The sequence below is a fragment of the Pagrus major genome, chromosome 13, assembly GCF_040436345.1.
Source record: "Pagrus major chromosome 13, Pma_NU_1.0".
NCBI lineage: Eukaryota > Metazoa > Chordata > Actinopteri > Spariformes > Sparidae > Pagrus > Pagrus major.
Window position 1 is genome coordinate 29,483,179 of NC_133227.1, and position 123,885 is coordinate 29,607,063.

At 42.0% G+C, this 123,885-nt stretch overlaps 7 protein-coding genes and 1 pseudogene across 13 annotated transcripts in view; 4 read left to right on the top strand and 4 right to left on the bottom strand.

Annotated features, from left to right (window-relative positions):
- The window catches only part of cdx1b (caudal type homeobox 1 b), a 7,453-nt gene extending 3,178 nt beyond the window's left edge, over window positions 1-4,275 (bottom strand). Inside the window, exon 1 of the mRNA XM_073478780.1 lies at window positions 3,777-4,275. Coding sequence (XP_073334881.1) covers window positions 3,777-4,275 — 499 coding nt within the window. The remainder of the gene's footprint in view (window positions 1-3,776) is intronic.
- Window positions 4,276-9,781: 5,506 nt separating this feature from the next.
- taf9 (TAF9 RNA polymerase II, TATA box binding protein (TBP)-associated factor) lies at window positions 9,782-14,071 on the top strand. The gene is made up of 7 exons (XM_073479364.1): window positions 9,782-9,860; window positions 11,815-11,896; window positions 12,225-12,361; window positions 12,879-13,013; window positions 13,106-13,187; window positions 13,286-13,399; window positions 13,630-14,071. The coding sequence occupies exons 1-7, from the start codon at window positions 9,825-9,827 to the stop codon at window positions 13,785-13,787; spliced, it is 744 nt and encodes a 247-aa protein (XP_073335465.1). The 5' UTR covers window positions 9,782-9,824; the 3' UTR covers window positions 13,788-14,071.
- A 5,458-nt stretch (window positions 14,072-19,529) lies between these two features.
- On the bottom strand, window positions 19,530-47,343 carry LOC141006819 (arrestin red cell). 4 transcript variants are annotated; one of them, XM_073479074.1, is made up of 17 exons: window positions 47,196-47,343; window positions 35,251-35,281; window positions 34,454-34,514; window positions 33,291-33,335; window positions 32,876-32,973; window positions 31,535-31,633; window positions 29,894-29,953; window positions 29,072-29,139; window positions 28,489-28,624; window positions 28,086-28,170; window positions 26,743-26,815; window positions 26,379-26,516; window positions 26,156-26,239; window positions 24,700-24,723; window positions 24,283-24,359; window positions 24,017-24,071; window positions 19,530-23,779 (listed from the first exon to the last, which is right to left on the bottom strand). In XM_073479074.1, the coding sequence occupies exons 1-17, from the start codon at window positions 47,216-47,218 to the stop codon at window positions 23,692-23,694; spliced, it is 1,245 nt and encodes a 414-aa protein (XP_073335175.1). In that variant the 5' UTR covers window positions 47,219-47,343; the 3' UTR covers window positions 19,530-23,691. The 4 variants fall into 4 exon arrangements, with proteins under 4 accessions (XP_073335175.1, XP_073335174.1, XP_073335177.1 ...); XM_073479073.1 differs by having other exon boundaries at window positions 19,530-23,782; XM_073479076.1 differs by lacking the exon at window positions 24,700-24,723.
- Window positions 47,344-50,137: 2,794 nt separating this feature from the next.
- Window positions 50,138-60,486, bottom strand: ap4m1 (adaptor related protein complex 4 subunit mu 1). 2 transcript variants are annotated; one of them, XM_073478797.1, is made up of 16 exons: window positions 60,181-60,486; window positions 59,507-59,568; window positions 59,129-59,214; window positions 58,782-58,891; window positions 58,302-58,398; window positions 57,693-57,803; window positions 57,514-57,588; window positions 57,064-57,126; window positions 56,908-56,974; window positions 56,542-56,595; window positions 55,579-55,685; window positions 54,735-54,826; window positions 54,414-54,458; window positions 53,987-54,037; window positions 52,315-52,432; window positions 50,138-51,043 (listed from the first exon to the last, which is right to left on the bottom strand). In XM_073478797.1, the coding sequence occupies exons 2-16, from the start codon at window positions 59,562-59,564 to the stop codon at window positions 50,852-50,854; spliced, it is 1,326 nt and encodes a 441-aa protein (XP_073334898.1). In that variant the 5' UTR covers window positions 59,565-59,568; window positions 60,181-60,486; the 3' UTR covers window positions 50,138-50,851. The 2 variants fall into 2 exon arrangements, with proteins under 2 accessions (XP_073334898.1, XP_073334899.1); XM_073478798.1 differs by having other exon boundaries at window positions 50,769-51,043; window positions 59,507-59,565; window positions 60,181-60,260.
- Window positions 60,487-60,737: 251 nt separating this feature from the next.
- Window positions 60,738-63,969, top strand: rbmx2 (RNA binding motif protein X-linked 2). Its single transcript, XM_073479415.1, has 6 exons — window positions 60,738-60,821; window positions 61,617-61,732; window positions 62,037-62,088; window positions 62,205-62,334; window positions 62,640-62,826; window positions 62,984-63,969. The coding sequence occupies exons 1-6, from the start codon at window positions 60,817-60,819 to the stop codon at window positions 63,622-63,624; spliced, it is 1,131 nt and encodes a 376-aa protein (XP_073335516.1). The 5' UTR covers window positions 60,738-60,816; the 3' UTR covers window positions 63,625-63,969.
- A 955-nt stretch (window positions 63,970-64,924) lies between these two features.
- On the bottom strand, window positions 64,925-85,897 carry siah2l (seven in absentia homolog 2 (Drosophila)-like). Of its 3 annotated transcripts, none has more exons than XR_012180024.1 (4): window positions 85,262-85,897; window positions 69,563-69,742; window positions 68,451-69,462; window positions 64,925-65,356 (listed from the first exon to the last, which is right to left on the bottom strand). XR_012180024.1 is itself a non-coding variant. In XM_073480039.1 (3 exons), the coding sequence occupies exons 1-3, from the start codon at window positions 85,760-85,762 to the stop codon at window positions 69,091-69,093; spliced, it is 1,053 nt and encodes a 350-aa protein (XP_073336140.1). In that variant the 5' UTR covers window positions 85,763-85,897; the 3' UTR covers window positions 64,925-69,090. The 3 variants fall into 3 exon arrangements, 1 of the variants encoding a protein (XP_073336140.1); XR_012180023.1 differs by having other exon boundaries at window positions 68,437-69,462; XM_073480039.1 differs by having other exon boundaries at window positions 64,925-69,462.
- A 5,535-nt stretch (window positions 85,898-91,432) lies between these two features.
- On the top strand, window positions 91,433-106,613 carry LOC141006681 (neuronal acetylcholine receptor subunit alpha-10-like; annotated as a pseudogene).
- A 9,610-nt stretch (window positions 106,614-116,223) lies between these two features.
- Window positions 116,224-119,988, top strand: LOC141006682 (olfactory receptor 2K2-like). The gene is made up of 3 exons (XM_073478908.1): window positions 116,224-116,651; window positions 118,229-118,455; window positions 119,633-119,988. The coding sequence occupies exons 1-3, from the start codon at window positions 116,224-116,226 to the stop codon at window positions 119,986-119,988; spliced, it is 1,011 nt and encodes a 336-aa protein (XP_073335009.1).
- The last annotated feature ends 3,897 nt before the right edge of the window (window positions 119,989-123,885 follow it).

Here is a 123,885-nt window from a genome sequence, read left to right on the forward strand (position 1 = left end):
CTTTCTGCTTCATTTGTCGGAAAGTAAAAACCAACAGTTTGATTTTTTAGACGAGACGCTAATGAAGGAACGTAAATCACAAAGCTCTTCAGTCTGTCTGAGAGAGACGGAGGTTTACTCTGCACACACACTCAAGTACGGCTCCGGTTTTAAGCCTTTTTGGTTTCAGACACCTTAAAGAAATAGTTTATGTCAGAGACAGCGTTTCACAAAGTGTGTAAAGTCTCTTCTAACTCAACAACTCACTTAATTGCACAATTTTTAAAGGGAGTCTGGGAATTTTCTCCACTGGTGACAAAGAAGTAGCCTATATTGGTTACTGTTCAGTGTATTTGTAAAATGTGACATGTTTAGCGTCAATTTATGAAAGAAGAAACATTTTATTGTGTGTAAATGGTGAAATCAGTGTAAACAGTGTGTTCAAACAGCTGCTAAATGTTGGCAGGTAAGACGCACCTTAGACTGTTAGCAGTGCAGCGACAAACTGACACTTTTTACAAGGAAGGACACAACTTAATGTATTGAATTTAATGCCGAATTTACAAGAAGACTCAAATAATTAGGAATATCTCATAGACATCGTTTCATATAGTTAATAAAGTTTCTCCTAACTCAACAACTCACTAAATTGGGATTTTTTTAAAGGGAGTCTGGGGACTTTTTCCACAGGTGTCAAAGAAGTAACTTGTTTTGTCAATAAAATGTTTCTTCTTTCATAAATTGAGTGTAAATGGTGAAATCAGTGTAAACAGTGTGTTCAAACAGCTGCTGAATGTTGGCAGGTGAGACTTTAGCACTTTAGACACAGAAGAAGGAAACAAACAACTTCATGTTTTGCATTTAATGCCGAATTTACAAGAAGGAACCACTGATTCAGAGTTTATCACCGACAGCACTTCACAAAGTTTATAAAGTTTCTCCTCATGAAACAACTCTTAAAATCACACGATTTGTGAAGGGAGTCTGGTGATGCTGTGGTTACTTTACATGAAAAATAGTTGCAAGTTAACTTTCCGTCAATCAACTGATTGATTCAGCTGTTGGGTAGTTTATAAGAAAACATGTTGTTTATTTTTCACGCGTTTTGTGTGTAAAAAGTTGATACTTGAGATGAAGCAGAAAGCGTCGCAGTGCTTTCTCTTTCTGTAAAGGTCACTGCGACTAACAGTCTGATGAGTCAGTGAAGTGCGAGCGGGAAACTCTGCTCGTCCTCTCAGATATCTGACTTGGCAGCAAAGAAACATGTCGGTCAAAGTCTGATACTCAAGGTAACACGAAGAGATAAAACGCTGAAGTTTTAACTCTCAGATCACCGACTGCAGATGAAAAAACATCTTGTTGCTTCCCGTCTCTGAAATCCAACCTGAGATATATGATAGTTTGTCGTCGTTCACACTAGAGAAGAAGTTCACTCATAAAGAGCTCGATTTCTGAGTATTGATCAGAGGAGCTGAAGATGAGTCAGTCCGTCTCTCAATACTGTCTCACTTCCTGTCTGTCTGCGGCTCGTAGCTCGTTGGTTCCTCCTGACATTTATATCCAGTGAGGTTTAATGTTTGATTAACGCTCAGCTGATTTATCGGGACTATTTTCAGCAGCGGATTAATCTACTGAGTATTTATGGCAGCAGGATGAAACTACAGTGTGCAGTGATGGACTGTAACTAAGTACATTTACTCAAGTACCATACTTAAGTACAGACTCCAGGTACTTGTTCTTTACTTGAGTGACTTTCACTTTCACCAAAGTAATATTTTAACTTGATATCTTTACTTTAAATCGAGTACAGTACGACTTTTTACAACACCGTCAGTGATGGAACGTAACTAAGTACAGTTACTCAAGTAAAATGTTACAGTACTTGTACCTTACTTAAGTATTTCCATTTTCTGCTACTTATACTTCCTCTCTGCTACATTTATTTGATACCTTTAGTTACTAGTTACTTTGCAGATTACACTCTTGTAGAGGCAAAGTAGAACATGTTTGGATTAATTCATTGGATTGTGTTTGTTGAGTAATCTAATGTAATCTAATGTAATCTAATGTAATCTAATTAATGTTATTGTTGAGTGGATTACAGAAAAACTGGTTCTGATAATCGTCCGACCCACAGAACGTCTCTCCACGTACCACATACTTTTACTGGTACTTTTGATACTTCATTACATTTAATATCAGATATTTTGAGACTTTTACTCGAGTACTATTCATATGGGTGACTTATGTATACAAGTACAGTTACTCAATTGCTGTACTTCAGTAAAATCTTAAGGTACTTGTACCTTACTTAAGTATTTCCATTTTCTGCTACTTTAAACTTCCCGGTTACATTTATTGGATATTTGATATTTGATCTACTTTTAGTTACCAGTTACTTTGCAGATTACATGATTGTGTTTGTTGAGTCATCTAATATAATCTCATTTACAGCACATCTTTACATGTATAACTTACTTTTACTGGTACTTTTGATACTTAAGTACATTTAATATCAGATACTTTAAGACTTTTAACACAGTATCTTTACTTTTACTCGAGTATAATGGGGTTTTTGATAAATCCAGGTGAAGCTTGAAGTCACACACACACACACACACACACACACACACACACACACACACACACGCACACGCACACGCACGGTCGGGTCACACTTCACACTTCAAAGTGGGATCCGTCTTGTAAACTCCTCCCTGAGACACGCGGAGCACAAAGACCCGCCGCAGCCTGTTAACATGACAACAGCTTCAAACCGGCTTCACACGTCTGATCCGCGCCCGTCTCAGCTCCGGACCGCTGAGTCTGCTCACGTGTTCATCTGTTAACTCATCTTAAATATTATTAAACTCCCTGACTGAAGATGATGAGAGAGACTTTTTCTAATCGAGCCGAAAAACACAAATCCGACAAACTTCCCCCCTAAAACTACAATAAAACTCCATTATTATAAATATTCCCTCTTTTTTTTCAAATAACATTTCAAATACAGGAATTTTTAAAGGAAATTTTGAATTAAAGTGTTCATGCAATTAAATCTAATTCATCTGAAAACACAACTGTGATAATAGTCCATCAAATATTGATACTGATAATTTATTATGTGATATAACAGTCAGAAAAAGACACTAATAATAATAATAACAATAATAATAATAATAATAATAATAATAATGATAATAATAATAATAATAGGCTATTAGTTGTCGTATTATTATGCTCTTGACAGAGTTACACGGGAAACAAACATGAACAAACAGCTAATAAAGTATTTTAAATAATAATATCAGAACTATTTTCCCCTCATTTATATCAGTTTCATAAAAACCTGCCCTCATGAAGCGTTGACAGCGAAGAAAACTCACTTTCTGGCTGATTATCGACGCAGACAACAATAATCAGACTTGAAACAATTAATTGACGTCATTAAATGAAATATAAAGCTGCTGTTTGGCGTCGGGCTGCTGCTGATATCTGCTGAGTTACACATGCTGAGACATTTGAGTATCACTGCGCTATCGGACGCATATTAAAATGTTAAACAGCCCGTGAGAAGAAGAAACCTGCACATTCACCTGACTGAGACATTCACCTGAGACATTAGAGGATGATCTGAGGAGTTAATGTGAGAATATTAATCTGGATTAAAGGAGCAGGACGTGTTCAGGATCTTTACTGAGACTTTTAAAGAAGTTATTATTAATTTCTAACATGTAAATATGACAGAAATATCAGATACAGTCTGTTTTACTGGTCTGTGGTGTCCCGGGTCTTACTGGGGTTGGTGGGCGGTGCGGAGCTGCGTCGTATCCACTCGTACGGGTTCCTCCTCTGCGGGGATCCGGGGGACAGCTGCCCCGCAGACGCGTTCAGGGACGCGGGCAGCAGCGCGGGTGACTGCCCGGTGAACTCCGGGGGGCTGAACCCCAGCGGGGGCCCCACCGCGCCGCCGGACGCGGAGGCGGGTCCGCCGGCCGCTGCTGCCGCTGCTGCGGCGGCGTAGTGGTGCGACGACCAGTCGTCCCGCGGCGGCGGCGGCGGAGGAGGCGGGTACGCGGGGCTCCAGCCGCCGCCCGGACCCGCCTGCTGCCCCGGGTGCAGGTCGTTGTTGAGGCCGTGGTGGTGGTGGTGGTAGCCGGCGAAGTCTGAGTACTGCGGGGGGCCCGGCACCGCGAAGTTCTGCGGGCTGATGCTGATGCCCGGGTGTCGGGTCACCGGGTTCTGGTGCGGGTACATGGTCGGGTCCTTATCCAGCTGCAGGTAGCTCACGTACATCTTTCCAGGTGAGGGGACTCCCTCAGCATACTGCGGATCCAGCCTGCCTCTCTCCCTCTCTCTCTCTCCCTCTCTCTCTCCCTCTCTCACCTGATCTACAGGTAAAGTGAGCTTCAGTGTGTGTGTGTGTGTGTGTGTGTGTGTGTGTGTGTGCTCTCTCTCTCTCTCCTCACCTGTCCACACCTCCACCTGTCCTCTCTATCTGTCTCTCTCTGTCTCTCTGCAGTCACATGACCTGTTTTATTGCTGTTATCTCCCTCCTCCTCACCCCCCTCCCCCCCTCTCTCTCTTCCTCACCTCCTCCTCTTCATCCACACACACACACACACACACACACACACACACACACACACACACACACACACACACACACACCTGTCACCAGCATGTCTCTTTATCCACTTCATTAAAGACAGAAGAAGAAGAATTAAACTCGGAGCAGGTTGACCTCCTCCTCCTCCTCCTCCCCCTCCTCCTCCTCCTCCTCCTCCTCCTCCTCCTCCCCCTCCTCCTCCTCCTCCTCCTCCTCCTCCTCCTCCTCCTCCTCCTCCTCCTCCCCCTCCGTCCTCCCGGTCCTCCCCCTCCTCCCTCCCCGGCCTGCAGTCTCTCTCTCTCGGCCTCCATTTGCATGACAGTCCGCTGCTGCATTTCAAAGGTTTCCATCAAAGGACGAGTCAAACTTACAAATGACGGTAAAGAGACGCGTCGTCAGCGGGTCGAGCTGTCAGACACCAGCTCATCCGTTCATCAGAGAAAACATATGAGGAAGTTTACACTTAAAAACTGTTGAAATAAAACAACTAACCGTTTTAAATAAGATGAAATTATTAAATTAAAACACCTGAAACAAAACTCAACATTTTTATATCAATTAAAACTTTTACATTTGTTTTAAATCACATTTCGATCGAGTCAAAGCAAGTTTATATCAAACTTCATATAATAAGGTTTTCAATCAGCCTCCAATGATGATGAAGATAATAATAATAATGATAATAATAATAATAATAATAATAATAATAATAATAATAATAATGTAAAGCAGGTGAAATAAGTCAATTTTCCTTAAGTTTCCTTTAAACTTATTAAACTTTTCAGATGCTTTAAATTAATTACTGTAAATAACTTTAATAAATAATAATTTAAACATGAGATAATAATAATCAACCTGTTTCTAACATGACAGCAGAGAAATGTTTCTACAGGCAGGAGGATTAAAACTGACTGAGGGCTGATTATTATTATTATTATTATTATTGTTGTTGTTGTTGTTGTTGTTGTTGTTGTTGTTGTTAATAATACTATAATGTTCTAATTTCAAATATCAAGCAAACAATTTTGGACTCATTTTCCTTCAACATGAACGTTTTAAATAAATGTTTCTGCTCTTTTAAAAGTAAAACTTTATTTTGAAAACACTTTTCTGTCAACTGACAAGAAACTCAGTTACTTTTGTTCGTCTCTTCATTTTTACTGCATCTGCACGTTTGTATTTGAGCTCATTTATGTTCTGTTTTAATTGTTTTTATTCTTTTACTCAGATAAAATAAAATAAATAATAATAAAGCCTGATGAAATATAAAGTCCGGCCTTCAGAGCTGCTTTTTTAAACAGTCAGCCTGTAAAAGTTCAACACCAGGAGGAAAAAACTGTGAAATTAATAAAACATGCTGGAAAATAATCAATTATCTTTCACAGACTTGAACAGAAAACATAATAAACACAGAAAACATCATAATTTATTTTATGAGCTCTGTTTGAATTTAAACTTAATATTTATTTGACGTTTATTTGCGGCTTAAATTAAGTGATTAAATGTATTTTATTTAAGCAGTTGTACGCTGTGTTAAAATACTCCATTATAAGTTAAAGTCCTGCAGTTACAACTGTAACTGTGTAATAAAGTATTTTATTGTAATCTATTTCTTTATAAAGAAGATAAACACACAGTAATCAAACTTCTAATTTCCCTCTGACATGAGAAGTAAAAGTATTTTAGTATCACAAAATAAATATTCAAGTAAAGTAACTCAAAATCTTATTTAAGTCGCCGACAGCACAGAGTAAATGTACTTAGTTACATTCCACAGCTGATTTGATAAATTGAAAGAAAAGCGACAGAAAATCTGCAGGAAAATATAATTAAAACATTTTATTGATAAAATAAAATAAACTTTTCACAGCTTTGTTCCAGTTTTCTGATTTCAGAGGCAGAATGACGACGACGATGAAATAAAAAGTTATTTGACGCTTAATTTAGATTAAAACAAAGATGAAATACAACAGAAATGATGTTTAATGTTTGAGGACGATGTGTTGCTGCTTCACATCCACCTCATCTTTCATTAACTTTGTTACTGTTGTCATCACGTTTCTACACATTTCCCTCTGATATGAGAAGTAAAAGTATTTAGTAGCATAAAATAGAAATACTCAAGTAAAGTACCTGGAAGTTGTACTGAGTATCTGAGTAAATATACTTAGTTACATTTCACCACTGATTCTAATTCGAATTGAAAAGAGAGCGACAGAAGATCTGCAGGAAAATATGAATATAAGTAAAATAAAAAATAAACTTTTCAGAGTGTGTTTCAGTTTTCAGGCAGATTGTGTGTGTTTAGGTCTCATTAATATTAATATGCTCTTAATTAATTAGAATAAATAAAGTTAGATGATCAAAGTCATCAGATGTCAGTCTGTAACTACGACACACACACACACACACACACACACGCTCACACACACACACACACACAGACACACACACACACACACACAGACACACACAGGAAGCAGGAGGTCAGCTGGAGGTCAGCAGCAGCTTCGTCTCCGTCCTGAACTGAAAGTTAAAAGACAAACGGGAGTCGTCCGTCGTCACTGAGCTCATTTTCACTCCTTTACTTCCTGCTGGTGAGTTTAATCTGCAGCGACGTGTCATCTTCTGCAAGATCAGCAGAAGTTACAGCTGAGGAAAAGTAATCAGACTTCTTACTTAACTACAAGTATAAAACCTCACTGTGAAAGTCCTAAATTCAAAATGTACAAAATGTAAAAACAAATATTCACATGTTCAATATAAAAACATAAATATGAGATAATTATAACATTTTATCTCATAATTTTGACTTTTTCTGTCATTATTTTTGTCCTTTTTGCTCATATTTTGTGTTTTTTTCTCATTTTTTTGCCCTTTTTTTCTCATAATTACCACAGGAAGATTTTTCCATCAAGCTTAGTTTTCATCTTTTTTCTTCTTTTTTTCATTAATTGTCAGTAACGAGCTTCCACATACTCCAGGTGTGTTTCCCAGTCGAGGGGGAAATATTCAGATCCTTTACAGAAGTAAATGTACCTGCTAATACCAAGTTGTGAAAAGCAGAAGTAAAAGTAAATAACAAGTAAAAGTCGTGTGTCTTCAGTGAAGTATGTTTTGTGGGTATCATGGCTGATATCTGCTTCAGGATCAACAATAATTTAATGTTGTCGTCGTCCGTTTCTGCAAACCACAGATATGTTGAAAGTTTACGTTTCTTTAGCTTCAGCCGTCGGTTTAGGTTGAAAAAACAAACGCTTGGTTACGGCTCAGAAAACATCGTGTTTTAGCTTGAAGTACCTGGTTCTGTCGCCACAAACAGCTGGAAAATGACATTTGTTAAAAATCACTTTTACAATATTGAAACGCAGTCTCGAACGGTGGTCTCTGACTCGGCACTCGCCTCACCGGCTGTCACGCCGCCATCTTCTCCTCTTTCTGACATGAAGGTCAGCTCACACACGTGTAAACATGATGCGACACGTGTTATAGATGTTGACACGTGTTATAGATGTAGATGTTGATGTGATACGTATGAAACACGATGTAAATGTGACATTTCTGTTCATTTCATGTGTTAATGTGAGGAAGGCTCCAGCCTCCTCATCGCTCCACACACATCTGATGTTTCCAGCTCGTCATCAGTGACGTTTAGGTCACATGATTCGTGGATGTCACATTTATTCACTCAGTGTGGTTCAGTTTTTCATGTGTTTCCAGGTTTTTTCTGTACAAATTGAAGATTATGCGTAGAAACAACTGGATGCACCGACTGTCTGTGGAGGATAATGATCTGTTAAAAACACCTGAAATCTGAAGCTCTTACATGTTTTACCCCTGATGGTGGTCCAGGTTTGGATTAAACGACATTAAACACATTTGAAAACAGCTGTTTGTATGATGACGACAGACAGAAACAAAAACGTTAAATCAACTGTCTGTCTGCTCGTCTGCAGGTTCATTTACAGCCTGAACAGTCTTTACATGTGAAAGTACACACGAGCTGCTGAGTCAACACGTTTATCAGTGAACTCTTCCCGTCTTCGTCTTTAAGTCTTTTGGGAACATCAGTCAGCTGGAAACCTGCAGGACTCGACTCAGCGTCTTTTATGGCCTCTGAGAAGATTTCTTATCAGCTCTTATACACAGTTAATTAATGTATCTCACACTGACGTCTTCACCTCCTCTGTGCCTCTCAGGAGCAGTGTCACACGAAAAGTTGATTTCTCTTTGTAAAGGACTATACCACTGTTTTTCCTGCAAATTACAGCTAATGGTTTTCAAATACAAGACACAGGTTGTTTTCATCCACACGGCTGTTGATATGTTACAAACTTATGTGGCCCAAAAGATGCAGTTACTAAACTTTTCCCACTGTGCAAACATTGTTTTATTTTCCTTTAACAAGTAATTTCAAAGTTTTTGACGTTTGACCTTTTTTAAAAATGATGTGGGGAAAAATAATCCTCCACTTTTACTTGTAATCGAGTGTTTTTATATTGTGGTATTGGTACTTTTGTGTAAGTAAAAGATCATATGTATAAAACTAGAAACATTTCAGTGTAATTAGACAGGATGAGAAGGAAGCACAGAGGAAAGAGGCTGAAGACAGTCACACAGTTTATATGTTTTCCTGAAGCGCCCCCTGCAGCCTGTCTGTTGTTAAAGCTCCGGTCTTTTTCAGCTTTTACTCTTCTGCCTGTATATATTAATTATTTTTAATAAAAATTATTGAGGTTTACCTGTAGTGGAATGTAAATAAGCGTATTTACTGAAGAACTTACCTAATTGTACTTAACTGGAGTCTTTTAACGCTGCTTTGACTTCTACTCCACTACACATTTACTTCAGAGGGAAAAATTGTACTTTTTTTTTTTCTTTTTTACCTCGTTACAAGTATTTGACAGCTTTAGTTACTAGTTACTTCACAGATTGAGACTTTTTAATGGAAGGCCAAATATTAAAACGGATTACTTTTATTTCTAATACTTAAATAGAGTTTCCTGTTCTGATAAGTAACATTTCCAGTGCAGTACTTTTACTTCAGTATTTTTACTCTACTTTTATATCAGCAGTTCTTCTTCGTTGCAGGTTTTTAGTGTTTTTATTCTGAGTGTTGAAATCTCGGACCTGCCGGATAATCTCGCGGGAGTTCGCAGCCCGTCCAGCAGGCGTCGCTTGCGTGAGCTGAAACCGTAGAAGAAGAAGCGAAGGCGCTTCGGGGAGTAAAATCAAAATGTCTGCTCCGAAAACCATCCCTAAAGACGCGCAGGTAACGCTACCAAACAGCAGGTTTTGGAGTTTGTTCGTCACCAAGCTGCAGTTTAAATCCACTCTGGTCGTGGTTTTGATTAAAAATCCACCATTAACACAAACAGCCGATGCGTTTGTAGCTAGCTAGCTTGTTAGCTAACGTTAGCGCCGGATTACCGTTCATAACAATAGCCACCGGCTAGCGCCTTAGCCTAGCCATTAGCCGATGCAGAAGTGGGTGTAAACAGGAGGGACTTGTGGTTGTTTCTCGCAGTTTCCTTATTTTTGTCTCTGAAATTAACTGCCGCTGGGATTTGTTAACATTAAACATCATGTAAGCAAGTTTTGTCCGAGTTTTGGACACCGCAACACCGTAAATTGACCCCAGAGAGGGACGATGAGTAGCAGGTGTCTCGGTGAAATCGAAACATGAGTTTGACTTAAATCAGTAAATGTTTAGTTTGTTTTTTACTCAGTTTACACGAGGTTGGTGTGATAATATGCTGCTGTTCGTCCTACAAGTGTGAAGCGTGACACATAAACTAACGTTATGTGGCCACAAGTCTGCGGACACATCCTGATGCTCCAGCGGTTTAACAGCAACATCTGGAGTCCTTCAGCCTTTATTAACATCAGTTCTCACGTGTGTTTAGATAAAACATGCTGTTATTATTATGAATTTATTTGTCTGTTAGTTTATTAGATTAATAACGTAAACGTTTAGTTAACAGTTAGTGAAAAAACAACAGGCTAAAACCCAAAGATACTCAGTGTATTATGATGTAAAACACAGAAGATGATTAATAACTGGATGGAATAATGATTATAATCAAATTGAGACAAAACTGACACTTATAATGATTTGACCTTTATTCATAGAAATATAAAATATATATTTTTAACTTTATTTACATAGCACTCTGCTGCTCAGACATGAAAACAGCAGTCAGGAGGACAAAAAACCGTTAAAGTCCTAACAATAAATATACTGAAATACATGTATTTATTGAAGTAAGTCTGTGTTTGTTGGGTTTGTAAAATAGTTAAAGTGTCCGTCACAACTTCTGAGAACCTACGATGAAATCTTCAACTTGATTGTTTGTCCAAAATTTTCAATTTATGATTATATGAATTAGAAATCACATTTGAGAAACTGAGACCTGCAACGATAAATCGATTCGCTGATGTACAGAAAATTAGTTGACAACTATTTTGGTAATCAAGTAACTGTTTGATTCATTTATCGAGTAAAAACATTAAACATTTGCTGGTTTCAGCTTCTTAAATGTGACGATCTGCTGCTTTTCTTCTGTCATTTTTTGTTTTTGACTGTTGATAAGACAAGAGGCAATTTGAAGTAGGGCTGCAATATATCATCATGTACATGAGCAAGTCAAGTGGGGAAACATGTCGTACTACAACTTTTTTGCTGCTTGATACTGAAGAAAAACCTGCACGGTTCTCATTTTCCACGAGTAATCTGCAAGAGACGTCTGAGTAATATTACAGTTTTTCTACTCTGATTTAAGGATTATAAGATACGTGTGAGTTTGTTGATTGTGAGTGACGTGCAGGCTCTTCATGCACAACGACCCAAAATCAGTCTTTTTATCGAACAAAGCAGGGCCTGGTGTGGTTGTTTCATAACTCGGAGGTGATTTTGTAGGTAATGCCATCATTACAGAATGATTCGTCTTCACCGAGAGAGAGAGTCATCTTGAGATATAGATCGCAGACAACCAAAATATGGCAGTGTCATTTTTTTTCCAATATCTCGGAGGCCTAGTTTTTAAGAGTTACTTCGGGATCTGGGAAATTGTGGTGAAGATTTTTCTCACATTTTCTAGGCAAAATAATGAATTTATTCATCTTAAACAGTCAGCAGATTAATCAGTAATTTTAAAATCATGTCATGTTTCTTCACCCTGCTGTCATCATGTTGTTTGATGGTGGATCGTCACTGTGTGCTGCAGGTGATGATGCAGATCCTGAAGGACATGGGGATCACCGAGTACGAGCCCCGAGTCATCAACCAGATGTTGGAGTTCACCTACAGTGAGTCAACGACACTGGTTTTATATGTGAACAGCTGAATTTGTGATGGAGATGAAGCTGGATGGCAGTTTGTTTGTGTTGTTTAGAGTTTCACATTATTCCACAGGTGGCGGTAAAATACCAAATGCAGCAGTTTGCAACAAACACAGTTCATATGTGAATGATGGCATTCTGATTTTATTTACGTTTTACACAGCGTCACGACTCTTCTGTAATCAGGGTTGTGAAACAAAACAAAACATGACAACTTTCAAAGGAGGTGAAGATCTTAGGAAGGCAAAGTAAAACCATCCACATAAAGTCACTCAGCTGTTGTTTCTGTTCACAGGATATGTGACGACCATCATAGAGGACGCCAAAATCTACGCCACACATGCCAAGAAGTCCAGCGTGGACGCCGACGACATCAAACTGGCTATCCAGTGCCGCATGGACCAGTCGTTCACCTCGCCGCCACCACGAGACGTAAGACCCCACCATCCTCACACTCCTGTCAAAGAATGATAATGATCACGTCTTTGTCTGAACTGTGTCCATTCTGGCTGGTAGTTGATGTTCGTCGGCTTGTGTCTCTTTTTCTTTATTAACACTGTCGGTTTTTAACAGTTGGAGTCTCTGATGCAAGAGATTAATTTGTGAATGTGTATAAATGCCTGTAATTACAAGATTTTTTTTTTCTGTTTGCCCATTTTGTTTGTTTTGGACTTTGTCTTCACTGTAACTGTCAAAAATTCATAATTTCTTTCTTGAAAAAAACAAGAAAAAACGATAAATCAGTTGTCAAAATAGTTGATTAATTTTCCGTTGATTTGCTCAGCAGTTAATCACCAAATCAATGCAGTTCTTAGTGTTTGTGAAGCCTTGAAAAACTTTTGAAAACCGTAAACTTAATTATAAATGTTGTTTAAACAGTCAGCGGCAGTCTGTGTTTAAGTTGTTGTTGAATTTAGTTTGTTGAAAGCTCGACCTCTGCTGTGTTCAGTTCCTGTTGGAGGTGGCGAGGCAGAAGAATCAGACTCCTCTCCCGCTCATCAAACCCTACACTGGACCTCGACTTCCTCCAGACCGCTACTGTCTGACAGCGCCCAACTACAGACTCAAGTCCGTTCAGAAAAAGGTAAAAACTCTTTAAAAACTTTTATGTATCTCAGGTAATATTTTGACTTTATCTGCCAAATTGACTCTTTGAGCTGTGCTATTGTCCTCCAGGTGTCGTCGTCTGCAGGCAGGATATCAGTACCTCGCCTCAGTGTTGGCGCCGTCTCCAGCAGACCGAGCACACCGACAATCGGTGAGTCTGTCATCCAGGGTGAAGATTTGTTTTCCGACTTTGTTAAACCAGTGTGTGTTTACAGGACCAGTATGTTCTGACCCGTGTTTTCTGCACAGGAACTCCATCTGTCCAGTCTGTCACCAGTAAAGTCGGAACTCCGGTGTCTCTGACGGGCCAGAGGTTCACCGTACAGATCCCACCGCCCTCTCAGACGGCCACCACCAAAACCAGTAAGAACCAGTTAAATGTCTGGGTTCAACCACCCACACCAGCAGGTTGTTTACTTGTTTATTTCAGAAGTTCAGTGAAGAAAGCTGCTGTTTATCTAATCAACATTTTCAAAAGTGTTTTGGACAAAATAAAATGAGCTACTAAATACATAAAACAATGTAAATAAATCAAAATGGCTGCCAACAACATCCAGAAAACATAACTTTTGCTGCTCTTCTTCTTCTGCCAGCCACGCCGTCCACGCCCGTCTCCAACGTCCTCATCAACCCGTCTCTGATTGGCTCCAAGAACATCCTCATCACCACCAACATGGTGTCGCAGAACTCCGCCGCCGAGTCGCTGAAGAGGAAGCACGAAGACGACGACGACGACTACGACGCTTTATGACGGCGCGACTGAAGACAAAAATCACTTTTTTTTTAATAATCCTTAAAAAGACCCCGGACACTGCTCATCAGAAACTGATCCAGATCACGGCTCGTCAAGAACTTGTTGTGCTAGTTTTAGTTTTCTAGAATTTGTTTAACCAGAGAGACGACACTCACCTTCAGTGTTCACACTGGGAGTCGACCAGTAGCACCAGTCTGCTGGGTTAAAGCTGGACTGGACTCACACAGAGGAAACCTGCTGATGTTCCACTGATTTACAATAAACTGCATCCAAAATAAAAACTGAGCCACGTCTGTCTTTACTTAAGCTGTTCATTAAAAGTTGGTTTGTATGAGGTATTTCTCAGGTATTACTGGAGTAGATGGCGGCCTGCACGCCTTTAGTTTGGAGAAGTTTACGCTTTTATTAAGAATATTTCCACCACGTTGCCTCGCCACCAGACTCCATTGACAAAAATAGTAATTTTACCTCGCAGTACACGGGAGTTATTGTTCTGCTGCTACCTCATTGTGTTATTGTGACTTAAGTGACTTAAAGGGTTAGTTCGGGTTCAGTTTTCCATCAGAAAAGACTGACAACAAGGTAAAGTGGCGAAAATATGAATATAACGTACTGCTTTCTGAAATCCCGTTGTCAAAGCTAGCAGGTAGCAGCTGCTGTCAATCACCAGGTGATGAAGGTGTTGACTGAGGTCTGCCGCAGGTCGGTACACAAAATGTCCATTTTAACCACTATATTCATGTTAAACTGTAAAACATGACGAGCTGTTTAACTTACAGAAGTCTGACGACGATGAAATAACGACGAACAGCGAATTGGTGAGTCTCGGTGAAAACCGTCTGTTGTCAGCATCATGTTTCCATTGAACTGTTAGCCACATGGCAGCTAAAGCTAACGTGTCAAGTGTTTTGAAATCTTGATGAACACTTTGATAAATACTGTGTAAAGTTTGTCAGCTATCAAGCAACTAGCCGCCAAACAGAGAGCGGAAGTAACCGGAAGGGGCGGGACTTCACACAGGGACTAATCACAGGGACTGCTCTGAATCCCCTGTGATTAGTCCTGAGGGAAAATCAGCCCAAACAAAGAAAAATAGCACGTCAAAGCACCTCCAGTGCTCTCGCAAAAGGTCCCTTCAAAGGCCCTCTAAGCAGCAGCTCAGCAGGGGCAAAGCCAGTGGTTTCATTGACCGCAGAGTTCAGGGCAAAACGCAACTCTGGTAGGAAACGATCCCAACTTTTATGCTTCTTCCCAACGTAGGAAGCAGTCATGCTTTTGAGAGAGCGGTTGATGCGCTCTGTCATGTTTGTCTGTGGATGGTAGGCAGTTGTGAGTCTAAGGACAACTCCCCAACTATCACACAGTGCCTTGTAGACCTCAGACGTGAACTGAGGTCCACGGTCTGACAGGATATACTTTGGGATACCCCAACGCGTAAAGACATCCTTCCGCAGATATTTACTGATGGTAGAAGCCGTGGCATTACGCAACGGAAACACCTCTACCCATCGAGTATAATAATCCACTACCACCAGTAATTGCGTGTTTCCTAAGGAGCTACGAGGCAGAGGACCCATAAGGTCCAGACCTAGCATTTCCCAGGGCTCCGTTACTACGGTCTGTTGGAGTAAGCCGGCTGTGTTCCTGGATTCGGCCTCATATTTCTGACACACAGAACAAGACCTGACATATTTCCCAACATCAGTCCACATTTTTGGCCAGTAGGCAACTTCCCGAATCCTTCGCTGGGTCTTAAACCTACCAAAATGACCACTCAACGGATTATCACGGTAGGCCTGCAGGACAACAGAGCGAAGGGACTCCGGTACACACACCTGGTAGAGGTGACCTCGGTCAGGATGAGTGGTTTTCCGGTAAACCTTATCCTCCAGGATGACAAAACCGGAGTCTGCTTCACCAGATGATGAGTCATCCTGAAGCAGTGCCTCATACACTTTCCGGACTTCTGGATCGTTCCTCTGAGCTTCCCAGACATCCTCATCAGGGGAAAAGGAGCAAATTTCTCCTCACATGCCAGGGAAGGTGAACACAATGCTAGCTTTCGTGGTGTTAAAGACGCACAACAATGAAGAGTGGTCAGTGACGACCACAAAAGGTTTTCCTTCCAGATAATGTCTCCATTTCTCTAAACTTCAAACCACAGCAAGACACCCAGCGACTCCAATATGCAATGACCTGCTCCTGGGAGGAGGTGTCAGATCTTTGTGCCAAGACCGCTCCAAGACCTGTCAAACTGGCATCCGTGTAGACCACAAAGGTGTTACACATATCGGGGTGACCAAGGACAGGAAGCGAGGTCAGATGGTCTTTGAGACACTGAAATGCCCTCTGACACTGATCCGCCCCCAGAAACACTGCTCCTTTTCTTTTCAGTGCGTTAAGAGGCTCTGCAATCATTGAAAAGTTCGGGACATAACAATGGTACCATCCCGCAAGACCCAGAAACCTTTGGACTTCCCTTAGGTTCCTTGGCACCGGGTAGTCACGCAGCGCCTCCGTCTTTGCCGGATCTGCATGACCCAGGAATTTAAGCTCTGGGCAACAGAAGTGGCATTTCTTCAGCTTGAGGGTGAGGCCGGCCTGCTGGAGACAATCAAACACTCGCTGGATGTCACCAAAGTGTGTCTGGGTGTCTTTAGAAAAGATGATATCATCCAGGTACACCATGCAGCAGTCTCCATGACTGCTGCACGAAGGCGGGAGTGACAATCCTTCCAGAGCCAAAAGGGGGTGTGTATCCACAGGATACTGAGGCTCTAGTGGAGCATCCACCCATCCCTCTTCATCATCTTCCTCTTCCCCATTCAGGACATGCACCTCTAGTTCAGTGAGGGAAGGTACGAATGTTGACAATGTCGGGGTCTTCCAAAGACATGATGGAGGGATAAAACACTGAAAATACACAAAATAATACACTTGCATATGATTGTTTAGTGCATATATCAGATGGTTGGGACACGATACTAAATCCCTTCATCAACAAGATTTATGCTTCTGTGACGTGTCCCTTCCTGGTCGCCATTTATGTGGCGGTACTGGCTGTAAGTTGCCTACAGGCCAGCCCAACCTACATAAAATAAACAAAAACATAACTAGGGGAATGCCCACCGTCCACTACTAGGACAATAAACCCATAAATGAACAAATGCCTCTTTTGGGTGTAATAAAAAAACGCCTCTTCTACAGGCCCCAGGGAAATAAAATAGTAAACCGAAGGTGTAAAGGGGTTTTAAAGGGTTCCCAAAAAAACAAAGTTTCCTCACTGAAGATGTCGGCAGCCCAGAAACAAAATGGGGCCCGAATAGAGCAGAGTTCTGGCTGACGATCTAAGAGGAATGAGGTTCTTGGAAATTCAGGAGTGCTTCAGCATGGGCCGGGGCAGATCCAGGATGAGGGTGAGAGCCACCGTCGGCCACTTCCCACCTCTTTTAAGCCCTTCAGACAGGGTGTCGTCACAGCCTGATTGGCTGGGAGGGAAATACCCCGAGCTGCTTCCACTCCTCAAATCAGGAGTCAGTCTCCCACCTGTGCACAGGTGCCCTGAATCCCCTGTGATTAGCCCCGAGGGAAAACCAGCTCAAACAAAGAAAAATAGCACGACAAACAGTTGGACTGCTACAAAATTATCCTGAAATATGTTTTTGGACGTGTTTTCACAGATGGAGGAAAGTAATGAAGGAAGTTAGAAAGATTATTCTGGCAAAACTTTTTTTTTCCCGCCAGTTCTCGAATCATAAACGCAGGAAACACTTCAGACTGAGAGAATGAAAAAAAAGCCAGAAAAAATAAATAATAATAATAACTCTCAATTTCTAGTCAGCTTGTATCAATTTCAAGCTTAAAGGAGCAGTCTGTAGATTTGGTGAAGAAACATTAATGAGCAGAGAAAAATCTTCATTGGCTGATTTTTTTTTTTCTGCCTAAACAAACTAAATAATCAAACTCTCTTTGTCTTCATGACTGAATAAACAAACTGACCTTAAAGGACAACACAATTTATACTGTTTTACTTTGTTTATATGTGGCGGACCCTGCCACCTCTCTAGCTTCAAACTATATTTCTGAGTTTGTCATTACCTCATTAATATTGTAAATATTAATATTCTGAATCTGAATTCCTTCTCCTAAACTACACAGTGCCCTTTTTTTAATTAAACAACTTCCAGATAGTCCCGTATGCTTCAGGTGTGAGCACCGCCAACTCCACATTCGGATATGGATACAGATAATTTAATTGGATGAACAGACACATAATGACGTTCTCGCTCATATCTTATTCAAAGTAAAAGTACTTAATGCAGTAAAATGTCCCCCGTGACTGTTATCACACTGTATATTAATATTATCATCATGGATTATTATGATTGGTGCATTAATGTAAACACAGGTTGAGATGGAGCCACAGCTGCACTTTCATGTTTTCATGTTTCGTACGCAAAAATCTTAATTTGTAAAGTAACTAAAGTTCTGGGGTAATAAAAGTTATATTTCTATTTCTAAAAGCAAATAAAAAGTGCAGCATTTAGAAGGAAGAAGAAAAACTAAATGTCTGTGTTGAAACAACAGTAGTACATAACCCAGACGTCTGAAAACACGTCTACTTTTAAAGGAACAGTTCACCCAAAAATAAAGATTCAGTCATCATCTCCTCCCTCCATGCTGATGAAAGTCAGGTGAAGTCTCGTAGTCAAAACATTTCTGGAGCTTCACAGTAAAACAACTGAAGTAGCCGGAGACTTGAACAACCAAAAAATAACTAAAATTGGCTCCATACAGCTCGTCTGATGTGATCAGAGTCAAAATGACGTCTTTTCAAATCAGTTTTGGATCTCTGGGCTTCCAGAGACCTGGATTACGTCAGATGGAGACATTTTATTTTTTGTTTTTTAAATGTTTTTAGTTTTTGGGTGAACTGTTCCTTTAACTTCACAGCTTTCTATCTACAAATCAATAAACTGCTGCAAACTTGAGTCAGACAGCTGAGATAAAAACTGCGTAGCAGAAACGTGAAACATTAATCAGCGGCACATTAACGAGGCAGCAGCCGTTTCTGTTAGTTCATTTTGCCTTTAATAATAAAAAGAAAACTAAAATAAAAATCTCAAATTAAAAAATACATGGCAAAACAATAGACTCTTAAATGATTATGAGAATAATCATGGTCGCAATGATGATACAGTAGAAGTAATAATAATAATAATAATAATAATAATAGTCACCATAATAATAATAATAATAATCAGAAGCATAATAATCATAATTCTATCTTTTCTGGTGTTCGTCCCACCAGCAGAAATCACTTCCTGTTTTATAGACATTATGGTAAGCATCGCACAGGCCGGGGCGTGGCACTTGTCAAAATATTTTCACACTTAGCAAAGTTACCCCACATATGCACGACAAAATAAGGACAGAATCACAGCTCGTACGATTCACAGCACTGCTTGGAAAATAAAAATAAAATCAAAAAATTTAAAAACATGCTCCGTTTCTTCTTCTTCTTCTTCTTCCCTTCTGGGTGACGGTCGCAGCTTCAATGACTGAGCGAAGGAGGAAGGGAGGGAATTTTGGCAGTTTTTAAGATTAAAAATAAAAGTTTGTTGGTTTGTGTGAAGCCTTTTCAAAAAAACACAACAAACAATTTTCAAAAAATGGCCAAGCGTCAAAAAAAAGATCAACATTCTTCTTCTTTGTCTCCTGAAATAAGCAAAAAAAAAAATAAAATAACAAACGTCTGCAGTTCTGTGGGTTTGTTTCGTCCAATGAAAGTGCAGTGCTCTTGTGTCGTGTGAAATGTTGATCTGTGCAGCTTATTGGGGAGAAAATTAACAGAAAACTCGTTAAGAGACAGAACTGACGGCGACGAACAAACAAACGCTAGAAAGCCCTGAACTACTTTCAGCCATCTTTGTTTTTTTTTTTTAAGAATGAACATACAGAGAAAAAGATCCAGTCGAGGAGGATAAACCCGAGCTGCTGAAGTCCTTCACATCATGTCTGAGTTTGAATGAAGACAATGGAAATAAACAATGATGATGATGATGATTCGGTAGAAGATGAGGCAGGAGGTTCATGTGGTGGTTCTGAAGGGAAACACTGGTGCTGTTTGGTTCATTTCAATCACATCTCTCATTGACTGGTTTCATTGGCTGTGGAGGTTTCATGGCACTTTTATTGTGTTTAATTTGGTCATTTATTGTCACATGGCATCGACCTTAAAGACTGAGGATAAGACTGCAGAGTGAGAGTAAGATATGTGAGGGAAATCAGCTGAAATATTAGAAATGCGTTGAGTGAAGTCAGTAACAGGAGCAGATTTACAGGATAAAGATCTCATTGTATAAGAAGTTAAGTCCTTCAGAGAAAAAAAAAATGTAATCTACGAGGTTAAAGTTGTAATTTTACGGGGAAAAAACTCAATATTCCAGGAATAAAGGCAATTTATAGAAGAATAATGTCAACACAGCGATAATTTGCGACACCAAGTCAAAGTATAATGAGAGAAAATAGATGTTTTGTTTTAAAGAGAAAAGGTTGCAATGTAACTCTACAAGAAAAGTTATCTTACGGCGATTAAGTTGACGAAAACAAACTAAAACAAAAAAAAAAAAAAGTCCGACTTGTTCAAAGTTCCCGAGACTTTCAGCACATTTCACGGCCTTCTTCACTGGATCCAGGTGGTTCAGTTTTATCAAGTATTCACAAATCCAGACTCGGGTCACATGATATCCGCCTCTCTGCCTGACAGACAGAAGTCAGGGTAGAATTAGGCAGAATTTCATGTGTAAGATTATTTTCACAAAATGATCTCAGATATTTTTTAAAGTTTTATTCTGACGATAAAGTTGTAATTTTAATGGGACCAAAGTCAGAGTTTGACGAGAATTAATTCTGACGGACACAAACAGAAAGGTCCGACTTGTTCGTTGTTCCTGAGGCCTTCAAACTCGTTTCATGGCCTTTTTTTTTTTTACTAGATTGAAATGCTCAGTTGTCATGGAGATGGCTTATTTATCATCACATAACCAAAATAATCCAAATTCGATACAGAGGTCACACGACGACGGCTTCTCTGCCTGACAGACAGCATTCGGGGCAAAAACACTCGCAGCTAAAAGACCTTAAATTTAAGCATGATTTAAGGGCAAAATTAATAATTATCACTGAATGACCTCGATATTCAATTAAAGAATTTAGTTACAGTCTGACTTTTTGGAAAAATGATAAACAAAACCACTGAATTATAATTTTAATTGGCATTTCTTTTCCCTTTTTATCGACTTACAGGAGCTTCCTTCAGTTTACTGCTGATTAACAACAACAAGTCACAAACTGAATCTGACGTCACTGAAAACTCTGCAAATTCTTTTTTTAGCCACAAAAAAAAACTAAAAAACAAAACTGGTGATTAAAAGATGTCGTCTTATTGGCAACAGTAAGATTTCAAAGGCACAATGCAGTTTACTGTGGTTCTTAGATTACAAGCTGCAGCTCGATCTCTTTAAAATGAAACACTAAATGTTCAGTAAGTGCGTTTGGGTCAATGAGGATTTAAAACAGAGAGATGATGATAAAAGACAAAAAAACAGCAGTATTTCCCTTTAACGAGCGGACGATGACAGTTTGATCGTTTTAAACCGGGTCGAGTCACAGACTGTTTCAGCTGACGGCTCTCTGTGATTGGATAAAAACTCACAGTAGAAACAGTTTTAGTTTTTTAAAGCACCTCAGAACTGAGCGAACGACGAGGTGCTGCAGAAAAAGAAGAGAAATCCAGTTTTCCTGTCAGAAACAGACGAGTGAACAGAAACCAGATGAAGGTGAAATATCTCAGTCCGAACAAGTCGAGTGACTCGAGGTCCGACTCAAGTCTAAAGTTTGATCCGAGTTTGAGAAACGATTCAAGGGTGATCAAAGTTTCTGCTCGCTTTTTGTTTTTTTTTAGCCAGCTAAAGCAACAAAGACAGTTTGGTGTTTAAAAACAGAAGAGGAAGGTGAAATCTTTCAGTCATCTTTGAAAAAAATGTTTAACTGGTTCAGTTTTATTTAATTTAACTGGCAGAAAACTTTAGCTCAAGAAATGAGGCCCAAGACGTTGTTAATTAGGTGAGTAAGAGTGAGTGGACAAAAACATGAAAACCAAAGAAACGTTCATCTAATCAGTGATCAATTAACTTCCCTGACTGAAGAACAAACCTGCAGCTAAACGAACCAGAGAGGCGTCAGGGAAACGACGCAGAAGAGGTCTGGTGAGATTCGAGACGTGTTCTGTTGGACTGAAGGCGTCAGGATTCAGATTGTGAATTCAAAATCGATCAAAACTAGATTTCAATGTGGATCATGGAGATCTCAAACAAAAAACCATCAGATTGTCCAGATCCCCTCTGTCCTCGCCTACTTGTGAAAAAAAACAACAAAAACAAACTTCAGATTTTGTCCAGAAACGCCACTAGAGGGCAGCGTTTCACTCAATATACCTGCAAACAGGACGAGTTTAAGAGTGAAAGGGTGACGTGTAAAAATCTAACAACGTTTTTACTTGTAAAACCCAAGTTTAAGAATTAAATTATATATTTTTTGAGCCGTTTCCTTCAAGATCTTCACTGGAAACATTTTCTAAAAATCCGCCTTTATTCTAGAAATATTTAAAGTTTTTACTTGTAAAATTACAACATCAGTTTTATAATATTACAACTTGTAAAGTTATGATTTTAACCTGTTTTTCTCGTAACATCTCAACTTTTTATCCTCCAAATATTCAGACGTATTTAGTGAATTTAAATATCAAACTTTTCCCCAACAGCCGTTCTTATTACTCTGTAAATGTTATACAGCTGAGTTATTTGAGGAAATTGTGGTTTTTGGTCTTTTCATAAATTTGACACAAAAACAAAACTACAGAATAACACCAGACTTTCACACCTCAGGGTTTATTTTGTTTAAATCATTTAAATTTAAAATTTAAAACCTCCTGGCTTCAGATCGCTGCAGCTTTCAGGTCGACTTTTTTTAAAGATTTAAATCTTCGTGATGTTTTCTTCACTGAACCAAACCCTCCGTATTGTTTAACTTTACAAAGATGTAAAGAGTTTTAAATGAAAGGAAACGACTCGATCACCGCTGGAACGTTTCTGAAACAGAAACAACTGAGCGAACGTGACGACAAACTTTCTACAAAATGGACGACAGCGTTCAGCGTGACGAGAGCGTGAGATAGTGGATGCTGGTGAAATCGAACTTCAGTCGCCTGCGTAAGACTGCTGTGACTGTGTGTGTGTGTGTGTGTGTGTGTGTGTGTGTCCTCCCCTTGCAGCCATGATGTAAAAATCATCTACAGTATTTACTTGAAGAAAAAATGTCGATCACCACTCAACACAGACCTCAACTGCTCGTACAAGATTATTTTTTTCTATGTTTCAAATATATATTCTGTTTGTTTCGCCGCAGAAACGGTCGACATTCAAAAAGGATTTCAAAATAAAAGAGGGCGAACGCTGCAGCTGCTGCGACTCTTCGGCTTCATACGTCATTCCTTCACGTTCCCGTCCACGCCTGATCGCCCTGACGACACAGAAACAAACAGCCCAGCCACACCGCCAACATCTGTCCTGCAGCTGCTTTACATGTTACAGTTTTTCAACCTTCAGCTAAAAGAGAAACAGAGGAGACAGATGGAGAAGACGGCGGCGAAAAATGGCGGCGGCGGCGTGACGAATGGCTGAAGCAAGAGAGGAAGAACACCACCTCCGTCCAAACATGCCCTCATCCATCCCCTCCACCGGGGAATGTAACGTGAAGTGTAGGAGTGTGTGTGTAAGTGTGTGTGTGTTTGTGTGTGTGTGGTTGTTTCGAAGCGAGCGTATGAAGGGTCGGCGAGCTCCTAGCAGTCCTCGTCTTTGTCGTCGACGACGCCTTTGAGCCGCAGGCGAGCGAAGTCCTCGAACACGAAGTCGTCGTCCTGGGAGATGCTGCTGAGAGACGAAGAGAAGAGGAGAGTTAGTACATCGAAGACATGACAACTTCCTGTTTCTGTTCCAGAAGGAAGAACATCAGATAAACAAAGGTAAACAAAGTGTTGTTTATTCTTCTCTCTCTCACTACTCTACTTCTCACCTCTCTCTCTCTCTACTCTACCTCTCTCTCTCTCTCTCTCTCTCTCTCTCCACCTGTAAAGAAAACTCCTCATCAGAAGACTTGATACTCACTTTGTGTCGAACTCTATCAAATTGGTGTCGATGGGGGGGTCCAGCTCTGGCACAGCTGTAACAGACACACACACACACGCGCACTCATTAGCATGTCACACCGTTGTTACCATGGAAACTGCTTCTTGTCTCCATGGAAATTCAGAGCATGATAAAGAAAAGACACAGACGGAAAAGGCCAGAGAGTTACATAAAGACGGATGTGTGTGTGTGTGTGTGTGTGTGTGTGTGTGTGTGTGTGTGTGTGTGTGTGTGTGTGTGGTCACCTGACTGTGGGCGGGACACCGGCGGCTCCACAGGTTTAGGATGCATTAAGATGAAGGGCAGCTCCACCGACACGTCTCTGAAACACAACAACAAACAGGAAGTCAGACCAAAAACTACAAACAGCGATTTAACACCACCCTGATGATGATTTACTGATGGAGTTAAAGAGCTAATGTACTTTATATTTGAGTTATCAAGACACAATCAGGTAAAAGATTATCTTTGTATCAAGATTTCAGTTATCAATTATCAATCATATATACAGAAAATAAAGATCTCTATTTATCCAGTTACTTTGATTTAAAAGTATTAAATGTTTTCAAACCAGTTTGAAGCAGTCTGTCTCTGGTTTAAACTGGTTCAAAGCACTGAACTGACACAGAAACAGCAGATTTGTGTTTTTCTGACACATTTACCTCTCCAACATGCCTCGCAGCAGCCTGCAGGGGGAGGAGGAGGTGAGGAGGAGGAGGAGGAGGAGGAGGGGGGAGCCACACAAAAAGCCAAAAACACAGAGGGGAGATAAAATGAAAAGCACGACACGTTCACAACCTACAGTGCAAGCTACTACAGCAACAAGCAAGCAGACGGTTTCCACGGTAACTGACACTGACTACAGGAAGTTAGAGGACGAAGCAGGAAGCCGAGGCCGAGCTGCACTAACATGGAGGACCACGGTCTGCGTCTCTTTATCTTATGCAACCAACAGCTATTTGTTTTATTGATGAGTTTTCCAGATGTTTTAACTTTGTCAATAACAGATAGTGAAAACTGTTGCCATGACATCCCAAATTTCCTGTTTTAGTTTGTCCGACCAAAACCAAACTTCATTCAGTTACTAATTAAAGACAAGCTATTAAATTAATCACCAACTTTTTTGGTAAGCGATTACTTGGTTTGAGTAATTTCTTCAGATTATTTTCCTCTCTGACAGCAAACAGAGTGTTTGTGTTGTAGAAAAAACACAACGAATCGATTAATCAAGAAAATAATCAACAATGAAAATAATCATTAGTTGCAGGCCTTCTCACATTAACATTAACATCCTTCAGTTATCTCTCATGTGCCCCCTTTTTTCCTCCTGTAACGACAAATTAATGACTCCTTTTTAATTTCGAGGCCGTGAGACACATTTATCCAATCAAATGTGATGTGGGGAACCACGGTAACCACGCCCATCATTTGACAAGACACGACTGTTAGCTCGTAGCATCGCAGCAGGAGGTGTGTTGGAGGTCTAATGTATTAATTTCTCAGGTGTTGGTGAAGGCCAGCGGTCCTCTGCACCTACAAACATCCCTCCAGCTCAATATTTACTAAGCCGACCTTCATGTGACCCAATCAAACATAAAGGATTTGATGTAAATCCCTCCTGACCGTCAGCGTCACGCAGAAACACATCACTGAAGAGAAACGCACTCGACCAAATGTAGGTTCATCTTAAACTCAGGGAGTCTGCTCAGTTGTCATGGAGATACAGATGTTCAAATTTCCCTTCCATTATTATCGTCTATTGATTATTTTCTTGATTAATCGATCAGTTGTTTAGTCAATAAAATGTTGCCAGTGTTTCATCCACAACCCACAGATACTCAGTTTACTGTCAGAGAGGAAGAAACCAGGAAATATCTAAGAAGAAGCTGAAATCAGAGAATTTGAGCTGTTTTTCTTAAAAGAATTACTGAAATCGATCGATTACCAGAACAGCTGTCGTCGCAGCTCTAAATGTGAGTGCAGCTCAGCCACAAAATGTTTAAGTAGAGTAGTAGAGTCTGACAGAAGAGCCCAAAACTAATGATGACATCTACAGGAAACAGTGAGGCTGAGAGGACAGGAAGTGATGTCAGCAGTGTGTGTGTGTGTGTGTCGTACCCTCCACGTGAGACCACCAGCTTCACTTTGACTCTGTAGGACACCAGGATCCCCAGAACCTCCTTGTTGGTGACGTCCTTCACACTGAAACATACAACAGAGCGCTGTGGTCACATGACTGCAGACACACACCTGTATAACACACCTGTACACTGTGTGTGTGTGTGTGTGTGTGTGTGTGTGTGTGTGTGTGTGTGTGTGTGTGTGTGTGAGAGAGTGTTACATGGTGGAGGAGGCCAGGTTGGTGTCTTCATGTTTGAGTTTCCCGTCCAGAGCGAGTCCTCTCTTCTCTCTGTTCTTGTCGAGCGTCGGGGTCAGAGTGTACACCTTACAGAAGGTGGAGCTGGACGACACCTGGTCACTATGGAGACGACACACTGCTGTCAATCACACTGGACAAGTAAACCCCGCCCACTCAGCACAGTGACTTATAGCCAATTTTTCTTGGTTTCTTGTTCAGTAATGTTTAATTTTGTCTTTGTTTCTAAATAATAACTTTGAGGTCAGCTAGAAGCCAAACCTAAACATCAAGTCACGTCAGGTGTTTCATGACCTCATTCGTCTGTGAAGGGAGAACTGGGACTTACTCTGCCTCCAGCTGGGCCACTGGACATTTATACTGGGCAGTACTGAACAGGCAGATGTCCGCATACTGACGCACTGCAGAGACACGAAGACGGAGAGAAGACTGTTCGCATCAAACAGCAAAATCATCAAAGTAGAAAACACATTTTGACAAATGTTTGTTTCCGTCCTCTCCTGCTGAGTTTACTGGCTGACGGAGATAAACAGCAGGTGGAGCTAATTCTCCTGTCATGAAGACTTTATCACTAAAAGAGCTCCAGTCAAAGGTCACAGGATGGAAACATGAAGGAGATCAGACATTTGTGTTGGTTTCATGTGTTAATGAGGAAGGTGACAAAAGATCATTTGTTCTCCAACTCTGTTTCCGTTCTTATCTGCAGCTAATAACTATTGTAGCACTGAAACTGACATTATTTTCATGATCTATTAATCTGAAGATTTCTTCTTTTGTCCAACCAACAGTCCAAAACACAGATTCTTGATTGACAATTATTTTGATAATCGATTAATCATTTTTATAAAGCAAAGCTGTCAATCATCGTTTGATTCCAGCTTCTTAAATGTGACAATTTACTGCTTTTCTTCGTCCTTTCTGACGGTGAATGACGACTGTTTCAGACTGTTGGTTGGACAAAAGACATTTGAAGACGTCACTTTGGGCTCTGTGAAAGCTTTTTTAAGCTCTCTTTGTTTTTTGTTACATTTTATAGACTTAACGAATAATCGTAAAAATGATCGGCAGATTAAATGATGAGAAAACAGTAAATCATTAGTTAATTAGACCCTTTCACGTTGTTAAACAAAGGTTAGAAAGGCAGAAAACAACTTCTTCTAAGTTGTTAGACCCCTCCCTTTAATTTCAAAATCAAAGCTGAGACAGCTGCACTGTATGACCACCTGATGGTCGACCGAACTTCAGGTTCTTCGTCCACTCTGACCTCGACTATCCACAGTATATCTAACAGCGTTAAGAGTTCGTAATATGAGACACGTTTAATTAATCTGTGTGTATTCACGTCTGTCTCTAGTCTGCTCAGAGAACAAGTCAAACTGTTTGATCTTTAATCTTTCTGTTGTCTATTTAGTTTTTTACCTGCCGCTTTTTCTTTTCCCTTTTCTGTGAAGCACTTTGTCACCTTGTTTAGAAAAGTGCTATAAAATAAAGTTTATTATTTATTATGACTGTTCAGACAAGCAGCCCATGTTTTAGTTTCTGTCAGCAAGAGATGAGAAAATAACAGACAGACGAAGCAGCAGAAGAAGAAGAAGAAGCAGAAGAAGAAGAGGAGGAGGAGGAGGAGGAGGAAGAGGAGGAGCAGGAGGAAGAGGAGACAGAGGAACGTACCAGAGATCTTCACTCTCTTGACGGTCTTGGTGGAGTTGTTGGTGACATGAACGTTTACGCTGATGGGCTCTCCGTGGTAATACAGCTACACACAAAGCATCATGGGAAAAGAGACATTTATTAGGTTTGATAAGAAATAAAAGGCCGTTTGATGTGTGTGATATTTAATTTCCACACACCAGTGGTGGAAAAAGGACTCAGAGTACTTTACTTGGAATAAAAGTCTTGTACTGAAGTAAAAGTACGCAAATGTTCTCAGCAGCATGTAGTTACAGTCTCCTGTGACTGATCTGACATTTAACTCAGGTACTCCACTTGTGTACATCTACGTTATCCAAACAAACATGACAAACCAGCTGTCAGGCAGGTGTGTGTGTGTGTGTGTGTGTGTGTGTGTGTGTACCTCCTTGTCCAGAGACGCCTCCAGGTGAAGGGATCTGTCAGACATCAGGAAGCTGCGGGTCGTCTCCACCATTGGCTGAGGACCAGGCTTCTCCGGAGCGTACTGAACCTTCCTGATCACCAGACGCACCGAGTTCCTGCAGACATTCAACACTTGAGTTCAACCTGGCCGACTCATCTCACACACACACACACACACACACACACACACACACACACACACACACACACACACACACACACACACACACACACACACACACACACACACACACACACACACACACACACACACACACACACACACACACACACACACACACACACACACACTGGACGCCTCATCACACACACAGGATTGAAAACAGTCCGGGCCAAAGAAAACAGCTCCTGCTCCTGACTCTAACCAGCTGTCAGCTCACATAACGGCTCTACAGAATAAAAGCCCTCATCCACCGTCTGCTGACGTACTGACAGATTTAAAACCTCGTGTTGTTCTCAATTAAGACCGGCTCATCGTAACTCTGGAACTAAAATAACTTTCGTTTCCCTCTGACGTGTTTTTCGGCGCTCTGTGAACTCACCTCTTGTGAATCTTCTCTTCTATTGTCTTGGCACAGAAAGCTCTGATCTCAAAGTCGACCCCACAGGCCTGCAGAGAGACGAGAGACGACCGACAGGTTCAACATCACCACCTGGATTCACTCAGCACGCAACACTGAAGCTGCTTACATTATATTCTTATATTTAAACCTGCTGAGACACAGAATCATGTTTTCTGTTCAGCTGCAGTTTTCACAGTTCAGCACAGACACAAAGAAACTTAATAAATCTGTTGAACGATCCTGCTCTTCAATTACTGTATTTATTTATGTTATATATCTTTTATTTCAAGATCATCTGCATAAAAAAATAAGAAATTAAACTGATTTGCTGGAAGTAGACGTCAAAAGAAGCATCGATGTGTTTGTTTCTGACTCAGCTTAATTTATGTGACATTTCAGACTAAAGTCCAGTTAATTGGGTACAGTTTGTACAACTGGGGACAAAAGCCGTGTCCCCGGTTGATAATAAGGTGATTTGTGGGTCAGCGGTTAAGGTTAGGGTTTGAGTGCGTGTGTGCATTTTTGTCGTCAATTTGCGACCTTTTCCAGTAACGGCATCATTGTCAGGAACCGTCGTCCTCACGGGGACCGAAGTCCAGTCCTAATGAGGCAAAACGTCATTTCTGACGTCCTGGTGAGAGTTCGGCTGTCCACAATGAACAGAAGTCAATGTCCTAACAAGGAAAGCTGTGGAAACTGTGTGTGTGTGTGTGTGTGTGTGTGTGTGTGTGTGTGTGTGTGTGTGCGTGCGTGCGTGCGTGCGTGCGTGTGTGTGTGTGCGTGCGTGTGTGTGTGCATTACCTTCCCAGTGTCCTCTGGGCCGGGCTGTAAAGTGACTGAACATGGGAGGTTCTGAGGAATCTGAATCACAAAAGAAAATAACACAGTGAGTTCAGTAGAGTGCATACCTCCGCCAGCAGTCCCCTTTAATTCAATCAAGCCTAATCCAACATCAAATCAAACATATTTGATAAATGTCCAATATCACAATGTTAAAGAAAGTGGATCCGTGCATTTATCCAGGCTCGCAAGAAAAGTTACTGAGGTCCGTTCTGGGCTGAGACTCATCCTGCATCCAAGTTTAGTGGAAATCTGTTCAGTAGTTTTTTTTGTAATCCTGCTGACAAACCAACGAACCAACGAACACGGGCGGAAACGGAGGTAAAAACTCGGCTCCCCTCATTTGGTCTGTAAAACGTCTGAAGAGTCAAAAAAGTGTCCCAACTGCCAAGTTAACATCTTTACTCTTATTATGTCCAAACAACAGCCGAAAACCCAAAAATGACCAACCAACGCTGCTGAAAATTAAGAAGTAATTGATGCTAATGTTTAGAGAATTCAGTCGGATGATGGACAGAAAAATATTTTTCCAGCAATTTTAATAATTCATTTGTCTTCCAAGACTTTTTCAAGATTTGCTGCTTTTCTGTTTTTATGTCATCTGAATGTTTTTGGGTCTTTTCTGAAGCGTCTCTGTGAAACTTTGATGAACATCTTTCTGGTGTTTTACTAACCGAGCAACAAAAACAACTCAATCGATAATCGATAATGACAATGAACCAAAGCCAGACCTGAAACTTCCTCCCTTTAAAGAGGAGTGCAGATAATAAGACCAAGTCCAGACCGCACAACAAAACCATGAAGCCTTTAGTTGTTTTTTTTTTTGTGAAGCTGTTGTTGGTCTTCAGTTAAAATGTCTTTTTCCCATCCTGAGCCTGAAGTGTTGTGAAAACAGCCTCATCATATCATTTACAATCAAACAGCTCCGGGAACTGAGCCGAACAACTTAAGGTGACTTTGTGCAAATTTCTGTTTCCATTTGTCAACTTCTGAAGAGCTGATTTTAATACACAGGAGGAAACAACAACACCCGACAGTCACGTGTTGTGTTATATTTGACTGCTGAACGACCGGGTTTGAATAAATGCAAAGGAGACAATCCTCTGAGCTGCGACACTTTCTGACCAAAACGTTCCAGGAACTACAGACGATACAATAATGAGACTAAGAGGATAATACGTCTTTTTAAAAAACATGACGCTCAGGCAAATTCGATCGATGATGGAAAAAAATATAATAATAATCTCTGATTTTGCCGTTTGTGTGACTGATGTACAAGTTGCATTTAATGAATGAACGAATAGACGACATGCAGACACGGAAAATAAATTAAATCATTCCTTGTTGATTCCTGCCTCCCTCCAACAAAGCATGAGCGCGACGTTGCAACATTACTTTACAACTTTATTGTCCGGCTGAGGCCGAACAATCAACACTCGACGCGAGCTCTCTTCCACATCTGCATCATGATGCATCTTATAACTGAGACGTTTCCACACCTCTGTTGTTCACACAGGTCGTCTCTCTTTAAATCACTCGACATCAATCAACAAATATCTTTCTTACACCTGGCAGCCATGTTGGAAATGAGCAGTGACTCACAGTGAAGTAGAAGGGGTGTGCATGCTGGCCGAGTTTCTTCAGCAGCCTCTCCTGCAGCCGGCTGTTGGGTTTCCTCTCCTCAGGCACCGGAGGGAAGGCCTGAGACAGAGACAGAGACAGAGACATGTTGATAACATTCAGCCTTCAGATGTCTTGTTAACTTAGCAGGTTTCCCCAAATATCAGGCTTATAAAACAAGAGAAAGACAGTTCTGATATTTAAGGAGAGGTGGAGGAAGTGTTCACAGCCTTTACTCAACTAGAAGTACAAATACCACACCGTAAAAATACTTCATTACAAGGTAAAGTCCTGTATCAAAAACATTAATAAAGTCTCATCAGTAAAGTGTCCCTGCAGGCTGCGACTGTCCTCTTCTGTCTGATGTCATTAGATTATTGTGACTTGGTCATTAATGTAAAAGCAGGATTTTACTGGTGTAGTTGTTCAGGTGGAGCTCATTCTGAACTATTCTGTATTTTCAGTCTGGATTCATCTGCTAATTGTTTTCTCCATTAATCCACTCGTCGTTTGGTGAAAATAGTGAGAAATGTGTTGACGGTCCAAACCTCAACTTTACCACAAATACATTCAAATACATTCAGAAGAAAAGCCGCCGATCTGAAACCCGCTGTGAAGCTGCAACCACACAATGATTTGTGATGTAAAAACAAAAGAAACCGTTGTCAAAATAGTTGTTAAACAACTGATTAATAAACTAATCATTTCAGCTGTACTTGGATAAAATCTTGGATGGATTCATTTAAAAGAAAAGTTCATATTTTATATTCTCGTCGTGTGTTTTGTGTTTTGTTTAAAGAAACTAACTGAAGTTGATGTGGAGTAGAAGTGTGAAGCAGCATGAAAGGAAAAGACTCATTTGAAGTACAAGTACCTCAAATCTGTACTTAAAGGGTAACTCCACCAATTTTCCACATTAAAATCTGATCAACTGCCTCCTGAGATGTCACTCAGTGGCCAGTTGCATTGTGGGTAATGTAGGCTTCAGATTTAAAGGAAGAAGAACGTGTGGAATAACAAGGTGACATTTCTGGTTCTGCTGTATCGATTCTTGTTTTTAAACTGTCCATCATGAGGCCAACAGTGCTGTAGGAGTGACATGTGAGCCTACATTACCCACAATGCAACCGCGTCACTGAGTGACATCACCAGAGACAATTCATCAGATTACATGCAGCTTCCTCTGGAGCCACAAAAGGTGTTATACTACTTTTTTTCCACATAGTAATCCCCAAGACACTTTGATGTGTACATTTGGTGGAGTTGCACTTTAAGTAGAGTAGTTGAGTAAATGTACTTAGTTACAGTGTCGTCAGCTCTCACCTGGAAGGTGGAGATGTAGAGATCCTTCCTGAACGACAGACCCAACACGTCCAGGTCCTCACGACCGTATCGAAACGCACAGGTCAGCGTGACGAAGACTAGAGTGAGGAAGAGGAGGAGGAGGAAGAAGAAGAAGAAGAAGAAGAAGAAGAAGAAGAAGAAGAAGAAGAAGAAGAAGAAGAAGAAGAAGAAGAAGAAGAAGGGGGGGAGGAGGAGAAACTGGTGAATTAATCAGCGGTTCAGAGATGTTACCAGGAATAAAAACAACAGGAAGGAATCTGTGTTTATTAAATAAAAAATGATTTTGAAATATTTCAAACACTTGGAGCCGGATCCAAAGCTGAACCGACTATCGGACCTCACTCGACCCTCTTTAATAAAAAACACTTTGATGTTCAGGAGGAAGCTGTCGTACCTTTCCGGTCCTTCAGATACTCCGGGTCGACGAGGATCACTCCATCTGTCAGCAAGAAGGAAGGAAGACAAACAGCAGAGTCATCACAAAACACAGTCCACAGAGTTTTACACACACACACACACACACACACACACACACACACACACACACACACACACACACACACACCTGCACCTGCTGAGGCTCTGACACACCTGGAGATCCTTGTGTCAGTGGACAGCTCACGTTACACAAACTCAACCCTCATAATCTAAATAGTTTTCGCGGCGCCTGACGTCTCCTGTATTTATTCAGTTTTTCCTGCAGTCAGCATCAAGTGTCAGACATAATGTGATTCAGGAGAACATTTAGTTTCATCTGATTCACTTAAAGTCCCATTTTTACATTTGCTTCGTCTCAGAATGGACGAATGAAACAGCATTAAAACACTTAGTGGGTTTTTTTTACTATTCTCAGACAGAACCTCAGGAAGTTTGTTAGGACTGTGTTTGACTCCATCTGACCTTCCCTCAGCAAATCACAGCCATTTATTATTTATTATAACATTATCTCTGGTGTAATCCTATATTTCATTAACTGAAACATGTCGACGTGTCCAAAACAGTTCAGAGAGTAAATAGAAAGATTATTAAATCATAACGGAGGACGAGAAAGACAAATATATGACCCATCGAACCCGAAAAACAGAAGTAGCTCGACTACGACCGCGAGAGGAAGACACTACGTGAGTTTCCTCGACGACTCGATGCCGAACGATGATGGTGTAATCACGTTCACTACGGAGGCCCTGAATGCTCAAACAAAACACTGAAAAGCTGAGAAACTCCACTTTACACGAGTCTTTAAAGCGTATGGATATTAGTGGTTCTGAAGTTGTTAAACATTTCAGAACAATAGCTGCGTTTAGCCGGCTGTCTGGGTCTTTGGGGGTTAAATGCAACCTGTATAAATACCACGACGATTGCAAAACAATTCCTCTAAAATGTATTTTTACTACAAAACTGTAAAAAAAAAAAAATATCAAACTCTTTTGTGAAACATTTTATGAAAATTAATTGGAAATCGTGGAAAGCAAACATTGTACTTTAATAACCTTCCTCTGGACTTTTAAACCTCTCGATTAAACATTAATATACGAACGTCCAGATGTTTCCACTCACCCACTGGGTCCACGTGGTCCAGGTGATCCACAAAGTCTCTCTTTCCCAGGTAAACTGTCACCTGCAGACCAATCACAGCGTCAATTTTTATTCAATTACTTTGATCACAACAACAGATGATGACTGAATCAGCCGGTATGAAACCAGCAGTAATGTCACAGTTAACAGTATTTTTACTGCCATCATTACATGATATTTACAGCCTGGTACTACAGATTTATATATATAGACGTATAGATGCTTTGAGGTTGAGCAGACACACAGTAAACAGAGCGAGCTGAATCATCTGACCTGATCTATATTTAGCTGCCTGACCTATTTAATCAAACGATCATAAAATAAGATTGAACTTTATTAATCCTGAAGGACATTATGGTGCCAGAGATCGCTCAAACATGAGAAGCTTCAACATAAAAAACAAACAACAGAGTAACAATATAAAGTGTGAAAGGAGTAAAGGCCGACGTCAGTGCAGAATAAAATAATAAAACAAGATACATTAAAGACGATCGATCAAATCCGACTGAAATACTACGTTAGAATAAGTATTGACAATAATATGAACACTGCACATGATATTTAAAAGTAATATTATTTTAATAGCAACTGGGTCAAATGTATGTAACTAAGTACATTCACTCAAGTACTGTGCTTAGTTTACTTGAGTATTTCCATTTTCATCATGGCATTACTACTTTTATGGAAGTAAAATATCTGAACACGGCTCTTCACATTTCTAATCTGTATTTCCTCGACCACACGATGTTGATGCAGAGTAAATAAAGGGTCTGACTCACCTTACAGTTGGGGCTCGACTTCTTGAAAACTCTGAGAAGTTTGGAAAGAGGAAGAAGACAAGAGGGAAGACACAGAAGACGCTTGTGTTAGTCATCCGTTTGTTCGGGCTCGATTCGTCTCCATCAGGAGAAAAAAAACAGTGAAGATGTTTCAACAAGTGAGAACAGTTTGTCTAAATAATCTGAGGAAATGTCTCATTTGCAAACGAGCCCACTGTTTATTTCAACACGGCAGGAAACTGAGGAGGAAGTGGTTTGAGAGGAAAAACTCACTCTATACGACCCTGGGTTATTATGGGATGTCAGCACAGAGCTTTAACGGGGACAGGTGGACGACCAGCTGCTCAGGTGGTCTTATTTGGTTAAAAACTACTCAGAACAGACAGTAAGCTACAGTTTCCTGTGTGATATTGAATCATGCGAAGCTCTGACTCAGAGACACTTTTAATAACTGTGTCTCTGCAAACGATAGAAAACCACGTAAAAAAAAACATGATGGAAAAATGACATTTCTGTCTCCTCGACGCTCCACACGTCCGATCGTTTCAGCTAACCCTAACCCATTAGAACTAGTAACTGCAATATCACCAGACTCCCTTAACAAATCGCTCAATTTAAAGAGTCGTTTCATGAGGAGAAACTTAACAAACTCTGTGAAACAGCTGCAACAAATTCTGAATCATTGTCTCCTTCTTGTAAATTCAGCATTAAATCAAAACATGAAGTTGTTTGTTTCCTTGTAAAAAGTGCGAGTTTGTATCAGCCTGTCTGCTTCTGTGTCTAAAGTGCATCTTACTTGCCAACATTTAGCAGCTGTTTCAACACACTGTTTACACTGATTTCACCATTTACCCTCAGTTTGTGCAAAAATAAATCATTTTATTTATGGTAAACATGTCAAATTTAACCTTCTTTGTCGACCATGGAGAAAGTCACCAGACTCCCTATAAAAAACACTCAATTTAGTGAGTTGTTGAGTTAGGAGAAACTTATACACTTTTCTGAAACGCTGTCTCTGACATACTCTTAATTATTTGGGCCTTCTTGTGAATTCGGCAAACATTAAACATGAAGTTATTTCTGTCTTTGTGTAAAAGTCATCATGGACGTTTGTCTTAGTCATGTATGTGTTTATTTGCATGTAGAAACGAAGTGAGATCAGATCACAGGTGTTCAGGAAGATGCATAATGATGCTGCTGAAGCTGTACGCTGGTTATCGGGTCACTCAGGACGCTCATGTTGACACCAGGTATGAATTTCTTCATATATTAAAACACAAATCAGTCAGACTTCAGTAATAATCATGATCACAGTATCGATCAGAACGTCACACAGCTCGTGTGCTCAGCTTCATTAAAGAGTTATAAAGCACGTGCAAACAGACCGCAGCCATCAAGGTTTCCAGAAATGGTGTGAAATGGTCACTTCCTGCAACCACCACAACACAAACAGGAAATAACAAATACAGCAGTTTCCTCTCCTCACATCTCCGGTTTGAATCTAACAGTTAAAGTTGTTCAGGAGAAACTCAAACATCTGAGCTCTGCTGGAACGAAGTGACGGAGCTGGAGCGTCTGAAGCTGCTTTCACTGTTTCTGCAGCCAATAAACTGTTTACAACTGCGCAGCCGCTCCAGCTGATGGCTGCTTCCTGTCACAGACGCTGATCCTTTCCACACCACCGTTATATTTAGATCACTTCAAAGCACAAATTAAAAATGATTTACAAGTTTTCTGACTCCAGTTTTGGCACTAAAGGCTTGTTTATCACGGTGGTGTTTTTAACTGCAGCTACGGCTCCAAGAAAACACATAAACACAGAAACAGTCGGTAACGAGCTGCAGAGACACTACAAATAACTCTCAGCTGTACACGAGGGGGAAAGTCCGATCTGGTTCTGATTCATTTTCATTAACGATGGATTTAGGTTATTTTCTCAATCAGTTATACTGTAAAACAAATTAAAACAGTAAGACGTGTCTATGACCATCTTTAAATGTCAAAAACCAACAGGCATTCAGATTAGTGTGACATGAAGCAGAGAAAAGCAGCCAATCATCACACCGGAGGTTTGAACCAAAGACAATCATCCACTCGTCACTTCACTGTTTCAACGTCAGTGTCAATCACTTTAAATTTTCCTCCGTCGTCTGTTTTTGTTTGTGACCACTGATGTTCATTTCTGAGCAGAGACGGTTAATCTCCAACTCTATGGTAATTTACTCAATCATGAAAACTTGATTACATTTACAACAAGAAGTAAATCCTCAGAGATTTAACCTGCAACGACTCCAAAGATCTGTTCTGATCCAACACGTGAATCTTTGCTCGTTCTTTAAGGCTTTATGTGACCAAACTGATCTTTTTTTTTGTTTTCGATTGTTGTTTGGACGAAACAATACATGTGAGGCGGTCAAGTTGGGAAGTGTGACGGGTATTAATTACAGTTAATCCAGAAGTAATTGTTAGTTGCAGCCCTAAACTTGATCAACGAGCGGAGCTGACGTCTTCCTCCTGATCACAGAAGCTAGTTTCAGTCTGAGGAGACAGTCTGACAGTCAACACCTGCTGCAGATTAACTACTGAGATCAATCAATCTTTATTTGTGTAGCTCCACTTCACAACAAAAGTTATTTTGTTTTTATTATGACACCTTCTAAATTGAGCAGGTCTAGACTTTAATTAATTCATTTACAGACACCCAACGTTTCCCCCCATTGAGCAAACACTCGGAGACAGCGGAGAGAAAAATCTGCTTTTTAACAGGCAGAAACCTCGAGCAGAACCGGACTCAATGGTGGGCGACCATCTGCCTAGACCGGGGAAATGCTTTGAACGTGTTTTGCTTAAAAAATTCCTGTGTTTTCTCCAAATGATGTCAGTAATCTGGGTTCATCCTGTGGTGGCAGAAATCTGGAAACTGATGTTCAGCAGTAAATCAGCAGTGTTTGAAGACCTGACACACAAACAGCTGCTGTGATGAAGTGAAACATTTCTAAATACTTTCATCACACAGTTCTGGTAAACTTCAATGTGTTTGTGTCAGAAGAGACGCAGACTAACTCTTCACATCCAGCCTGAGAATCTAAACAACCAGCGTCAAGATCATAATCCGACTCAACGGGACTCGAAGATCCAACTGCAGCCACTTTACACATTTACTGAACATCAGACTGAAGATTCACAGACTGGATTGACCAAACTTCAAGTGACTGACTGTTTACACTGACTCTTTACAAGAATCTAAAAACAAAAGAACATTTGCTCCACCGACACGATGCAATTATTACAAGCGAAGGTTGACACAGATACTGACAAGATATCCGATTAACGTCAGTAGCCGTTGAGAAACGATGAGAAACATGAAGCAAGTTCCTAAACCTCAAGTTCCTCCTGGTGTACCGGTGAAAAACAGACACGACTGCAATCCCTACCTGCATTTAAGAGTTTAAGGTGTTTTAAGTGGGTAAAAGTCCCTCCATTGCTGGGGATTCATTGACCGATAAACAAACAAACATATTGGTACATAGTATTGGTAGTATTGGTTTATAAATGTCAGGAAAACGTCCTTTCTGAAGCCCAAAATGAGGTCTTCAAATGTCTTGTTCTGTCAAACCAACAGTCCAAAGATTTTCAGTTTACAGTGATAAAATCTGATTAAATAGTTTAGTCAACTGACTGGTAGATCAATAAACCAATCACTTCAGCTCTAGTTGCACATTAAAATGCAATGTGAGATCAAACAGCATAAACTTGAACAGAGACTGAACTTCCTCAGACCTGAGCCGAGATGACTCAGGATCTGAACCCGTGAGAGCAGCTGAAACGTGACGCTCTGTTTTCAATCTCTGACGCTCATAACTCCTGTCTTTGAGCGTCAGATGTTTATCTCTGCAGACAACGTGAGTGTGATGTGAGGTTGGACCGGCTGCCGTGGGAATAAGCTCTGGAGGAAAACAGCCGGCTGCATGTAAACACGCTTTAACGCTCGGCTGGCTGCTTCTAAAACTTTCCAGGCGGATAAACGTGTCGGCGAGCAGCGGCTGATCCACCTGCAGCAGGTCGGTCCGCGGGGACGCCGGCTCAGACAAACAGACGGCAGAGAGTCCCGTCCCCCTGACAGCAGACTGTGATGTGATGCTTCATGCCTGGACAAGAACCCAGTGTTTTTATCTGACGGGATCATTTTAACTGCTTTATATCCAGCTGTGGACTGTGTGTGTGTGACTGTGACTTGTTTTTCCCGCAAATTAATTATTTTTGTCGTCATTCGTTCCTTTATTCTTCTGATGATTACAATAGTTTAGGTTTTAGTGGTGAGATTTGTCCCATAATGCCATAAAAGCGGTTTCATAAAGCGGCTCCAGATGCAGATGCAGATCCAGGACGGGGTGGAGAGGTCACCGCTGGATCGTTTGGTTGTTATGCTGTTTATTGTGTTTTCTTTACATGTATCCAAAGCAAAAAACAATAAAGAAGAAAAAATGCAATGTTCCCGAGGTTGGAAGAAACAAATACTTGGATTTTTTTTTTGGCACAAAAATGACAGCTTTAAAGACTAATGAGCTCTAATTGGCTGTAATCTCTGCTGTCTATAAACTTGGACAGCGTTCAGTCCTCTCTGTCCGGTTATCAGACATGAACTCATTGGACTCGTCTCGTCAACCCGTGACACCAAACCCGCAATAATCTTTGGGCTCATGGGAAACAGGACTCATGAAACACAGCTAAGAAACAAATACTGAGTAAAAGACGATATTAGACGGACTGTCCCTAAAAAAAATACAACTTTTATGGCTCTGGAGCTTCGATGTTAATCAACAGTGAATATTTGAAGCTTCGGCTGGGGGAAACAATCGTCTTTGGGTTGAATTAAAGACTTTACTTTTTAAAGATTCTGCTCTGCTACAGTACTGTTGTATATTTGATCATTTATCTTAAATAAATCCTGTTCTTAAACATGTGAAGCGAGCCACACAACAAACTGCTGAGGGACCGTATGGACACCGAGCCCCCGGGAACAGCACCGGGCTTTTGACAAAGTGGCCAAACAGTTTAATTACAACATCACGTGATGTTCTGGGGTCCAAACAATACCACTCCTTTTTTTGAGCGTCACAACCACCGTGAACTCGTTTCACTATCAGAATTTGAATCATTCAGTCCGATAACATTTGGAAAGTCTAGAAGAGAAATTATTTTATCCATGTTGAAAATAGCTTGGTCGGCGCTCCATCTCGGACACCATATCCAGAATTAGCTCAGGTTAGGTTCGATTTTTAACTTCCCTTTCGTCACAACGCTGCGTTTATACTCTGGTTAGGTTTTGGCACATAAACCACTTGGTTAGGTTTAGAAAAACATCATGGTTTGGCTTAAAATACCTGTTGTTGTCGCCACGATCACAGCTAGTTATTGTCCCGAGATATTAAAACTATCCAACGCTTTCACGCTTACAACCAGACGCTCTTTTAAGTGTAAAATGAGGGGAAATGAATGTTTGTATATCTTCTGTCAGAAGCTAAAGCCCGTCAGTTGAAATCTATATGAAATGTCAATGTTGCAGGCAGCCTGTAGACAACAGGTAGATCAAAGGACAGGAAGTGTCCTCTGCTCACAGAGGAAACCGTCTTCCCTCTGGGCCAGAGTTCATCGAGGTGATCAGAACAGCTTCGTGCTGATTCAGACGTTTCGACACCAAACTAACCTCAAAAAACAGCTATTCATTAGCCAAACAACAGACAGAGTGAACTTCACACTCTGAACACGGTGACTCAGAGAAACAGACTCTGACGCTCGCTTTATTTCAGGAGGCTGCGGTCTGGTTGACGGCACTTCCTCACGTTGGACCGGTTCCTCGCTGCACTTCCTCTGCAGCAATCATCACACTCCAGTCTGATGAGCTGCTGCCCACAAACACTTGTCACTCATCTTTCTGCTCAACATCAGCCTCGAAGTGGCTTCATTAACAGTAAGGACACGCCAACAGTTAACACATCTGATGCTCGACGAGTGGAAAAATGGAAATCCCTAAACACAACCCTCAACCCAGGCCAGAAAATACCATTTCCTCATAACATGGGTCTTATTTTGGCGGTTCTGCCCATCCTTCCTGTCCCTCCTGATGACAATTTACTCACCAGCTAACGTTCACAGACACGCAAACTTAATGAGAGTTAAACATAGCTGTGAAGTCCACCGGGCATTGCAACAGAAGCCATCAGACAGGTTTCAACAACACTAACTGAACTGCTCGTGTGCAGGAGGAAGCAAAAGATGATGTTATTGGTTTTAATCACATTAAAATCCTGCTGGTGTGCACGATGAATAAAACACTGAAGGTCAGTGAAGGTGCAGGAAGCTGCAAGTTTCTGATTCTAAATCAAGGAATCTGGAAATTGTAGATTTATCTGCTGATTATTTTCTTGTTGTTTGGTCTTTAAAATGTCAAAAAATGATGAAAAGTGTCGATCAACTCAAGACGACGTCCTCAGATGTCTCGTTTTGTCCACAAAGATATTCAGTTTACTCACAGAGGAGGAAAGAAACCAGAAAATATTCACATTTAAGAAGCTGGAGTTTTTACTTTTTTCTTTTTTTTAAAAATGACTCAAACGATTCTCAAAATAGCTGAAGATTAATTACATAGATGAAAGATAATTCGTTCAGAACATCTAGAGGAGCGTGGCCCCGTTTCCTGTGGAGGGCAAAACTAAAACATAATGGCCCAACACGGCCAGAAACAAACACCTGTTGGGGTAAGATGCAAAACGCCAGCGTCGTTTTTCTGAGCGCTCCGCCTCTTTTGTGCGGCTGTTTCGAGCTGAAAATCTCCCGACTTCTCAGAAAGGCTCTGGTGACGCCCCCGCGGCTCTTTTTCTTTTCCCGGCCTCGGCGACAATATTTATCGTAGTTTTGTCTCCTACAGATCAAGCCCACCCACATCACCCACATCCTCCTCGCTCTGAGGTCAAATAAAAAACAAACATGATAAACCACAAAGGATCGGTGTTGATCGTGCGGCGGTGGTTGTCAAGATATTGTTGTCATAGAGACGAGACACACGTGCAGTGTTTTTGAACACAGCCAGAACTGTTCTGCCCGAAAGAAACTCTATGTGGACCTCAGTTAAATGAATCTAGTCGGGTTGTGGATAATCGTGGGCCGACCCAGTCGCCCCGATGCTCAGACGATTGTGCCGTTGCCATGGTAATCAACATTAAAATCGTGCGTTGTGTCGGCTTCAGTTAACGCGGCCTCAACGTTTTGAATATTCAGACGTAGTTCTCCCTGAAGCTTAAACCACGAGTACTGTATTCAGGTTTGCCTCACTGATGACCGTCAGCTGCAGTCCCGGTCCACTTCAAGCTGATCTTAAATCTGTATCGGTGTTACGTGAACAGAACCAGACTGAAGCGGGTTCTTGTTTCAGTCCCGTCAGTCGGCCAATATTTAGTACAATGTGACGTTTGTGGTATGTTTGACATTACACAATAATATTCAGATACAATCGTGTCATTTGTCACGTAGCGTTGCATTCAGTGACAACAGCTACTTTCTTTAGTCAAAACTTAGTTAATGGCTTGAACTCTGCAGCAGAAATGATCCTCCAGGGCCTACGCTGGTATTTTGTCTTAGCGTGACGTTATTTCATGGAGTATCTCCAAACGCTGTGTCTCCCTGACATCTGTACAACCTCAGCTACAAAGGTTATATAGACAATAAACCATAATAAATGATAAAAGTAATGAAAATAAGTCATAAACTTTAAACAATATAAAAGTCTGGCGTGTTTTCTTATCAAGTTTTTCTGAATACAAAAACACAAAATATATTGTTCCACAGTGATAGAAACATAAAACAATAATAAATACACTTACATCACAACTACAAAACACAGAAGAGGACGAGGACAGAAGCCTTCAGCGCTCGGCTGTAAGAAGAATAAATGTTCTAGCTGATTTAAACAGGTTCATGTCAACAACAGTCTCCTCGGCCCGGCAGGAGGCCCGGTGTCCGGGGTCCAGTCTGCTTTCACAGGCTGAAGCTACAGTTTGGTGATTAACATCACTCAGCTAATGGCTTCAGCACTATGCGAGATTACTTCTGTCGCTGCTCTATAACATAAAACTGTTCCTGCTTGTGTTACGGCCTGAAACATCCTGTTCACACATAAAGAGATGCAACAAGATGTCACTCAATTTGAGTCGAAGCAAGAAAAACCTGGAGACGTTAAGAAAGGTTTAACTTTACGCAAATGTCCACTAACGCTGCAGAACGACTGAATCACTGGTTCTGACTGAAGCACAGAGCGGTCGTCTTCAACGAACAAGCGGTTGAATCCAGCTTCCTCCGGCTGACATGTCAGAAATAAGGCCTCTTCTCTCTCCTGTTGGTCTCCAGGAGGACATGCTTTGATTTTGTTACTCGCTCACTAATGCAATTTGCTGTTTTCAGGGTTGAAGCCAAAAAACAACAAAAAAAAAACAACCCAAAACACTGTCCTGCCTTCAGCCTGTACACAACACAGCTGCTCGCCTCTTAACAAATTGATGGTATCAGCCGTGCTCTGGTCTCTCTCTGGTTACCAGAGATGATTCTCAGATTTTACTGATAACATTTAAAGATATTCACGGGCTGCTGCTCCACAACAAACCACAGCTCACATCTTGTGGCAGCGCTCTGCCGGCTGATCCGAACAGGCCGTTCACACATAAGGACTGAGAGGGCGACAGGTTTCTGTTCAGTGTGAATGAGAACTGGTTTTTACAGTCCGGTGCCGCCCGCAGAGACTCTGAACAGTTCTGCTGCAGAGAAAACTTTAACAAACGTTCTCTGAACTCAACACGACTGACGACCCGGCGAGTCAGTCACGCTTGTTTTAATGCAGAAACTGAAGCACAGAGTTGTTTCATTACTCAGCAACATCCTGCTGATCACTGTCACCGGTCCAACACCATTGTTGTACCAAACAGTACCAACAAAGCACGTTAAGCAAAATCCATTCAGTGCTCGAGAAGAAAAAAACTACACTACAGGAAATTAACTATTTCATATTGTGTTAGCAAAGTGGCTGCGTGACAAAATAACTGGCCGATACCAGCAGAGTCAAAATAACTATGTGAAGAGGAAACGAGCTTAAACACGAGCCGAGTGGACCAAAACAAAGCCGAGCGCAGAGCCGGGCCGCGAGGTCTTTGAATAATATGCTTCATAAAAGCTCCGACTGGGCGACAGAATCAAGTATCACAATATTTTTGACCACATACGTCAATATATCGACAATATTGTGTGATGACTATTGGTATTGTTTGATAGTGACTAAGTGTGTAAAGAGAACAGTCTGGTAAATTCAGAAAATGACTTCACTTTACTGTAATGAGCCTTTAAACCAGGAAACAACACTTATGTCATATCACCATAAACAATATAACACTGATTTGTTGCCCAGCGTGTCTGTTTGTTTTTCTTCCACTGCATCAGAGTTTCCATTATTCAATAACAAGGTTTTTAAAACAGGAAAATCTGTTTCAATCTGACATTTAAATCATGAAGTCTGGTGAGAATAATCCTCGTTTTCACACCGAACTCAAGCAAAATGTCTGCGCAGTGCAGAAACACACAAAGTAAATGCAAAGTGTATTCACACGAGTAGAAACTATCCAACTTAATTACGCGATTCCCCCGACGGGGATCAATAAAGTATTTATGATTAAGAGTAAATGTGATGCACTACAGGGGGAACAGCAGAGTAATGTGCAGGACGACCGGCGAACAGAGCTGCTGAGTTTATTATTAAAAGTATTTGCATGAACGTTTCCAAGAAAATCTGCGACATGAACTAAAAACAGTCCTGTTTTCTGGGCGAGTTGACGTCGAACGACCCAGATGAGCATTTTTCACAACTTTTTGACATTTTATAAACTCAACACTTCATCGGTTAATTTTCGAAAACATCTGCAGATTAATCAGTAATGAAAATAACTGTCAGGTGCCTTTTTCTACAACTTCACAGTCCTTCCCTCAGAGGTCTGGAGGTCTGCATGTGAAGATCTGCATAAAGTGGAAGAAGTCAACTGAAGTTCAACTTTCCATCTCCGGCTGTTACGAGTTCGTTGTGTCAGGGCGACAGATAATCACCCGGGACGAAACAGTCGACGCGACGCTGTCAGCGTTCAGATAATGTATACTGGATTATCCACAGCTGATCTGTCTCAGCGTGAAGCTGCACAGTTCCTGTACGACGGCGTGTTTATACGCTGAGGGGGGATATCAGCAGTTTCTTCAACAGTCGTCACTGTTTGCATAATGTTTGTCTTTCCTCCTGCTCGTTTCCTCTCCTCCCTGTTTCCCACCTGTTTCCTAACAGGAAGTGACTGGAGCGCAGGGTGGAGAGAGGAGGGAGGCAGGAAAGTTAACACAGCGCTGGAGTAAATGTCGGCCAGAGGCCTGATCACAGATTTCAATCCGTCCATCACAGAATGATTACAGACGACGAGCGCAGCTAAAGACACAGCGTCTGCACATTTCTGCACAGAAACTGTAAAATAACCGGCCCTTTGTCTCGACAACAAACACGCAGCGTGTAAACAGCCTCGGATTAAAGCTGAGAGTCAGCAGTTTATCCTCACAGTCATCGTTTTATTAAAATCCAGTGTGCAGGAGCGAACAAAACGCTGGACGGCACCGCTGGAAAAGCACATTTTCAGCTGCAATAAACATAAAGAAAGACGAATAGACGAGGTCTGGTCGAGCTGCAGATTAACAGGAAATACAGGTTGTTTTTGTTTTTCTTTCAGATTAATTTGAACTCAGAAGTCTGAACGCAGGACCGCCGACACCATCAGGACCTGCAGACACCATCAGGACCTGCAGGTAGTCTGGATTAAGATTAAAGACACAAACCAGGAGGGAGAGCACATACACACAGCAGTGATGAGATTAACATGAGGTGTGTGGAGACAAACAGGAGCATCCTGACAGTGACGTCTGGATCTGATATATTCAACTGTGTCAAAACAGCATCTTCATCTGTCAGAAACGATCCGAGCAGCAGCGTCTCTGTTTACCTGCTCGACTCCTGAACAACATCCACATCCGAGCCGGTCCATCCGAACCGGGTCTCATCACACGGCAGACTCACACCCGTCCAAACACATTTACAGCTAATTAGCATAAGCCTGCGGAACCCACATACCCGAAATTAGCCTCGATTGGTAGCAGGCTAACCCACATAGCCCCTCAGTGTGCGCGGTCGCACCAGACTCCATTCGGAAATATTTAAATTTTAAACGTTCCTCGTGTATTTAGCAAGATAAAACTCAACGCCACATATTTTATGAATAACTTAAGTCTTCCGGCAAAATCGGCATTGATACCATCCACCAAGCAGAACTTTAATTCAATAAACTCCTGCATTTTACTATGGATTTCCACTGGTCGATACCGCCCACCACGGCCGTATTTTGCTGGAGAGGCACCGTGGGAATTCCTGCCTTCAGCACTAAAATGCATTTTATATTTAAACAAATGCGGTTGCATTTAATCCGAGTGCAGTGCATTGAACAGCAGGTCTCACTGATCTCTCTGTCGTTTCGATCTTCACGAGAGAGGCACATTAGCAAGACATCTAGATTTGACAGATTTCTGATCGGAGGCTGGTCCGCTGGAGACGTACCGCGGTTAGCTAACCCCACCCTGCTGTGCTAACTTCGCCTCCCGTGAACGAGGTCATCCGACCAGAGGTTCAAACGCGACCCGGGGAGGCCGCTCGCTCATCTCCGTGTCGGGTTTTTCCTCACAAAGCGGGTAAATCTCCGCAGCCCGGGCGGAGAAAAAGCCTCCCCCCCCCCCGCCCGGGAACAGCGGCGGCTCGGCTAGCGTTAGCAAAGTGCGTGAGAGCGGATGCTAACTAGCCGTTAGCCCGTGTAGCCCCGCCGTCCTACCTGGTGCCCGCCTTGTCCCCCATCTCCTCGGCAGGCGGACGGCAGCGAGATCCCGACAAAATGAGCCCGGAATCGGCGGAGACTCGACTTTTATAGAAGACGTGTGTTTTCCTTCAGGAGGCTCCGCTCACCCGTCCGTCCACATCGGCGCACGGCTAAACTAGTTAGTATGCTAATTTAATGTAGCGCCGCCTCGGCTGCTCCGGCTTCCGCAAAGGCAGGATCTCTGCGCGCGTGCGTGTGTGCGTGCGTCCGTGCGCGCGTGTGTGTGTGTGTGTGCAGCGGCTGCGGATCACGTTGCGCAACGCAGAAACACAACAAGAAGCGTTAAATGGTAAAAAAGACACGAGATGATTCATTGTTGGAGGAGAGTGACTCAACGCGACGATGCTTCATTACAACAACACACACGCACGCACACACACGCGCACACACACAGTCTGTTTACACTTTCAAACCTTTAATTTACAGTTCAGATTCACTTTGAAACACAACGAGAGGTCGGTTTTATTAACAGCAGGAAGAAACTGAGGCTGTTTACTCTGTTTTTATTTATTTATTTATTCACTGTTTCTGCTCCAGTTTGGTCTCCACCTCCTCGTAAAGGTGCGATATGTAAGAATTGGCCTCTCAGATTCACACTAAAAGCAGCAGAGAGCTGAAGTCAGCCCTCATCTGATGAAACCTTTGTCTGGCAGTGAAAGAAGAGAGAAATCATCTTGAACCGGGTCATGAGTCACACGATGTTTGTCAGTTTGTTGTGTTAAAGTCAAACCTCGTGTAGTTTTGTGTTGAAGCGCTCAGTGAACTACATCGTCTCATCAGCACCAGAACCAGCACCAACATGGAGCCGACTGGGCTCAGAAGGGTCGTATCACAATAAATCTGCTCATACTGACGACTGCAGTTCTGGTTCTGGTTCAGTTCTGTGAGCTGCTGATATACAGGAGACGACGTCACTAACGACACTGTCGGCTGTGTCGTCTTTATAATGACGTCACAGTCTGATGACAAACTGACACTTTATTGATTTTTCCTATAAGCCAACGTGAGAGTCAGCTGTAAAACAGTGGATTCATTTATTTGAGTCACAACCCCCAAGAAACGAGTCGTCACGCTGTCAGATTTCGAGCCACACTGTCCAGTAACGTGTGTAACGTCTACAACAGCAGCACGACGTCACTGTTTTATCTCTATTCAGGTCAGCACGGCGCTGAGCAGGAGGTCAGCCGGCTCGGTCGGCTCTGTGGGCGACACACCGGTGATTTTCACACCCTGAAAGTCGACGAGCTCCGCTTTAATATAACGTCCTCGGCTGCTGCTAACTGTAGGTGTCGTTTGCTAGTTAGCTCAGTTAGCCGTGCAGCTAGCGGTCTTGACTGGAAGCTCCGGACGTGTTGCTGTTTAAACCACCAGCGCGTCTTAACGTCACAACTGATATTTCTTCACATTCTGTTTATAATGTTAGTTGTTTTTTATGTTTTCAACTAAATGTCGTACATGTTGCTCCTTTAAGTTAAACTTTTCATTTGCTTCCCTCACACAAACAATCAAACACATAAACGTGTCAGATTTGACAGATTTCCCCTGAAACACTCGGTTCCACTTTTAAAAGTAAAAATATCTGCACCAGTGTAGAAATACTGCATTCAAAACTTTACTGAGGTAAAAGTTCAGAAGTGTCGGCATCAGAATACATCAAAGTACCAGAAGTTTCTCATTAGGCCGAATTGTCTTCTTCAGAAGGAAACATATAAATTATGTTTGATCAAAGCGAGCAGCGATCTGAGGAACTTACTGAGCTTTTCTTTCTTAAATGAAACATGATGTTCGTGCAGGAACAGACGGCTCAGAGCTCAGAGACAAACAATTCAAACGAGTCTGAATTGGATTCAAATTATTGTGACTGAGCGTTTCTAAACAGAGCGCAGAGGCCCGACCCGACTCCGCTCACAGATCCACTGTTTGTTCAACCTCCTGATGCATTTCCAGGATATTTTCCGTCGGCTGTATCCTGTTACTGCTGCGGACCTGCATCAGCTTCCTCACAGCGATCAGGATAACGATCATCTGCACTCCCACATCAGAGGGTAACAAGGTTTTACTACAGTACACGGCTCATCAGTTTTTAAAAAGGTCAGAGGTGCTTTAGAAAGGTTACAAACCAACAATCAACCACAAAGAGTGAAGATTTATCAGACTGAAGTCCGAAAACAGAAGTGAAACGCATCACTGGACACAAATGATTGTTGTCAATCAAGAGAAATGAGAATCTCTCCCACATGCATGAAGTGAGTTTCTGCTTTTGAAGCTTCCTGTTGACTCAGCTGATGATGTGTGATATTTCTCCACTGAAGCTGCTGCTCAGAGTTCGAGGCAGTAAATGTTGGAGATCAGCTTTTTAAAACACAGAACTGAATCCTGAGACAAAACACAAACGCATCAAACACAAGCTCGAGTTTATTTACAGACGGTGTGAACGTGAGAAGACGAGCGTGACATCTGACTGTCGTTGAGCTGAGCTGGATGAACAATCTGTATTTACAACAACTGATATATATAAAGAGAAGTGTTTTAATTGAATTCATCAAACTCATGAAGGAAGATTCAGGTAATACGTTCAGTTTTTCTCGTCTTCAGACTCAAACTCATGTCTTCCTCCTCCTCGGTGCCTCAGAGCTCTATAAAGTCCAAAAACTATTAAAAACACAACACTGAGCCTCACTGTTGTTCTTCATCACCATGAACACACTCTGTAGTTTATCTTGACACACACACACACACACACACACACACACACACACACACACACACACACACACACACACACACACCTACAAATACTCACTAAAGCACCAAATGTCGATTAATCTGCTGAAAATAGTCCGAACAAACGCTCGACTTCCTCCTGTTTGTTAGATAAAACACAAAGTGAGCAGCTGTTTGGCGAAACGACTGAAAACTGTTTATTTGTGAGGAGCTTTTAAAGATTTATGAGTTCAGTGGGAACCAACGAGCTGAAAGCCACAAACAGGAAGTCAAAGTGTTGAGAGACCAACTTATCATCACAGTCGGGTTTTGATCTGCACATGAGATTTTCCTCACCGCAGCTAATTAAAAGTGAAAATGTTGAACGGCAGCAGAACACCGGTCGTATCCTGCTGAGTGTGATCCGTGAGGCCGCCCAACGTGGGGCCCGCGGGCCACAACTGGACCCCCATGAGCTTTGATTTGACCCGCCAGATGTTTAATGAGGAAAAAAAAGGATCACCAGAATTTGTTTTCCCTCGCGCCTCTCTGGGCGTCTGTGTAGTGCCATTTTTTATCTTGACAACACGACACAACAGCTGTTTTCTTTTGGCTCCTGGTCCAACATGAAGTTCCTGTTTCAGCCACTCCCGAGTTAAATCTTCACGAGAGACAAAACTTATTAAAAGTTATTTGGATTTTAATTCAAGTCCAGTTTTTACAACAGAAATAAATATGTAAAAAAAAAAATTACGCTGCAGATGAAAACTGCCCACATGTGCACATCTTATTTTGAAAGAACATGAGCTGTTTCCTTTGTCCTGGATGGATCAATAACAATCATCGTCTTGCTGCTTCATCATGAACCTGATGTGGATCAATCAGTCGGTGAGCAGAGACGAGTGAAGTTAAATCCGGATGGTGTAGGAGTCCGAGTGGGTGACGTATCGGACCCAGCGCTGCGACGGGCCGGGCTGGATGGGCGACAGGCGGAGGAAGCGGATCTGCAGCCCGGTGACGGTGAGCTTCGGCAGCTCGAAGCTCAGACCGACCGGACCGACCTCCAACATGGAGGCCGAGCTGAGGCCGGGGACCTCGAGCTGGAAACAGGAGGAGGGCGGAGATCATCGTTAGAGATCAGGTTTTATTATATTTGTTTACAAAGAAGCTCTCTGCGCTGTCAGAACCAGCTGAACCTGCTCCGTCATGATGACACTTTACTCTGCTCTGCTTGTGAAACTGAAACTCAAATAAAAACCACTCTGTGTTTCCTTTTTCTGTCTGTATTCAAACTCATCTTTCAATTCCCGTACAGAGATTTAATCTGGTGTCTTTAATGGTCGGAAAAATAAACTGAAAACAAGTACTGGAAACATTTTATCCTGCACGTCCTGTGATTTCTCAATAATTTCCTCGAAAGAATTATAGATTCTGGTACTTTGTTATCGATTAGTCTGCTGCTTCCCATCAGGAGATCAATGTTTGGTCTATAAAACACCAGAAATGGAAAACAATCTTCTATAATTTCATTTTTTTGTCCAAACCTCAAAGGTTCAGTTTGCTGTGATGAAAAACAAGAACAGGCTGCAGATTCTCACATTTAAAAACCTGAAACCATCAAATATTTCACATCTTTGCTTTGCAAAAGACTGAGAAATAATTCATCGGTTATCAGAGAGGTTGATCGACAAATCAATTCACTGACTATATGTGCATATTTTAATAAACATAACACCCAAACAAAACATTGTTGTGGAGTCTCTCGTCGTGCAGCAGCTTCATGAGGACGTACTGAGCTGAGTGCTAACATCATAATGCTAACATGTGAATGCTAAGCAATTTTCACCATCTTAGTGTAGCATGCTAGCACGCTAAAATGTGCTGATACAACACAAAGTACAGCTAATGCTGATGTGAATGTCATCAGTTCTGCAGATATTCGGTCATAAACTGATGAACTGGACACATTAAACTGTCGACCTGGTGATGGCGCTAGATTGAAAAGTCAGAGGATCACCAGAGTATTTTCATCGTCGATTAATCTGTTGATTAATTTCTGAATCACTCGATCAGTTGTGTTGTTTATAAAATGCCAGAAAATGTTGAAAATCGTTGATCAGTGTTTCGTCCTCAAACGTCTTGTTTTGTCTACAACTCAAAGATCATCAGTTTACTGAGAATTTAGACTTTTGTTCCCCTTAACAAGTTCCTCAGATGATTAATTGATAATCAAAATAGTTGGCAGTTAATTTATTTTAATCCATGACTGACCCTGCTAGCATCTGGCTAGAAATGCACTACTTGTCTCAGTGTGTGTGTGTGTGTGTGTGTGTGTGTGTGTGTGTGTGTGTGTGTGTGTGTGTGTGTTCACCTTGAACAGAGCAGACAGTTGTGTTCCTCCGGGGAAGCGAGGGATCATCCAGTGGACGGCTCGGCTCTGCAGCTTCAGCTCGGCGCTCTGATCCGGACTGCTGAGCTCCTGCGACAAACTGAACCCAGAACAGTTTCATGAACACGTCTGCACACGACACACGACAACACAACAACACAACAACACTACAGCGAAACATTAAACTTCATGTTGATCAGCAGAGTTAAAACACTGCAGATGAACCTGCGGAGGTCAGCAGGGTCAGGAGGTGCCACAGGTGATGGAGCAGCGAGGCAGAACGGCTTTCACTGCTGATTTGATAGATAATCCTGCTGACGGCTTTCAGATGATGTAACTCCGTCATTTTCCACAACACTGCTCCACAATTATGTGGTTATTATTTGGGATCGGACGGTGCGTTCACGTGATCACAGTTTTAAACACGTTGTTAAAGTCTGCTGCAGCAGCTGTGTGTGAATTCAGATGTAGTTTAATTCATGTGAATGAAGTCGGTACGATGAAACGCAGGTAACCTGACGACCAGATGGTTTGTTACCAAGAACCATCTGGGAAGTCGTCCTTGGAAACAGTTTGGAAAAAAGGCAGACACTTTCAAGAAATACTTGGCAGCTGATTGGATGAACCATCTGTCTATCACCGTCTGTCACGGGCTGATCAGATCGACAGCAATCAAACCGATAGGAGAGCACAAACATGTTTCCATCAAGAAAAGCCTTCAGTGTCGTTCTTTGCTCTTCCTTCAATGAAATAAACTCTCCAGGTCTGATGTTACAGCAGCTACGCTAACATCTGGAGGAGACGCCGCTGTCGCTTCTCTCGCTGGTCGTCACACCTAAACCACGTCCACAGTGTCAGAGGATGCTGATTGGTTCAAACACCGTGGTTCAGCCACAAGAACATAGCTCGAAGCCTGAGAAGATGGACTCATGAGATCTCTTGATCACGTGTTACACTTTCCAACAGGTGTCATCATCAAAGACGTAGAAGTAGAACAAGATGGCGCAAGCCGAGCGTGATAGAGAAGGCAGAACGATATCGTCAAAACTATCTGGACGGATAAACAGCACTACAGGTAGAGGATATTTATTCTTGATTTTTAGGTGAACTGACCCTTTAACAGCCTCATGGGCCTCACTGAGCGGCTCACATCATATATTAAGATTTCACACTGTGTTTTCAGACAAGCTGTTTTCAGCTGAGGAAAACTAAAAAAGGGTTAAACCAGAGAGAAACAGATGGTTTTTAAATTTAGCCGTCGACGTCTAAATTAACTTCCATCTCTAACTGGTGTAAAACTGCTGCTGCAGCAGCTGGAGCCTCCACCCGTCACCGGCGCACATTTCCATAACTTTAAATAACAAATTAGGAGAGTTTCCTTCTGCTCCTCTGTGAGGCTGCCTACTTTGTTAATGTTGTTTCCTTTTTAAAAAACCGAGCGCACCAGAGACGGTTTTTAACTTTTGATTTCCTCACACAGACGAGGAAGTCGACTCTCTTCTTCACGTCGACTCACAGAAACAACAACACGAGAGTCGTAATCAAATGAAACCTAAACAGGCGGTGAGGTCGAGCCGTCGTCAGCTGGAACGTTTTTACATATCGACATTTTCATAAACACACCTCAGTTTTAATTTGAATGGGAGCGTCTCACCTCACGGAGCCTTTAGGAACAGGGATGGTGGCACAGACGTTGATGGCAGCGCTGCGATAACAAAACAGTGACATCATCATCATCATCATCATCATCATCACTGTCATCCACTAATCCTCCATGTGTTCATTAACATTGTGTCAGTAAGTGCTCACTGGGAGGTTTCGTCTGTTTGTTACTGCATTTTGTCCTCCTCAGCCTCCAGGTCATGTGACCCATCGACTCAACATCACTGCTGAAATGTTCTGATTCAATGACACAAACCCTCCGACAGAACTCTGTGACCCGATCACTAGAACAAACCCGCTGCACCGTCTGATCTTAAAACCCTTTTTATCAAATATTTACAGTTTGATAGTTACGGGTGAAGTTCGGCTCTGAGAGCTCGTTGAGATATTTGATTCAGCAGGATGAAATAAAAACTGACCTCTTTGGTGGCAGATCACAGCGAAGCTTCAGGTACATCAGCAGCCTGCAGAGGAAACAAAGACTGAAAGTTTGTTTTTCACTTTTCTGACTTTGTTTTACGGTAACGTTTGTGTCTCTGAGCCTCAATCAGAGTATCGAGACTCACAGACAAAACCCCGATCGTTTACTGAAGTGAGAGGTGAAATTTGCAGGATACGGTCAGAATTCAAAGGCAGTTTTAAAAACATGGGGGGCAGCAGATCACTAGATTAACTGCTTAGCGCTCCTTAGCTCTGTTAGCCGTGGTGGACTGGTGGACTGGACTCTGTGGGACTCTCACCTTCCCCCGGTGTCTCTCTCGATGGTTGGGAAGAGACGGAAAGGAGGAGCTGAAGGCAGATTGTCACTCAGCTGGTACTGCATCACTGTTTGCTGCAACAGAAGAGTTTCAGGGAGCTCAGAGAACAGTCCTCAGACAGACAACGAGAAGCTTCAGAGTCTTCAGTCAGTTTGAGCCCATTTTCACACAACAAATCACAACAAATGACTAACAAGAAGGAAGGTAATCAGTGTAAACCGGATGGGATTATGTTTATTTGTGAAGTGATTTGTAATTAATGAGCTGAAACATTTAAATCTTGTGTGTTTTGCTCCTTTAAGGCAGGAATCTGTGGAAGAGGCTTAAGTGAGACGTTTAACAGTAAACAGCTCATAAAACCAGATACTTTGTGTTCCTGCAGCCGACCTTAACCAGTTTGTTTTGTAGGATTTGTGACTATTATTATTCCCTCAGGGTCATTTCAGTTTATTAAGTACAATTATCTAAACATAATACAACAGTCCTGCAATAAAAACCCTCCTTCATGAAGGTTTCAACCGTCAGGTTTTGTTCAAGAATATAAATGAAATGTTTTTCTTGAAGCACTTCTTCAACCTTGCAGATCTTCTCAGCTTGTATAAGGCTCCAAAAATGTCTACAAACGAGGTCGAGCAGACTGTACGCAGCCTGACAGGTGAAAACCGGGGCACAAAGTCCTCAGAGTACCGGCCGCACGACACGCTGCTGCTCATCCAGTTTGTTGCTGAACATTACAAGTCTAGATAAAGTATCCACTTAAACACAGCGGTCCAAACCAATGAACATAAAGCCAACGACAGAGTGACAGAGCGAGTGGACGGATCACCTCTCCCTGGCTGGGACACAGTCGGAGGATCCGGTGGCTGTCGAACTCGTCCAGTCGGACCGCCTGGTGGAAGCTGCACTCGTCGACACGAACAGCAGCCCCGTAACCTGAAGACCAAACACAGCACGGGTCAGAAAACTCAGAGAAGAGTGATACGAGTCTTAAACTCACCCTGAAATAAAGTTGTTTTTTTTTCTTTCGAACATGTTTGAAATAGTTCCACTAAATTATTCAAATAAGGAAATCCATGCTCAAGAAGTTGCTGGTCCTGCTCCCTCTGGCCACCACGAGCGTCCATGACTCCCACCTCCGTAAATCAAACGACATCAACAGATTCGACCAAAACAATAAAATAATTGTACATATTGAAACAATCCAAAAGCAGATCTGTCCGATCTGAACAAACAAAAACATCAAAAGTCCGTCTCAAATCTTTATTATTTTTGAAGAGGCTTTTAAATATGATTCATTTAACACCTTTAGCTGTGATGCAACAAAAGTTGTATTAGTTAACTCTCAGTTCACATTTACCTTCTCTCAGCCGTTTTAAACTCGACCAGATCTTCACATTTTACTGCGTGTAGTTCAGTAAAGAGGTTTGTTGGTTTTATTTACAGTTCTTATGGCTCTTTTTGTGGAAGATGAAGTTTGGATCAGTGTCACTTTCATGCGTTTCCCCACATGAAGACACATTTTTCTGTGAGAGCAGCTGTTTCTCACTGAATTGATCGTTCCCATGAAAAATAATGGGTGGAAATTTAATATTGGAGGAAATGAAGACCACGAGTTTTTAATAAAGCTTCATGTAATAACGAATAAAACAGTTGGTGTGTTTCCATTCACCTGTTTTAGACATATTTTCATAATCACAGAATAAAAAGTTTTTCACTTGACAGTGGCCTAAAAGTTTGTGTGCGTGTGTGTGTGTGTGTGTGTGTGTGTGTGTGTGTGTGTGTGTGTTACCTCTCAGCTGTGACTTGCCGATGCTGAATTCTTCATTCAGACCGATTCTCATTTCTGTTAAAGACGGACGGACTGTGAGTTAAGACTTTAACACTCACGTCACATGAAGTTCACACTCAGACAGACATTTATAAAATGGCGGACAGTGAATGCTTCAGTGTCTCATTGTTTCTGCTCACACCAGCAGTCTGTTCACCTCATTTCCCCTCTGGGTTCACATCTATCCACACTTGTGTTGTTTCAGTCAGTTTGGCTACATGACAACTAAATAAATGTCAGGAGGAAAACCAACACACAACCTGTCCTGTTGACATTTAACTGAGGGGAGGTTCCTGCAGCTGTGACCTCTTTTCAGTTCAGACTCACCTGAGCAGCTCGGCATGTAGCACTTGACTCTGATCTCTCCCTCCACGTCGGCCTTCATCAGGACTCCCTGCAGCACAAATCAAAGTCTGGAACCGAAACTCGACTTTGACTTCATAAAAGACACATTTCAGACAGTCTGCTGCTGACGTCACTCACGTTGGAGCCGATGACGACCGACATCCTCTCGATCACGTCCACAAATATCTCGCTCTTCCCTCCCTGGAAAAACACACACACACACATATGGAAACTGTGAGGTTTGTTTCAGGAAGTCCACCGTGGAACTGGGAGCAGACTATTTACTGGAACGTGTCACTTATTTTCGACACACCCTGTCCAGTAAAAAACAACTCAAACTGCTTATAATTCTTGAATGAACGTCTCTGAGAAATCCTGACAAAATGATGGAAGTTCATCGGGATCCTGTTTGCTCTTATTTATTAGTTTATTAGACAAATGTCGACTCTGATGTCAGAAATAAAGATTTTAAGAAGCTGCTGAACAAATATAAACTTGAATTCAAAGTTTCACGGCCTTGCTGCTCCTTCTACGAGACAAAATTCACTCCTGGAAAAAGATCCATAAATCAAAGTCCCAGATATTCACCTCTCTGCTGGACTGAATCGGTCTGGTGGCTGCAGAACTCGGAGCAACTTTACTCTGTTGTGTCTCCGCTCCGAACTGCAGAACACCAACAACAACAACAACAGATATGGATTTAAATAAAATACATTCAAACCAATTTCATCATGCAAGTGTGAAGCACTGAGGGGGTGTGAACGAACCAGGCCGACGTTACTGAGGTCGAACAGGCTGAACGGCCGAGAGGAGACGGCTTCGGTCTGGATGAAGTTCTTCAGGACGTCAGAGGACGTTGTCTGGATGTAACCGTAGTCCTGACAGACAGACAGACAGAAAGGCATACAGACAGACAGACAGACAGGCAGGCAGACAGACAGACAGACAGACAGAACAACAATATGTAAGCTCGGTGACACAGGACTCTTTCTACCCAGCGGTTATTGTAAACATTGTGACTGGTTCTATGGAGCTCATCTGAGTGTTGCCATGACTACTGTAGTAAACAAACATTGTGTCTATAGACGAATGTTTTGTCAAGCGGTGACAAAGTGTCATAAATAGTCTTTGTTGATGCCGACGGACACGTTCTGCCAGAGCTTCGTCAGTCTGGTCATAAAATGAACCCAATCAGGAGTCTGCCCTCTAGCTGCAACACTCAGTCTGCAGCTCTCGCTTGCGTTGCGATACGAATCTTAGGAGGAACTCGTGACCACGTGTGAATCGTTCTTGTTTATCTTAAAGCGTCTGCATGCACCATGTTTGTGCCCTCAGTCTTGCCTGCTAGGAGGAACTCCTGGGGGAAAAAGACTCACCACGATCTCATCCAGCAGCTCATAGATGAGGGCAAAGTTCATCTGCACCGACTTCTCTGACAGACTGCCACAGTAATCTTTAACCAGAGCTGTTAACCTGAGAGAGACACAGACAGACAGACAGACAGACAGACAGAGACATGCGTTAACCAACATTTGAACTGGTACTTCCTCGTTGTTGCCCTGCAAACAGATCATCAGATCAATGTGTTCAATCTAAATCCTGTTGAATTCTTATCAACTTATCAGAAATCCTTTTGTTATATTTCTAATTCCAAAACTTCATTATTTGTATTACGTCTTTAAATAACCAGTTGATGTGAAAATAAAAACAACGTTGTGTTTTCAACAGCGTAGTTATTTCATACTTTCATTTATCTAAGTGTTTGTGTTCTGTCTTTATTACAGCTTCCAGTAAGTCCTGTGGTAAATATGGTAGAAACCGTTATTAAAGACGTATTGACAAAAAATAAAACACACCTGTTGAGGAACTCGATGATGGTGAAGGGGGAGGAGTCAGCTGCTGTAGTCGTGGCGACCCAGTACAGTCCTCCCTGCCTGACGTGGACGAAGTGAAGATCTTTGTGACTCTACAGGAAAAACAACAACAACACTGGATTGGTGTCGTGTTCAAGGTCCACGATTAAAAGTGATTAGTGTTTTTATCCTCCTGCTGTTATTAACGCTCAGACTTCAGGACTGTGTGGACGGTTTGTCTCTCATGTGTCCAGTTTTGGAGGAAAAAAACTGACATTAAAACTTGATCCTAACAGGGAACATGTTGGCGAAGGTTCCTCAAAACACACACACAACACGCATGGCGTTACCATGACGACCGGAGGCTGGTCTCCTGTCAGCGCTGTGACCTTCTCGTAGAAAATGTTGATGACATCACTTCCAGCTTCTCCGCGGTCTGATGGTGAAGTTGAGAACCAAACAAACAGAAAGCAACACACGAAGCTTCCTCACTGATTCATGTGTGTCGCTCTTTACACAAAGAAATAACTGTCTGAACACAGGACACTTCCACACAGTGTGTCTGGTCTTTTGGTATCACAGCTGCAGAAACAAACATTATCTTCACAGACATGTAAATGTAGTTTTAAGTTCATATTCAGCCTGTCAAAAAAAAAACTATGATAATAACTGAAAGTATATAAAATAAGAACATGAATAGAAACAGCAGGATAAGACGGTGAGGATACAGTCTTTATAGATGAGGTGGTCGCCCTTTGAGGACAAGATGAAGACCTGAGAGATCATCCTGCTGAGAGACAGACAGAGAAAGAAATCAATTAACTACAACTCAAAATTACCAAAATGTGTTATCAAAACACAGTAGCTCCCCCTGCAGGATGTTTCACATAGAGTCGCTCCAGTTCCTGTTAATTCCATAAAATATGATCATTATTGAATTATTTTACATGTCTCTAACACACAGCTTCACTTTGGATGATCTGTCTCTAAAATAAAGCTCAAACTAGTCAGAAACACCGACATGTCCTGTTTATCATGTCTGGGGAAGAGCTCCCACCAAACTCCACTTAATATTCTACCATTTTAAGATGAAACTCCCTGAATGTTCCACCGGAGATGAAGACAGCGGGTACAACGTGACCCTCTCCTCACATTCAACTGAAACAGATTAAGTTCACTAAAGTCTGATTTATTTAATGCCGAATTTATCACAACTTCCAGACAACTCAGGGAAAGTCTTGAAACAGTTTTAAATGTGTGCATTTGACGTAATCACGGTAAAAGTAAGTTAAATTTGTTGAATCTGTAAGCGAGTTCCTCTTACGACTATGAGCATGCGAAAAATAGCCATTAACCCTCCTCATGAGTAACGTTTAGCTCAGTTACTGCTTTGGTTACTTACCCGCAGCAGTGTCGTGGTGGACCAGGAGTAACTCCAGCAGAGAAAATAATAGATTACTTTAACTATTTGTTACTGAGAGCAGTTTTGCTAACGTTGACCCGACCAACCGGGCGTTAAATGCAGCTATCGCAGCAAACTTAAACTCCTGCCGGTTGACATGAGAGCAGTCCGCGATGCAGTGTTCGTCTCGGACACATTTCTGGAGATAAAACTGTTCAGTGAAGCAGTAAAAGCTCCTTAAAAACAATTTTCATGTCTGTTTTCATCTGTTTCTCAACTGACTGACTCACTCTGCTGTTTACTCGCCGGGTCGGCAGCAGCAGGAGGCGGACACCGTCACAGCGCCGCCTGCTGTGCGGGCGGAGGAGCGACACGTTTCACAGAATTACGTCAAATAAAATATATTTTTTAAACTAGAAACATCCTCAAATACGTATTTTGGTCTGCTGATAGCATATAGATTTATTATATATCGATTTAAAAATATTGTTTTAAGTATTTAGTCCCATAAACGGAGCTTGTAGTGAAGTCATCCAACCAGGAGGCGGCAGCAGAGGCGGGAATTCACCGGAAGTGGCTCATATCAGGAAGAGACTTCTTCCACCGCAGCGTCGCTTCTGGTTCATGTAAAACATCATGAAGTAAGTAAACATCTTCACATTTAAACAATTATTTGTGTTTCTATCTATTGTTCGGCCTTAATTCATACAGTCGTGGCTCCTGTCTTCAGACTCACGCTCACCTGCTAGCCACTGCTAACAGCTAGCTAACATCGCTGTTAACTAAACTTAGCAGACTCGCTTCATACATTCAAGTTTGTCCCGAACCCCGTTGAAAAATCTCGCAATTTAACGATTCCTTTATAATCTGCCTGCAAACGTACTTCATCAAGCAACATTTAACGTTGTAATGAACAACAAGAAGCGGGTTGTTGAGTCGGCACAAACTGAGCAGTTCGTATTTCAATGAAATCAAAAGTTTTTCAGTGTCCTTGGTGGTCAGTTTTGGTGAAATATGGTTGTTTTTCTTTTAATTGTTAAAGATCATTGGTGAGTTCAAGAGAGGATCTTTAGCTTGCACGACATGTATTCAATACTCGTTAGCTATCTGTCACAAATGTATATTTCTAATTAAATGGAAAACCTAAAATTGGATGTAGTTTGAATGGAGTCTGGCGTGAACGTTTCTCTACACAGAGAATAGCTAGAAGCTCCCTATAGCTTGTAATGTGTGTGATTTAAAGGACTAGTAGTAAACACATTGGCCTCACACACCACATATAAACACACACAAACGCCTCACAATAATAGGAGCTAATGGTGCGTTCAGGTGCTAAATACTAAATAATAACTTCCATATTATGCCTGGTGCTGAGGAACAGCTGATAAACATTTTTAAACATATTTACAAGTTAAACCTTTTCTCTCTGTTTTCAGTCCTCTAACGAAGGTGAAGCTGATCAATGAACTGAACGAACGCGAGGCCGACCTCGGGGTGAAAGAGACGGTGTCCTGGCACTCTGAGTACAAAGACAGCGCCTGGATATTCATCGGTAAGATGATGAGATAGTGAAGCGTGTGGTCTCGTCCTCAGCTCTCAGATCTTTATTCAGTTACGTTTAGTCAAAGTTTTAACAAGCTGTGAAAGCTTTATAATTATAATTGGAAACTTCTACCTTCAGAAATGTGAGAAAGAAAAATATTTTACTGGAAACATCAGATGAAGACATGAGCATCCACTAGATTATAATACGTTTCTTTATTATGATTATTATTATTATTAGGGAGACAGAATGGGTTTTAGAGAGAATGAGCTGTGTTGTGCTTCTGCCTGATCAGTTGTTTTGTTCCCTGCAGGAGGATTTCCGTTCGAGCTGACTGAAGGTGACATCATCTGCGTCTTCTCTCAGTACGTTTCCTGCAGTCCGACCGAAATCAAGTCAACTTACACACAGCTGTGATGTTGCTGCTTCAGCAAAACAGCCACGAGAATTCACTTTCCTTTCTCTCTCTGACCCCCGTCAGGTATGGAGAGATCGTCAACATCAACCTGGTGCGAGACAAGAAGACGGGGAAGTCCAAAGGCTTCTGCTTCATCTGCTACGAGGACCAGAGGAGCACCATCCTGGCTGTGGACAACTTCAACGGCATCAAGGTGACGAACGCTGCGTCTCAATTAACACAAAAATGACATAATGGAGCTGTTACTGTGTCTCTCCTGTCTTTCGCTGTTTCCTCTGTTTTCCATCTTTATGCTGTGCTAAGCAGCTGCTGGTGACATTAATCTGAACATCAAACTCTTTTAAAAGCAAATAAGTGTCAATAAGTGTCCCCTTAAATCATCTCTTTATTTATATGAATATAAATAAAGAGATAATAAAGTCTGATCGTCAACCTGCAGGAGGTTAAAGAGGTTCAGCCCGTCTGCTGTTGTTGAGTCTGTGTTGTGTTTGCTGTCAGATAAAAGGTCGGACGATTCGCGTGGATCACGTTAAAGACTACCGTCCTCCCAAAGACCACGAGGACATCGACGACGTGACCAAACACCTGAGGGAGGAAGGCTGCGCTCCCAAAACCCAGCAGCCCTCGTCCTCGTCCTCGGAGGAAGACGAGCAGTACGCCATCCCCGTGAAGAAGCCCAAAAAAGGTGAGCTCACCTTCTTCTGCCCTCTACAGGCAGAGAGCAGTAACTACAGATGCCGTGACGCTGAAGATGTCATAAAATAAGACACAAGTTGAAGTTAATGAACTTTGTCTTTGCTCACGTCTGTTTTCATTTCTCCTCTCGCTTCTTTCTGCCTCAGACAAGAAAGAGAAGAAGAAAAAGAAGAAAGAGAAGAAGGAGAAGAAGAAGGCCGAGAAGGAGAAAGAGAAGGAGAGAGGGAGCCGAGCACTGCACTCCTCCTCTTCCTCACCTCCTCTTCCTCCTCCTCCTGCCTTCAGAGTCAAGGAGGAGAAGGAGGACGCCGCCTACGACAAGTACAACCAGAGGGCGGCGCCACCGGGAGGACAACAGAACGGACAGAGAGCGAGGGACAACGAGAGACTCCGGGGGGAGGACGAGAGGAGGAGGGGGGAGACAGACAGGGAGAGAGAGGAAGACAGGAGGAGGAATCGTGAGAGGGAGGGCGACAGGAGGAGAGAGACAGACAGAGAGTTTGACAGAAGAAGAGACGACGACAGAAGAAGAGAGACAGAAAGAGATGATAGAAGAAGAGAGACGGACAGGGAGACAGACGGCGACTGGAGGAGAGACACAGACAGAGAAAATGATAGAAGAAGAGAGTTTGATCGGGACGGAGACAGAAGAAGAGAGACGGACAGAGATAATGATAGAAGAAGAGACGCAGATAGAGACGATAGAAGAAGAGAGACAGACAGAGACAGAGATGGTGAGAGAAGAAGAGACACGGACAGAGACAGAGAGCGTCCTCGTAAACACTGAGCCCTCCTGCAGTGATGATGTAAAAACATGGAAATGAAAACAGACTGAGAATCTTCATGTTTAGATTGTTTACGTCTGAAGGTCTGAAGTCTTGTTTGCTCCCTCTAGTGGCTGCAGTGTCCATTACACATAAACAGCTCTGAGTTAAAGGATCCAGTTCTCGGTGCTGGTTCTGTTCCATCTGTTGATTTATGTTCAGTCAGTTCAGTGTAAAATGTTTCTGGACTTCTTCTCTCCTCCTCGGTGTTGAACGGCTGCTGTAGTGAAATGTCTCCCGTTTCCATCCTTCAGTCCAGAAACGTTAAATGTTTGAATGAGTTTTGTAATAAAACAGAAGAAAACGTCTTCACACGAGGCCGAACAGTGTTTTTATTTTCTATAAACTAACATGGTTTTATGGAATAATCTAAAAAAGGACTATGAATTTACACAGTATATGTTGTTTTTCCTCCTCATGCAGCTGTTGGTTCCAGTTTTTTCCCAAAATGGTATAAAAAATTAAAAAATGAATCGTGTGAGATATTTCAAAATGTGTCAAGATTTACACTTCATGTACATTTTACAACAGGATTATACTTCTACAGTCAAGCTACCGTTAAAGTTCAGCTGAGTCTGATGGGTACCTAATTAGTTTTGTGGGTATTTGTTCATAAACCAAAGCTGCTGAGACACTGAAGTCACATTAAACTTTACCATCTGCAGAACCATGTTGCTAGCATGACTAAATATTCATGCAAAGTTCACGATCTTCTGTGATCGGTCACACTTCAGTCAGTCAGATGATAATTACACCTACAGAAATGAATGGAAATCAGTGTGTGATGTGAAGGATTCATGATTTATATTAAAGCAGCTAAAACATGTCTGTGTTTTCATGTGGACAAATAAAACACATATTTAAACAATCTGGCTGCAAACTTAAAGGAATAGTTTAGCATTTTTGTAAGTACACTTGTGCTACTGGCAGCGGAAAGTTAGCTCAGCATAGACTGGAAATACGCCGGTAAGCTCGCTGATGTTAGTTTGTCATTGTGTGTTTGTGACCTTTGAAAAGATCAGGGCTGTTTCCCTGTTTCTATTCATGCTAAGCTAAGCTAAGCTAAGCTGTGGAGACACCCTGCAGTGGCTCACCTGCAGACAGGAGAGACCCAGCGGCCACTAGAGGGAGACAAAGGTTTCACGCTTCAGCCCGAACGCTGACGTCACTGTGATCTATCAACACCGATCGTCCTGAAACATCACGTCTGACGTCAGAACGTGTTGTGTGACGTGAAGATGTAAAGATCAGAATCACACAGAATCAAACTGCACCCATTTATTATAGAAACATGGCAGAAGTGAGCAGAACAGAACAAAGAAAGGTCCAATCAGAACAACGTCCTCATGTCACAGTCAGACGACACCGGGTCGCTCTTACTTTATTTAGTTTCAGTGGATTTGATTTTTTTATTGTCCTGCTGCCACGGGAGCTGATAATCTGGTGGACAAATACAATACCCATGAGCCTCAGCTGCTGTTGCTATGGAGATAGTCAGTAATTAATCCCAAAAGGATCCAAACTGTTGAATATTTAATGTGGTTTCTACAAAGTGTGATTTTTAGCTTCAGGTTACCGTCTGCGGCACATTCAACAGAACCTGAAGCTCTGCGACTGGATGTTTGGTGCTGAAATGCATCCTGGGAGTCGTAGTTGACGTCCGTTTTCATGTCCACAGTCTTCTACCTCACTGCTCTGTGGGTAAAATAAAAGTGTCTGTATGAGCGTAGATGTTGAGGTGTGACAGATGAGCAGCAGAACAGAGAATCAACAACAAATGTCACAAACAGTTTAGTCAGAAAACGACTTCCTGAATCTACAGCCGAAACACAAACACGTCGAACTGAGCACGAGGAATAAATGCAGCAGTCTTTTGTTTTTAGAAAATATATTGTCATTATAACTTCATTTACAGTATTTTCAAACATTTCATAGAAAGTCAGCGGGTTTTAAAGTGGAAGTGATTATCAGAGAGCAGCGTTCCCTCTGTGTTCGTTACTGAGCGCTCAAAATAACAGCGACGACTTTAACGTCACAACAGCCTGATGATGATGTAATTCATGTGGCTATGAAGGTTTCTGATGCATCAAACAATTCTGAGTCAATGGTCACTAACAGTTTATAACATCAGTATCAAACCAGTGAAAAATATGAATAAAGACACTAACTGATCATATGTTTGATGTTTATTAGCCAGCTAGAAAAAAAAGTTAACTAGCAGCCGAATGTAACTTTGCAAACATGTTAATTAGCTAACAAACGTTACCCAGTAAGCTAATGTCTGCTAACATGTTATATAGTTAGAAAACACTATCTGAGATGTTAATTAGTTATCTAGTAATCAAGCTAATGTGTCTTAGCCAAGATGTTAATTAATTAGCTCGTTAGCTAATAAGCAACAGATGACAGATTGACACCGCACCAAACAACCTGTACATGAGAAGGAAATGATTAATTTGGCAGTTAACGTTGGCTTTTGACTTTTTTAAATCAGCGTTATTGAATTCACACTTCGAGGCTCCATCAGGGAGTTTTTTTTATTCTCGCTACGTAAACACAGAGGAAACGCCGCTGAGGTCTGAGGGTTTACGGTTCAGTACAGACGAGTCTGTGGTCGAGGTATCCGGTGAAGTTTCTTCCTGGTCAGTTGCTACGAAGGTTTAAAGACGAGGAAAGTTGGAAAATCTTCTTTTGTTTTTACCCACAATGCCGCATCAGCTTTTAATAATTATAATATCGGTCCATCGTGTCACTGTGGCTTTAAACAAGCCAGCAGCGTTTTTTTAAAATTCAGATTTCTTTCATCAGTTCTGATCAACAGTCTCGGTTGTGTTTCCCTGGGCAGGTCTTCAGTGAACGGACCTGAACACATTAAGTTGATGTCGGCTGAAGCTCATCAGCACCACGACTCCCTCAGAAAGAGCTCCGACAGGAAGAAGAGGAGGTTGGCGGTAGAAAAGTTAAGGCGCTGGCGGCGAGACAGACTGCAGGAAGAGGGACGGAGGATTATTCCTCCATTTCACTGCTTTTATCTGAGATTAAAGAAGGTCTGAGGATTAACTGGATTTCACCGCTCAGCCGGTTCCCACAGAGGTCGAACACCGACTTCCGAAACGTGAGAGACGAGCCGACAGCGAGGAGTGCAGTCACAACGCGGCTGGATGCCGTCATTCTTACACCGCTGCAGGGATTTGAACCAGCACCCCTCCACTCAGCCCCAGTGCTGTTTACTGAAGCTCAGTCACTGAAGAGTTCACTTTATTCTGCTTTACTCAAACTGCCAGCAGCCTCTGAAAGCAGCAGAGTCGAGTCCTGCGGAGGATCACAGCTTGGTTTTGTCTCTCAGACGTCACTGAGTGGTTCTGTAGAAACATCTGGCTGACGGGTCGGAACGTTTCCAATCCTGAAGGTTTGATTTAACTACTGGTGGAAAATATGACTGAATTTAATGAAGACTAACAGAAACAACTGCAGCTTTCATGGACACTTTGAGCCCAACAAAGACTTTTGAGACGGAGAGATTAAAAAGTCTTTGAGTGATAAGTGGACAAAAGTCAAAACACAAACAACAACATCATGATCCAAACCCGTCTGATTACAGAACAGAGACATTTTACAGAGTGAAATTAAACCCTTCACCAGGAGCAGACAGATTATCGGGGCTGATATTCAGAATTATCAAGATCTGTGTTTTTTGTGTCCGACTGCCGATAAATTAAATAGATTTTAAAATGCAGTATTTCAGCTGAGTCGAAGTAAAAAGCAGAAAATGGAAATACTAGAACCTCAAACTGCACTGAAGTACAGTACTTGAGTAAATGGTAGTTAGTTACATTCCATCACTGGTTACTCAACTTTTTACATCAGTATTTTTATGTTTACTGTAAATGTATCAGCTCCTTTCCCTCTTTTCTACCGAGGCGGTTCAGGTGCTGGTTCAGAGCCGGTGCCTTCTCTGGAACCAGTTCTGGAACCAACACTTCGGTGGAGTGGGCCGAGGTTATCGTGACTAAGACTTAAAACCGCTCATGACTGCTGTTTTTAAAAACCAGCTGGTGAAGCTTCTTCTGATTTATCTCACAGGAGCGTAAACAGAAGTGTTTTCATTAACTGAAGCAACCAGAGGTCCGAGGACCGGTCACGTTTGGACACTCGTAAAGACTCAATGTCGTCCGCCACAGTTGTTCTGAGCAGCGTTGGTGAATTTAATGATACACGGTGACTGAATGATGCGACTCTACGGTGGCTCTCATGATGTGGAAAAGCAAACTGGTTCTTAAAAGGTTCACAAGCAACTTCGGACCAGCACCTGGTTCGCTTTGGTCAAAGAGGGGTCCTGGATTACTAATAATCTGCATCGGCCCTGAAGAGACCAGCGTGGACCCGTCTACTGTACGACTGTTTCTCTTTACTTTACTGTGTTTATTTTACAGCCCGACTGATCACAGATGTGTTGTGTATCAGTGATTTGTTGCCCGACATGAAAACCGTTTTTGTGTTTTGCAGAAGAAGAAGAAGCTTTAATAATCTGTAATTATTAAAATCCTAGTGAAGTTGACTTTGTCAGTGCAGTGACGTCATTTCAGCTGATAAACTTTATAATATTTAATATTCTCTGTCACAAGTGGATCAGACTGTGTGAGACCTCAACACCGTCACCAAAGACACAGACGTTGGTTCAAAGATAACATCGTAAAGTCATGTTATATTTACGCCACGATCTTCTTAGGTCAGCTGATGTTAGCAAAACGCTACCTAACGGGCTGCTAACGTACAGCGGTTAGCTCACGTTAGCGTGACGTCAGACAGGTTGTTTCCGTAGTAACGGTGGCAACATTTGGAAAAGGTCAGACAGGCGTGAATGTGTCCCTCCATCGCGTCTCAGTGCGTCTTATCTTCAAGCTTGTCCGTCCTAGCAACAGTAACTAAGTGGGCGGGACTTTGCTCGTGCAGCTCATGTTGAAACCTGAACAGTCGCGGTGTGTTGGGACTCTGCTGGTGAGCGCTGTGGACTCGACCCTGAGACACTGAAGCACCAGAACAGAATGTTGTGAACATGTTGAGTCTGACGGAGGCTCGTGTGAAGAATCGGTTTGTTTCTGCTCGGTCGCTCGATCGACGGCCATCGACTCGAGACCGACCGAAGCCTGATGCTCGTCGCTGGTGGACATTTCTTCCACTTGTCCTCCAGCGTCCAATCGAGGGACAGAAGGACGACCCGTAACTCGTCGGGGCGGCACCGTCTGTCGCTGCTGTCGAGTCATTTGAGAAGTTTTCTCTCAGCGTTTAAAACGTCTCAAAATGTTCAGTTTTTTCCTCACAAACGGCTCCAGCTGCTCAGCCGGCGGTACCACCAACACCACAGAACGAGACCGAAGGTGAACCCGACACCTCCAGAACCGGTCCTGCATGCGTCTCAGCGCGCTCCCTCAGCACATGGAGATGGTGACGTTGATCCCCAGGTTGCCATTGTCCGCGAACAGGTGTGCGATGGAGGTGTCGAACACCAGGCAGTCGCTGTTCATGATGGCGGCCGCCACCCCGTCGTGGATGGAGCGCGGCGTGGCCTCCCAGGTGAGCCGCCGCCGGTTGCCGTTGAGCTCCAGGCGGTAGGCGAAGTTCTCGGCCTGCTTGCGAGTGCCGATGAGCAGCACGACGGCGAAGAACTGCTGGTGGCCTTCGTACTTCTCCTGCTTCTCCAGGACCAGCATGAAGTGGTGGCTGAAGCACGACTGCATCATCACCCAGTCCACGGCGCCCGGCAGGTTGATGTCCGTCGCCAGGAAGACGATGTCCTCCCCCTGCAGAGAGAGAGGAAAGTCTCAAGTCTGTTTTTAAAGATCACATATTATATTATATCAATGTTAAAATAGGACTAAGCGAGGTGACAAAGGGACCGACCTGCAGCGTGGTGATGGACTTGTGTGCGTGCATCAGGTGAGGCATGACGGCCTCCAGCGAGCCGTGCCACTTGCAGGTGGCTCCGGGACACGGACAGGTGTACGGCCTGAACTCACAAACCTCCTCGTGATCCGGCTTCTCGCTGTGGTGAAGCGTCAGCAGGCAGCCGGCCGACGAGTACTGAGGGAGGAAACAGAGACGGGCTGAACGTTTGTCACATTTCAAACGAACCAAACCAGAATTTATTCTCTGTGGCTAACGAGCAGAAGACTGAGTGTTAAAACTCGACTTCAACATAAAAAATACATACATTTGCATCTTGTAACATCTGTGTGTCAGCAGAAGAGACCTGAAGCTGGATGAACAAGACGTCTGGTAAACATCTCTCTGAATAAATTAATTTAACACCTCAATAACTGATTAAACTGCTGAAATCATTGATTAAAGAAAAATCATCTCTCGTCTTCGCCAAAATCGTTCATGACGCTGCAGCCAAACCTGCAGACTTCAGTTTCTTTCCTCCACAGAACAGTTTTGTTTTTACACTGGAGGATGTAACGCGTCTCTTCTGACACGATCACATGATGTTTGATGTTCAGACTTCAGTGTCGGTGTGGAGGAGGATGAAGAGGAGAAGATGGAGGACGAAGGACACAGAAGTGAAACTTCATGACACAAAAACACACTCGTCTCCTGCGACAGTGACTCCAGAGAGACGGCATCTTTATTTTTTGGGTTCAAACACGTTTTATTGATGAAACTGATCGTTATTAACAATAAATTGATTGTGGTTCATTATAATCATCGAGACAATCATGAATATCTTCACATGAATGACCTGAAGAGGCTGTTGAACCTGATGTGTTCATCCTTCAGACTCCAGACTGAACAGCGACAGGGAGACAAGTTACATCCATGTATTCATCCTGTGTTTGTGCAGGAAGTCGTTCATTCATGATTAATTATTTAAGATTCTTCGATTGTTTCCTCTCTGTGATGCCGTGAAAATATTTGTTTCTGAACAAAATGTAAACTTAAACTGATTCCAGTTTTCATTTTAAAGTTTTAAGTATATTTTGATGATCTGACATCAAATAATCATTTCGTCTTTTGCCCTCAAACCACCGATTATATTTCCTCTGTGAACGCCATCTTGTACTTTTATCGTTCTGAATGAGTCCCGACAGTCTTCAGCGTCAGTCCAGAGTTTCTTTCACCTTTTTCATTTTGACTTGTGGAACAAACAACGACTTTATTAAGATGTAAAGCAGCGATTAATTATGTTATTTAGGCCTGAAACTATCAATTAATCTGTAGGTTTTATGATTAATCAGTTAGTTGTTCAGTCGAGTTTAATTAAATGTTATAAAATCTCTCAGAGTTCAAAGTGACGCCATCAGATTCTGTCTCCTGTCCGACCAACAGTCCAAAACACATCTCAGAAAACGGCTGAAACTATTCATCTGAAAGCAAAATATGAAGTGATAATAATTTTATTTTGGTCGATTAATCGTCTTATTGTCGCAGCTCTAATGTTTACAGCAGCGCTCGTGTTCGACGAGTGAAAAGGACGTCTCTGAACCTTCTGCAAGCTCAAATAATACTTAATAATCTAATTTATGTTGTAACAATTATATATAATGACAACGATCATTTTAGTTTTCCTATAAATAACAAACGAGCTTCATATTTTCAGAATAAAGCTCTTCTGTGTTTCTTGTTATGATCCTCCCTCGTCACGTCGAGCTGCTGCTCACAGATCAGTTTCATTTAAACGATCCAGATGAAGCTGTGATATAAATAAATCCTCAAAGTGTTTCTATTCTGGTCGGATTATCATGTGACGGCTGCAGCTTTCTCCTCAAATTTTTCAGAGATGCTGAAGGTCACAGTGAAGGGATCCTCCTCCTCCTCCTCCTCCTCCTCCTCTTTCATCTTGAACAACAAAGCACCTATAGACAGACCAGGAGCCTATAGCGAGGGTGGAGCACTGATGAGGACGGTACATGAGGTATGAAATCAGCGATACGACGGGAAACACATGAAGACAGAGAAGGACCGCAGGGAGGAGGAGGAGGAGGAGGAGGAGGAGGAGGAGGAGGAGGCGTTAGTGATGCTGTTTGAACATCTGAACACAACTGAGCCCACAGAGGGCGAGAGAGAGAGAGAGAGAGAGAGAGAGAGAGAGAGAGGAGTCAGTTTCAGTGTGTCCAGAAGAAGACTGCTGATTGGTCGGATCGTCCTCACGCCACCACACAGTAAACTGACTGACGAGATCAGAGAGTAAAAACAAAATCAAAAAATAGACAAAGAAATGATTTATCCTGGTGATATTTCATCAACACAGAAATCCAACCGGTCCAACGCTCGCTGGACAGAAGAGCGTGTGAGAAATACAACAACATCGAGTCGCAGCAGAAAAGACTCGCAGGAACATTTACTGGCACCGTGTGAAAAGATCTGCACACCAACAAGCTGACGTGCCGTCATTTATTGGTTTCCTGATTTATTTTGTGTTTCCTGATCCCGTCAGCGTGGCTGATTCTCGGCCTGCTCGTCGTATCCCCACAAAAACAACTTGAATCTGACGCGTGTGAATTAAACGTCAGTGAGACGACGTTGCCATCTATTCATCCTTTATTTGTGCTGGAGGAGGTTTTTTTTTTACAATATCAAGAATCACAGTTTTATTGGACAGGATAAACGTGACATCCAGTTTCATATAACTGGGATTTTTTGGGGGAATTTTGACACTGGATCCTACATTTCCCATAATGCAACTGGAGAAAGCCCTCATTAGAGCGTCTCTGCCTGCTAAACACCACCATGTTTTACTCCACACCTCCAGTTTGTAACTCAAAGACTTCCTGTTCTAAATCTTTTAAGTCTTCCTGATGACATCACTGTGACATCATCGCTGTGACATCATCACTGTGACATCCTCACGGCACAAGCTGTGAATTACTAACGACGACTTCTTTGACATGAAGAATTCCCTCTGAATTAATTATCGTCCTGCTACAATTGAGGATTGTTTCCATTATTGATTAATCTGCCGATTGTTTTCAAAATTACTCGACTAACTTGTTCAGGACATTTTTCAGACCCAGGTGACGTCTTCAAACCCCAAAATGATCAATTTACGGCACAAGACTCTTGAAAAACTGAAATGTAATGTGATGTGAGTGAAAAACTACTTGAATGATTTTTTAATAATCTAAATACTTGACTCATACTCGACTTGATTAATCCATAAATCACTCCAGCTGTAAATCAGAACCGCTTCATGAACGCACTCTTAATAAAAGAGGATTTAGCAGCGTCAGTCTGAGGCTCGGTGAGGAGACGGACGGACTGTTTGTGTTCTGTTGGACCTCAAACGTCTCCGACATGACGAGTGGATTCACTCCAGCGCTGGATTCGTCTCCAGCAGGAAACGGGAGCAGACAGCTGGAGGATGATGGATGACGGAAACCTCCGTCTATTCATGAATATATAACTCTAACCTCCCTCTGGTTTTTGTTTACCTCAGACCTGCCGACACATTTCTTATTTACAGCAGCAGACTGAAGACAGACGCCGAACCTGTCGACAGCAGGACAGAAAACAGCAACCCGACCTGCTGCGAGGACACGAAACCACAGCCGGCTGCAGACGGACGACCTCGTCCACAACAATAAATCACTGCACGTTAATGTGCAGCCGCCGCAGCCGGGAAGACTTACAGTCGTGTGAATACAATTAAACCAGGCCAGAAAACACAGACAGTTAAATAATCTCATATATCTGAATGTTGTTGACAGCGATGTTTGTGTTTCATCTCCTGAAACTGAGACTCGTCAGGTTCAGCGTTATCTCGGGCGTTTAAGACGACATCATTGCACCGTTTGGTCGATTGATAAGTGGAACACTGATCAGAATCATGTATGCGTCACGTGCTGAGGACAGAGGACGGCGACCCAGCAGGAGTTTCAGTGTTCGTCTCATTAAATATTCATCGGCTGCAGAGCAGAAACGCAGCAGCAGCTTCCTGAAGAGGGCGGCAGGCAGGAAGACAGCGACGGGTTCACTGAGGCCAAACTGCTGCCGGTTGTTTCGTCGTTAAAAAAAAAACCTCCAAGACGATTTAAAGACGACTCCACACTTTGATATCTGAAGCTGCTGATGAGTAAAAATAAATCTCAGTTAAAGAGTAAAAATGACTCAAAGCTTCGATCATGGCTCATTTTTATATTTAATAACTTTGTGGACTACGAGACTTCACCTGACTTTCAGTCGACATGGAGGGAGGAGATGATGACTGGATTTACATTTTCAGTCTTTAAGTTCATATTTCATTTGTTCGGGGGAAACTTTGTGGAAAAGGAACTGACACTGAGCAGATTACAGTGATGTCGTGGCTTCGAACAGCATTTCTTTCACAGGAATACAACAAAGTTCACTTCTTCTGTTTCAAAGCTCACGTACAACTGCTGATACTGAAATATACAGTTATACAACACAAACCCGGAGCTTCTGGAGGATCATCAAGATCAAGTTACTATGAACAAACGAAGAACGTCCTGAACCCAACAGTCCAACAGCTGCACACTCTCACCCTTTATCATCAATACATGCGGTGATTCACTGAGTCTTTCTGATCGCACAGAAAACACACATATCGTTGGTGAGGATACAGTCACATACACTGATCGTCTGCATCCTCCTCCATTCAAAACAGCTGCGCATCAGAACCACCTGAGCCCAGAAACCAACACAGCAGGAAAAACACTGCAGATCCTCAACCTGCTTCACCTCGATCGATAGCAATCAGGCTAAAAGCACTGAGAGAGTGTGAGCGTGTGTGTGAGTGGTGTGTGTGTGTGTGTGTGTGTGTGTGTGTGTGTGTGTGTGTGTGTGTGTGTGTGGTAAATGGGTTAGCGGTAAAGAGATTCCCTCCATCGCGGTTAAACTCGGAGCGGTTCAGGGTTTTTTCATTGGCAGGAAATCAGCGGAGTCAGTTTGTTTTCGGATCAATATTGAAATCAGATTCATTTAAAACAGGTTATCAGGACATTACAGGACTGCAGCCGGGATCATAATCCACAACAGACGTTCACACAGGCAGCTGCAGACACCACGGCTGTGTTTATCCTACAACATCCACTCACACAGAAGTATTACGTAGCTTGAGCACAAACGTCTGACACAGAAATGAAGTATTTATCAGGTTTTACAGAAACTATCGCTGCAGGAGGTCACGTGATGCTTCAGCTCACACTGAGACACGAACGAGGATCCAGGAGGTCGTTTGAGCAACAGATCTGTGGATTCAGTGAATCAATCAGTCGGGTTTGGTGTCGATCCTCCACTGAACAGATGTTCAACAACCAACAGCAACAAATCCCTCAGAGACGAATGAGACCAACCAGAAGCTACACGACACGTTCATCATGTATCTGTTCGGTCCAGGACTCACCTGGCTGCCCTGCAGCGGTTTGGTGCGGCCGACAGGTCGACTGTCCCTCCCCCTGACCTCTGACCCCTGCTGCTGCTGCTGCTGCTGCTGCTGTCCAGTGTTAGCGCTCAGCCCTGCGGCGCTAGCTGAACCCACTCCGTGGTGGCGATGCCAGCCCAGCAGGCAGCGCCACTGAGCCAGCTCCCTGAGGAGAGGCAGGCAGGAGGCCGGACACAGCATCGCACACACAACACGCACTGCTGACACACACACACACACACACACACACACACACACACACATATACACACACCTTGATTACTTCCAAACTTTTACTTTGAGACAGTCCAGAAACTTCAGCCAGCAGAAAACAGAATCACAGCCGGTCGACTCCCACAGAGCCGAAGAGACGGCAGGTTTAAAAATGGGATTTTTTGTCACTTCAGCAGAGAGTTTTCTCTTCATGATGAAACACGGGAGCCTCTGGGATCATTTACAGGTAACTCTGCTGTTATTCTAGATCGTTTTAATTGGCAACAAATCCCATGAAAAGCCTCCATCCTGCAGGGAACCTAAAGGATCTGGATGGCAGGAAGTCTCGTTAGCGACGAACACGCTGGGTTTTAATCTCACATGATTGAATAAATCACGTCTCAGGAGTTCGTTCCTCCTGTAACAAACGTTATAAATCAGATCTGTGACTGAAGCGTCCCAGTTTACAGGATCAATGAGCAGCTCGCAGTCCTGGATCAGGTTGATCTGTTGCCATGGTTTCTGAATTCTTCCAAACACTGAGCCAGAATCTCGGCGTTTCTCTGCGGGTGGCCGTGATGGAGGAAGTATCTGGGTTTTATCTCCTGCATGATCGAACGAGATTTGGCTAGAGGACGTGTTGCTATGACAACGACAGCTCAGATAAACTTCAGCGTTGAGCTGCAACTAACAGCTTTATTATTATATTATATCATTATATTTATAACTGATGAATCTGCCAGTTATTCTCTCATTTAGTTTACTGATGGTTTAATAGACAGCGACAGCTTCCTGTTGTAATCTGTATTAAAGGTGTTACACAATAAAGTTTGATTGATTTATTGGTCCAGTTTCCGGCGTCATACGCGCAGCAGCCAGCAGCCGTTGCTCTGTTTCTTTATCTTTTCCTGCTCTTTTTGTAAAATATTCTTGTTTATTATTGATATTTTATTTAGGGTGTCACGGATTTTGATTTTAAAATTGGAAATCAATCGAAATGAAATGAATTATCGACGAAGTTTGACACGCTCAGGGGAACATCATGGTGCCTTCAGGTCCACGTCTTAAACTCTGTAATCTACATCGCTTCCTACAGCAAAGGATATGAGCACCGACAAGGACGTCACGATGCATTCAAGTGCACTCTGTCCTGCTCTGCCCTGTGACCGCTGCACAACAGTTTCCCTCTGGATAAACAAAGTTCTGTTGGACTGAAGTTTAATTCTCATGATAAAATACTGAAGGACTCAAATACGCTTCTTTCCTCGCTGATTAAATGATTATTATGACCTGTTGTTCTTAAAATAGTTTGAAAGTGACTCAATGAAACAGGAAGTTTATTCACTAAATCAGTCAGTCACTCATTGATTCACTTCACTCAGACTTAGAAGTTAAACTCCTGAAGTTATTTGTCCCTCCGTGGCCTCCGTACTTTCATCAGACAGACAGCAGGACAGAAACAGGCAGCAGCCGGTCGGTCAGCAGCTGTTCAGACAGACTGCAGAGCCACGTGGAGATCATATATCAGAGAGATTAAAATGACTGGCTGCACGTCGTCACAGACGCTTTGCTCTCTGAAAACAGAAATCAGAGGATTCACCGCGGAAATAAATCGTCTGCCGAAACTCAGAGTAAACTCTGGACGTCATGAACCGTCTGAGCGGTCAGATTAACTCCGGATCAGGACCAGACTGAGGCCTGTGTTTATCAACAGAAAAATAGGACTTTGGGCAGCTTGACTGAGCCTGTCGAGGCACATCGTCTCACACAGCTGCATCTGACATGTCTGGAGGCCGTTAACAAGAAATCTTCTCCTTTATGACCCTGCAGGTTTAAAGTGTTTCAATACAAGATATACATCTTCATAAAAATCAGGACTGGGTGACAAAATCAAATATCGTGACAATATTGCAGAGATGAGTGTTGGTACTTTAATCATTTAGTCATTATATCCACATTACTGATGACTTTTTGTCAAAGACATTAGATGAAGTTGAACAGTCTGGTGAGTTCATCACTGACTTCACTTTACTGTAATGAGCCTTTAAAACCAGGAAAAGACAACAAAAATACTTCACTACTGTCCTTCAGTACATGTTTCAGGTATCTGTACTGTACCTGAGTATCTCTGTGACTTCTCCTCTCTACATCTGAACTTTCTCCTCCTCACAGCTTCAAACAGCCTCGTTACTTTAGTTTGATGCATTTGAGGTGAATTATGGATTATTGTTATTTGGCGTCATCGCTTTCTTATTTTCTCTCTTTGTTGCTGCTCGGGACGCTTTACCAACCCAACATGTGGCTGTTTGACGTCCTGGGAATGAGACTCAACTATCAACTATCTTTGTGGTGCGTTCAGGAACAGCTGGGACAAATCCTACTGACTCTAGCTTTAACTTTAATAGTCTTTGAATTATATTAATATGACGTGAGCTTCAGTTAGCTTTGACCACAAATGTCCTTCAGAGGGAGACTTTTTACTCTGATACTCTGAGTACATGTCAGAGCCTGTACTCGATTACTTTTACTGGAGTATATAGAATATAGAAATAAGAAGAATTTGGTCTGAATAAAATAAATCCTGATTTCAATAAAAACTTTATCTGAACAAAGAATCGGTCGACAACATTATGAATCTGACGTTTGCTCTCCTGACGGTTATTGATTCTCAAGGTTCAGAACACGTTTCACTTGGCGCCATGACAACGCTGAGGTTTGACATTCAGACAAAGAAACAATAATATTAACTGGAGCCGGAGTCGTTTATCAAGAAATACAGCAGCTATTATCTGTTTTCTTTCACAGTGAAGTGAAACTCTTTTGGGTTTTAGTCTTTTGGGACTCAGCGGTGGACATCTCGACATTTTATAGACTAAATGATCGATCAATTCATCAATTAGTGAAGTCATCATGATCCAATCACCGATGACGTTAAGTATTAGTTGCTTTTTCACTATTTTAAACAATTAATCAAGAAAATAATTGGCAGATCAGTTAATAAAGAAGGTAAACGTTAATTATCACGATCATCATCATCAATACCGCCGATCAATCTGATCTGAAATAAGCGATCGATAAATATGGTGACCAACTGTTCACCATAAAAGTCAAGATAATATAAATATCAGCTGGCTGCAGTTTGACAACAACAAAATAATACATCAAAACAAGAGCCGATACATAATCAATCAGCACACACACACACACACACACACACACACACACACACACACACACACACGCACACACACGCACACACACACACACACGTACCAGCTTCTGTCGTTGACTCTAAACAGATGCAGCAGTAATGCAGCTGAACCTCGCTCGCCCGCTCTCTCTCTCTCTCCTGCTGCAGCAGCAGAAGAAGAAAAAAAAACAACAAACTGTTTTTCTTCTTCTGTGGTGAAGAACGAAGCACACACACACACACACACACAGCGACTGACTGTCACACACACGCAGATGCCGATACACTCACACACTCAGCTGTGTGGCGTTTGTCCGTCCGACCGACCGGCGATGAATACCAGCGACACACACGCACACACACACACCAAGGTGAAACACACACACTCTCTCTCTCTCTGAATGTCTCTCCACCTCTCGCTCTTCTTCTCTTAGCGGCAGAAAAACATTCACCCTCCAACCGACCGCACAGCACCGTCACTGAGGCAATGCAGCACACACACACACACACACACGTTAACACACACACTCTGCAAGAAACACACACACACACACACACACACACACACAGTGGGGGCGGGGAGAAAGAAAGCTGAGAGAGAGAGAATAAAAAGGGAGTATCGCTCAGCCGAGTGCGATCCTCCTCCTCCTCCTCCTCCTCCTCCCAGCATCTGTCGACAGCCCCCCAACACACACACATACATACAGCAAGAAACACACACACACACACACACACACACACACTGTAGGACACACTGATTCTTTGCTTTCATGTCTGTCTCTTCTCCTTTCAACTCTGCAGTGTGTGTTTACATCACGTTGTACTTGTATGGAAATGTGTGTGTGTGTGTGTCTGTGCGTGTGTGTGTGTGTGTGTGTGTGTGTGTGTGTGTGTGTGTGTGTGTGTGTGTGTGTCTGTGTGTGTGTGCTGAGCTGACAGCTGCTGAGACGAGCGGCTGTTTCCTTTCTCTTTTTTTATTCTCCTGTTGTTTTGTCTTTCTCGTCCCAGAATGCTTTGCTCCTCTCACCTTCTCGTCACATTTTTTAATGTTTCCTTCACTGAAAATTTTGCTTTTTGAAAACGTGTCAAACGTGTAAAATGACCTGATGACCGACGCTGTGATTTAAACCCTCGGTGACACATTTAATAATTATAATTATGGCAACAGACAACTTTTTTGCTTTAACTCATCATTCTGAAGGAAACACTGATGTCACAGTGTTGATGTCTGTGGAAAAAAGACATCATCCACGTATAGATTGGTTCCCTACGAGCCTCACTGTAACTATGATAGTCAGTTTGCCACTGGGCTCGATTTTCCCCACAAAAACAAAGGTTGATTCACGGCACAAAGGAAGCACAACCAAAACAGGAAGAGGCACTGTTTTCCCCGGTCATGATCCCCAGGTAACGGTGGAACAACTGGAACAACTGTGGAAGAACAAGACGCCCGCTGATGGAGGGAGAAGGACAGAAACCAAGTGAACAGACGGGCGTTCGCTGGATGGTGACGCTCTGGTGTTGTGTCAAAGTCTGTTCCCCTGCTGATATGCGTTTCCTCTCGCCTCTGGGACTTGAGAACAAAGACGTCAGTGCAACACCATGAACCTGTTCAGTCTGAGAACGACAAAGATGGTGGAAACTCTCTAAATTAGCCGCTCTAATGATGTGACATCGCTAACGTTTGGCTCAGGAAGAGAGAAAATAGATCAAACAGCTGAATGAAGCAGAGCCGGAGGATCTGAGGGAGCCGCTCTGAGGAACGACCATAAAAAAACACTTTAATTCAATTACACAGTGATGGAGAATTTAGCGAGCACTCAGGAGGATCAGATCCATCACATTAATGACCCGCAGGACCAACAGCAGCCGACGTGATGGAGAGCCAGGCGCTGAATTTAATATCAGGATATTAAAAGGAGCCATTTCCTAATGTTTGAGAGTCGATCACACGCTTCATTAATAATGTTGACACTTGATTTCGAATGCTGCACAGCTTTTATTTCTGTTGCATGTTAGCAGTTAACGTTTCAACAAGGCTGCCAAGCCAGTGACCACAGTTCAAGTCTGAGTTTCAACAACTGTAAGTGAGAAACCACTGAAGGAGACCACGGGACTGTTTCCAGCTGAGTTTGTGGCAACAAAAAAAATTATATTTTTGATGGCAAGTCAGGACATCTGCAGCCGTATGTGTTGCATTTGTTTGTGCCTTAACCTATTCAGAGCAAGAGCACAGAAAGTTTTAAATTATCTGTGTTTTTGCAGAAACGTACTTGCTGGCTAACATTTATTCTGGTGATTGAGCTGCTTTTCAGCAATTCTGGAGAAAGATAGTTGATAGTGTCGTCAAAATCTCAAACTTTTACCTCCTTTACACCGAAATAAGCATGTGTATATTAAACGTGGGTAAACCTGCGATAACTGCTAGTGGACTCCTGTCCTGTCCTTCATCATCATGAACACACCAGAAAAACAGTGAACAGCAGAAAGCAGCAGATCATAATCTTCAGACTACATCCAGAAGATTTTAAACGTATTTTAAAAAGTCTTAATCATTGTTTATTTCAGCGCTGATAATGGAAGTTGCTGAGGAGTGAGACATCTCGCTTCTGTCTGATCTCTGATGAGCTGCACATGCTCAGTACTGATCACACAGCTGATGGCCCAGAACCACACAGGAGACAGAAACAGAGGTCGAGTCTCTCTTTCAGACTCCGGACCTACAGAACAATGTTGAAGCTGCTTGACGGATGGAAATACATTAACAAGCCGGTCCAGCAGCACCATAAACTACATTTATACAACCACAATAACAAAAGACCCATTCTGGCACCCAAACTATTTTAGTTGATTACTTAAGTTGTTACACAAAAAGTTGACCTTTTTTTTAGGGTGATGACGTCATAACATCTGGCAATTCAAACAACCAGTTATCAACAGCTGATCGAAGATATTAAATCATTGTTAACTGATGAATCTATAATCAGGTTCATCCGTTAATACACATTTATAATGACTCAGTCTCCTCGTTAATATGACGACTGGGTTAAACAAACAAACACTCATTTAATTTCCTCGAACATCCAGTTTGGTTCAGAGCTACAGCGTCACACCGACCTCACAACAAAGACTAATGGGTAACCACACACACACACACACACACACACACACACACACACACACACACACAGCAGTAACAGCTTTGGACTGACTGTCTGCCAGCAGGTACAAACACAGAGCTGCAGGTAGGCGGTGGATGTGAGCATGAATGCAGATGAGATTATCAGGGTTTGAAATGTAAATGAAGCAGAAGAAGAAGAAGCAGAAGAAGAAGAGCAGCTCGTCTCCATCGACACGTTTCAGTATAAAGACAGAAACTGAAGCAGATCTGATGAAACGTTCTCTAAAATCTGTTATCGTGTTAAAATATATATTTACATCAGTAATGCGACCACATAATGTTTGTTTGTCAAAATCAACAGCTGGTTTTCATTAAACACTGAACCTGTGTTATAGCAGCTGAAACTTTGAGCTGATAGACAGAAAATTCATCATCAGCAGCAGCTGACTGAACCACTTTTTCAACTAAAATCCCTGTTTCAGCCTCTCAAACAGGAACATCTGCTTGTTTTATGTCTCGTGTTGTGTCGAGTTGAAGATCTTTGGTTTTCAGACAAAAAAGAAACAGTTTGAAATGTGTAAACCTGAGATACAGTAAACTGTGATGGCCAATTTTCATTTAATCAATGAATCAACTAAATAGTGCAGGATCAATAGGACTGATTGAGAATAAAACTGATGGTTAGTTGACGTTCTGAGCTGCAACTAAATGTAATCATTGATTAATCTGGTGGGTTTTCTCATGATTCATCATTTAGTCTGAAAAATGACCAAAAATTGTGAAAAAATGTTCATCACAATCACAAACTGACGTCTTCAAATCACTTTTTTTGTCCAAAACACAAAGACTCTTCAGTTTCTGTCCGACAGCAAAGAAAGATCAGTCGAACACTGTCTGAAGCAGACGGCGTTCGACTGATCGATTTGTTAAAGAAGGGAATGAAAACCTCCTGTTTCTTAATTATGATATATAAAAAAAAATCCTTAATTATCAACAGATGACTTACTGAACTCACAGCTTAAAAGGTAATTGTGTTCATACTGAAAGAAGCACTACAGTGATATTAATGACACTAAAGATGGAGGACTCACACAACAACAACACAACCTAACTGTTCACTGCGACAGGTCAAATATCTGCAGCAAGTCTGAAAAATAAGCCGACACACACCTCAGAGGTGTCATTTGTTAAAATATCGAATATCAGCTTCCTCCCCTCCTCCTCCTCCTCCTCCACCTCCACCTCCTCCTCCACCTCCTCCTCCACCTCCTCAGCTTTCAGTTGACCTCAGAGAGTCACTTCAACTTTAATGTGTCTGTAATGGAGTCAGAGTTGTTTCTGACAGCCAGCTGTATCACTGCACCTGTCTGTCTGTCTGTCTGTCTGTCTGCTGATCGTTTCCTTTAGTAAACAAGAATAAAACGCTCGCTCCTGATTGGTTCACAGCGTCTACATTTCTCAGAGCTGGAGGCTCACGTCCACATCACCACAGAGATCAGATTAAAAACTCTGTTTTGATGAAGAAATATTGCATCAGCACAGTTTGAACGTCCACTCGGACATCTTGAACACTGGATTTCGCAACGAACACGTTCGTGACCCCGAACGTTTTACAAGATATTCATCACTGACACTGAGTATCTGTAGAGCGCTACTGTGATCATTAACGTCAGATTCAAGTTGCCAGATCTGTCAAACATCCCCCAACAACATGTAAAACAACATTAATGTTTAGTTCACTTATTTATGTTTTAATTGTATTTCTTTAGCCTATATTTAACCAGGTGAGTCCCACTGAGATCACAGATCTGGTCAACAAGGAAGACCTGACCAAGAACGGCAGCAACAGAGTGATAACAGCAAATATACAGAAAAAAACACTAAAATGATCAGATAAAACGTCTGCACGCAGCATCGGCCTGGACACAACGCCGTAAAGTGGTGTAGATTGTCCCCCGCTGTGGGTGCTGACAACCTAAAATCATTCTTTCCCAATTTAGTTCAGACTTTGGAAACAACAAACTGCGAAATGTCACGAGAACGAAGACTGAATGTGATATTTCATGTTTAAAAGTGAAGATAAGTAAACAGGAAGTAGATGCACGCTAAGGTTGACACAAGTGGTCATAATTTGATACCACGTGTTTAAAATTATACGATATCCACGTCTGATTGTATCCGAAGCAACAAAGGCACAAATATTATTACAAATGTGTTCAGTGACTTCAGAGTAAATCTCTCTGCAGTGAGGTGTTACAGGTAACCATGAACAGGAGAGGCTGACACACACACACACACACACACACACACACACCTCTCAGGTCAACACAGTGCCTCAGAGCAAACTAACGTGGTAATCCAACCCGTGAACTAGAACAGAACTAGAATTACAGCCTCGCAGATGTACGACTCCACCTGTCTGTGCAGGTGACGCAGCCTCTGTAGCTTAATGTTGTGAAATCAAACTTAATTCTGTCAGAAACAGAGAACTGATGGTAAAATTAATCACATGGTGCAACGACGATCACCAGCCAATGAGCTCACGGTGTGTTTGTGTGTAAGTTCACTGAGAGAAACAAAAAACAAATTAAAGATGATTTTGTTAGAAAATGAGAAAAGTACAAATTATCAGTGTTGATGCTTCACACATCGTCTACACGGCAGCAGTGTGAATGTGGACGACCAACCATCTGTCGTTACAGAAACAACAACAACAATAATAATAATAATGGTGACGCAACAGATTTACTAAAAGTTACTTTTACTCAGGTTTTACTCAAATGTCAGAGGTCGACGACCAGAATGTGAATTATTTATTTCTAAAGCATCGAAACCAAACGTGGATGCTCACATGTTGATTTACAGTGATGATCCATCCTTTTGTTATCGCTGCATTTATTAACCAGACAAGCCTCATTTAAACCATCGCAATAAACACAGTCAGCTGTGAATTTTTGAGTTATGGCCAAAAGTGTGTTTTGTGAGGTCCCAGTGAACTTTGACCACCGATGATCAGTTCATCCTTCAGTCCAAGTGGACACTTGTGCTAAATGTGTAGATTTTCCCCTCACGCTGCTCCTGAGACGTCCCTGTCACAAGAAGTGGACGGACACACGGACGACCACAGATCGTGCCGCCTCCGGCCACAGCCGACACACGAGAAGCATCTGAACACACACACACACACAACACATACAATACACGAGTGTGTTTGCTGACGTGCAGCCTGAGAGCCACGATCACACCTTGACAGTGTGTGATGAGACGACGTGTGCAGAGCTTTTCCACGTTAATAAGTTATGTTTCACTAGTTAACAGCTCAACGTGACGTCCCCCACGCTGACAGCTGAGGTTACAAACACCTGGAGCACACCTGTCCTGTCACAGGTTCATGCTGGATGAAGACACAGACAGTCAACACTGCTGAGGTCTGAGTCTTTAAACACCACCTGCTCCTTCAGGACACTGTGACTTGTACAAAGTTGCGGACTGTCCCTTTATTCAGCAGCAGCAGCAGGCTGAAACAAACTCACCATTTGTTTTGGCGTCCCTGTGACGTCACAGGCCACGCGCGCACACCTGTCAGCGTTAGCATGTTGCGGGATGAGGAAGTTGCGTTAAAGTGTTGAGAAGTGAGCAGTTAGCTCGTGTCTGAGCCGCGCGGCGGTGAGCAGGTGCTCAGGTGTGTGTGTGTGTTACCTTGCAGGGGAAGGGCAGCGTGGACGCCACCTTCTCCATGGCCAGGTTCCGGATGCTCGGGGTGAGCGGGCCGCGGCAGGTCGGGCAGCAGCTCAGCTTCTGGCGGCACGGGTTGCAGACCAGGTGACCCGCCTGACACTGCAGGATGGGCGGCAGCACGTAGTCGAAGCATACCGGGCACTCGAACAGCGCCGTGAGCTCCGGGGACTGACCCGGGAGCCCGGCCGAGCTCAGGGACACGGCGGCGGACGGGGCAGCGGAGCCCGACCCGGCCACGGAGCCCGACCCGGCCACGGAGCCCGACCCGGCTGCTGCCGCTGCTGCGGCCGCGGCGGCTGCTGCTGCGGCGGCGGCGGCGGCGCCTCCCGGTCCCCCGTGCTTTCCTCCGCCTGCCTTCCCGGCCCCGAGTCCTCCACCTCCGGCTCCGGCTGAGGACGGACGGCTCATGGCTTCCAGCTGCGGTCCGTTTCCCGTGAAGTGCCGAGCGGGCGGTACCGTCATCTACTGTTTACTACCGGACGTCGCTCCGGGCCCCCGGAGACACAACATGGCGGCTGCCAGTTCGTATCGCCTGCCGCGCGCTCTCATTGGACGCTGCGTCGGGGATTGACGGGGCGCTCGGCCAATCAGAGAGCGGAGTCGTGTCATTATGTAATGTCTGGCAACAAAGTGAAAGAAAGAGTTTAAATGAGAAACAACTCATCATTAATCAGTTAATATCAATAACTTATACACGTTCACATCTTTTTCTGTTCATAAACAATCACAAATATATTCAGATCAAATAAAGAAAGGCCACATTAAACAACACGTACTGTAAATACTGTACATTTTACTCTACTTTATACTTCACTACATTCTCTACACTACACAGTCAACTGATAACTAATAAAGTAATAGTTACACATCAGTGATAATAAGTGAACCTACAGCATCACAGGGAACATCCCGCATTAGCACGCACACTGTGATAGATGTGATGTGTCTCTGGCGCCCCTCAGTGGAGGTTTGGTGTCTCTGCACTGCTGCCAGTCTTCATACAGACATTTGACGTTTTACTCTTTCAGAACAACCATCCTCATCTGAAAGTGAAGATTTGATGTGAATAGTTGCATTCAAGAGTTACGATGGATTACATGAACACGCAGCATGAAGGGTTTCACCCAGAGGGGTTTTATCAGAGCTGTGAAGGTGTCAGATGGGAGGTTTTATCAGAGCTGTGAAGGTGTCAGATGTGAGGTTTTTGGTGAGACTGACAGAAATGATAATAAATACCTCTGGTGAATTGATAAAATAGTTTGTTTGCTGTTGTTGTTTCTCTAATGTAGCATAAAGGGACTAAAACTCAGTCTTGTTTAACATGTCTGCTGTTAAAATGATACATAAATGAACCTTTTAACTATACAAGAGCAATTAAACTCAAAATGATCCAGCTGGCAGTATAAATACACACAGTACCCATGATGACTGGTGTTGTACTTACAACAATACTGCTCTAAATGAAGTGAACTAAAAGAGTGAAGTGTTTCACAGTGGGCGCTCTTACATCGGCCTCCAGGTTCAGTGTGTTTTGTCAAACGTTGGCTCCATATCTGGTTCTGTTGGCTGGTTCAGTCCAGTTCTGGCCTCCAGCCCACCAGAGAGGCTCTTACTTTTATTTCCAGGAGGACGTAAAGAATTGGCCGACAGCAGCGGCTCAGCTCAATTAACCTTGAGATGCCTTCAGGTTCACTCGACAAAAGCTGTTGAAAAGAGGAAAAAAATGAACAAAAGCCAACTGGGGAGTCTGAGGAAGCTGCTGATGTGCTGAAGTGGATCAGTCCAGGTCTCAGATCTTTACACTGGCTGTCTGTCAAAAATCTGTTTTAAAATGTTGATTTATAAAACACCAGATGGTTTATTGTTAGATATATGATCCATCCAGACCTCTCAGATGGTCTGGATGGATCACAACTGACCAGAGTCCAAACTAAACGTGAAGAAGCAGAATTAAACATTTTATTTTATCTGAAACAAACATGTTAAAGTCCAGTCTCCAGGATGTAACGTCAGCTGTTAACGTTTCTGCAAACCACAGACACGTCCAAGGTCGACATTTGTACCAAACGTGTAATATCACATTCACATTATATGTTTATTAGACACTTTTACATCAGGAGGGGGAGACGACGTCGTGTTATTACAGACACAGAGTCACACCAGTGGATATTTGTAAAGACACCTGGAGACATTTCAGCGGTTTTATGGTGAAAAGCAGGTGTTTTTTAAGGAGACCTGCAACACATGCATCGCTATATTTCACACAAAGTTGAACCGTCTCCATCTTTATCGTGTCGACTGAAACATGTATTTTAAGCCAAACCATGATGTTTTTCTGAACCTAACAGAACATGAGCCCGGTGCTGTGACAAGAGAGAAACTGAAAATTCAAACTAAACGAACGTGAAGTTTTAACTCGTGTGGTTTTGCAGAAACGTATCTAAGATTTATTCTGATGATCTGCTCGAACTCTCACAAAAATGTTCCTGTTTACCGCTGCCTGTATTTCTCTCTGTAGTTTAAATGTCCGTTTTTTTATATAATTTTCATTTTGTTTCATTTGTAAAACATTGTGAACAGTCACACATCTGTTTTTGCCTCCTCTTGTATTCAAACAAAGATGGATTTCTGCACTCATATTTTCAGAACTGTTTTTAATCTGTAATTGTTGATTTAATGTTTTTAATGTGTTAGTTTTTTTCTAATGTCATTTTGTTTTGTCGTGTGAGCGTCACGAAAAACGCTTCATAAAAAAAAATATTTATTTTTATTATTTGATTAAAATTTGAAAGCAAACTTCAGGTCTGTTTTCTTTTCATACACAAACCTGATTTTTTTTGACTGTAATGAATTTATATTTACAAAAACAATAAAGTTTATCAGGATGACATTAAATATCGGCACTGTTTGCAATTAAATATTGATCGACATATAGGTTTTTTCTTTATGTTTACCTTTAAAACAACGTCAGTGTCAACAATGTTTCTTTAATTTAGAAACTGCGCTGTAGTTAAAATAACTTTTGACCTTTTGATTGTTTTCTTCTAATCACTGAGATCTGACATCATATTTGTGAGTTTGTCAAACTAAAGGAACCAGATCCAACAGGAACATTTGATCCCATTAAAGGAAAATAAAGACGGTTCTGACTCTTTGACTTCATCACCGCCGCGTCCGTCAGCCAATTTATTTCCTGCTAATCCGTTAATCTTCTCTTAATGTCGTCACCTCACTTCTCAAACTTTATCATTTATTATTTATTAATCGTCTCTCTGACTGGCAGCTGTTCACGCTCAGTGTGTCTCGTTTCATTCACAGCAGAGTCAGTCAGAGACGTACACAGCAACATCTCCACTGTGAGCTTCATCAGAGGAGAAAACACTGAAGAAGACGAGTTAAAGTTCAGCATCTTATTTCTGCACCATGATGAATCACGATGATGAATCACGATGATGATGATGATGTTATCTTAAAGGAACAGTCTGCTATTACGTTCTCTCACAGACCAGATGTTTCAGATCAGTACAGATGTAGTCAGTGGACTTTTAATGCCACACAGGACACAAAACACTTGTAGCATTGATGCATGAATCCTTTTATAGAAGCACAAAGCTGGAGGTGGATTGTTGTGCTGCGACGTGCCACTTTTCTGAAGTGGAAACAGAAACCGGTGAGGACATAAAGGCCACAACGGAAAGTCGTCAGTATGCTTCATCAGAACTGTTCGTCAGATTAGAAACCTTCTGTTCAAACACTTCACTAGTTCGTCAGAAAGGTTTTGTAACTTCCCAAACCGACAATCTGACATTCAGACCAACTCATGCAAAGACGACGGGGTTTTAACCTTCTCAACAACTGCTTCTGTACTGCTTCTCATCCAGATCCACACATTATCTTTCAACGTTAAAGAAAGTGAGAAGAAAATCCTCCACACCAGAAGTTAATGTGGTCTATTCTCCATCCAACTGTGGTGAAAATCTGTTCAGTAGTTTTTGTAAAATCCTGCTGACAAACAGACAAACAAACAGACGTGTGAAAACAAGTGGAGCGTGCAGACGCCTCGTCAACAGCCCGGGTTTGAGTCCAACTTGTGGCCCTTTGCTTCATGTCTCCACCTTCACTTTCTTTCCTGTAAACCTCGACGCTGTCTGTCTGAAAAAAGGCTCAAGAAGACAAACAAGCCAACACTCGGACCTGATGGTAGCGCTCGCTCAGAAGTCCAAGTATCACCAGAACTTCAGGCTTCATCATCTGCGCCTGCACAACATTTGGCGGCAATCAATCAAAATCATGTTGAGATACTGAGGGACGATTATGATGAGCTCAGCTTTCATCACCATGAACGCAGTGTCTTCCTCTGTGATCAAGGAGCCTCCTGGACTGTGGAGACAACTGGCTTCATGTATCTTCAGTGTAACAGCTAACTGTTAGCACACTGAGCCTGTGACGTTGATTGATCGACACACATGCAGACAAATCAGCGTTGAATTCAGACGCGTCCTTTGTTTATTTGTATGTTGGGCTCAGTAATAATGAGTTGGACAGAACTTGAAAAAAGTCCATGTCAGCACTGAGAACAGGCACCATATTATAAATAGTATTTCATCCTTGTGGTGAAAACCAGGAAAATTACATAGTGAAAGCTGAAAACTGGCACATTTTGGTGTTGTACAGACACTCAGCTGTAAACCGGGACGGTCCTGGACAAACTATTTTCATCTGCGTTCATGTCAGATTGTTCTCGCTGTGTATCTGCTGTTTCTGACGTATTTATAATTCATGGACAGAAACTGAAAACAACAGTAGGTGAGGGGTGATGGTGTGTGCAGGTCGGCGGGGACGTTAAGTAGTCGTCACCTGATGTGTTTGAGGTACAAGCAGCTTTCGGTTCCTGTTACAGAGGAATCAGACAACCAGTCAAACCTGTCCTTTAATTATTCACTCACTGAACGAGCTCGCTGAACGTCCATCAGACAACCAGAGGCGTTTATTTTTCGTTCCCTTCCTGTCCCGTGAATATCTTGGATCTCCAGACGTGTTGATGTTGATCATAAACTGAAGGATGAAGTGTTCCTTTATGTGCTGATAAAATTCACCTCCTTCTTAAAAAAACAGTTCATCCAAACAGTAAAACTCAGTCATCATCTCCTCCTCCATGCTGATGGAAGTCAGGTGAAGTCTCGTCGTCCACAGAACATTTCTGGAGCTTCACAGTAAAACAGAGTTGCAGCGTTCTGCTAAACACCTGAAGCAGCTGGAGATGATTTAAAACGGAGAAACATCCAAAAACACATCAGATGTCTCCAAACAGCTCGTCTGCTGTAATCACAGTCTGCAGAAGACTACGAAGTGCCCCTTTAATCTAAAAACATCAGATATGAGAGTTAAAACAGTGACAGGGAACATTTTACTGATCTGAGGACTTTTACTTTCGATACTTGTCGTAATAAGTCAGTTACTTTAAGGTTTTGATGCAGGACTTTTACTTGTAGTCGAGTATCTTCACAGTATCAGTACTTTAACTGAAGTAAAGGATCCTATTACTTCCTGCAGCTCTGATCTCCAGCCTGTGTGGCACTAATGACCCCTCATACAGAGAGAGACCACCGCACTACAGCAAACACACCGACCATCAGCTCCCTCTCTCTCTCTCTCCCCCTCTCTCTCTCTCTCCCCCCCTCTCTCTTTCTCCCTCTCTCTCTCTCTCTCTCTCTCCCCCCTCCCCCCCCTCTCTCTCCCCTCTCTCTCTTTCTCTCCCTCTCTCCCCCCCTCTCTCTCTCTCCCCCTCTCTCTCTCTCTCTCTCTCTCTCTCCCCCTCTCTCTCTCTCTCCCTCTCTCTCTCCCCCTCTCTCTCTCTCTCTCTCCCCCTCTCTCTCTCTCTCTCTCTCTCTCCCTCTCTCTCTCCCCCTCTCTCTCTCTCTCCCCTCTCTCTCTCCCCCTCTCTCTCTCTCTCTCTCTCCCCCTCTCTCTCTCTCTCTCTCTCTGCCTCTCTCTCTCCCCCTCTCTCTCTCCCTCTCAGTGTGTGCTATCCTCTCTGCTCGGCGGTCGGTCGGTCGGTCGGATGCTGGCTGGTCTGTCATCACATTATTGTTATTGATTGTTAAATTATCGGATCGATACGATCAGAGCGGGATGAAGCTGCTCTGCAGAGGATCGATGGAGCATCTCCTGCTTCTCTTCTTCCTGCCAGGTGAGAAACATTTCCAGATCCACTTCAGATACTTTTGAGGTAAAATAAACACATGAACTGATCCTCGTCACAGCACTTTGTCATGAACACAGGAGACTTTATGTTGTGATGTCAAAATAAAAGCGCCTTTTTTAGGTTTATTCATTCTCAGAAATGTGAAATGAAGAGGCTGTTTCATTCAGGCTCAGGTGTGTTTCTCATGTTGCTCAGGTTTTAACTGGAGAGTGACTGACAGCTGTCAGTGATGCAGCCTGAGGATTAAACTCATGGATCTGTCACTAATGTGTCCGCCTGCAGAAGTGGACCTCATGTTTCTGGTCCAGACCTGCTCAGTTCTCTGTCGATATCTCAATTATAATTTTTGATTCTTAAAGATGAGACGTTATTTATCTCTCAGTGAGGAAATTCACTTGTTACAGCAGCTACAGAGTCACAATACGGAGAGGGAGAAAACAGTGATGAATGATAAAAATGGAAAAACAGGACGAAAATAGAATTAAATAAAAATACGGTAAAAATAATAATAATAAAAAAGACTATATTCACTAATCACCTTTCACCAAGGAGGACAACTGCATCCATAATCGTAACACACACACACGGTGTGTAGCTTAAAAAGTATATAAATATAAATGTAGATTGACACAGAGACGATCAGATTGCACATGATGGTGACCATCACACCTCCTTCAGTCCTGTCTGATGTCTTCAAACTTCTTGTTTTGTCAGACTACATGACAGTCCTCAACAGGGACGCTAACGATTCATCACAGTTAAGAATTTAACCAATTAAAAATCTGAAGAATGTCACAAATTTTTATGTTTATCAACATCGATGCAGCATAAATGAATGGAAATGTCAAAAAAACGTTCTGTATCGCACTGTTAGAGGAAGTGAGAAAAACTTTCCAGGATCTGTTTCTTTTACTGGATTCAAACTAAAAGTGGAAATTTATTCAGTAGTTTTTGTTTAATCCTGCTGACAAACAAACAAACAAACAAACAAACAAACAAACACACAGACACAACACAAGAATGTGTAGCTGGTGTCCAGAGATGAGCACCAGGACCGGGATGTTTTCTAACTCTAACCAGAGCATCAACACAGACCTGTGACAAGAAAAGAAATTCAAGTTGTGACATGAAGAAACATTCATTTTGAAATGATCTGGGTTGTTGAGTCGGGTTGTTTAACTCCTAATGTAACCGACTGTGATTTTGCACGTAACATATTTCACGATTTAGTAATTATTGCCTGATATTTGATTGTTGAGGCAGTTGAATATGAATTAAAGAATTCCCTCAAAGGTCTTGTTTATAAGAAAAGTTGATTTTGGAGTCTCTTTCCCAGCTCGCCAAAAACTGATGGGATGGCGGCCGTGGGTTGGATATGAGACTCAAAAATCAACTTTTCTCACAAATAGGACCTTTAAGATTTGCAGCCCTTGTCCACAACCAAAGATATTATCAAAAGTCATAATCAAAGTAGCTATTTTTCTGTATTTTTTCCGACTCATTTCAGCTCAAAACTCGAAACACTAAATCTGAGCTGACAGTTTTATCAGTGACCTTCACGTGTTGATTCTCATTGAACAGTGAAGTGAACGGGGGCGGTCAGCATCATTGTGCTGCTGAGTGATAAGGAGGACAAAAAAAAGAGTTTACAGCCGTGAGGAGGAGGTCAGGGACCAGGAGCAGATCTGAAACTGATCCATGATGTCGTGCTTTTATTGTGATGGAACGACCGATAAAATTATAATTCCTTCCTCGCTCCTCTGTCTAAACACCAAGAAGGTGCGGAGCTAATGACATCATCTTTAGCTGTACTCAGTGCTAATTAGCAAACATTAGCATGCAAACACTGATACCATCTTTAAATCAAAATGTGTGAGTATATGCAGGTGTTTCAAATGTATACACCTGATTTCTTTCATGAAGATCCATAAATCATTCGCTGAGAAAAATGTTGAAAAACTCTCACAATGTTAAAGAAAGTGAGAAAACATTTCTGGATCCGTGCCTTTATCTGGATCAGCACTAAAAGTTAATGGAGTCTGTTCTGGGCTGAGACTCATCCTCCATCCAAGTTTCATGGAAATCTGTTCAGTAGTTTTTGTGTAATCCTGCTGACAAACAAACAAACACGGGGGAAAACAAAACCTCTACGGTGGAGTCAGACACATCATCACCACCAACATCTTCTCTGGAGCTGATGATGGAAGAAGGAGTGAGACATCTTGCTTCTTTCATATCTCTGTTAGGAGCTGCACGTGCACAGTTCTGATTGGATTTTGACAATGTTACGATGTTTACTTTTTATATATTTCACTTCAGCATCTCTGACAAACTCAACGCTGATAAATGACGTTCAAGCGCAAAATATTCACGCAGCAAAATCCTTAACTTCAACATCATAGTGTCGCACCAGAAAAGGGGCGAACGTTAGCGCGTCCACCAAGGTGTTGTGTTTATATCTCAGCCGCTCGGAGCTGCAGGCGATAAGATCGATATTTGACGCAGGAATAATTGAAGAAAAAAGCCGGATGTCAGAGATCCACACTGTGTGTGTGTGTGTGTGTGTGTGTCTGTGTGTGGATGTCAATACAATGGGAAGAAGCACACTAAGCAGAGATAAGCGATGATGGTTGTGAGGATTAAAGCTGTCAATCACACAGTCCAGAGGAAACCTCAGAGGTCAAACAGCAGATAATCCAAACACACTTCACATGGAAACAGACACACACATCTTCACTGTAACAATCCTGTCTGCTGTCGTGAAACAGCACAAACTGCGGTTTTATCTCTTTAAAGGAGATGATCGTCAGCAACCTCCGTCTAAAACTCAAAGTAAAGAGTTACTTGAATAGAGTTGTAAAGTCTGAGGAGCCTCTGCTTCTGGAAGCGTTTTTCTAGATTCTCTGACCCTCTTTTAACAATTTCTTCGATGTTACTGAAGATAAAAAACTCAGGACTCTCTTGGATGAAGCAACGATTATATAAGTTTGTGTTATGACTACAAGTTTGAATGATTTCAGCTTTGCTTCTGAGAAATTATTGTTTTGTCCATCAGTTAACGACTCCAGTCTTTAGTTTCAGTATTCTTAACAACAAAACTTCTGATCCGCTGTTCCTTGTGTGGTTTCTGACGCACAATTCTGAGCTTTCTGATTGGATGTTTCTTGCCACAAATGGTGTCGACCAAGGACGTTACATTAAATCTGGACACAGCGTTGGAGGCAGAAGCCCGTTCATTCCTATGAAAGCTGCTCAGTGGTGTTTGAGGCCAAAAAAGCTCGACTTCCTATGGGATCGTCGGTGCTGTGCGGCCCATAGAGCGTGCGCACTAGAGACTTCCACCGACCGAGCCGGCTAACTTCTGGTTTAGCGCCCGGCTAACTTGAATGGGGATAAAATAATTTAAACTTGTGGCTCTTCAAGACTTTTCAAATTTTATTGGACTGAATGGCTCAAATAATGACAATCAAACAGTCACGTTGCAGGGTTGTGACACTGAAAAGAAATGACGCACGGCTTTACAGCTGCTTTTTTCACGATGTAAGCGTGATGTTGTAATGACGCAGTTTGGCCACTGTGAAAGTTGGCTTCAAAGCCTGGCGCTCTTCCTGGGGGCTTGGTGTCGACCTCTCACAAACTAGCTCCCCTTTCAGATCTGTACCTTGTTAAGTAATTGTTCAGGCGATTTAACAAGCCTGAGTCACTTTTACATTAAAGTCAGTGTCTATGTCGGACCTGTAACGACTCAGGTCTGCAGTGAATGTGTCACAGTAATAAGAAGAAAGCAGCAGCATGAGGTTTAATATACAGAGAGATTAAACACTGCTCTTTTTTATTGGGAGCGCTATAAAAGATTTAGATATCATTTAAATATCATCTTTTATTCACCAAGAAAAATAAAATCTGTTTAATACACCAGGAAACACTGAGAATCAGCTGATCTGAAGATTCGTCTGATAGTAACCGTACCGTTAGAAAAACCCACGAGAGAGAAAAAGAAAATAAACCGTTAAAAAACGCAGTAATCATACTGGTACACACACACACACACACACACACACACACACACACACGCGCGCACACACACTCAGGTCATATTGACTTAACATGCCATCATCTGTTTTTTGCACTTAGCCGTGATGCACATGACTGTCCACCATCTGTCCACTTACAATGTATGGACTCACATTACCATGACGATGATAGTGATGATGATGATGATGATGATGATGATGTGGTTCAAGATGATCATGGTGACGCTGATAAATATGTGCTGCATTGTGTGTGTGTGTGTGTGCGTGCGTGCCAGCTGGCCTGCTCCCAGAGCTGTTAGCTCCAACACTTTAACTCGTCAGGGAGTCGATGCTGTCTCACAAACTGCTGACTCGTCTGCTCAGCGGACCGTGAAGACATCTGAACAATGAACAGAGACAATAAGCTGCAGGTCGATCACGTCAGAGCTGAACTGATCTCACCTGATGGGACGGGAGCTAAAAGTCAGTAGATCAGAGTGGACGCCAGTGAAAGAAGTACGCAGAGCTCTTACTTCATATAATATTCTGTTGGAGGTGAACGTTCTGAATTCAAGATATTTAAAGTACCAAAAGTAAAAGTACTCATTAAGCAGAGGGGCCCATTTCTTTATCAGGGTCACTGAGGAAGTTCTAGTATGTGTTTAAGATGTTCTACTTGTTATTGAGAAGGTGCTAGAGGTCCTTTGGATGGTTCTACTGGTTGTTTAGGCTGTACTTTAAAGAGGATCTAATGGTCATTGATTAAGTTCTAGGAGCGACTGGGGAGGTTCTCAAGGCCACAAATAAAGTTCTAGAGCTACTTCAGATGGTTTCAGTTGATGTTCAGGATGGTCCATTGGTCACTGAGGTGGTTCTAGTGGGCCATAAAGACATGCAAGGAGCTCAAAACTATGTTGCACACCTATGGGAGATTTTGGAGCAACAGCGCTCTCCATCAGCATCAGCAAAGCACCAAATAAGGGAATATCTTGTGAAAGACTGGTGACCATCCCTTCAGACATTTGACAAGGAACACTGAAGCCGTTCTCAACACCTTACTAAGGTACTTTATGTTGCGTTTTAACTTTAATTTGTCACCGGTCTGTATATAAAATGTCAAATTTAATGGAAATCTGGCCTGTAGTTGTGGGATAACTTGTCCAGAATGAAGGTGTTGGACACAGAGACAGGCAGGCTGTTGTCAGTGAGGCCTCCAGACCGTCTGCTAGCTGAGCAGATACAACTGAAACGTCATTGTTTTAAAACTATATGGTGTCCACCTGGTTAGTTTGAAGAGGTGACATGAAAATAAGATTTAAAATAGTCCCCAACGACGCAGTATTTCCTCTCGCCGGACTCTTTATCTGTTTCTCATAATGAGATATCCTGTTTTAATGCCCGTCTGATAGATTTAGTGCTTCACTTCCATTTTTCCATTTTCGTACAAAGTATGTCAACACACCAAACCTCCCTGTGCGTGTGTGCGTGTGTGTGTGTGTCTACAGACATGTTGGAATCTAGTAATATATTATTTCCTGTTTATCTGAAGGTCCTTGAACTGACCATCGTCTGGTGCACTTCCTTTTTTGAGCAAGGCATGTTGTTCCACCTCTGTGTGTGTGTGTGATTTATTTCTATCTTTATTGTCGTCTCTTGCAGTTATGCGTCTCTGTCCTTGTTGTTGTCGAGTGTTCAGAGCAGCAGACAGAAGTGCTTCCTGTGGCTGACGGTTGGATCACCGTTGTGTTTTTCACACAGTCAAATATGGAGGAACAGAATATTTTTATATTTTTATATGACAGTTCTGCAAAGTTAGTGAGAGAGACAGTCAGTCACTCCTGAGGCTGTCGTTAATGTTTTTCTTACACTTATATAAAATGATATCATAAAGTTTTTGCATATAATGTCCAACCTCAGGCACAGAGGGGTGATGAGGGTTGTGTTTGCAGCAGAGGAATATCGATGCTGCTGCAGAAGTGGATGCAGAGCGGAAATGTGATAACAAGTCATCAGTAGTTGTTCTGCTTTGCATCTGCAGTGCTGCTGCATCAGTGTTTAACGTTTGTACTTGTACCGATGCCGACTGCATGTCTCATCCACTGTAACTCATACTGTTCACACTGTTATATTGTAGTGTATTCATATCTACAACAAATGCTCTTTACTCTGCTGTGCAATGAGTCTATGCAATAACACAAAAGTTGAATCAAATCTAATCTATGTCATCATACCATAAAAGTATAGAAACCCCAACCCAATCACCGGAACAAATGTTATCTAAGTATGTATCCGCAAAACCACAGATAAGTTCAAACTGAAAGTTTTTTTTTGTTGCAACTTAAAGTTTGTTTAGGTTTCATGTTCTATTTCTCTCTTGTCACAACGCTGTGCTGATGCTCTGGTTAGCTTTAGGCACAAAAACCACTTGGTTAGGGTTATAAAACATCATGGTTTGGCTTTAAATACCTGTTTTGGTCGCCTCGATCACAGATGGAGATGTCTGCAGGACTCCTTAAAAATATCAAGTGATGTGACTCGAACTGCGGTCGGCTGGTCGGCTAGTACAAATGTCAACCTAGGACGTATATGAGGTTTACAGAAACATTAACTGCTAATGTTATATCCTGGAGACTTGGTCAGAAACCCTGATTACAAAACAACAGACACGAAGGATGTTCAGACGAGAATTCGGATTGGATTGCATTTTTCTGTCCGAACAAAACTGAGTCCAAAAGAGTAGTAAACAAACCTCTACATGAGTGCATGCTGCCATTAAAACAATTGCAGGACAAACTAAATAAAAAGCTATTCTTAAATTCATTCATTTTTCAAAGATTCAGCTTTTACTCAAATTGTTCAGGGAGTTACATCCAGGCAATAATTTCTACTGATTGTCACGATGAAGCAGAATAAGGGGACCCAAATGCAACTTGTCAAAACAGACAAACACGAAGAAACATCAGGGAAACTCAACAGATGAACAGTAATTATCCAGCTGTCTGACAGATCATTTGGTCTCCAGTTCATTTCTGCTCGGAGACATTTTCGTCTAGTTTTCATTCGTCATGAATTCATTATGTCCGGCAATAAAACATGTCACACGAGCCGTCAGGAACTCTTCAAGGGGATACCAAACTAAAAGACTCACTACGAATAGATAGCATGATTAAAGCTAAGGACAACCCATAATACAACAGTACCAGTACTCTGTTCAAAAACAACATCTGTTTTGGGGACTAAGTTATTATTTATTCCTAGAATATAATACTACCAGAAGAAATATCCTCTTATATTCACACCAATAAATAAACAAAAGGATTTAAGAACTAGGGATTTTATAAAGGTTTTATGTCTATCTTCTGTCTTTTATCTCTTGTATATTTTATCTTATATGGACTTAGTCCTGAAATAAAGAAAAAGCATCTAACATTACCGAATCGTACAGTGTATAAATCCCATAACACCAATCTAAAACATGACTCCACAGAGCACTGCAGCACTGCAGCATCCTCAGACCAAACAATACTCTGAGGCAGACAGCAGGTCGCGTTTAGGAGGCGACAACCAGCAAAAAACTTTCACTGTGACCTTCCAGGATGTTTCTTTGGCGGCTGAACTTCATTCCACAACTGTCTGAAGACCAACAACTGCCGCTGATTGCGAGGTCTTCAAACATTATAAACAATTTACACAACTCAAGTGTTGGCTGTTCGAGGGGTTTCACTATTTACTTATATGGTTACAGGACTAAAGACAGCTTTATCTGCTCTGACTTACAGCACGTTTATCTGATACGGACTTTGGAGCTGATGTCATACTATCATTCTTTATTCGAAGGTTTTAGTCGATCTGTTTCCAGCGCTCCTCTGATCTGATGAGAGTTTTTATGGAGGCTGATCCTCACCAGCAGCTTTTGTCCTCATAGAGAACATTTACCAAATCCAAACACTGCTCAACACTTCATGTGTGTTTGTGTTTGAACTGTCAGGATGTTGTTAGGGGTCAATATTAGGACGCCGAGGGTGTTTTGTTTGTTGAGTTTAATGTGTGAGAAATGATGTCTCTTTGCCTCTGTATTTTATTTGTCTTTTTAAACTCTCATAGTTCATGGACCTGTTCCTATACTTCATCACCATGTCTGTGGCTGCATTGCATTCTGGTCCTTTAAATTTTACCGTGTGTATTTATTTAGATTTATTCAAAGCCAGATCTAGTTTAGGCGCCGTCCAAGGCTGCATTTGAAAGTTACGTTTTTTTTTACTGGACTAGCAAAAGAGAGCCCAAATGCAAACTCCAAGCAACAAAGCTGAATCGAAACAACACTAATGGGCAGGCAACACAGTGCAAGCAGAAAAAGAAGTCCGATAAGCATCCAAGAAAAATAACAAAGAGAAATATAAAAACTTAGGACAAACTGGAAAGCCACGGGGGCAAAAGCAGAAACACTTGGAGAGAATGCAAGACTGGGAAACCAACACAGAAACACAGACAACCCAACAAAGACTTTAGACACTGGGACCAATAGAGTGGTGTATTAATGAGTCCTAAAACCTGGAAATCTGTTTATTCTCAGCATTTTTGCACTTCCAGTTCCCTCATCTCAAAGTTAATGAAGAGAAATGGAAGAGAAATTTCACAGAAACATTGGATGGATCCACTCTTGCATCCTCTCTGTCCACCACCACCACAACCATCATCATTAGTCGTCACAGGATTTAAAGGATTTATCAGTGCTGCTGTTCAGCAGACGTTCTCTGATTAATGTGCAAAATCCGAGGTGATTACCAGGTTAATTGAACTGGAAATGATGTTTCCACGCGTGTGCGTTATGGTATGTGTGTGATTAGAGTGTTTCGGTGGATGGACAGACTGCAAGATGGACTGCTGGAAATTTGAAACATTTAAGGATTAAGAAAGAATCACTGCAGGGAAGAAAGCAGCAGAGAATTTTTTTTTTACATGCCTCTAACCTCATAACATTGTGGAAAGTCAAAATAGACTATTATTATTATCATTTGTGAAGGATTGGGAAGAAAAATATTCTTAAACTGTTAATAGGCAAGTCTTTTGCTTTAATGTCTCCCTTCTGAAGTAAATGTTGACGGCACAATGTGATGGTCATAGAACAATAACACCATCTGTGTTGAGATTAGTTTCCTATAAACTTCGCTTTCACTGTGAAATGTTGTTCTGTGTTCGGCCAAACTGAATGTGATCCAGTCAGGCTGGTAGCCTGGCACCATTTCTATCTGCTTTATACACTAAGAACCAAACATCAAGGGTTATACCTAGAACCAGCTGAGAGGTTACAGCAGAGGTTCGACAGAGAAACCTTCTATGGTGTAGTTGTTCCCCAAGAATGCTTTCTGGGGCTTCTATCCAGAACCTTTTCACCTTCTATGTGTGCTAATAAAAACCCATCAAGGTGGTTCCACTGAGAACCCTTTTCCAATCCAAGGCTTCTTCTAAAACCCACCGAAGGTGTTCTACCGGGAACACTTCTATATTCCATGGGTTTCATCTCGAACCCACCCAAAGTGGTTTTCGCTTAAGAAAGCGAGTAAAGCGAATGAATAAAGGAAAAAAGTTGATTATTTTATTATAATTATTATTATATTTGGCTTTATCATTATTACTGTTTTTATTTGTTATTTTTTTGTGAATATAGAGGCAAACCCTAGACGCTGCAGTGTTCGTTACAGCAACAATATGAAACTGTTGAGACAAGGTACTATTGATTCAGCTATTGCCAGAAGCTTACCAGTAGCAGAGCTAAAAATGTGAACGTTGTATTGTGGGTGGTGATAGAGGGAAAGCCATGGAGTCATTCAAATCTCAAGGGAGAAGCAGGAATGGCAGCAGGGAGGTGACCAAACTTGTCATCTTCATGTCCTGCTGCTTGAGTTTAAAAAATAAAAGTAAATTTAAATAACTACCTGAATTAATAAAGTAGTGTCTCTCTCTCTTTCTATTCCCCAGTTTGCTTGGCTGCTCACGGCCGTTATGCTCAGAAGCTGATGACAGACTTGTTCACTAACTACACCAATGCATTGCGACCGGTGGAGACACTGACCACATCATCAACGTCACACTGCAGATCACCCTCTCACAGATCATCGACATGGTAATCATACCCTAACTGCTGATCCAGATGTTCACTGTCTATGTTTTCATGCCTGTGCTGATGTGTATATGTCCTCTGACCAGGATGAGCGGAACCAGATCCTGACTACCTACTGTGGGTCCGACAGGTATGGATGACGCTTACCTCACCTGGAAGAAGGAGGACTATGACGGTCTCGACACCATCCGCATACCAAGCAGCTTAGTTTGGAGACCTGACATCGTCTTGTATAACAGGTATGTTTGGCCCCTTGCTGGCTGATTTCTGTGATCCTTCGCTCCTTCTCCCTGCGTTCACAGTTTCCTCAACTTTCTTCACCACAGTGCAGACGATGAGTTCTCCAGCTCAATGGAAACCAATGTGGTTCTTCGTAACGATGGTCAGGTCATGTGGGACCAGCCCGCCATCACCAAAAGCTCCTGCTCTGTGGATGTGGCCTTCTTCCCCTTTGACGTGCAGGAGTGTCATCTAACCTTTGGCTCCTGGACTCACAATGGCAACCAGATGGACTTAATCAATGCCTTGGACAGCGCTGACCTGGCTGACTTTGTCCCCAATGTGGAGTGGGAGGTAAACATTTGTCTTAAATGTGTCCACAAAAAAGCCTCATTCTTAAATATAATCCTTTGACAAAATGCAATCCCTTTTCTAACCAGGTTCTGGAATGCCAGCCAAGAAGATGTCATCCTGTATGGCTGCTGTTCAGATCCGTACCCAGACATCACATTCACCCTCCACCTGAAGAGAGCGGGCCTCCTTCTACATCTTCAACCTCCTCATCCCCTGCATGATGATCTCCTTTCTGGCTCCCCTGGGATTCTATCTGCCGGCTGACTCGGGTGAAAAGGTTTCTCTGGGTGTCACGGTGCTACTGGCTCTCACTGTGTTTCAGTTGCTGGTGGCTGAGAGCATGCCGCCCTCCGAGAGTGTCCCATTGATAGGTAAGAAGACTGAGGAGTCTCTTACCCCTTTTCGACCACAGTGAATGAAGTGCTGGTTCTGGTCTGGTGCTAGTGCTGGTTCAAAGTCGGATCAACCTGTGACCTTTTAAAGAACCAGTTTTCTTTTCCACAGGCATGAGAGTCATTGTAAAGTTGCATAATTTGGTCAGGGTATACATCTCCAATTTCCCAGCATTGCTAGGAACAACTACGGTGGACCACATGACTTTTTGCAAGTGTTGCTCCTGGCTTTGCATGCCTACTTTGGCATCCGAACATGACTGGTCCTTGGACCACTGTAGCTTCAATTCGTGAAGATAGTTACAATCGTCAAGTTCTGTCCATTAAAAGTGTGTGTTTTTTATGCTGAGTCAGCAAATGTTATCTAATAAGATCCTTTTTGTAGTCTCACGCAAGGAGAAGTCTAACTCTGAAATGTCACAAGAGAGTTGTTGCGGAAAGATGCGTTGCATTGTAACGAGATGATACAGGTTATTCACATCACCTCTCGGAGGTTTTAATGCTGATCGGTGTAGATTTTTCTGAACCAGTCAAAATGGCAAAATGTGGTGTTACCAAGACACTAATTTGAAGCCCGAGAGTCAAAGCCAGGCGTGTGCTCAATAAGCAGTTGGCAGCACATGTGATTGCATCATGGGAATGCTGTTTGTCACATGTCCTTCATCCTGTCAAACTAGTGCAACTGCTTCTTTTTGCTCAGCATGTTCTTACTCAAAGGTTATTATTGGATCCAAAGCAGAACATGTTGTTTGAAATGGAAAAACTCAATTTCCAATGAATGTTTTGAATACACATTCAACAATTTCGAACAATAGGTCGTTATCATGATAGTTATGGTGTACTGGGCTTGTTGAGGGAGTGTGGTGGCCTATTGACAACATTCTTGCATATCTTGCGCCGACCTGTATTGCAGTTTTATGGGCTGTTTAGAATACAAGTGCAAAAGAAAAACGACCAAGCAAGCAAAGAATTAAAGTCTCCAGTAACCCAAGAGATAAAAAAGATGTAAACAAGAATCTCCCAGAAAATCCGAAGAGATTTTCCTATTATGCGAGTGTCTTAGGAAAGCAGTCTTTCACTTCTGGGAGATTTTACTACGAGGTTCAGGTTAAAGAGAAGACTAAGTGGGATTTAGGAGTGGCCAGAGAGTCGATCGACAGGAAGGGAAAAATCACACTGAACCCTCAGAGAGGTTACTGGACAATATCTCTGAGGAATAAAAATGAGTACCAAGCTCTTGCTGACCCTCGAGTCCATCTGTCTCTGAAGTCAAAGCCAGAGAAGGTGGGAGTGTATGTGGATTGAAGGACGTCTAGTCTCCGTCTATGATGTTGATACTGGAGCTCTCATCTACTCCTTCACTGGCTGTTCCTTCAATGAGAAGCTCTACCCATTCTTCAATCCCTATTATAATGATGGTGTTAAAAACTCTGTCCCTCTGGTCATCTGTCCTCTCAATAATGTCAAGTTAAATGTGATGCAGATATACTCAAGAATACGAAGATTTGAAAAAAATCAGGATCAAGAACATCAGTAAACTTCTCTTCTTATCCAAGTGTACACCATGGTGTTTTAATCAATTCCTATCATGACAGAAAGTGGGGTGAAGTGCAACAAGGGCCCCCATTTGGACTTGAACAGGGAACGTACACCTCAAACCCTCCTGCTCCGTTTCTTCATTTTTAATGTGACCTTTTGTGGCCTCTTAACATGTAGCTTCTGGCTGCAATTACTGATCGCTTACAAGTCCAATTTGTAAGAATTCTCAACTCGTCAAATACCTGACTATTGTGAAACTCGTCCTATATCTCAGTCCTGATCTGAGTAAAGCTGTATATAATTCTGATCATCTCACTTATCAATCACATTGATTAGAATAATAACTTTTTAATTTTGAAAAGATTCATTGTTGTTTAATATAATAAGTGTAGAGTGTATGGGTTCCTGTTTTCTTTCTAATTCATGTTATATATATATTACACACAAGTTTGACCATATGGATGTTTTGTAATGTAGTTTTGATCTAGATCGATTTGTAACTGCAGGAAGTGTCTTCAACTGTGTCCAGACACTAAAAGTCATTGAAAATAACTCAACACGTATATAAGAAGGGTTGGATTGTAGCTAAATTACAGAAGAGCATCTAAATAATAAGATAGATCAGATTCATGATTTATGAATTTGCATTTTGACTGTTATGGTAACTTTTTAGAAAATAAATCAGAGTAAATGAAAAACCTCTGATAGATGTTTGTCAGTTGTGGATGCTGCTTTTGTTAAGTAATAAAACAGGTATGAACAGTTGGTGCCGTTTGTAATCATGTGAAGTCATAAACCACAAAACACAGAACAAGAATGTGGAAAATGTGTGTTTTAAACTCTGAAGGGATACAAAATGAAAACAGTGACACAAAAGGCAGATAAAAAGTGAGAAAATAACTGGTAGAAGAAAGCAATGGAGGGTAACAGTGAAAATGACATAGTTGTAATAACGGCATTACGGCATAGATCTCTCAAAGATCCTCTCCAGACATGTTTTATGACTCTGCATTGAATAATAAGTTGTCTGATGAGTTTTTTTCCCACAAAGTACCACTCCTTCTCCCTCATTGAAACGATAAAATATTACCCTTAAAGGTGTTACTCTGTGATATTGAATCATGCGCATGTTTTTGGGAAGACATAAAATATTAAAAGTAATATCCTACTGCATCCTCTTCATTTCCCTTCTCATATCAGAGGAGAGCACCAGTGGAACAATAATGAATTTTAAATGAAAGTTCAATTAGCTGAGATACAGTTTACTGTTGTACAGGAGAAGAAAGTTGCGAGGCAAGCAGATCTGCAGTCGCTCTGTGTTGTAACAAACAAAGTGAGCAGACATTAAAGTATTTTGGTGAGCAGTAAACACCCTGTTGATGTTTGCTGCTAACAGCATTGTAATGAACAAGAGGCCAACAGCTCGATAAATCCGGGCTCACAAATCAATGATCAGAGGTAGAAAGCCTCCAACAACAAAGTCCCAGTTTAACTATTTATTAAATCCAAAGTTAAAATAGAAATCCTCTTTTGGTTTTTCAAAACCATATTTAGGAACCAGACATGAGCAGACAACAGTGGGAGCCTCGATCACAACCTCTGAACTCTGGGCTCTCAGAAAATTCTGATTTGGTGATAGAGAAGAAAAGTTGACCTCTGTGTTTGAGATGTTTAAGATTTAATTGTACACGTGAGTGATATTCGATTTCCTTTTCCAACAGGAAAGTACTACATTGCAACCATGACGATGGTCACTGCATCGACAGCTCTCACCATCTTCATCATGAACATCCACCACTGCGGTCCCGAGGCTCGGCCCGTCCCACAGTGGGCCGAGCGCTTCATCCTCAACTACCTCGCCCGGATCTGTTTCGTCTACGAGGTCGGTGAGAACTGCCTCAACGGGTCCTCATCCAGGAGACAACCTCTGTCGCAGGAGGAGTCTGAAGCCCCATCAGCCAATGGAGGCGAAACCAAAGGAACAAACTGGGATGTGAATGGGCAGGCGTGGGGAGGGAGGGTGGAGGAGGATGGAGCTGGGAAGTCTCTGAAGGTGGGGCAGGATTCGACCGTCCAGACGGACTGGAAAGAGGATCTGTTTGTGACCATTGACCACTCAGAGGAGAAAGGAGCTGCTGGAGGACACGAGGTGGAGCAGGAGGAGTCAAATAGTGCCTGTGGAGGAGGAGAGGAGCATGTCGAGGAGAAGAAAGGTGTAGGAGGTGAAGGGGGAGGTGGAGCCAGGGGGCACAGGAGGGAGATCTGGGTGAAGACCCAGTGTGTGTGCCAGCACCAGGGACTGCGCAGGAACATTGAGTACATTGCCAACTCATACCAGGACCAGCGAGCCACGCAGCTGCGCATCGGGGAGTGGAGGAAGGTCGCCAAGGTGATGGATCGCTTCTTCATGTGGCTCTTCTTCATCATGGTCTTCCTCATGAGCATCCTCATCCTGGGAAAAGCCATCTGATGGAGATCCGACTTCGAAAGAATCACATATGCGAGCATAACGATAAAGTAATTTGTTTAACCATTAAAATCACTCGTCATTTTGAAGTGAACAAAGAGGGTTTTGTTCAAAAGGAATTTAGTTTGAGATGGTTTAAAGGCTCAATTCACCATTTTTAGGAATTGAAAATGTAGATGTGTGAGTCTGAAAGAGGCTCGGCCACACAGAGGGAGAACGAGCCACCGACAGGCGGATTCATCAGAGTTTGTGAAGGTTAAATAATCAAGAAAAGGCCACTGAAATGATCTCAACACGTTAAAATAACATAATAACTCGTGTTGCATTTGAGCGTTTAGTGCACAGCTCCATAAAACATCTTGTTGAAACATCTGCAAAAGATTCCTGGTGTTAAAAACTTATAAACACATAAACGAATTTGCCTCATCAAGAAGGAATTTCTACGGAATCTACGGAAGCCCTGAGCGGCCGTCAGACATACTAATGCTTCAGTTTTCTGGTGATAACGAGTTGAATTTTATTTGTTTTCTTGAGATCACAAGTTATTTCTGTCACTATCACGAGAGTTTACGAGATCATTTCGTCAAGATCTCCAGATGGTAAACTTTGTTTTCCCGAGAGAATGACATGATTCATTCAAAATCACAAGAAAGCACTGACGACTGATGAAGACAGTTTTTTTGTTTGTTTCGTGCTTTTATTCTAAATGAGTTCTAAGCGAATAAAAAATCAAATGACTGAAACGTTGTCAGTCGAGCTCACGTCATATTTTGTCATCGCTGTCATTAATTCATCACCAAGATCAGAAAAGAAAGTCGTTATCTGGAGATCTTGACAAAACCGGAATTGCGACATGTTGACTTCCATCTGTGATGATCAAAACTATAAAAACATGTTTACTAATGAGAAGACTGACCTGATATATAGCCTTACACTCACACACACACACACACACACACAGACATCTGTCAGTGTCAAAGTTTTTAAGAAGTTATGTTTGTCACACTTTTTTTATAAGAATATATTTTAAGTGTTATTTTTCACACTTTCATTAATGATCAGATAATTGAATCTGGGACTGAAATGAAGAATTATTGTTTTTTTTTCCATTTATCATTGTATCTTTTAGTGCAGTAAAATGTAAAACACAATTTTGACAAAGAACTTAGGGAAAGAGTTGAAATAGGGAAAGAGTGAGGAAGGATCGGAGAGACAACAGAGGTGGTCTATAAGAAACTCGCTGTGAACGAAGGAAGGGAGGAGGAACACAAGTATCTGATGTAGACTGGAGACAAAGGAAGTTGGACTAAAACTGAACTGAACTTGCAACCACCAGAAGAAATGTTAGACAAGTACGTTTCTGCAAAACCACAGATAAAAAACTTTCCATTTGTTTAGTTTGAATTTTCTGTTTCTCGTCACAACGCTGTGCTAATGTTCTGCCTCAGTTCAGAACAGGCTGACCAGACGTTTTACATTTAATTTTAATATTTATTTACATACATTTACACAATTCATTTACAGTACACATTAGAGGTACTGGAGTAATTTTATTTTATGTAACTCTCTACTTCTACATCTCAAAGAAAACATAGCACTTCTTACAACAATACATTTATCTGACCGCTTTAGTTAGTTACTTTTCAGATTACACTTTTTCATTCCCCTCCTGCCAGGTGAAAACCAGATGTGTTCATGTTGAATCTTTCTGATAAACTGAAAGATGAAGATGAAGCTAAATAAACTCTTTATAAACCTTCTTGGATTAGCTGGAAAATCTATCGTCACAAATATGAAAACAGGCTGTGATTCCATGAAAGTTTACTTTTTAAAGATTTGTGTTTCTCACAGACGGCCACACATATGATGACCTTATATAATATGATGCGTTGCTGTAGATTAAACTGCCCAACAGTATAAAAAGTGTTTAAAATGAGCTAAACTTTAAACATCTACAGTTAGTACACAACTTTATCAGTCGGCCTGCACCACAGTTTATTACAGTAAAACAGTTACTGTTGTCAAAATACATGAAAACAGATTGTCCCCCCTTTTTTAAGTCATAGATAATAACACTGGATATTTTAATGATATATTGACTGCAGGTGTTCCCAGTTTTCATTTCAGAAATCTGGTCAGCTCAGTTTAGAAACAATAAAAACAGAGGTTCGGGTTGGAAAACAAATAACCGGTTTGGGTCGCTGGGAAAGTCTGCAGCTCTCCGTAAAAAACACAGAACACGGATGGAAATGTCTCCAGGTGTCATTTAAAATATCCAGTAGTGTGAACACTGTGATCTGTGGTTTGTAGAAGCGTTAACGGCTAACATTATTTCCTGGTGACTGCAAATCGACACTAAAACTACAAAATCATGTCATATTGGGGCCACAGCCAGCTCACAGTCGATCCTCTGGGCTGAGCTCAGCAGGATGCCGAGGGAACGCTCCATTACATCAAATCCTTTCTTCTGATGAAACGATGAAACACTGTAATTTAAAAAGTTCCCCGGAGCAGCAGAGCAGATCATCTGTCAGTTACATGATGATTCAGTTTATCTCTCACGTTATTCACAGATGAGTTCGCTTCAGCACGGCGACTCGCTGCATGACAGAGACATTAAGAAACTGTAACTGTTAATATGCTGAATGAGTGATAATCATGGTGATGATGTCATCATGAGTGGATTCAGAGTTATTCACTGTGTTCAGACTTATTAAGTCCGTTTCAAGTGTTCATTTACTCAAATTAACAGAATGAGACTTTAATGTTGAGCTAAATTACATCCTCTTGTTCATGTTTATCTGTTTTTACAGGACTGCATGTGTGATATGCTGTCTGTTTTAAAAACAACAAAAAATAAGAAACAATATTGATTTTTACAGTCAGCACATATCTTAGTCACAATTATCCAATAATCAAATTTAAGGTAAACAAAAAAACTATTTGACTGAAATGTAATTAAATGAAACTTTACACATCTGAAGTTACTGTTTGGTTTTTCGACTGTTTGCCGTCTTAACAGTGTAAAAACAAGAGATGCCAAATCACGATCACTGTAGCTGCCTGTTATATATCCTGTCTGTGGTGTTCAACATCTGTCAATAAACATATTTACATACGACACGTTGTTAATGCCATGAATACATTAAAGACTTCTTATTAAAACCACGTTGTTTACTGAGGTTTGTTATGAAGTTATGATGTACGAACGTCATTTGGTGATTCTAGCGCCCCCTTTGGACAAAAGTGGTACGACACCAAAGCCTGCTGTTGTAAAGATCTTTGCTTGGACGTGAAAGGAAAGTTTTGGAAGCGAGTGACCGCAGGATGGATCGCGATGAGGTAATGTATTTATATGTGATAAATATGATCGGACCCGAGCACAGGCGTTAATAATTACTATATAAAAACAGCAGTCTGTTCACTGATGGTCTCATTTGCTGTTACAGGTCGTTTATAATCATCAGAGGAATCAGAGACTGTTTCATAAACACTCAAATGTAACTTGTAGTCACTTTATTTAATCCAATCTAGAGCCCGACCAAAATATCATTTGACCGATACAGAATCTTTTTTCTTTACAGAACATAATGCAGAAAAAGATGCTTGGTGAAACTTAAAATTCCCGGTCAAGTTTACCGTTTTCGTGCACTGATGTCATTTTGGACGATAACGTTTGTTGTTGTGCCAATAAAAAGTAAAAAACAGTGACTTACTTGCAAAGTAAGTCGACGGTACCTGTTGGCAGTCAGACTGAAAATCGGAGGCACTCTGATACAGTTCAAAATCCTTTATTAATATTTATATTTAATGAATATGCTGACGTCTTCTTTAGGGTAAGTTTACTGTTAAACTGTAAAATATCCTCCATTATGTAACACAGAAGCCCAGAGATCCCAAACTGATCTGAGAAGTTGTTATTTTCTCCCCTTTGAAGCTGAAATCTTCACTGGAGCTGCTGATTTAAAGACGCACCCCGTCTGAAGAGGGTATCAATAACTTCTTTTACAATCAGTTTAAATCTCGGGGCTTCTGCAGACTGTGATCACAGCAGATGAGCTGTATGGAGACATTTGATGTTTTAAATCATCTCCAGCTGCTTCAGTTGTTTAGCAGAATGCTGCAACTCTGTTTTACTGTGAAGCTGCAGAAATGTTCTGTGGACTACGAGACTTCACCTGACTTTCATCAGCGTGGAGGGAGGAGATGAAGACTGAGTTTACATTTTTGGGTGAACTGTTCCTTTAAAACAAATATGGACCAGGGCCCCTTTTCCACTTCCTTGTTCGTTCACTCTTGCTCGGACGACATCCATCTTAGAACTCGACCTTCATTTTGATCTGAGCACATGTACGGTGGCTGCTCCTGTACAGTAATGGTTACACACTCTCTCCCCCACACTCGTATTTTGAGTGTTGTTCATTTGCCAAGAGACAAAACTCACTAAAGACAAAGATACATTTGAATTTTTTTTTCACATTTTCTATAGATAATATCGTTATTGTGAATTAACGATCATTGTGTGGTGACAATCTGATATTGTGTCAGCTGTAGGTGTGTCGCTGTCACACAGAGAAACAAAACATAAACACACCTGGCAAAATACTCTGTGGTAGTTCCTGATACTAAAGGAGTCTACAGGACCACATTTTGCCACGATGACAAACACACACACCATCATTTATTATCAATAAGCTTTGTTAGCAAACACTGAACAGCAGATGGAGATAAAGAGCTGTGAAATGAATCATGACCAGCAGCTTCTCTGCAGTCAGTCAGTACAAACACATCATCAGTCTTCATTATGTTACTGTTAGTGTTGTTTTGTCTGTATTGTGTCTATTTGTCCTTTTGATTTGTTAATGTTTAAAGGAGCACTCTGTAGTTTTAAGGTAGAAATGTCAATGAGCAGAGAAAGATCTTGATTGGCTGATTATTTTTCTTCCTAAACAAACTAAAGAATCAAACTCTCTTTGTTTTAATGACCGAATACACTGAATAAACAAACTGACCTGAAAGGACAACCGAATTTACACTGTTTTACTTTTTGTTTATACGTGGCGGACCCTGCCACCTTTCTAGCTTCATAAAGTGCTCTGGGATTTATTCTCCAAAAACTACATAGTGCCCCTTTAATGCCAGAGCTAGTCTGATCCATGGAGGTCTGTGGATCACCACCTCCTGCTTTTTCTTTATATGTCTTAATGGGGCCGTTGCACTCGTTTTTCAGCAGATGCCAGTGTTACAACATGAGCTTTACAATGTGACTCATTCAACATAAACTCAAATATTTTATAACCTATTTTCATATTTGCCCACTCAGCTACATGTACATCAAATAAACCATAAATGTAAATATTAACTTTGATTTAAGATCATTCTCTAAGTTGGAGGCAACATCTAAGATCTGATTATTTTTTGGTTTTGTATTTCGTTCACACTGAAACATGATGAATGCTAAATGGAAACTGCAGAGGGGACAGAGGGCAGTCAGAAATAAACAACAACTTTCAAATCCTTAGTTTTCTTTTGCAAGTTTTTGCATCTAGCAGTGCAATTCAACACCAGCATATAATGTAAGTTTACTTGATAATTGGTTGTTCAGTGGTTAGAAGCATCACCTTCCAGCTACAAGGTTCTGGGTCTTCAGGCCTTTGTAACAGGAGTTTACACGTCGTTCCAGACATCTGCTCGACGCGAACTCTTGCTACGGTGACCACTAACAGGTTAATTCAGCTGTGTTACTGTTTTAAATAAAACAAGCGGAGACTAATACAGCTTCTTTACTTGAATGTGTCCGGATACTTGAGCTATAAATGTGATCATAACTGATTGTCTTGATCGATTGCAGGACTGAAACAGTTCTATAAACTGGTGTTACCCACTCGCCAGGAATAGAAAATGTTATCAGTTTAAGTTTTAAACCACAGATACGTTCAACTTTGTGTGTTACAGGCTCCTTATCATACTGACATGTCTACAAAACATGTCATGAGATGTTCACATTAAATGTTCATGACCTGCTTTTCATGTCAGGTGTTGTTAGTGGTTTAAAGTGTAATGGAAAATTGTATTACTATTACTATATTGTTCTTTTGTCATTATTATTATGTCTTACATTGTACTCACTATGTTCTTCCCACATCCTTGAGTTTTTGTACTGTCTGTACAGAGAGAGATATGTGTCTCTTGTTATGGGAACGGAACCTGATACAGACATGAGGAGGGCACTCCTTTCTTTTAACAAAAAGGTTTCTCAACTGTCTCATCTTGTTCTTCTTTCTTCAGACCGCATGTTCACTCTGTTGATTGTTGAACCTTCTTTATAAAGAATAAAATCCTTAAAAGACAACTGGTATTTGCTACAAGTTTATTTCAGATATCTCACAAATAAGACAAATTTCCACAACAAAAGTGTGACACCACTCGATATTTTGAAGGAGACCAGGGACAATTCCCACCGTGTCTGTGGCAAGAAAAAATGCTATTTTGACAGGAAGTCTGGATTTTGTAGCTTTGTTTGTGGAAACAAAACTAGATGTTTTTAACAAGACCTTGGGACATCATCAGTCGTCTTCATAGCAACCAAATCGGGTATTTTAATCCAAAACTAGATGTTGTGACAAGAAAGAAACTGAAAACTGAACTTAAAGAAACGCAAAGTTTTAATTTGCAAACATTTCTTCTGGTGATTGGGTTAAAAACATGGGATGCTTAGTAGTAACAGGGTAACCTGTGCTTCCTGTGAACTCTTGAATATCAGAGTTTACTTTGTGAAACTTTGTTGTGACCACTAAAGTAAACTGTTGCATGTTGGGAGCTCAGGGGACCACACTGCCCCCTGGTGGTCCCCCAGTTTCATCAGCAAGTAATGACTGTTAATGATTCTGAAACTAATCATCGTGATCATTAATGAGGTCCACAGTGAGCTGCTTCTGAACAAAACACTTATCAACAGTTTCTGATAGTAATTAGTCCTGTGGGAGAGAGAGAGAGAGAGAGGGACACTAATAGATGTTTATCAGAGACGATGATAACAGGAGCTAATTAAAGCTCCAGGGATCAACAGGGACTCACGTCACTGCTGAAGCATGATGAATGTTTGGCACCTGTTTCTAACATACTACACCTGGTCTGAAACACAAAAACTTAGAAACTACAGGCCAGATATTGATGAACTATGCAGTGGATATTTATGGTACCTGAACAATTTCAGTGAACCCTTAAACATAACATATAATCTAATAGAAAGATTCCCATGAAACTTGAATGAGCAAACACAAGGTTTCTATTTCATTGACTCCATGACCTTTTCACCTTTAAAACCTTTTGGTCCATGTAGGTCTGGTCAGAGACTGTTTTACTAAATTCGGGCTCGGCCCTTCAATGAAGAGAAGACTAAATGCTACTTCATATATTTTAGTGTGCTTCTAACTTTGTGGCACTTTGTGGAAAACTCTGTTTCCACATGACAATAACCCCGTGCACAAAGAAATGGTTGAAAAATAAATGTTTTTCCCAGTTTGGTGTGGAAGAACTGCCCTAGACTCTAGACTAAAGCCCTGACCTCATCCACAAACATCACCTCTAGGATGGACTGAAATGACTGTAAACCACGACAGCCTGGCTGCAAAATACAGTGGAAGGCCTTTCCAGAAGCCACGTCTGTCAGTTCGGAGAACGCTGAGATAATAAGAAGTGTGAAGGTCTGCAGGCTGGAGTCTCTTCAGAGACAGCAGCTCCCTGTCCAACACCCCCTGAACACCTCATGGCAGCTTTTAATTCTATTAACCTGCTGGTCACTGAGACACCTGGGAGCTCCGAGGCCTCCAGGAAGCCCATTACAGGCTGATAATGATCACATGGGTATACAGGACCCACAACACAGACATAGTTTCAAACTGAAGCAGGGACGCACCTGCTGAAGTGGAAACATACTTGAACTTGATTGATGAACATACAGACACATGAGGAGAACAGAGTTTAGAGGAACTCTGGAACTCACACAGTGAGTTTCTGCATGTTGTTTGCGAGCTGCAGCTAACGTCATGCTAACGTCTCTGCTGTCGTGTCTTTTGACTGAAAAAACATTTTTACAAAAATAAATCCAGTAATTATCGTCTTTTACAGAGATGTCTTCACTGTGAATGCAGCTTCAGAGCTACAACTACACTGTAAACTGTAAAAGTTGACTTTACTTCAAAAAAGTCAGGAAACCGATGACCTGAGAATCACCAGGTAAAGTAGAGTGGTAATTAAAGTTGTACGAGCTAAGAGGTTTTAATAACTTGAAATCATTAGTCAACTTTAATCCACAGATAGGAAAATTGTTGCAGCCCAGGTCTGGCCCACAGGATATATACGCGAGGGATGCTCGATATATATCGGGCCGATAAATTATCGGCTGGCAAACAGAACCGATAATGCACCCAGATTTGGGCCGTTTCCAGTTTATTCAGGTCGCTCTTGGCCTCATTTCCTATTACAGAATGTAAACTAGACTTTAGTGTTTCATTTCAAGATTTCATTAAACGTTTTTTTTTTTGTTCATTTTACAAAATGAAGATCTGAGATAATGATCAGAATAAATATGAAACAGTTCCTGATTGTTTTGGGCGACACTCAAACAAATTTCTGACTTGACTGAAAAAAACAGATAAAATATAAAACTAAATAAAATCATGTATAAACAAAACAAACATTTAAATTGATCTCTGTGATTTCTACTTCCTGGAAGTCAAACAAACTTCTACAAAAGGCACATGTCACCACACGTGCATGTGGATTTTCTACATTGCTGCGCCGCCGCACTGCTGGGAAACTTGTTAAAATGGCTGCATATGACAGATTTTTCTTCTGCTGCCTCTGTAGGTCAAACACACCCAAATAATCATTCAGGTGGTGAAACGATATTCCTAAAAACAAATATCAAACACTGATTTTAAACACAAAGGTAACCATTCAGCAAACTCTCCCAGGGGGCCATTTTTCTAACCGGCCAAATTCCATCCTGCAAACAAACATCAGGCAGCATATCACCAAAGCAACCACTAACGGCTGCTAACTGTAGCTGCCATTAGCTAGTTAGCTCAGTTAGCTGTGCAGGTAGTGGGCACATTAGCTGCTCTGCCCAGACTGGGAGCTCAGAGCATCGAGCGGGAGTGTTGGTGTTGTTGATGATTGGACTTTTGATGCTTTTGACATGAAGATTGTTTTTTACTCAGTTCTTCTACTTTCTTCATTTCTTCTACATTTTGTTGATAGTTGTAGTTAATTTTTAAATGTTTACACTAAAATTCTTACACATTGCACCTTTAAATATTCAGTCGTCGAACCACATGGGTACATGAGCGTCAGAGGGCGGTTGATTTTTAGATGGCGTTGACGGTGGGCAGGGATCAGTGTAACCAATGGACACTAAAGTCATTAAAAGTGAACGTCGTCTCCTCGAAAAGTCAGAGCATCGACGCTCTGATGAGGAGACAGAAAAACCTCTGCACTTAAACCTTTCTAGTATTGTGATCAGGAGACTTTCCCTTTAGGTATTCTCTTTTTATGTGTTTGATGAAATATTGAAGTTTTACTGCAGGTTCCACTGTGTGATCTTTTCATTATGTTGTCATTTTCTACCCGTTTGTTGGTGTCTTCTTCAGGACTGCTGTGGATGGAGAACGTTACAGCAGTAACTCCTCTCATACAGCCGATCGTGTTCGAGCTGGAGGGCTTCCACATCCCACCAGGCTATGGCTCGCTCCTGTTCGTCCTGGCTCTGTTTAATTACGTGGTCACAGTGTTGGGGAACGGCGTGGTGGCGTGTGTCATCGTCATAGACAAGAACCTGCACAGACCCATGTTTGTGATGCTTTGTAACCTGGTCGCCTGTGATCTGCTCGGGGCCACGGCCGTCCTGCCTCGCCTCATGATGCACTTCTTGACGGGGCAGAAGAAGATCGCCTACGTCACGGCCCTCGCTCAGGCCTTCTCCGTGCACACGTACGGCGTCGCAGTGCAGACTATTCTGGGTGCGATGGCCTATGACAGGTATCGAAAAGCATTAAAAGAATCAGTCAATGACTCAAGTCACTTCTCTACTGTCATGCATTAACATTACAGACTCAGAGACGGGAGCTTATTAATGTGGCTTATTTCTCTGTTGTTGACATGGATGCAGGGGCTGCAGCGCCCCCTAAAACAAGGCGATAACATTTGCCAAATTTACAACAAGGCACGTAATAATTAAGAATTTGTCAGAAACAGCGCTTCACAATTTTTTAAAGATTTTCCTAACTCAACAGCTCACAAAATTGAGTGATTTTATAATGGAGTCTGGGGAATTTCCCTTCCCTTTCCATCTCCTTGCTGTTGTTGACTGTATTGATGTGGCTGTTTGACATGTTGGTGTTCATGTGTGCCGTCTGCTGTCATGACAAACGTCTTCAAAATGTTGTAAATGATCGTTAATAACGATCAGATACATGTTATCATGACCATTCAGATCAATACAAAACCATTTACTATGAAGTTGTTATAGAGACTGACCCCTCAGCACCCCCAACTGTGACTTTCGACATTGTGACGAGTTAACTGCAGCAGAGAGTAGACAGTGTTGTGTGTTGTTGCTGCTGAGTTCATTCACGTTCATTCACACCAGAGTATTTTCTGTAAATCACAGACACACAGTGTGTCTCGGTTTCTCTTGTTGCCTCCATAACCACAGGTTATAAGAATATGTCGGAAAAAGTCTGCCAAGCTCCTAATGTGGACATGTTTTCCGTTTGGCGAGTAAATCTAATCAGGCTCTGACAGTTTGTACCAAAAGTCATTTTTATAAAAACAAAAAAAACATGCTGATGCTCCATAAATGTGTCTTTGCTTCTCTCCTCTACTGTCACAGTGAGACACACTCAGGAGGACTTCATGCTGCATTCAGGTGCACGTCTTAAACTCTAGTTCACATGACTTACTGCAGCATTTTTAAGTAATTAATTACTTAAGACCTGAGATGTGAAGACGGTCGTTTTTACTGATCATTCCGGATCCCTGACCTGAAATAAAAATCAGATGCAGACCTCTGAGTAATAAGTTTGAGTTGGAGGGCCGTTTCTCCAGTCTGCTTCTAGAGATAAGAAATGTTTTAGTTTGGAAATAGTTGGTTCATGTTCATGAACCCTTGCAGATTATATATATATATCGACTTCTCAAGCAAAACTCTCCTCTAACAGTGTGGCAGCTTCTTTGTTGATTTTGCAGCCGTTAAGTTTAAAGGCGCACATTAATGAGGTAATAATACAAACTCAGAGATATTTGTTCTGTTCTCAGAGGAAAATAAGGTCCCAGAACACTGTTTGAAGCTAGAAAGGTGGCAGGGTCCGCCACATATAAACAAAGTAAAACAGTATAAATTGTGTTGTCCTTTAATGTCAGTTTGTTTATTTAGTTTGTTTAGGCAGAAAAAAAATCAGCCAATGAAGATCTTTCTCTGCTTATTAACATGTCCTACTAAAACTACAGCGTGCTCCTTTAATTGGGCTTGTTTGTTGAGACTTTATGATATTTTTTTATGTTGACATCCTGTAAGAAGCTAAGGAGTGTTGTTATGTCGTTAACTCCCTCTGCAGGTACGTTGCAGTGTGTGAACCTCTCAGGTATCCGGCCATCATGACCTCAGCTCGGCTGCACTCCTGCTGTGCCCTGGCCTGGGTCGTCGCTCTGCTGTGTATCGCCGTTCTCTTCGGCTTTCACATGAACGTCCCGCTGTGTGGCAACACGATCCAACACGTCTACAGCAGCAACCGTGCCATCCTCAGACTGGCCTGCGGTCCCACCCCTGTAAATAATATCTACGGTCAGTGCATTTGATTAGAATAAAGCTACAGATATAAAGTATGTTATTGAACATTATCAACAGACGCTCAGACAGTCAAGTTTTTACATTCATTGAGTTCAGTTTCTACATATTTTATCTGCTGCTTTAACTTATTTTAATAATAACAACACAAGTGCTCAACAAAGTAAGACTCCACAGAACCACCTGCAGCTTTTCACCAAAAATATACTCAGTTTGTATTCTCAGCTCGTCATGAGGTCACTTAAAGAGGTGCAATGTGTAAGAATTCGCCACCTGTTGAATTCATACCCAAAGCAAATAAGGTGCGGCATATCACCAGAGCAACCGCTAACTGTCTCTAACTGTAACCACCTTTAGCTAGTTAGCTTAATCAGCCATGCAGCTAGCGGTCTGGACTGGGAGCTCAGAGACCAGATGTGTGTTGGTGTTTATACCGCAAGCACAGGAGCTTTAGAGCGGGAAGGGCATGGGCTAGCTGGTTAGCATGCTAACTTCAACATTAGAAAGGCTATTTCTTCACAATGTTGATGATTTTAGTTACTTTTTTAAAATGTTTTTCTTTAAATTCTTACATAATGCCCCTTTTAACCAATTCAAGTGGAGTCAAGAGAAAGTCAGATTTACACTATAATTTTTTTCTTTTTTATTTGCATCATTTCAATAACAGACCTCTACAGCATCCCCTGCTGTCTTACTGGAGGGGAAAATGAAGTAACTGGACTTTAAGGTCACTCCATGCCAACTCGCCTCGGGCCTCCCGGTGCATGCCATGGATTTTCTTGGAAAAAATTCATGTTGAAACTTCTATTAAATCCGTGTTTGTTGCATCCTCGATGATGTCATCTTGTTCCGTGTGTCTAGACAAAATATGAATCTGAATTCCTTTGCTCAATGCATATAAATCATTTCACAGTGTCAGACTTCTCTGACTTCTCTTGGCCAAACTTAAAAAATCATGACTTAAAAAGTATCTGGAGTACAGCTGTAGGATTTTGCAAGGTGTTGTGAATTCAACAGAAATTTAAACATGAATTTTTACATGAAAATCCGTGAGGTGAACTGGAAAAAGTTCTGGATTTTAGGTAAATTGGCATGGAATGACCCTATAGGATGAGGTGTTGCTACTTAACTGAAAAGTGAACTGAAACGTCTAAAATGTTTTTATGTTTTTTAGGTCTGTCCATGACCTGGTCTGTGAGTACAGGCATCTTCCTGATCATTGCATTTTCCTACTTCAGAATCCTGCACGCGTCTGTAAAGCAAAACAGAACCGACAGCGTCGTCCGCAGCAAAGCCTTTCAGACGTGTGCATCGCACCTGGTTGTGTATGTGCTCTATGAGATAGCCTCAGTGGTCATAATTGTGAGTTACAGATTCCCCTCGGTCTCCCAAAATATCAGGAAGTTCTTGAGCATCCTGTTCATTATCATTCCACCAGCCATCAACCCCATTATCTACGGACTGGTCAGCAAAGAAATACGTGAGAGCATCATCAAGCATTTTAGCAAACTGGTCTGTCACAAGAAATGAGAAAAAATTTGATTATTTAGGATTTAGGGCAAACTGTTATCGATGTTGGTTCTGGTCCTGTCTATCTTCTTCCAACTATCAAATATTAAAATATACTGTACTAATTGTTTTTATTCATGAGCCTAATCACCGGCCTTCCATTTGCTATTAGATGCTCTCAGTTCTTCACAGATAATTAATGAGGCTGGAATATAGTTTGTGTTGCTCAAAGCATCGAAAAATAACATTTGAAAAACATGTTTTTAGACATTTTACGACCAATAAAATATTATGTTCACAGCAAGCTCTGTGGATCGTGCTGGTGTACAAGGTGCAATACAAATAAAGTTATTATCATTCTTTTTATCTAGTGTTTTATTGTAAAATCAATAAATATACATTTACAAAGAGCTAAACTGTTAATTTTGTTCTTTGAATAAATGTATAGGCTGTCATTGTCAGACATGTTTTTGGTTTGTATTACTGTCTAAATAACTAAATAACTGCATTCACCGAAGCGTGTACACGCCACGCAGCACTCCAGCGCCACCATGAGCTACCTCTCCCCGTCCCTTCACCTCTCAGACCTAGACTCAAGCCTGAACAGCTTCCACCCTCACCTGCTGAAACCCTGTTACCTTTCAATAAATTGCCTAAATTACCTGATCCCGCAACATGTCCAGGATCGGGTAATGATCCTGGACATCATGTCCACTTTTGGGTTCTGCAAGACTTCATTCAGTGTAACAGAATCATCGGGCCAAAACATGAACCCAGCGGATCCGGCAACCATTGCCCAGGCACTGAACGCCCAAGGTGCCCTCGTGGGCAGCAGACTAGCTAGCTCCACCCCCATACAGTTCCCTCACTCACCTCCAGCTCCTCTGAACACCTCACGTCCCCCCTGGGTTCCCAGAGCTCCCCCTGCTGCTCTGGAGGAACCAATGAAGCTGGGGAGGTCTCGCCTGACTCCTAAGGAACGACAACACTAAAGAGACAACCAGCTTTGCATCTACTGTGGTCAGTCCGGACACTTCCTCGCCCCCCTGTCCGGCTCTGCCAAAAAGTCTGGTTCACCAGTGACAGAGGGCACATTGGTGAGCCAGACATCCTCCTCTTCCAGTCCTCTAGTCCGTATAAACCTCCCTGCATCCCTCCAGTGGTCACGGGAGTCCTTACCCATTCACGTTTTGGTTGACAGTGGGGCTGCTGGGGGTGGGGGAGCTGGAGTCAAACCTGTTGAAAAACTGGTTGAACTTGTTTGTAGGGCAGCTGTAGCTCAGTGGGTAGAGCAGGTGACCAATGACCAGAAGGTCGCTGGTTAGAACCCCAGCTCCCCTGGGCGGAACTGAGCTACATGCCGAAGTATCCTTGAGATAGAGATACTGATAGATACTGAAGATACTGAACCCGGAAATTGCTCCTGACGCGCAGTTGGCACCTTGGCCTCCGCCCATATGAAAAACTGGGATTGGCAACCCCCTGAACCCCGCAACCACCTGAAAGGGGGGACAAAGCGGTAACAACCCCGTGACCCTCACGGATAAATCGGTCAAGAAAATGAGATGAGATGAGAACTTGTTTGTTCATTTCCCTCAACTGCTCCTCCACTTTTCCTCTGAAAGCCAGTTATCTCTCTCATCCCACTCCACATGTCCCTGGTGTTGTTGTTCTCCAGTTTGTATTCCAGGTTTCTCCTGTAGTTGTCCTTACTCTCCCTGATGCTGTGTTTGAGTTCTCTTTGAACACACGCTCTGCTCGGTTCCCTGACCTAAAGGCCCTCTTCTTCTCATTGAATAGGGCCTTTAGGTCGCTGGTAACCCAGGGTATGTTGTTGGGGTAGCAGCGATCCTCTTTAGTGGGAATGGAGTTGTCCATGCAGAACCCAATGTATTCTGAGATGCAGTCAGTAAGGCCATCAATGTCCTCGCCGTGACTGGTTGCTGCTGAACCACAGGCTTGTATGATGGGGAGAGCAGGATGAGGTTGTGATCTGACACTAGTAAACTCCCCTGGCAAATAATATGGACGAAGTCCAATGGCGAAGTCCCCAGCTACAGGCGCGCTCTCTCACAGAGATGTGCCCAGGGTGACACCACCTGTTGTTATATATAGTTTTTATTCTTCTGCATAGTTCTGGGACTTTGAATGGGAGCAGCTGTAACGCAAGCAATTTCCCCTCAGGGATCAATAAAGTAGTCCTGATTCTGATTCTGATTCTGATACTATGCACTGCACGCACAATATCCTCAAATGAGACAGACCTCGATGTCAACGGACAATTTAATTTGAAGCCCTCTCGTGTGTTAAAAACGGTTAGCGGTTGCTAACAAGTGTCTAAATGAGACTACAGAGGTTGTCGGGGACATTAAACGTCCTCACAGCGAACATGGAGACTCATCTGCTCACGAGCCCGTCTTTACGGGCCCACTTTAGTTACACGCTATTCTAACTCTGACTTTACAACTTGTACATTGATCAGTTTATAGAAAACCTGTATAGTAATTGTGCAGTAAGACACTTAGTGGTGGTGATATTTAAGTCATGTGACTGTGATGTCGTCTGTTTGTAGCCTAACAGCTTTTTACTGCTAGAGTAGTTCTAGTTCATCTGTGAAGATTATCTTGATGAACAAAACCTGGAAGGATCATAAATTTGTGTTTGACACAGATTATTTTCTGCAATAATCCAAAATACAAAAATCCCACAGAGGGAACCAGGGTCATGCTAACTTCCGTTAGTGACAAAAATACTTCATCACTACACCGCTCTATTTGGTGTGGGCCAGATCTGGGCCGCAACTGTTTTGTTATCTGGGGTCACTCTTCTAGACCTTCCAAATGTGTTTGGACTGAATTGATCCAATTCTGATAATAAAACGGGTCATTTGACGTCAGTCGTGAACAGTGTTGGGGAAGTTACTTTTAAGTAGTGTTTGCTCGTTACTCGTTACTTCTTAAAAAAGTAATCCCTTACTTTACTTAGTTACCCTCTATGGAAAGTAACTTTTTACGTTACTCGTTACTTTTACGTTACTTTTATGGTGCTCGACTTTGGACAGAACCCCATCTCATTTCCTAAGTGTGTATAGGCCTACATAAAGTTCTACTATGGACGACATAACAGGTATTTCTTTTGTGCTCTTTATTATGAAAAATGCCACAGAGCACTTGACAAGAAAAACAAGAATACAAACAATAATACCAACCTCGATGCATCTTATGGGCATGTAAGTGAACACAAAACACGTAAATACATAACTCTTACATTAAACAGGCTACACCGAAATTGGTGCAAAGCTATAGTGCAAATTGTATCAATAGGCTAGGACAACAAGATGAAAGCTACATGTTAGCATGTTTTGCTTTCAAATGCTTGGTGAGGTTGGCTGTTGAGTTTATGGCAGTGGACGAAAGTTTCTGGCCAGGGCACAGCGTACACCTCACTCTCAAATTCTTCCCCTTGTTTTTAATCAGTTCGAAATAATGGGAATACCTCCATCCCTCAAAAGTCACCGTTGGTTGTTGTGGTTGCTCCGCCGCGCTTGCCATGATGACTGACTGCTCTCTGCATGCTATTGCTAGTACCAGCTCAGTGTGGAATGAGAGCCTGCGACTATTGCGCAAGCGCGCAGCTGAGGCAGTGTCGCTGTCAAATCTGTCCCTGGGAAAAGTAACGTTGTGCCCAACTGAAAAAGGAACTACGTTTCGTTACAATATTTTCAGTAGTAACGCGTTAAACTACTTTTTACCCGAAAAAAGTAGTTACGTTACTGTAACCCAACACCCACTGGTCGTGAAGCTAAACTAAAAGTTTACTCTTCTTTCATAATGTAAGTCTATGCGGATAGTGTTGAGCATCAGACATGGGGAAAACATGCACAGTGACCTTTGAGACAAGTGCCATTAATGGTCATCA

Excerpts from the sequence above, each read along its gene's own strand:
- taf9 (XM_073479364.1), top strand. The coding sequence starts at position 9,825 with ATGTCTGCTCCGAAAACCATCCCTAAAGACGCGCAG. Across the intron at positions 9,861-11,814 it reads CCATCCCTAAAGACGCGCAG|GTGATGATGCAGATCCTGAA; the intron begins GTAACGCTACCA and ends TGTGTGCTGCAG. Across the intron at positions 11,897-12,224 it reads GATGTTGGAGTTCACCTACA|GATATGTGACGACCATCATA; the intron begins GTGAGTCAACGA and ends TTCTGTTCACAG.
- LOC141006819 (XM_073479073.1), bottom strand. The coding sequence starts at position 47,218 with ATGGGGGACAAGGCGGGCACCAG. Across the intron at positions 34,515-35,250 it reads AGTCGAGCCCCAACTGTAAG|GTGACAGTTTACCTGGGAAA; the intron begins GTGAGTCAGACC and ends ATTGGTCTGCAG. Across the intron at positions 26,240-26,378 it reads AACCTGGCCTCCTCCACCAT|TGTGAAGGACGTCACCAACA; the intron begins GTAACACTCTCT and ends TGTATGTTTCAG.
- ap4m1 (XM_073478797.1), bottom strand. The coding sequence starts at position 59,564 with ATGATCTCTCAGGTCTTCATCTTGTCCTCAAAGGGCGACCACCTCATC. Across the intron at positions 59,215-59,506 it reads CCACCTCATCTATAAAGACT|ACCGCGGAGAAGCTGGAAGT; the intron begins GTATCCTCACCG and ends CTTCACCATCAG. Across the intron at positions 58,892-59,128 it reads ACCAGCCTCCGGTCGTCATG|AGTCACAAAGATCTTCACTT; the intron begins GTAACGCCATGC and ends TTTTTCCTGTAG.
- rbmx2 (XM_073479415.1), top strand. Across the intron at positions 61,733-62,036 it reads CAGCGCCTGGATATTCATCG|GAGGATTTCCGTTCGAGCTG; the intron begins GTAAGATGATGA and ends TGTTCCCTGCAG. Across the intron at positions 62,335-62,639 it reads ACAACTTCAACGGCATCAAG|ATAAAAGGTCGGACGATTCG; the intron begins GTGACGAACGCT and ends GTTTGCTGTCAG.
- siah2l (XM_073480039.1), bottom strand. The coding sequence starts at position 85,762 with ATGACGGTACCGCCCGCTCGGCACTTCACGGGAAACGGACCGCAGCTG. Across the intron at positions 69,743-85,261 it reads CGCTGCCCTTCCCCTGCAAG|TACTCGTCGGCCGGCTGCCT; the intron begins GTAACACACACA and ends TTCCTCCCTCAG. Across the intron at positions 69,463-69,562 it reads AGTCCATCACCACGCTGCAG|GGGGAGGACATCGTCTTCCT; the intron begins GTCGGTCCCTTT and ends CTCTCTCTGCAG.
- LOC141006682 (XM_073478908.1), top strand. The coding sequence starts at position 116,224 with ATGTTGTCATTTTCTACCCGTTTGTTGGTGTCTTCTTCAGGACTGCTG. Across the intron at positions 116,652-118,228 it reads GGTGCGATGGCCTATGACAG|GTACGTTGCAGTGTGTGAAC; the intron begins GTATCGAAAAGC and ends CTCCCTCTGCAG. Across the intron at positions 118,456-119,632 it reads CCCTGTAAATAATATCTACG|GTCTGTCCATGACCTGGTCT; the intron begins GTCAGTGCATTT and ends TATGTTTTTTAG.